Source organism: Perognathus longimembris, chromosome 17, assembly GCF_023159225.1.
Source record: "Perognathus longimembris pacificus isolate PPM17 chromosome 17, ASM2315922v1, whole genome shotgun sequence".
In the NCBI taxonomy this organism is placed as follows: domain Eukaryota; kingdom Metazoa; phylum Chordata; class Mammalia; order Rodentia; family Heteromyidae; genus Perognathus; species Perognathus longimembris.
The window spans coordinates 33,173,123-33,307,573 of NC_063177.1; the positions used below are offsets into that span (position 1 = coordinate 33,173,123).

The window sequence follows — 134,451 nt, forward strand, 5'->3', positions numbered from 1 at the left end:
TTCCCAGAAGTATAAAAGGGCTAATAGCACCTGCCCTCCTACCTCCCAAGGCTGAAGTAAGAATCAAAGGAACAAATAGTAACAGCTGGTGTCCACTAGAGCTGGCTAAGTGCCAGGCGGTGGGCTTCATGCTTTACACACTGTAGCACCCCTGAATTCTCCAGCAGCTCCCTCAAACAGCCTCCAATGTTGCTTCTGTTCTATCTGGGAAGAACCTGAGACTTGGAGGGAAGAGGAAGAGGAAAAGGGAAGAGGGGAGGGAGGGAGAGAGAGGGAATGGAAGAGAGAAAGAAGAAGGAAGAAAGAAGGAAAAAGAAAGAAATCTGAGCACTGGTGGCTCACACCTATAACCCTAGCTATACTCAGGAGGTTGAGATCTGAGGATGGCAGTTCAAAGCCAGTCCAGTCAGGAAAGTCCATGAAATTCTTATCTCCAATTAACCACCAGAAAACCAGAAGTAGATCCATGGCTCAAAGTGGTAGGGTGCTAGCCTTGAGAAGAAAAGCTCAGGGACAGCACCCAGGCCCTGAGTTCAAGCTGCATGACTGACAAAAAAAAAAAAAAAAAAAAGGAAAGAAGGAAGAAAGGAATCCACCAGGATTCTTCACAACAGGAAAGGGAAGATCATAATACAGAGCAGCATTTGGAAGGAATAGAACAAGCACTCCTCCCTTTCCTAGCCAACTCCTGGCCATCCTTCCAAACTCACACATAAACACAGCTTGTCAGAACCCTTCTGACTAGGCCAGCTTCCGGAAGCATTCTGCCCTTGCTAGTGGCTGAGTTTGCTCAACCTAAGGTAAGTGACTGCTTGGGATCCAGCATGAGCACCAGTGCCTGGCATAGAGAGGTGTTCACGTGACATTCCTTGATGGACAGGTAGGAGGACAGGTGGGTGGACAAGGAGAATAGATAGATGACTACACTGGCAGTGGGTGGGCAATCTGAAAATCCAAAAGGCAAACAAGAGGAAGCCCTTACATTAGAGGAAGCACAGGATGGAGGGAGAACATTGGGCAAATAAAAATAACAGTAAATAATCTTACCTTCTGGGAATTTGATTTCATTTTCCCCATGCAGAGTCCACAGCAGCTTTCTGAAGAGGCAGGTCCCACAATGAGGGAATTTTATCTCTCTTTTGCTGTCAATGAGAAAATGCATTTGGCGGCTACTGGATGACTCAAAATTTTATGGTTTATTTTCAACTGATCTATTTTAAAAACTGACTTGAATTTTGCCTCCAGCTACCTACAGTCCCTCTCAACATTCTCTCTTAAGCTCTTTATAACTTAACCCCTAAAACAGTCTCAATTCTAACTATTCTGACCTGCTGTCTGTTTAAAGTTTATCAAAAACACTTCATAGGATTCATCATTTCCTCACTGTATCTCTAAAACAGTTCTCACATTAAAAAGTGGAACAAAACTCCCATATATTGAATCAAGGATTTGAATTCACAGTTCAGAAAATGTGCTGTTAGCAATTACCCTATACTTCTTTTGCCAGTGTGTGCTGATCCTGAGGCTTGAACTCAGTCAGATTTTTTTTTGCTCAAGGCTAGAACGCTACCATTTGAGCCATAGTTCTACTTCTGGTGTATGCACATGCGTGCGCGCGTGTGTGTGTGTGTGTGTGTGTGTGTGTGCGCTTAATTAGAGGTTAGAGTCTCATTGTACTTTCCTGCCTGGTCTGACTTTGAATCATGATCCTCAGATCTCAGTCTCCTGAGTAGCTAGGATTTCAGGCTTGAGCCACCAGTGCTCAGCTTATACTTACTTTTTATCAACAATCAAATCAAATTTTTGAAGCTTTTAAAATATATATGTCTTTCCAGGCAGGCACCCCTGGCTTACACCTACAATCTTAGCTACTCAGGAAGATCTAAGGATCAAAGTTCAAAACCAGTTAACCACCAATGGAAAGTGGTGCTGTGGCTCAAGTGGTAGAGTGCTAGCCTTGAGCAAAATAGCTAAGGGATAGCACCTAGGCCCAAAGTTAAAGCACAAGGCCCATCACAAAAATAAACAAATGTATAATCTGTGGAGCAAGCCCTGAGCTAAACACCAGAGATGCAAAATGGAATAAAATACTAGCAGAAATAAAACAGGTAAATACACATGAAGAATGTAGGGGTAGATTCCTGCTTTCCCCAAGGAACTAGTTATAAACTTCGCTTGTGGGCAATGTGAATCAAGTTTTATTGTACTTTTCTTTGGAAGAGAGAATCAAAATCACAGCTTGAGCAGACTAAAGTAATAGACATTTTTCACTCATTTGGTTATAAGCAATAGTATCTAGTGAACCAATACCACAAAGAATATAGGTAGTATGTCTATCCAATTTACCACTTAGGATAAAAACTTTGATGAGGAATTCCCTATTGAGTGCTATCAGCCAGGAGTATCTGGAAGGCAGAAAAAGAAAAGACAAGAAGGGGGCATGGGCAGAAACAAAGGCACAGGGAGAAAAACAACTACAATTCGGTTCAGGAAGATGGCAGGTAGTTCAAGATATGTGGCACTCACAGAAAGAAAGCTGAAGAGATAGGAAGAAGCTGAAATTGAGATGCTATACCAGGCTAAGGAGTTTAACCATCATCTTGCACCTGACCATAGTCAAGATTATAACCATGGCAGCTAACATTCACTGAGAGCTTGCTCTGTCCCAGGTACTATTCTGACTCATCTTAAAAGGCAGCTCTGTTGTCATGCATTTCCTGTAGGGAAAGTAAAGTTTGGATAAGATGAGCTACTGAAGGACTTTGAGCAAGAAATAGCATGCCGACACTTATATGTGTGTGTATGTGTGTATAGTTTGAACTCAGGTCCTCAGCCTTGCTTGAGTCTTGCTTGCGCAGGTAACATTCTACTACCTGAGCTACACCTCCATCCTAGCATTTGGCTAGTTAGTTTGAGATAGAGTCTCAAGGACTTTCCTGCCTTGGCTGTCTTCAAACTTTTTTTTTTCTTTTATCTTAATTAGGTGAACAGGGGCTGGGAAAATGGCTTAGCAGTGACTGCTTGCCTAGCATGGAAGCCCTGGGTTTGTGATTCCTCTGCACCACATACACAGAAAAAGCCAGAAGTGGCACTGTGGCTCAAGTGGTAGAACTAGCCTTGAGCAAAAGGAAGCCAGGACAGTGCTCAGGCCTTGAGTTCAAGCCCCAGGACTGGCAAAAAAAAAAAAAAATGCTTCAGGGCTGGGAATATGGCCTAGTGGCAAGAATGCTTGCCTCATATACATGAAGCCCTGGGTTCGATTCCCCAGCACCACATATATAGAAAACGGCCAGAAGTGGCGCTGTGGCTCAAGTGGCAGAGTACTAGCCTTGAGCAAAAAGAAGCCAGGGACAGTGCTCAGGCCTTGAGTCCAAGCCCAGGCCTGGCCAAAAAATAATAATAATAATAATAATAAAATAAATGCTTCACTAGGTGTACAGAGGGGTTTCACTTCAACATGTAAACCATGAGCCTTTGGATCTCAGCCTCCTAAGTAGCTAGGATACAGATATGAACCACCAGTGCCAGGCTGAAATTTATATTTTTAAAGCACATCTCTGTACCTATCAGAAAAAGATTCCCTGATAGAATGGTATCCTTTTGTTTTCCCTTTGCTTCAAAATAATCAGAGTTGGGAGTAGGGACACAAACAACTCCATGAGCTGGTAATTGCTAAATCTAGGCAATACAACCTCTCATGTAGTCCCTCAACTTTTGTATATGTTTGAAGTTTTCTACAACAAACATATTTGTTTTTAATCTCTGGCTGCTGTGTGGAGATGCAACTGGTAAATGGGAAGTAAGAAGAGACCAGTTGGGGATTGTTCAAAAGTATGGGTGGATGAGAGCCGTGCGAGAGGCAGTGGGAACAGAAGAAATGACTTGCTAGCTGCTGTGTGTGGTAACTGTCACGCTTACAGTCCGTCCTGGGCACCTTGCTTAAGTGGCTGATTGGGGTAATGGAGGGACTGTATTAGGGGATTACCAGTAGAGTCTGAGAGACAGAGGTAAGAAAGAAATGGGAAAAAGTGTTTGGTGTGGCAGTGGCTCTTTGATAAGGTACATTAATGTTTCCCCATTCTCATTTATACATTATCTACACCAGTTGGTGTAAACACATTATGAAACAAAACTATTTGTGGCAATACTGGTAACTGATTTCCATGTGGTACACTTACTAGGCAGGTACTCTACCACTTGAGTCATGTATCCTGCTGTTTTTACTGGCTACTTTTAAGACAGGGTCTCACTTCCCACCCAGGCATGTGCCTGAGCCATGATCTTCATTGCTGGGATCACAGGCACCAGTCATTCAGCTTCCCTCTGTGAAGATGGAATGCTATGAATTTTTCTGGCTGGGCTGACCAAGATCTCAATCAGCCTTCCATCTATCTAGCCTGACGTAACAAATGCAAAGGCAAAATGTTTTTAAAACTTCCTTTATTGGTAAAGGTGACGCACAGAGGAATTACATGTCGGGTAATGAGTAATTTTCTTTCAGTGTCTTCCATTCCCTCTCTGTCCGTCCCTGCCTCCCATCTCCACCCACAAGTTGTATGTACACTTTCATCAGTGTCCAAGTGAGCTCCACTGCTGCACTTTTTCATCCTTTTTCCCTTGGTTCCATAACCTCGAAAAGCAAAATCCTTTTTGTATTGACGACCCTCTAATATTTCCAGCTCACATTCTAATGGGCTTATATCATACAGGGGTTTGCATTCCCTCCTGCAGGGCACAGTGGCCTGTAACTATAGCTACTCTGAGACTAATATCTGAGGAATTAAATTGGAAATCCCAGCAATAAAGTCCTGACTTTTTTTTTTTTTTGCGGGGCGGGAGGGGTCTGTCCTAGGGCTTGGACTCAGGGCCTGAGCACACTGTCCCTGGCTTCTTTTTGCTCAAGGCTAGCACTCTACCACTTGAGCCACAGCACCACTTCCAGCTTTTTCTATGGTGGTGCTGAGGAATTGAACCCAGGGCTTAATGCATGCTAGGCAAGTACTCTACTGCTAAGCCACATTCCCAGCCCCCTGAGACTCTTATCTACAATTAACCACCTAAAAACCAGAAGTGGAGCTGTGGCTAAAAGTGGTACAACACTAGCCTTGAGCAAAAAGCTCAAGGAAAGGCCCAATTTCAAGCTCCCTGGCCAATTAAAAAAGTTAAAAGCATGTACTCTCTTACTCTGATGACCACTGGTCTATGTAGACAATGGCTACAGTAAGACTGGATGTCCAACCTCAATTTTTCCTTACCCCCTTTTTTTTGTGCCAGGTCTGGGGGTGTCACATGCTATCATAGTAGCTACAAAGAGGGAATTGTATGAAGGAGTTAATGGTTGTGGGCCTACCTTAAAGAATTAGCTTGGGCTGGGAATATGACCTAGTGGTAGAGTGCTTGCCTTGGATACATGAAGCCCTGGGTTCGATTTCTCAGCACCACATATATAGAAAAAGGTGGAAGTGGCGCTGTGGCTCAAGTGATAGAGTGCTAGCCTTGAGCAAAAAGAAGCCAGGGACAGTGCTCAAGCCCTGAGTTCAAGACCCAGGACTGGCAAAAAACAAAAGAAACTAAAAGAATTAGCTCAGCATTTGTTGAGAGGAACAATTCCAGTATGACTCAAATTCCTAACTACCATTAAAGGGTAGAAAAATTGTATTGAGACAAGACACGGGGTTAGTGGCGTGCCCCTGTGGTCTGTAAAAGCACATTCATCTACCTTTAGACTAAATCTGTGAACTTCTTACTAGCTCTAGAGTATAACTAGAGCCAGGCACTGATAGCTCATGCCTGAAATCCTACCACCCAGAAGACTGTTATCTGTGAACCATGGTTCAAAGTCAGCCCAGGCAGGAAATGCCTAGACACTTTTCTCTAATTAACCAAGTCTTAGTGGAACTGTGGCTCAACTGGTAGAGCACTACCGTTGAGCTTTCTAAAAGCTCAGGGATAGTCCCCAAGCAGAGCTCAAGTCCCCGACCAACACACACACACACACACACACACACACACCCTTGAGCTTTCTAAAAGCTCAGGGATAGTCCCCAAGCAGAGCTCAAGTCCCCGACCAAAACACACACACACACACACACACACACACACACACACACACACACACACACACACACACACCCTTGAGCTTTCTAAAAGCTCAGGGATAGTCCCCAAGCAGAGCTCAAGTCCCCTACCAAAACACACACACACACACACACACACACACACACACACACACACAGCCAAAAACAAAACAAAATGAAAACAAACCAGGCACCAAGGATTCATGCCTGTAACTCTAGCTATTCTGGAGGCTGCGATCTTGGGATCATAGTTTAGTCAGCAGCAAAGTCTGTGAGACTCTCATCTCCAATTAATCATCAGAAAGCCAGAAGTTGAGCTGTGGCTCAAGTGGTAGAGCACTAGCCTTGAGCAAAAAAGCTCAGGGTCTGAGTTCAAGTCCCAGAACACACACACACACATTTTTAACGATGTGCATTTAATACTCTTCTTCCATCATTTTTCCTAGAAAGATATATTACACTCCTGGGAACTAAAAACTACATGCAAAACACGCACATAGGCTTATGTCCATTGCTGAAACAAGAAACAATTTAGCTGAAGCTACAAAGCCAAGGCAATAACAAAAGGCTACAACCCTGCCTTGTCACTCACATAATCCAATGCTGCCCTCTAGCAGCCCAACAAAGAAACAACACTGTAAGCACTAGTAAAACACCCAGGAACTCCAACTTTCAGTGTTAACATTTACTATAGACAATGTTGCTGGAAGGGAAGACAGTAGAAGGCCCTCCACAATTAAGAGGGCAAAATAATAAAATATTCTTCCAGAAAGATGCTGGAAACAAGACATATCAGTGTATCCCTGTAATACCAGAACCTGGGATACTAGTACAGGAATATTGTTCAATGCATGGCCAACTGGGCTCCTTTGTGTGACAATGTCTCATTAAGGAAAAAAAATTACGGGATTAACTACATAATCCAAACTGAATGAAACCTTTAAGTTGGCATACGAAAAAGAAGAGGGGAGTGGCTAATAATTAGTAGGACAAGAGCATCAAGGTTTTGTTTTTGGTCCTAGGGACTAAACTCAGGGCCTCTGCTTACAAAGCAGGCCTCAACCACTTTGCCTTGGTTATTTCCAAGGTAGGATCTTACTTTATGCCAAGGCTGGCCTGTGATCCTACTTGTGCTTCCTATATTTGTGTCACTGGGGTAACAGGCATGCACTACTGGGCCCAGCTACTGGGTAACAGGCACTAGGCCATTATGCCTAGCCATTGAATCAGTTTCCTGAACTTTTATGCCCAGGCTGACCTCCAAGTGGGATCCCCTTATCTCCATCTCCCAAGTAGCTAAGATTATAGGTTTGAGCCACTGCACTAGGCAAATAACCGGGTTTTCATGTGCCCCTTCAAGTTAAAATGACAAGGATTTTAGAGGATCAAACCCAAGTCTTTTTATTTCCATACTCAACTCTCTAGGAAAACTTGAAAACTTAAAACTCACTCACACATGAAGTCATATGACCTCAGCAGAAATTCAGAATATCTATCGGTTAATACTCCAACACCTATAGTGAGATCTATGCAGAAAGGGGAAAATATTAATCAGAGTTAACTGGGAAGTGTGAGAATTATCTGCCTATATTACTTTGGGCTAAAGACAATTGTCTCCAATTTCTCCTGTTTAGTTTTAAAATATATACAGCCAAATTGTGGTGTGTGTGTGTGTGTGTGTGTGTGTGTGTGTGTGTGTGTGTGTGTACAGATGAAAGAGAAAGAAAACAAGCACTTATTGTCAAACAAAACTTGCTGTTTATTAAGACATGGTTGCTAACTTAAGCAGAGCTGACTCCAAAAATCATCATTCATATATATCCTGAAAAGTTTCTGAGATGTACTGGGACAGGCTTTTTTTTCCTCAGTGACTCAACTGGATCTGAGGAAAGAAAAGAAGAAATTATACACCTGATTTATAGCTGCTAGTAATCACAAGCAACATGTCCTAACATTCTAATTTTAAGACAGAATTGCTGGACTGTTTCCCCTCACAACTGTGAGCAATTGCACTGTTCACAATTCCTCCCATCTATACAAATTCTTTTCCCTAGGCTAGATCTATCCACACTTCTTCAGATTCTTCATGAATCTGAAACAACTAAGACCAAGCAAACAACTATGGGGAACAGGCTGACTGCAAGATCCACCATTATCAGGTCAGGGATCCAGCCATAAGGAAAGCATGCCCAATGTTTTAAATACTGGGACACAAAACAAATAGCCATCCACATGCCCTACTTCACAGGTAAGCCACTCAGTAATCAATCTCCCAGGAAACATCTACATAATATGAGGTTTAAGCTCATTCAAGCTGCGGCTGTATCTGTACATTTCTATTTCTGCTAAGCCTATTTTCCTCTACGGATTAAACATGTTCAGTAATTACAATTTTGATGACAATTACTGAGTACAATATTAGAGATCTGACCTCAAAAGAACAGAGGCAGATTGTTGTGATTTGGGTAAGAAATTCCCAAGGGAGGCTCAGGTCCGGCTAGACAGCTCCTGCTCTACTTCCACGCCACTCCCCTAACTGAGGATGCAGCAACCTAGGAGCAGAGAAACAAAGCTGAGCTAATGTGGTACCTCTGCCAAGAGACAGCATTTGTATAACCTTACAACCTGTAGCATTTGTAAAATAGAATTTTCTTACTTCAAAGAATCTTTTTAGAAGTCCGAAAAATGGTGCAACCTGAAGAGAAAAAAAGAGAAAAACCCAGCTTTGTAATCATCCATAGTCAATCTGATCATGGAATAGCACTTAAAAAGTAGCATTTCTTTTTTTTTAATTTATTAATTAAATTTTGTTGACAAAGTGTTGTGCAAAAGGGGTACAGTTACATAATAGGGCAGTGTGTACATTTCTTGTGATATCTTACACCCTGTTTTTCTTTCCCTTCCCTAGATCAGGTAGACATATATACAATATACAGTGTACCAAAAACATATACAGTAGCCATGTGGCATACGCCAAAGGAAATTCACCTAGAACTTTAAATATAACGTCAACAATAGTTTGCTTATCCTTGTCTTATATGATCATACATACATAGCTTTTGAGTTATTGTGATCCACTAAGAGGTCTATTTTTGACCTTTATATGTTGAGTAGTTGTTTGGTTTTAGTTACATAATGTTTAAGGTCGCTGACCCAAACCTGTGGGAAATACCATTTGACAAGAAGTTTTTTGTTTCGCAGACCTGGTCTCTACTGTCTACCCCTCCCCCAACCTTGACAGTCATATATCAAGGAGATCGTGCCACTTTGTTTTCTGTGTTCTAGGCTTGCCTCGCTCAACATTATTTCTATATGTCGTAACAATCTATCTCTGTAAAATCTGTATTTAAAATAGAACCACTCCCAAACTGAACCAAAATAGAATTATCCTGCTATAATTTGTTTTCAAAGTAGAATTTTAGTCAACAATGTTTTTCCTACATTTTCTTTTTACAAGGATCTCTCCAAAAACAATTTACATTCTTCCTTTCCCTCATCCTGCAGGCCTTCCCTGAAGCATTCACACGTAAAAATCAAGTTCCAGTTAGTAAAAACGAAGTTCAGTTGCTAACTAGAACAGCCAATTAAGGGCAAGGAAAGGAGAGTGTGATTTAAGTCACAGGTTTCCTACATAGCTCTTTAGTTCTCCCTGAAACTCTACCTTGTCAATTATATCGTCTACCAACAATGCCAACTAGATTGTTCCTGTTTTCTAGCCAAATATGTTGGGTGAAGAAAAGAAACCTGGACAAAGCATGTAATTTTTTGATATTCTGTGGCTAACATCCTTATTTATAGCTGGCTTATATCTGTAGGGAAAGAAGCACCTATTTAAAACAAACAAGCAAAAGCCCTCGTAAACAATGACTCAACATATCAGCAAAGGCTAAATCACCCAAGAAAGTACTCATATTATTAAACTGTTCACTTCCTCTGAATTTGACATTCTCAAATGACAGTGTTCCAGGAAAAAAAAATTACATATACAAACTTCACTCATAAGGATTTCACTTGTCAGATGAACTTTTTTGCTAGTGACAGTTCATGATAGAAAAATGCAACATTAGCTAACTGACATTCTGGAGGGTCCTAAGGCCTCAAATTATAGGGGAAACTATTAAGTTTTCTCCAAAGCATCAAATTATGATCCAGGAAATACCTAATCAGCAAAACCAGTTCAACCTAGTTCACTTACTAGCACAGCTAGTAAATGCTCCATAATTGTGGAATCCATAAGCTGTAAAGACCAAGAACACATAGTAACTCTTCACATTTCAAAAGCAGTTTCCTACATATCTGACTTTTAAACATAAATAATACCTACCTATACATCAGGGCTTTGCCCTTCTCATTCCCCACAGCAAAATATCCACTTCTGGGAGAAAAATCCATGGTTTGGACACGAGAAATAGTCTTCTTCTTAGCAACTGGGAAGTTAGAAAATACCGTACAAGAGGGAAGATGAACCTGCAGATCATAAAAAGCCTTAAATTACAAAAGTGGGAACTCATCTTTCCTATCTTTTATATTTCGTTCTATCTTTTTGTTAGAACATGAGGTTCCTTTTCATTGCAGCATACATGGAAGTGCTGCTCTCCAAATATAGCAAAGTGTTTCAAAATTATTAATTATAGGGCTGGGGATATAGCCTCGTGGCAAGAGTGCCTGCCTCGGATACACGAGGCCCTAGGTTCGATTCCCCAGCACCACATATACAGAAAACGGCCAGAAGCGGCGCTGTGGCTCAAGTGGCAGAGTGCTAGCCTTGAGCAAAAAAAAAAAAAAAAAAAGAAGCCAGGGACAGTGCTCAGGCCCTGAGTCCAAGGCCCAGGACTGGCCAAAAAAATATATATATATATTAATTATATTAATTATAACATTGTATTTGTATTGAGTGAGAAGGAGAGAAGATGCAGCATCTAGCCTGGTAACTGGAGATTAAGATACTTGCTGAACAAGTGAATGAACAGACTAAAGTGGAAAGTCAATGACAGTACCCATTAAAGTTCTTGCTTCATGCCCATAGTAAATACTAAAATCAAAGTGGACATTGGTGGCTCATACTGGTCAATCCTAGCTACTCAGGAAGCTGAGATTCAAGGATCATAGGTTGAAGCCAGCCAGAGCAGGAAAGTCCATGAGACTCTTATCTCAAACAAACTACTCAGAAAAACCTGGAAGTGGAGCTGTGGATCAAGTGGCAGATGGCAAGCCTCGTGCAAAAAAACTCAGGGTAAACACCCAGGCCCTGAGTTTAAGAGATCGGCACACACACAAAAAAAAGGAAACACTAAAATATCATCACAGGGAATAAACATTTTACCTTATGAAGTATTTGATTTTACTGAAATCTAAGGGGGGTGGGTCACATCATTTTCCAGTATATTAAGACTTTTTACACTTTCATTTTTCAACATGATAAACCCCTTTACCTTTGCTATCTCTTCTCAAAGGAGAGTTGAATCATGAAAACCTGATTAAGCCACTGAAACTGTATTCTGATTTAGAAAGCCAAAAGATCCATGCAAACCTAGACTATGTATGAGATGGAGTAAAGTCTACTTCTGAGGAAAATGGACTCATGTCTTGACAAGTCCTCATCCAATCTGTGGATGGATAAAATCTAACAAGTTATTTTTTGATTTATGGAATAAGAAATTCTGGAGAGTTGGAGGGAATAGGAAGAATGACGAAAGGGGTAACATTAACTCAAGATGAACTGTACTCATAAACTGAATAAACTCCTTTGTACAACTACTTAAGTAAAAAAATACAATTTAAAAACATCAAAAAAGAAATTCTGTAACTTTCTACAACATCCAAGATTATGGATATGTTCATTTGAGTTTCCTACTGATGCAACAGCTTTGTTTTATATTCACAGCTTTGTGCTGGGATAACAAAACTGCTTGGATCATTATAAGCAATTGCATTTAATGATACCAACATGGTTTCACTGAGGCTTTCGGAAGCTGTTATGCCTGGCTTCCTTCCATTAGATATTATGGTTGACTACCATTTTAAAAATGTGATTTGGCTGTTACTAATGAATTCCTTGTGTGATTTTACCACAATAAAAAACATAAAGGCTATCATGATTACTGTAGCAAACTAGGCAGAACTAACTATTGTGCATCTTACAGAATATATTATATCAACAGGATACAGATCCTATTGTTTCCTCAAACTATTTACTATCATTAAATTGACAAAAGGTTAGTATGTGCCAGGAGAAAAACAGGGATTTTAAAAGCTACCTCAAATTCGAACATTCTCAATTATCAAATGATTCACTGAACAAGGCCATAAAATGCAAAAACTCTTATTTTTCATATTTTTTCTTCCCCAGCAGAATACTTTCTAAGGAAAATTTTATACAGAATCACAAGATATCCCATAGACAGTAACAAAGGCAGGAGCTTCAGCTTCTCTTTGCACTAACTGCCAAATATAAAACTCCTGTCAGTAGTGTAACCAAGTACAGAATCAGAACTACAATTCTTCCTTTTACTAACTGGGGACTCTGAGAAAGTTAATCTTCTAAGGGACTGTTATTCAAGTCAAAACTGTGAGAGTTCTTGGTAAATAAACAAAATATGATGAAGCTTTCCAGTATGTGAAGCTTTTGTGAGTAAACAAGATAAAATTTGAAAACTATAAACCGACAGTACAAATAGTACCATGCAGTACCACTATTCAAATTCTATTCTGCCATCTGTGTATCTAGAATAATTGCTAAATGATGAAATTAGTTCTATATGATGAATATAGAATTTCAGAGTTAAGAGTGACATAAAATGAGCTCCAGTATTAGGCCCAAAGGAGTTAAACCAACACTACAGCCAGTATCCTCACAAAGACTTATTTACAAGTGTGACCCCTGGATAGTGTCTGGGAATATGACTTATAAATACTTCTATGCAACTTTTATGCTAACACCTGGCATTTTGGTAAATACTAGGCACAGGGTGCTGCCAGGAACCCCAAATAAAATTCTTGAGTATTACATCTCTGATGAGCCTAGGTAAATGTCTAACATCTCTCTGGCTAGAGCAATCAAACATGTCCTGTGTGAACAGTCAAAGATGGCTCAGCAATCAAACATGTCCTGTATGAACAGTCAAAGATGGCTCCTGGGGAATATGGCCTAGTGGCAAGAGTGCTTGCCTCATATTCATGAAGCCCTAGGTTCAATTCCCCAGCACCACATATATAGAAAATGGCCAGAGGTGGCGCTGTGGCTCAAGTGCCAGAGTGCTAGCCTTGAGCAAAAAGAAGCCAAGGACAGTGCTCAGGCCCTGAGTCCAAGGCCCAGAACTGGCCAAAAAAAAAAAAAAAGGCTGGGGATATGGCCTAGTGGCAAGAGTGCTTGCCTAGTATACATGAGGCCCTGGGTTTGATTCCCCAGCACCACATATACAAAAAATGGCCAGAAGTGGCGCTGTGGCTCAAGTGGCAGAGTGCTAGCCTTGAGCAAAAAGACGCCAGGGGCAGTGCTCAGGCTCTGAGTCCAAGCCCCAGGACTGGCCAAAAAAAAAAGAAAAGAAAGATGGCTCCTGGTGGGCTGCATCTAGTTTTGTCCAGTCTTCACCCCATGCAGCTCTTCCCTTTGCTCATTTTGCTTGCATCCTTTTGATCATTTCTCAGCCAAGAATATAGTCACACACAGAATTCCGAGTCCTTCTAGAAACTCACAAACCTGAGATGATCCTGCGGACTACTGACACAGGTATTTTAAAGCAACTATCTAATTATCTGAATTAAAGTATTTTAGGTAAGTTATTTTGAATTTCAATTTATTCTTGAAATCTAAGCACTGCCTCCACTCCATTAAAGTAGGTGTTTAAAAACCAAGTAAAGAGGACTGGGAATGTGGCTTAGTGGTAGAGTTCTTGCCTCGAAGGCATGAAGCCCTGGGTTTGATTCCTCAGTACCATATAGACAAAAAAACCCAGGAAGTGGCACTGTGGCTCAAGTGGTAGAGTGCTAGCCTTGAGCAAAAAGAAACTCAGAGACAGTGAGTGCCCAGGCCCTGAGTTCAAGCCCCAGGACTGGTACCAAAAAAAAAGTAAAGAAAAGCCAGACAGTGGTAGCTCATACCTGCAATCCCAGTTATTCAGGAGGCTGAGATTTAAAAGTATTGCAGTTCAAAGCCAACCCAGGTAGAAATGTCCATGAGACTCCATCTCTAGTTAGTCAGCAAAAAGCTGAGCTGGGGGGCTGGGGATATAGCCTAGTGGCAAGAGTGCCTGCCTCGGATACACGAGGCCCTAGGTTCGATTCCCCAGCACCACATATACAGAAAACGGCCAGAAGCGGCGCTGTGGCTCAAGTGGCAGAGTGCTAGCCTTGAGCGGGAAGAAGCCAGGGACAGTGCTCAGGTCCTGAGTCCAAGGCCCAGGACTGGCCCAAAAAACAAAACAAACAAAAAAAAAGCTGAGCTGGGAGCATGGCTTAAGTGATAGGGTATCAGCCATGAGCTAAAGGAGAGTGCAAGACCAAGTTCCAGCCCTGACACCAGAAGAAAAAAGTAGATAAAATTGTAGAGTGATGGGGTATTTGCCTTAAGTATGTTTTTTAACTTATATGCTGAAAGACATTTCTGAAAGTGAGGACTACCACCTAAGAAATGTTGAGAATGGATAGTTTAGCTTTCCCAAAAGAACTGACAATAGAAATTTGGTGGTTAATTGTGCCAAAAACTACAATGCTAATAATTACAAAAGAGTGACAAGTCATTTCTAAAAATAATCTACAATTCTACTTTTCTGTTGTGACTTCATTTGTGTTTTCAGCTTAAATTTTGAAATTATCAATGATAAAGGGTAAAGGAATATTACCAATCTGACAGCTTCTTTCATTTTTCTTGAGGCTATTGCCAAGATTTCTGTAGTGGGATTGAAGGTCAGAGAAGTAACACCAGTAACCAGGTTCATTATAGCTTTTATTGGCTTTGGGTTTGTTTCTTGGAGACAGGAATCTTGATTGTATATGTTTACCACTCCAGAACTAGAACTGCAAAGACAACAGGAAATAAATATTTTAAAACAAGTAAAAGGGCTTTCACAACCTAAGTGAACACAAATTTGAACCCACAAACTAGTGTTTAGAAAAAGTGTGTTAAAGAGAACCCAGCAGCGAGTTCATGGCAAAACAAATTCTATCAGTTCCACTCCAGTCTTGCAAAGCTCTTAGCTAACTCAGCTTTTGTCAGCTTATGTCCAGCTTAAAAAAAAAAATACAGGAAAACACGGAATCTCTATTATACTCATTCCCCTGATAAATGTCTACTAATGGCAACTCAATGCCAGGCAGTATTTTGAGTGCTTAGGACACAATGTTGAACAAAAGAGATCAAGACCACCATTCTCACAATCATAATGCTTCCTGCCTAATGTGTGAAAAGCAACTGCCTTTCCCCACTGACAGCTCCTTCTCTCTTTCTTTATTGTACCTGTGGGAATCCTTAGCTTAGCTTTACTAGGAACACTACAGTCAAGTGTTATAGAAATTATTTACTCCAAGTTTAACTGTTTATTAGCAATGAATTGTAAAAGCAAATAATGTTAGCGAATCACTTATAAAATCAGTACAGACAAGAACTTTATATAAACATTTTTTGTTTCAATGTAATGTTAAGAGCATAAAAAGGCAGATAATGAATTAAAACTACCTTAGCCCGCTGTTGCTATAACAAAATATATAAACTGGGTAATAATAAATAGAAGATAGAAATTTTTTTCACACATAATTTTGGAGGCAGAAAAGTCCAAAAGCAAGGCTCTAGCAGTCTAGCGGGGCCTGCTCTGCATTTTAAGATGGGAGCCTCATTTCTATGTTCTCTCCAGGGGGCAAATAATGTGACCTCACCTGCCAAAAGGAACTAAACCTACTCCCCTTTTATAAAAGCCTTAACTATAGCCAACACATAAACAAAATGTCAAGAATTATTTAATGCTTTAAAGCTTTCCAACTACTTACACATATACATTTTCTCATCTGATTCAATTACTTCTTAAATAACTGTAAGCTTACATGACTCACAATTATAATTTGTCCTCCAAAGCTTATGCTGCCCTCCTAATCCCCAATGTGGTGGTATGATGTAAAACTGCCAACTGACTGAAGGGACAACATGACTGTTAACTTTCCACCTTAACCACAGTGCCCTCGTCAGAAGTAGACTCCTAATCCTAGAGTAGTTAATCCACCAGCAAGTTCAGAGTGTTCTTTATACAAAGAACTTCCAAAACAGGAGATGGCCATTAATTAGCCGGAACAATGTCCCTTATGAACTGGGACAAGGAACCACCAGCATGTAGTGATGATGGTAGAAGCTCAAACACACAGAAGCAAGATGTAATGGACTATGTCCATAATCCCAGCCACATAAGAGATACATAAGATACATAAGAGAGGATCATGGCTTGGGGGTAGCCTAGGCAAAACATCTTAACCAATAAAATCTTGGCATGGTAGCATACACCTATCATCCTAGCTATGCAGGAAGTGTAAATAGAATGTGGTCTAGGCTAGCCTAGACATAAACCTAAGATTATATTTAAAAATAACTAAGGTCTAGGAATTGCTTGCCTAGCATGCGTGAAGCCCCAGGTTCAATTCCTCAGTAAAACAGAAAACGTAAAAGTAAACAGTAAACAGAAAAGGCCAAAAGTGGCGCTGTGGCTCACAAGGTAGAGTGCTAGCCTTGGGCAAAAAAAGCTCAGGGACAGTGCCCAGGCTCTGAGTTCAAGACCTAGAACTGGCACACAAAAAAAATAAAGACTTCAATCTAAAGTTGATTTATTCTACCACCCCATCAATAGCAAGAAAATGAAAATATGAAGAAAACAATATGAGACCAAACGAGTACTTTAAATATAGGGAAATATACAATGATTTAAGGTAGTTTAGCATTATCTTTGCAAAATATCTGAGAAACACTCATTAACATAACATTATTAAATCAAAATGTAAATTCAGTTATATGAACACATAATTTTATAAGCATACAAATTAAAAACTACATCAAGACAAAGCCAAAGGCTCATGTGGGTTTACCAATTTCATACTACTACATTGCTCATACACAAAACTACTTACAGTATATTTAATTCCTAAATTTTTCTCATTAGCACAACGTGATTTAGGTGTCATGAACCTCTACTCACCCACAAGCGACATACTGTCCATTCCTTGATGTGGCAATGCTTAATGCACATAAATTGCCTTCATCAACGAATCTGTTAAGGCACCTCCTAGAGTTCACGTCCCAAATATAAACTTCGCCATCCGCTGAAAGATCCAAACAACAGCTTGGTTAATTTTGCTTATTGCAGCTTCACTTTATTGTAGGGTTTTTTAAAAAATAAGGAAATAGTGAGCCCTCACCTATTGCGGGAGTTACATTCTAGAGACCCCATGATAGGTGAAAATCCATAAAACAGCAATAAGTGAACCCCGATATAGAGAGGGATGACTATATATAATGCAGATTTTCACATATTGTGCCCCCCCCCCAAACATAATTCCCATGATAGGCGACAGATCACTGTACAGGCAAAGGGGACAGGGCCAAGGACTGGCGGGTAGATGAACAAAACAGGGAAAAGGAGGAAAACAAAGTAAAGACTTTAATTCATTGCATATACCATAAAATTAAGGTGTGGGTACAAGGGGGGGGTGAGACTGTTGAAGGGGTTTACTGATCAAGATGCACTGTATTCATAAATTGCTTTGTTAAATGGCACCTGCTTTGTACAACTACTTAAAGATAATAAAAAAGTTAATATATATATCCTTATATACATATATAAATGTCCTTTAAAATATATATCCTTGGTGTTAAATAGTGTCAAAATAGATTATTTCAAACTATGAAAATAAGACAAGGAATCTTGGGGATGTTATTTTTTGGGAGAGAGAGGTACAAAGAGTATGACTGAGGGCTGTGACTGAAACACAGCATAAGCTTGTGGCGAAGTAACAATGAAATCTCTCTTGTGTAACTAATATAAGACAAAAGAAATTAATTTAGAAAAACAAAAAAGAACCTAGCCAGGCACTGATGGCTCATGTCTGTAATCCTAGCTATTCAGGAGGCTGAGATCTGAGGGGTCATGGTTCAAAGTCCTCGAGACTATATATTAACCACCAAAAAGCCAGAAATAGGACAGTGGCTCAAGTAGTAGAATGCTAGCCTCGAGCAAAAAAGCTCAGGGACAGTGCCAAGGCCCCAAGGGCTGGCACAAAAAAGAATCTAGTTTCAAGACTTGTCTTAGGATAATCAAAAATAAACATCTTCAGGCTTACAGTGAAAAATTACAAACTCAGTTTGAGTGAGGCTTTTGGAAAAAGTTTCTATATTCCACTTAAATTACTGAAGCACAAATTTGGAAAAAACAAAACAACAACAAAAAAGCACTACAAAAAGTAATTACAGTACCTAAAACAGAGGCTAGGAGTTTTACATAACAAATTTATTGATAATAACGAAGAAGAAAAATAAGCTAGCAAGCCAAGGACCCAAGTTCAAACCCTAATACTACCAAAAAAAAAAAAAAAAGAAAAAGAAAACAAAAGACAAAAACAGAACAAAACACAAGAACTGATCCAGACTCAAGTAACTTGTCATTTAACTTAGTATATTCAATTTACCTATTTCTACATCATTTCAATAATAAGGAGTGCTATTATCCATACGCACAAATAATTTAAAGAAAGAAGAATTATGTGGGCAAGATAAAAAGATACTAAGTTAGGGCCAGTGGCTCACACCTGTAATCTTAGCTATTCAAAACCAGCCCAGGTAGGTAAGTCCTATTAACTCTCATCACCAATTAGTCACCTAAAGGAACACTTGAGCTTTAAAGAAAGCTCAGAACATGGGGCTGGGAATATGGCCTAGTGGCAAAAGTGCTCGCCTCATATAAATGAAGCCCTGGGTTCGATTCCTCAGCACCACATATATAAAAAAAACCAGAAGTGGCACTGTGGCTCAAGTGGCAGAGTGCTAGCCTTGAGCAAAAAGAAGCCAGGGACAGTGCTCAGGCCCTGAGTTCAAGCCCCAGTACTGGACAAAAAAAAGAAAGAAAGCTCAGGGGCTGGGAATATAGCCTAGTGGTAGAGTACTTGCCTCGCATACATGAAGCCCTAGGTTCAATTCCTCAGTATCACATACATAGAGAAAAAAAAAGGGGGGGGGCTGGGAAAATGGCCTAGTGGCTAGAGTGCTTGACTCATATACATGAAGCCCTGGGTTCGATTCCTCAGCACCACATATATAGAAAAAGCCAGAAGTGGCGCTGTGGCTCAAGTGGTAGAGTGCTTGCCTTGAGCAAAAAGAAGCAAAGAACAGTGCTCAGGTCCTGAGTCCAAAGCCCAGGACTGGCAAAAACAACAACAAAAAAGCCAGAAGTGACTGTCGCAGAATGCTAGGCTTGAGTATAAAGAAGCCAGGAACAATGCTCAGGCCCTGAGTTCAGTCCTCAGGATTGGCAAAAAAAAAAAAAAAAAAAAAAAAAAAAAAGAGCTCAGAACACTGCTCAGGCTGAGTTCAAGACCCAAGACTGGCACGTGTCCACGCATGCATGCGCACACATACACACACACACACACACACACACACACACACACACACTCTTCCATGTAGGCAAAGGCCATCTGTGAAAATCAGTCTTCATTTTATTTTTTCACTCTTGTCCACTTGATTTTGATGATATCCCTCTTTCCTATCCCACTATACACAGTTGTAATCCACCCTACAGCCACCTCAAAGATGACTCCTCATTCCCTACACATCCCTTCCTTTTCTGTGAATACTGTTCCAAAGTTCACCCTTCTGTATGTTCCCTTATTCCCCACTTCAATGAGATCTCAGCAAATTTCAGTTCCAACTACTTCCTTGACAAATCAGTAGCAGTGAATATGCTAAGATTGCATGTTGAAGATGGCTAGTCCTTCGCTATTACTATTTAGTAAATGAGGAGGTAAAAGGCACAAAAAGTTAGTTATAAAATGCAATCTGAGGGGCTGGGGATATGGCCTAGTGGCAAGAGTGCCTGCCTCATATACATGAGGCCCTGGGCTCGATTCCCCAGCACCACATATACAGAAAATGGCCAGAAGTGGCGCTGTGGCTCAAGTGGCAGAGTGCCAGCCTTGAGCAAAAAAAAAAGAAGCCAGGACAGTGCTCAGGCCCTGAGTCCAAGCCCCAGGACTGGCAAAAAACAAAACAAAACAAAATGCAATCTGATCTTTTTACTAAAACAAAGAAACTTAAAGAAATATCAAGTCATTTGTTGTTAAATTTGACACAACACATCCAAAGCTTTTCTCTTTTCATTAACTTACCAGAAGAAGTGTATATTTTCTTACTATCTGAAGAGAAAGTACATGCTGATACTCTTCCATTAATCTTCATGCTACCAATCAGCTCCTTGGTCTAAAATAATACATATTGTTTGCCAAATGTTAGTAGATTAATCTCTAGTTTCTAGAAGCTAATTTGGTCTCTTTTTCTGACCATCAAGATTTTCCACCAACTTTCCCACAATTTCCTCCAAAGCCCCTCTACTAAGAAGATTCAAGAGAGCACATTTAGGGTTCAAGACTATCCTTAACCCTGATATTAAAAGTAATATCTAACTCAACAAGAACAAGAAGCAGCTAATGTTTTACCTTCATTGACAGTAAATGAGAATATCCAGCAATACCATTTATGAGCAAGAAGGATCCATCTGGGGAGACTTCAAAGCGTCTCACTACTTTCTCTTTCAAACCTATGAAAGGAGATGAATCAATTAAATAAGGTTTAATGTAAGTTTCAATAAAGCTATCACCTACTGACAACTGAAACCTTTTAAAATGTCACGATGTCATGACTGAGCAAAACCCTATGAGAGGCTGGGAATGTGGCTTAGTGGTAGAGAGTTTGCCTTGCATGCAAGAAGCCCTGGGTTCCATTTCTCAGCACCACATAAATAGAAAAAGTTGGAAGTGGCTCTGTGGCTCAAGTGATAGAGTGTTAGCCTGATCAAAAAGAAGTCAGGGACAATGCTCAGGCTCAATACTCAGTGCTGAGTCCAAGCCCCACGACAGGCAAAAAATTAAAAATTAAAAAAATATGGATCACCAAAAAGGACCCAAGCAAAATGCTCGATAAACTTGTTGTCATTAACATTCACCATTTTAATTGGAAACCACAGATTCAGCTCTTCAAATAGTAAACAACTAATTTTCCAAATGTTAAGAATAAATGATACATGCTGAATCAGAAATATTTCATACCTACAGAATTGTAATTGCAACCTTGAGACACCAAGGTAAACTCATATGCACATTAACGTCTGAGAAACCCTGGCTCAAAGCACAATTAGATAAACCAAGATCCTACTAAGAAAGGATCATGAAGGGTGTTGGAGAACACAATGAAGAGTGCAAATAATGAAGATAAGCACCATAGATATTTCAGAAGTTGTCCTTATTCAGTCAATGGCAAGCAGATATATAGTTATAAAGAGCTACTCTTGTCCTTTTATAGACATGTATGCAGTGTAACAAAACTGCCTGTGAGCTGTGGCTTATTCCAACACTACTTCCCAGATTTATGACATTAACCCAGCCCACCTCATTAATGGCATTGGTTCCCAAAACAATCATGAGTGAGCTATCACTGTAGTTTGTGGTAACATAAATAGAAGGATACACAAAAGGATGGGTAAGGGCTGGGAATATGACCTAGTGGTAAAGTGCTTGCCTCATATACATGAAGCTCTGTGTTCAACTCCTCAGTTCCACATATATAGAAAAAGCCAGGTAGGGCACTGTGGCTCAAATGGTAGAGTGCTAGCCTTGAGCAAAAAGAAGCCAGGGACAGTGCTCAGGCTCTGAGTTCAAGACCCAGGACTGGCAAAAAAAAAAAAAGAAAAGATTGGTAAGGTAGAGAGCAAATAAATCTTCACTGATAAAAACATTTTACTTTTTACATTATTTTACTCTTTAAAAAAGAAAAAAGACACAAAGCTGGGCACCAGTGGCTCATGCCTGTAATCCTTGCTACTCAAGAGTCTGAGATCTAAGGATCAGCCAGGGCAGAAAAGTCCATGAGACTCTTACCTCCAATAAACTACTCAGAAAAAGCTGGAAGTGGCCCTGAGGCCTTGAGCACAAAGAGGATCAGAGACAGAACTCAGGCCCTGAGTTCAAGGACTAGAACCAGCAAAAAAAAAAAAAAAAAAAAAAAAGGACACAAACACCTTCAAAAGAAGCACCTTATTTCAAGTATTAGTAAAAATTACAATAAAACAGAGAAATGGATGACATCTAATTCCTTTCTATCAATGAAATGAAACAATGTGTCCATCCAGGAGCTAAAACCTGGGTCATCTAGCTCCCAAGCTTATGTTATCTGCTGCCTCAATTGCTAACTTTACAACCAAGAATCTGAAACTGCATTCTAGAGTGGTATTTTTGTAAATTATGGTCACGCTGTAAATGCTTAAGAAAAAAAGCCAGCTCACTATTTTCGTTCATTCAAATACATTATCTCAATAAAATGACATTTTGCAGATGTTGTAACTGAATATTCTTTAAGATTCCTCTGAGGTGAAAAAGTGGTTGGTTATAATTACTGTTAAAATGAACTCAGCTTGTTGGGGGTGAAGGAACTGATTGTGAGCTCAACAGAAATCTTACCTCTCACTTGATGCACAGGAATTAACTTTCCAGCTAGCATATCATAGACATAAAGAACTTTACTATGAACACTTGTGGCTAGAACCTCTTCTCCATTTGCGGTAAAACAGGCCTTATAGATTGGAAACCTGTCCAAATAGATGCTCTGGATTTTAGGATTTGTTTTGCCATCAACCTGTAAGAAAGTACAAAATGTTTCTTTTGGTTTTATCTACAGATTCTATATGCTGGTAGTAAAACTTTATCACATTACAAGCCTTCACTTAAAATGCATACCTGAAAGAGTGAAATAGAATTATCTAACCCAGCAACCATCACCACCTGAGCACAAGGATGGAACTGAACTGAGGAGATCCGAGCCGTGGTAGGCCGTTCAGCATTAGCCTGCTGGCAGTTCTTCATCTGCAGAAAAATAAAGCAAAAAACTTATCAACACAAATAACATAGAATATATAGAGAAACAAATGTTATGGTTACAACAGAAAAGAACTGTAGCCAAAAGCAACAACTGTGGCACCAACTACAGTCTCTACAACTACAAGGATCCATGTTTACCACATGGAATCAAGGAATTAAATAGCATTAAGACAGATCCTTCTGTTAAGGTACAAATATGAAATGCTCCCCTAGAGACTCATGTGTCCCTAGTGGTGACACTGAATACTGCAGGAGGTCTGGTTACCATAACATGATCGACTTTACACCTCCATGTTCTCCAAAGTCTGAGTAAACCAGGAAAAGAAAGCATGAAGCATTAAGTATAAATTTGTTTGGGACCAGTGAAGTTATTTAACTACATTTTCAATAGAGGTAAGTTCACTCTGAAGAGCTCTGTGCTCTCGTCAGTAACTTAGCAGAATCTAAAACGTGTCATTTTATAGTGGGGAAAAATCTGTCAATTTGAGATATATAATTGAAGCACTGTGCTATGTGGGCACTTATTACCAAATAAAACACCCAGGCAAAGGCAAAATGTAAACAGCATAAACCATTTCAAAACAATTATCTAGGGGCTGGGGATATAGCCTAGTGGCAAGAGTGCCTGCCTCGGATACACGAGGCCCTAGGTTCGATTCCCCAGCACCACATGTACAGAAAACGGCCAGAAGCGGCGCTGTGGCTCAAGTGGCAGAGTGCTAGCCTTGAGCGGGAAGAAGCCAGGGACAGTGCTCAGGCCCTGAGTCCAAGGCCCAGGACTGGCCAAAAAAAAAAAAATTATCTAAAGTGCTACTTGAACAGAGAGTGAGCTGGCCACTAGCAGTGCTTAAAGAATGGACAGGCTGTTTCCGGAGGCAGTTTTTCATTTACGGCGGACAATATGGCGACACCTAGGCTGGGCTCTGTGCTGAGTGAGGACTTTCCAGCAGATCAGACCTCTGGCTACCAAAATTGCCCTCGGGACTTGAGGTCCCAGTCCGCCAAATATCGTGACAGTAAAATCCATAACCGTCTCCTCCCAGTGGCTCCTTCATCAGTTCCAGGCCAATTTCGAGGTTACTATGTAGACTGGAAAATGCTTCGGGATGTAAAAAGACGGAAAATGGCCTATGAATATGCAGATGACAGGCTTCGGATCAACTCACTCAAAAAAATGCCATCTTGCCAAAAGATCTGCAGGAAGTAGCTGATCAAGAAATTGCTGCCCTTCCACAAGATAGCTGTCCTGTTAGAATCAGAAATCGATGTGTTGGGGCTGGGGATATAGCCTAGTGGCAAGAGTGCCTGCCTCAGATACATGAGGCCCTAGGTTCGATTCCCCAGCACCACATATACAGAAAACGGCCAGAAGCGGCACTGTGGCTCAAGTGGCAGAGTGCTAGCCTTGAGCGGGAAGAAGCCAGGGACAGTGCTCAGGCCCTGAGTCCAAGGCCCAGGACTGGTCAAAAAAAAAAAAAAAGAAGAAATGCGCTCAGAAATCGATGTGTTATGACATCCCATCCTAGTGGTGTAAAGCGGCACTGGCGGCTTAGTCGCATTGTCTTCCGTCACTTAACCGACCATGCACAGCTTTCTGGGGTCCAGCGAGCAATTTGGTATGGTAAATCAGCTTCATAATCTGAGCTTTCAAGAGACTTTTCTAGTAGGCAAAACTGTTGTTTTTTTTTAGGGTCCAGAACAATTGTTGTTTGATATTCTCTGTAGTTACTTTTAAATTTTTTTTTTTTTCCTTTGGCCAGTCCTGGGCCTTGGACTCAGGGCCTGAGCACTGTCCCTGGCTTCTTTTTGCTCAAGGCTAGCACTCTGCCACTTGAGCCACAGCGCCACTTCTGGCCGTTTTCCATATATGTGGTGCTGGGGAATCGAACCCAGGGCCTCATGTATATGAAGCAGGCACTCTTGCCACTAGGCCATATCCCCAGCCCACTTTTAAATTTTAAATGAAGATACTTCGATCTTTCATTCTGCCAATGAGTTATCCTTTTTTTTACCTTTGACTTTATGTAATATAGATTCCACACTGTTCCCATATATAGTACAAATAGAATAAAAATACTTTCTGTGAAAAGAAAAAAAAAAAGCATGGACAGGCCGGAGGAAGAACAAGGACAAAGGTTCCAAGGTAAAAAATGACCCACATAAAAGATTTGTATGGGGGCTGGGAATATGGTCTAGTGGCAAGACTGCTTGCCCCGTATACATGAAGCCCTGGGTTTGATTCCTCAGTACCACATATATAGAAAATGGCCAGAAGTGGTGCTGTGGAAAAAAAGATTTATATGGCTCCAGCAGAGAATAAGGAAAAGGAGATGAAGCTACGCGTGTGGGCAGAAGCTAGATCATGCAAGGCAGCGTAGACTGTGAAAGGAATTCACAGGGTTTCAAAAAGCAATGGAAAGTGACATGACCGACACTTGGCTACTGTATGAAGAATGGTTTAGAAGGAGGCAAAGTTTAAGTATAAAGGCCAGTCACAAAGCAACTACACCACATGGGCCAGGAAGATGACAGCAATATGGTGAGGGTGCTACCAATGGAAATGCAAAGGGATATGCAAAAAGAGATTCCTAGAATTGCTGGGACATACCTCTTGATAATATTTTTTTTGCAAAAGCAACAGAAAAAAGAAAAAAATATATTTACCCAAGTAAAACAAGAGCAACCACATTTAATCCCATACGTATCACAAACCCATACATACAGACTGTGGAGCTGAAGAGATTTCAAAAGAAGTCAGTCCCAACTTCACTCACTCTCACCTTCAAGATTCCTCGTGGAAGAGAAGTTGATGTGGATATAAAATTCCCAGTCCTCTGCAACAGATCATCATCATCCTCTTCACTTTCATCTAAGTCAGGGAAAACCAGAAAGCTAACTTTAGAATCAGTCCTTTACCTTATCTCAAACTACTCTATTTCCAACTGCAATTCCCCTCTGGACCTTCTAAACTCAACCACCTTTTTAAAGTTCCAACTGGTAAAAGCAAAGCAGAACACATTTTAAAGGAAAAGACAATGATGACATCACATTTACCATACATAGTTAAAAATCAAAGCTTGACTCTGAAATAGAAAACTAACACACAGATGGTGACTAAAGATGAAGTGAAACACAGTTTAAATAAAGCCAGCAATTTCATTTAAAATGAGCAACTCAAAATTATGTCAAAATTAGGAACAGAAAGAACAGCAGAGCTAGGTTAACAAAATGCACATGCAAAAGAACTAAGAGTAAGAGATCAGTTGACCGAAAGCTCATAGTCAGCAAAATGTGTAATCCAACTTCAGAAAGCTAACAACGCTTCTTGTCCCCTAGACATGACTGAGGATGGTATAGGAAGCAACTGAGAAGCTGAGCAGTTTTTTAAAGCATCACAGAGCTAAGAAGGCCAAAACTAGCACCATAGAGCCCTCTAAGTGACAGAGGTCTGGTAAAGTACCAGGCTTTCAATCAGGGACACAAACTGCTACAAGTAGGATTATGGGTAAAAGAAAAATTTGCATAACTGAAATCCAGTTTTAAATTTTCACAACTGTCCATCAGGCAGCTATTCCTCATCTCTGCACTACACTATTTTAAAAAATTACTTCTCTCTGAGAAATGGTAGACTTCAAAATCTGAGCATTAAGTAAAACAACAACAAAAAGACTTCTTAAATACTAGGTTTTAAGGAGTGTAAGAAAACTCAAATAATAACAAAACAGGCAAACAGATTAACAAGCTATCAACTCACCATCTGAAGATGTTTTTTGCTTACTAGTCTCTGCCCATACAGGTACTCCTCCCATAGCATGTTGAAATCTAAACAAAAATGAGAAAGAAAACAATGCTGTGATAATTTTCATGTTCATAGACGACAATATGTAAAATACATAAGTGCCCTTGAGAGTATGTATAGAATTTCCACCAAAGTCAGTAGCTTTAAGAAGATAAGTTCTTTTATTCATATAAAGCAGTCCCAAGCCACTTATGTTGGGAACGTCAATGAACCTCTACTTATCTAAAGTAATCTTGGCTACAGAACATCTAGGCACAAATTTGTTGTTAAATTTGTGTCTGCCCTGATAAACACATCCTAGATGTTCAAGACCATGTAGTCTTTGTGGTTACAAACTAATGCCAGAGTACATACAATTCATGATAATCAGTGAGAATATACAAAACTTCATCATGTATCATTTGAATAAAATAGGAGTCTTACACCTGGGAAAAAAAGAAACTTTAAGAGAAGCATAATAGTTGTTCTAGAAGTAGCTAAAAAAGAACAAAGAGTCATTTTTAACTTTTTAACACAGAAGTACAAACCAGCCAGGTTCCAGTGGCTCCTAACTACAATCCTAGCTATTCAAGTGGCTGCCATGTGAGGACTGAGGTTCGTTCACAGAGGTTCCAAGCTAGCTCAAGCAGAAGAATCTGTGAGACTACTTAAATTAACCTGCAAAAATGTCAACTGAAGGCCAAGTCTCAGTGGTGGAGCACTAGCCTTGTGTGAGTTCATGCCCAAAATGATACAAAAATAGTAATAAATTTTAAAAACCCACCAAACACAGACCACTAGCTATAAACTACTAGAAAAGTAGACAAAATATATAAAACAATTATTGAGTACTACAATCCCCAGAAAATTTCCCAACAGTATTAACATCTGTTCACCCTATGTCCTTCCATTTCTTTTTTCTTTTTTTTTTTTTGCCAGTCCTGGGGCCTGAACTCAAGAGCCTGAGCACTGTCCCTGGCTTCTTTTTGCTCAAGGCTAGCACTTTGCCACTTGAGCCACAGCGCCACCTCTGGCTTTTTCTATATATGTGGTGTTGGGGAATCAAATCCAGGGCTTCGTGTATACGAGGCGAGCACTTATACCACTAGGCCATATTACCAGCCTCTGTCCTTCCATTTCTGTGTGTTTATCTTTAATTTTCTTTGAGCAATTAGCTCAGGGAAAGTTCTCGTGTGGGGGGGAGGGGGGTATTTAAGTCTACAAATGTAACCATCAGAAGGATGTTATGGTGCTATGGCCAAAGACAAGAGAAAACAAAAGTAACCTGCTGATTATATACCTCCTGTGAAAAGTGGCACTTACTCTTCTTTGAGTCTCTTCTGGAGCTTGTCTTTTGAGAGTTTAGTTTCTGTGGCATTTTTCATCATATCTTTCCGAAACCTATTGTTCTTCATGTCAACCCTGTAAAATACACAACAGCAAAATTTAAGTTATTTTAAAGCGTCATCATAAATTGATACTGCCTTTAGTATTTTCCGAAGCATTTAATGGAAAATATAGGTTAAGATAGTAAGGAAGGGCTGAAGATATAGCTCAAGTGGTACAGCACCTGCCTAACTTGCAGGAGGCCCTATGTTTAAACCTCAGTACCACAAAAAAAAAAAAAAGATTTTAAGATGTGTAATATCTCATATGTATAATCTCCATTCTCTTTCCTTTGGGTTCTCTAGTATTACAGATCATACAGATTACTGTTTATAGAGACCTAGTATTTCAGAACACTCATCATATCTTACCTAGAAATAGTCTCCAAAATAAACCCCAGATAAGAATAAGAGTTAAATTCACAAAAAGTAAACTTTAAAATACCATGAAGAAAAAATATGCACAAAGGTTGTCTGATAAAGGACATTTTCCAGTTAAAAACAAGCTATTAAAGATAATTTTTAAAAGCCAGTTGCTTTTTTGCCAATGGATCACAACTGTAATCCTAGCTCAGGAGGCTGAGATCTGAGGATCACAGTTCAAAGCCAGACTAGGCAGGAAAGTCCTTGAGACTCTTATCTCTGATAAATTACTCAGAAAATGGGCTGGGAATATGGCATAGTGGCAAGAGTGCTTGCTCATATACACGAAGCCCTGGGTTTTATTCCCCAGCACCATATGTATATATAGAAAATGGCCAGAAGTGGTGCTGTGGCTCAAGTGGCAGAGTACTATCCTTGAGCAAAAAGAAGCCAGGGACAGTGCTTAGGCCCAGAGTCCAAGGCCCAGGACTGGCAAAAAAAAAGCCTACTCAGAAAAAGCTGGAGTGGCACTGTGGCTCAAGTGGTTGAGGGTTAGCCTTGGAAACAAAGAGGTTCAGGGACAGCATACAGGCCCTGAGTTCAAGCCCCAGGACTGTCCAAAAAAAAAAGTAATAAAAATAAAAATGTTTAAGAAAAATAGTGAACAGCTAGGTGCTACTGTCTCATGCCTGTATTTCTTGCTACTTAGAAGGCTGAGATCTGAGAAACAAGGTTTGAAGTCAGCCCAGGCAAAAATATCTGTGAGACTCTTATGTCCAATTAACCACCAAAAAGTTGGAATGGACCTCAAGTGTCAGAGTGCCAGACTTGAGTAAAAAAAGCTACATAAGAGTGGCCTGGTCATGAGTTCAAGCATCATCACTGATAAACAGATAAACAAAAAATAATGAAAAGGATGAGGAGAATGGCTCAAAGATTTGACTATCTTAAGGACAGAACTGGACACTTTCCAAGAAGGTAAACTAGTATGCAATCTAGCAGTATCTGTGCTATATGATCAAATAATTCTACCCACAAAGAATCTTAAGGAATAAGAAATGTTTATTTACAAAAACTTTTACCTTACTGCTAATGTAAAAAATGGAAATACAAAGTATTTGTCCAACAACAGCAACATAAATTACAACTGGTTCATTCAAGGGCTTCAATAACCATTTAAAATTGCATGTAGGTGTTTTCTTTTACACACAGAAATACTTGCAAAATAATTTCAGGTAGAAAATGCCAAAATACAGTACACGGTACTCAATATTTTTTTTTTCTGGACCTGAGCACTGTCCCTGGCTTCTTTTTGCTCAAGGCTAGCACTCTGCCACTTGAGCCACAGCGCCACTTCTGGCCGTTTTCTATATATGTGGTGCTGGGGAATTGAAACCTGGGCTTCATGTATATGAGGCAAGCACTCTTGCCACTAAGCCAGATTCCCAGCCCTAGCACTCAGTATTTTTAAGCCTTCACTCAGTATCAGACATAATATGCTAAAAAATCTACATGCACTATTCTTAATCCAAACAGCCTTCTGTTGCTATTATTTATGTTTATTTTACAAATTTAAAAAAGGTGGCCTTCAAGCTTGTCCATGCTCAGTTTGGAACTGATCAATTAAAGAGTCAAGCTCAGCACTAAGTCCAAACAATGTTCTTTTAAAAGCTAGTGTACACTGTATAGAAAAGACCAGATGGGCCAAATGTGTTGTTCAGTGGTGGAATGCGACTCTAGCAAACCCAGACAGGAAGAAAGCTCAGCAGGGGATTATGAACTACCTTTTCAATAGTCACATTATTTTCATCACCTGCTGCAATTTCTCACCCGGATTCCAAATTCCATTTCATTGATGGAATCATTTTATGAGAAAGTGACTATATGGATTCTGAAAGCAACAGGCAACTTACATTTCTTCATCTTCATCTTCTTCATCCACCCATACTGGCTTCTTCTGAGAGGGAAATTTATCATGTGTTTCATTCTCTCCTTCAGAATCATCCAAGTTTTCACCATGTTGAGCCTACACAGAAGACAAAACACATTCAGGCTCTGAGTTTTTCCTATCCTATGGTAGCAGACATCAACTTCGCCCTTTGAAGACCTGTAGAATGCATGTTTTTATGGTCCTCGGATAAAATAACACAAAATGCTGCCACAGCAATTACAAGAGACAGAAACAAAAAAAAAATGGGTCAAGCACAGATGGAAGGTGAGGCAAAATGAAGCCATCAGAGAGAAACTGAAAATGCTGAAAAGACTATTAGACAAGAACAAAGGTAAGTGGACAGATGAAGAAAAGGGGCAAGGCAAACAACAAAATCACAAATATTACAGGACCCAAAGCAGATTAGAATTAAAGATAATGTAATCCCTACCTCATATCCTTAGGTACATCTCTTTTCCATTGTTCGTGACTGTGACTGACCCTCACCTCCTTGAAATTTTATACCAAAATATGGAATCTACATTCAAACCACAGAACCTCCATAAAGTGAGCTAAGGCTTCCCTCAACTCACATGACAGCAATGTCCTATTGCTAGTTTAAGATCCTTCAAATTCTACTGACACAGTCTATTCCTTCTGACCATAAAACGTGAACACGGCTGCACATTTTTCCAGTCCTCCATCTCCTAATCACACCCAAAGAAGGCTACAGACATCAGCAGCAGATACCTAAGTGAGCGTTAATTTTGTAGAGGGAGGCAGTAATTCCATCAGGCTTTCTTGGCCACTCAATCTCAAACTTCACATACCTTCCCTACACAAACTGATTTCCCTTTCCCAAAACTTTTATTTTCTTTCTCTCAACACCTGTCACTACCACACCTAAATTTCATTTATCTGCTTTACCTTGCATCTCAGTCACTACTAGTTACAAAAGCTCCAAGAGAGCAGGGAGAATTTTTGTTGTTGTTTGTTTTGTCCATTGCTGGGTCTCTTCCATCGCCCAGAATCTCTACGTTGGCACAAAAACCAGATATAGCATAAAACGAGTAATGTCTTAAGATAAAAGTTTTAAACCCATTATGCAGGGTTTTGCCCACTGTCAGGAAGAGTCTACTTCTGGCATCCAGAGACTTGAGAATACTTGTTGTTAAAGGACTCAAAAGTTGGTGTATACCGTGATCAAACGGGGGGTGGGGGGAAGGGAAGATGGTCAAAATGCAGATTCCCAGGCCTCTGTCTACAAACTGATTCCATCAACAAGATGGAACTCGGGAAACACGGGCGAAAAATTGCGGTGGGAGATCGATCCAACGACCACCCCAGCGTTCAGCCGGAAGATGATGGAGCTGACTGCTAACAGGCACTCGCCAGCCGTACTTTGCAAAACAAAAAACTGTGGAGCGCCAGCAGCCTACCAGGAGCTAGGGCCCCTCCCGGGAGGGGAAAAAGCACAGCCAACGCCCTCCCAGACTCGCCCTCGGCGCCGAGAGCGCGCGATGGAAGCCCCAGCCTCGGCGCCCGCGTTCCGGGCTCCCCTCTTCCCTCTCCCCTCCGCACACTCTCACCTGTGCACACACACGCACGCACGCACACACACACACACACACACCGGAGCGCTCGCCAACGCCGCCGCCGGTCAGCCAGGCTCCGCCCCCGGGGCCTCACCGCCCACCCCTCCGGAACGCGCCCGGCCGCGCCGAGGCCCCCCTCACCTGCGAGCCCCGCAGACGCCGCAGCAGTGCGCCCTCATCTTCCTCCACGTCGCCGAAGACCAGCTCCTCCAAGCACCGCTCCTCGGCCGGTATGTCTTCCTCTAAGGTCCGGCGGTTCCGCTGCCGGAGCCGGCGCTCTGCCTCCGCCGCCGCCGCTGCCGCCTCGAGTGCGGTCGCCAAGCTCGACTGGGCCGGAGGTATCCGATGGGATGAAGACTGAGCAGCCTTCCGGGGAAGCCCGCCCCGGTTCGGTCTGGCTTGCCCATATGGCTTTTTTTGAGTCTTTCGGTCAGGCCTGGAGCCGGCTCCCCGGTCTGGTTTCGTACGGCTCCTCCGTTCGGGCGGCATTGTCGGGTTGGAGCAGAAACGCAGGCGCACACGTGGAGCCCCCGCCGCGCATGCGCCGAGGCGTCACGCCTGCCCTGGCCGCCGCGGCTGCCGCCGGAACCCTGACGAGCCGGAAGGAGCCTGCGCAGCCTGTCTCCACGTGACTGATACTCCCCACCTCACCCCCGCCTCCCTCCTGCGTCACTCCCACTCCCGTCACCAGCCCCGCCCCGTGTAGGAGTTCCTCGGGGAGAGCCAATCTTCCTCCTGTGTAGGGGGAAGCGGCGTGACTTGTAGTGGAAAATTTTTCCGAGGCAACTTCGCAGACTCAACATATCGAGAGGAGCCGAAGAACGACTTGAGGACTGACGAGAGGTGACTGAAAGGAAAATCTTCGTTTCTCCTGACTTTATCACCGCCAAACTTGACACAAGCTCTCGTTACCTCTTCCTCCCTTCGTCTTGGTACGGTCCGTAGAGTACGGAGCCTGCCGAGGGTCCCACGCTGGAGAAGCTAGAGGAGGGTATGTGGGGAAGTGGGCCAATCGGGGCGCGGGTCACGGCGCAGGCGCGCTGGGGAGGGAGGGCTATGCTAATGTTGTTGATATCCTGGGGCCACCCGAGTTGAAGGGGGGGAAATCCGGGGGCTGCCGCAGCCGCCACCGGTCTGGGCCCAACCCGGGGGGGGACCCCCCTGTAGTCGCCGCAGTCCGGGGGAGAGGTGACTGGTCCCCGGCTCTGGGAGGGGGCGCCGCGGGCTCGGGGAGCACGGACAACCCCTACCCATGAGGCCCTGATGGAAAACACAAAGGATCTGGTGAGAGCCGAGCGCGGCAGCCGCTTTGTGTGCCAGGTTGTGTTTGGGGGGGTGGGGGACGCCTGCAGCTCCCCGACCCCCAGGAACCACCCCCCGCAGCTCCCTGACCCCCCCTTACCCCCCCAGCTCCCAGGTCCGCTTCTCCCTCCCACGCCCCCCTCCACCTCCGGAGCTCCCCTCCCCCTGCCGGCCGTTAAACGTTCAGGGGTTCCCCTCCCCCTCAGTCCCACACTCGTCGGGGTTCTTTCTCTTCACTCTCTGAGGTGAGGGGGGTGTAAAGAAAAAAAAAATGGAGAAGAAAGTTCTTTCTCCGCGCCCCCTCCCCGCCCCCGCTCTGCCCGAGGAAGAAAGGTTGAATCCGTGACTTTTCCTTTTTTAGCCGCCTCGGGTGGGAGAGCAGCGTCCCGGCTTCCCGGGGCGTATGGGGAGGGGGGGGGACAGGGGGCGTCGTGGCGGTGCTGGGCTCGGGGAAGCTGCTCCCGGGTTCGGGGGCGGCGGGGGGGGAGTGGGGCCGCGAGACGTTTGCACGTGGAGGTGGAAATACGAAAGGGGGCGGGGTGGGCACGTGTGGGAGGGAGGGGTGTGGGGACGGCCGCCGCCAAGGGCCGCAGCCGGTGCTCCAGGCTTTCCACGTCGGTGGGCCGCCCTAGGACCGTGGCGCTTCTCGTTGGTGAAATAAAAAAACAAACAAACAAAAAATCCTAACGTTTCAGAGTCGGAAGAGACATTAGAGGTCACCCCCAAAGCAGCCGTCCCCCCCTCTGCAGCTCCTGACAAGGGGTAGGTAGCCCGGCCTCTTCCTCCCACCCACCCCCGACCCCCCGGCCCAGCCCTGCGCTCGCTCCTGGGCTGGAAAGCCCCTTCCGTCTTCCCCGTAGTCTCTTTTAAGTATCGTTTGCCTCCCCTTATTAGACCCTGAAAAGTCTTCATTCATGTCCTGGTTAAGTTGCTCCTTTTTTTTTTTTCTTTTACTTCTCAATTTTTTTTTTCTCACATCCTCTTCACCCACCCACTGCTCATTGGCCTGTATTTTGTGTGCCAGGAAAGAACAGCAGGGAAGTGGAGGAAGGGGGAAGGACTTTGAGGGAAACTTTGGGCCCGGCAGTTTCAAGTGCTTGTGTGAAAATGGTTTGATACTGTTCCCTTTTTGCCAGATACTGGGGGATTTAGATGTGGCTTTTTTCTCTCACTTTTATGAAATCAGAAATTTGGAATCCTAAGGATGCCTAAAGTTGCCTTGTGGGGATAGTATAGAACCAGCTCCTGGTTGAAAAGGATAATCAGAATTCGTATTCCCCAGTATTTTGACTTACATTCCTTGTAAACGGCACTTCCCTTCAAAGGCCCCTTTTTCCCAACTGCTTTTTACATTTTCTTTATTTTTAAGCTCTTTTTTTTTTTAGCTTTATGCCATGCTCTTAACATTTTTGCAGAGGTTGCTGTACTTTTAATCCTCTCTAAATTAATATGTATATTTATTACTTGGTAGTTTTTAAATACATATTGCCAGTCTGTTTTTCTAATTAATGTTACCCTTCAGTTGGTGCACCAAATGGAATAAGAATGCTAGAGACACGTGTTTTTCTTTACCTAATATGGTATACTGGGAGTCAAAACAATACATCTGGCCTCAAAGCCAACTAGTAAATTTTACTTTAAATACCCAGTATCTGTTTAAAATTTTGGAGAGCACATTTTTTTGTCCTCCTCTTAGGACTGTTGCTTTGTTCTTGTGTGTTTAAACTGTTACTTTTCTTTCATTTACCTCAACACCAAAGAGTATTTATTTAGAAAGAAAAATTGCTCTTTTTTTTTTTTCTTGCACCACCATCTCCGAATAACAAGTTGCTTCTACTTACATAGAAACCCATACTCAAAGCTGTGGATACCTTGCAAATTATGGTAGACTATCTTAAATAAGTATTCATAGTCTTATGTTGTGTCATGGCTTTTTTTTGGCCAGTCCTGGGCCATGAGCTCAGGGCCTGAGCACTGTCCTTGGCTTCTTTTTGCTCAAGGCTGGCACTCTGCCACTTGAGTCACAGTGCCACTTCTGGCCATTTTCTATATATGTGGGTGCTGGGGAATTGAACCCAGGGCTTCATGTATAGGAGGCAAGCACTCTTGCCACTAGGCCATATTCCCAGCCCCGTGTGTCATGGCTTTTAACTATCCAGTTTTTAACTTTGAAAGCTTTGACTATTTTATCTAAATCTAGTCACTAGAATTTAACATAGGATGTGAAAAAAATGAATGGAACTATATATAATGGTGTCTTAAAAGTTTAATTAATAGGGAGTTCCAAGTTAACTTCCTGCCAACTTTAAATCTCAACTGTCATGACTTAAGTTGAATGACTTTGGAAACATTTGCATTCTAAACATACTAGACAGGAACAACTGGTTTTATTTTTAAAGAGGACATTACTGTATATTTTATGGCTGGTTATGTGTATACCTCATATAGCCTTTCTAAATATTCAGATACTCCTTTCTAATGTCCTAATTATTTTGAAAATTAAAATGAAACATATTGTGTTTTAAAATATACTGTAGTGTTAAAAAAAAAAAGATATCTGGGAGCTTGGCATAAGTAGGCTGAGATCTTAAGGATCCATGCAGGAAAAGTCTAAGATTAAAGTAAAAAAAACCCAGAAGCTGAGATTTGGCTCAAGTGATAAAGTGCTAACCTTGAGCAAAAGAGCTCCAGGTCACCACCCAGGCCCTGCAGTGAAGCCCAGTACTGACTCCACCACCAACCAAAAAGGTAAAAATTGTAGTTTATAAGTGAAAACATATTAATATCATACATCTTAAACTTAGGTCAGCTACTAAATTACTAGAAGCCAGGACTACTCAGTAAGTTAAAGGACCACATTTTAAAGTTAGAAAATGGGGCTGGGAGTATGCCCTAGTGGTAGAGTGCTTGCCTTGCATACATGAAGCCCTGGATTTGAGTCCTCAGCACCACATATATAGAAAAAGCCACAAGTGGTGCTGTGGCTCAAGTGGTAGAGTGCTAGCCTTGAGCAAAAAGAAGCCAGGGACAGTGCTCAGGCCCGTAGGCCAAGCCCTAGGTCTAGCAAAGGAAAAAAGAAAAGAAAACCAGCTTTAAGAGACTTGCTATGTAAGATCTAGCCTTTTACACTTTAAATTCAAAGTAAGACAATATGTATCGTTAGTCTCAGGATTTCAAATACATGAAAGATGAAAACAGGACAGTAGAAGAGAATGGATTTAGTCTTCCAACACTTGGATATTCCTGTTCCACACATCTTTTGATTTTGTATAAAAGGTACATGTTTTAGGTCTTTTTTTTTTTTCATAAACTCTGTGTGTGTGTGTGTGTGTGTGTGTGTGTGTGTGTTAGCATTATGAACTCATGGCATTTTGCTTCCTAGGAAGGCATTCTACCACTTAAACTATGTCCTTAGCACTAGGTGGCTTCAGACCCATGTTTGCTTGCCTTGTGGGTGGGATTGGAGGCATGAACCCTCCTCCACCCCATCTTTTTGTCTTTTTAAATTATCTCCTCCCACACATAATTAGATTTATAGTTTCTCTTGATTTGCTTGGAAGACACAAGAAAAAGTGAAAAAGCAGTAGCTCATTTAAACAAACGGAGTATGTGGAGAGAGATAGACACCAGTAGCTAGCTATATGGCATTTATACCTCAGCTTTCTCATCATAGTTAAAGGGTTGATCATGATTCAGCATTGTCCAGTAGAACTTTTTTTTTTTTTTTGCCAGTTCTGGGGCTTGGACTTAGGGCCTGAGCACTGTCCCTGGCTTCTTTTTGCTCAAGGCTAGCCCGCTACCACTTGAGCCACAGCACCACTTGTGGCTTTTTCTATATGTGTGGTACTGAGGAATCGAACCCAGGGCTTCATGCATGCAAGGCAACCACTCAACCACTAGGCCATATTTCCAGCCCCCAGTAGAACTTTTTACAGTGTAGGAAGTGTCCTCTATATGTGCTGGCCCGATAGTAGCCACTACCCATGTGTTGCTTTTGAATACTTAAAATGTAGCTGGTGGCATACTCAGTTGTTTTTTTACTGTCTTTCCTTTATTTGATGTCAGTTTAAATAGCCACATTTCCCAAATTGGACATACAGGTGTACAGCAGTATTTTCTAAACTTAGCAAATGACTGGACTTGGAGGAGGCTTTAGCTAAAAATTCTTCTTTCCTGGAGATTGACATTTAGTAGTTCTACACTATGCTCAGATTCTTTTTAATGTATGTCCCAGAGTTAAGGAGACACTTTATTGGGAGGTTTTTGTTCGTTTTGTTTTGTTCTTTGCCAGTCCTGGGGCTTGAACTCAGGGCCTGAGCACTGTCCCTGGCTTCTTTTTGCTCAACAATAGCACTCTACCACTTGAGCCACAGTGCCACTTCTGGCTTTTTCTATATATGTGGTGCTGAGGAATCTAACCCAGGGCTTCATGTATATGAGGCGAGCACTTTGCCACTAGCCCATATTCCCAGCCCCGGGAGATTTTTAGGTTCCCTTCTAGTTCTCACTTGAGTATCAGTAATTTAGAATTACTCAAGTAGAAGTAAGGTCTGGGACAAAGTTGGCAAACTAGTTGGGTTCCAGCTCTGAACGTGACACCTCTGACCTTTGGCCTTACTGAAATTGTCAAATATCAGAGCTTTGTTTTCCTTATCTAAAATGTGGAATAAGAACCAGCCCTGCTTCCCTCCTGAGGTTTCTGTAAACCTCCACTCAGATAGTAATGGCTGCCATATAAAATGAACTGCTGTATAGATGTTGATATCTTCCCCAAATGTTCTTTTCTCCTTTCTTACTGTATGAATTCATATTCTTACTGTAACTCGTTACATGTAATAGTCACTAGTCTATTAAAGCCTTGTAACCTAATTATTTGGCCCCAATTTGCAATCTAGTTGTAGGGCAAGCACAGTAAGTATAACCTTTTGTGTATCTAGTATTATGATTTTAATGTACTGCTCAATAAGTTTTGAATAATATTGTATATTATTTTAGCCCTTAAATCCACTATTGTTATGTACCCAATATTCTCCTTGTATACATGTATGTGGCTAACTTATTTTAATTAATATCCTGTAGTTATTATTGATCAGTGATTGCATATCTTTTGAGCAAACCAGCTGGATATGTATACACAAGCCTTGCACTTACTAGACAGATGTTTGAGCCATGCTTTTTATGCTTATACTCCCTTTTTGCTTCACTGTTTTTCTAATAGGGCCTTGCCTTTATGCCTATGCTGGCCTAGACCTAATTTTACTTCACAGGTAGCTGAGATGACAGGTGTACACCACCACATTTGTGTTTTACTTGGTTGAAATGCGGTCTCATGTACTTATAGCCTGGGTGGCCTTAGGCTGCCATCCTCCCCATCTCTGCTTCCCATATAGCTAGGATTATAGGTGTGAGGCACCATACCTAGCTAGTATTTTAAAACATAAATATACTAGGAATGTAGTTCAGTAATAGAGTGCTTGCCTAGCATATACAAAATTGTGATTTTCATCCCCAGCACCAAATTTTTTAAAAAACACCAAGAGAATGTCAGCATTTTATGTAGATGTTTTTAGATTGTATCAAATCAGCATGAGGCTGAATAACCTGTTTAATTTGAATTGTTATTTGTGCTAAAATTGATAGTTGATTTGGGCTCAAGGTATATGTACCTGTATGTGCTTAGCATGCATGAAGCCCTGATACAGCTTCCTCCCCTCCCTCAAAAGATCGCTGTTATCAACTTCCTTTTTTAAATGATTACCTTTAATAATGACCTTAAAGATCCTGTAGGCTACTATGTGATTCATATATAATTTTGACAAAGTCATCTTATTTTTAATTAGCTTTTCAGGTTCATACTTAAGGACTCATACCTTTCTTCTGAAGAACTGAAAGTCCATTCATGTGAACTATTTTATTTTATCATACATCCTTCCTGTGTGGTAAGTTATATTTTCCTTATTTAGAAAAGAGGGAAAATGAGACCAAAGTAGTTGTTGAATCTGAAGTCATAACAGAACCAGAAATTTGACCCCAAGAGGGTAGAGAGGACTGGGAAAGAGAGCTTTAGATGTTAATTGACTAAATTAGAATGTATGTACATGTGAATTAAAAATAAAGAAACTGGACACCAAAAGGTAGGAATTTATATTTTTAAGTAGCCTGACTGTGCTTTCGTCCTGGTACGGGGCCAACAAGAACTAAATAGCTCCCTACCTTTAAGTCTAGGCATAAAAGATTTTCTTAATTCCTGTTTTCAACTTTGTGATCTCACACATAACATTCAAATGTTAGGTTTGAGAAAACATATTTATCCCATGCCTCTCATTCTGGACTGAGTCAGTTTTTTGTCCAGCTTATCCACACTGTATACCTACCCATTACTTAGTAGCTGTCTGTCTTCAGTTTGTCCAGGAATGCTTGTGTTGGATTACCCTTACATGGTAGCCTAAAGCCTCATCACACCTCACTGACATGTCATAAAATAGCCTTCTTTTTTATAGTATAGTATGTTTTGTGAGAACTCATTCATATAACATTTTACAGCATGTTGATACCATTGTTCTATTTTATTATCATGGTTAATCTCTTACTGTTCTTAATTTGTAAACCAGCCAACCATGGTGATACATGTCTAATCCCAGCAGTCAGGAGGCTGAGGAAGGAAAATAATGAATTTGACACCATCCTAGGCTGCCTTATTTTATTAAAAACAAAGCAGGAAACCAGGTGCTGATGGCTCACGCTGGCTGTAATCCTAAGCTTCTCAGGAGGCTGAAATCTGAGGGTCATAGTTCAAAGCCAGGCTCTGCAAGAAAGTGCCTGAGACTCTTACTTCCAATTAACCACCAGAAAACTGGAAGTAGTGCTGTAGCTCAAGTGGTAGGATACTAGCCTTGAGCAAAAGAAGCTCATGTACAGTGCCCAGGCCTACAGCTCAAGACTCAGGACTGGCAGAATGAATGAATTAATAAATAACTAGATAAAGAAATTCAGGGGCAAGTACTGGTGTCACACGCATGTAATCCTAGCACATACATGTAATCTTAGCTACTCAGGAGATCTGAAGCTTATGGTTTGAAGCCATCCCAGGCCCAATTAACCAGCAACAAGCTGAAAGAGGAATTGTGATTCAAGTAGTAGAGCACTAACCTTGAGTGAAATAGAAAATTCTACACCTGACCTCATGACAGGCTGCAGTCAAAACAGATAAAGGGGAGGCGGGAGGCAGGGGAAACAGGGAAGAGGTAACAAGTTAGATAAGAAATGTACTTACTACCTTACGTTTGAAACTGTAACCCCTCTGTACATCACTTTGACAATAAAGAAATGAAAAAAAAAACAGGTAAAATGAGCATAATGCTGGACACCTATCATCGCAGCACTCAGGAGGATCACAAGTTTAAGGCTGAACTGAGCTATATGGTGAAACTTGTCTCAAAAAAGGTATTAAAAACATTCTGTATTCTGGGCACTGTCTGCTCAAGCCTATAATCTTAGCTACTCAGAAGGCTGAGATCTGAGGATCATGCTTCAAAGCCAGCCCAGGCAAGAAAGTCCATGAAACTCTTATCTCCAATTAACCAACAAAACTGAAAGTGGCACTCTGGCTCAAAGCAGGAGAGTGCTAGCCTTGAGCAAAAAGCTCAGGGACAGTGCCTAGGCCCTGAGTTCACAAACTCCACAACTGACTTAAAAAAACAAAAAACCCTGTATATTTATGTACAATATACATTTGCCTTCAAGTATGAAATAAATGAAGTCCATAAGAGTTTTTATGTATGTAGACTTGATTCACACAAATACTCCAGAATCTGAAACACTTAAGAATTTCAGATAAGGAATATTCAATATCATAAGGTCCAGTAGTCACACTTGAAAATGTACATCTAGAAGAATTGACATACTTCTTTGCCAAAGCATTTTGGGTAAGGAATTCTTAACCTCTATGTACAAAAGCTGATAGAACTCTGGAAGGAAAGGAGGAATTGACTAGGAAAGTATACAATGGACATTGCTATAGCAACTTAGAAATCGTATCTAAATAATATGTAACACTAGTATTGTAAATAGAAGTCTTTAATACACGTTCAAAAATATGCCTCAGTTTCTAAAAGGTAAATTGATTCACACTTGTAATTCTAGCTACTCTGGAGGCTGAAATATGAGGATTGCAGTTTAAAGCCAGCTCCAACTAGAAAGTCAGAAATACTTGCCTCCAGTTAAGCACTAAAAAAGCTGGAAGAGGGGGCTAGGAAAGCGGCTTAGTGGTAGAGTGCTTGCCTAGCATGCATGAGGCCTGGGGTTAAGTACCTCAGTACCACATAAACAAAGTAATAAAATTTTTTTAAGAAACCAGAAATAGACCTGTGGCTCAAGTACTAAAGCACTAGCATTGAGCAAAAAAACTCAGGTCAGTGCCCAGAACCAACTAAATAGGTAGGTAGGTAGGTAGGTAGGTAGGTAGGTAGGTAGGTAGGTAGGCAAAGCATTTTTATACTGGCAAGCAGCCTCTTACATCTTGTGTTTATTCCATTCCTTGATCAGATCATTCTCTCTTGTACTTGATATAGTATTGTGTTCTATTGTTTTGAAGAACAGGAATAAATAAAAATATTAAAGAATCTCCTTTATAGGATGCAATGAGATTAAAATTTTAGAAGATCCTCTATCAGACTTGGAAATACTTGTAATGACCTGTACTGAAGATAACACTGAAGCACATCCTTAGGCACTATGACAGTCAGTAGCCAAAGTAGTTTGTGATGTTGAAAAGGCTCACACAGTGTTAGGTTGACTGCTAATTCTGAGTGGGTTAAATGGTTAAGAATTATTCATTACCATTCATTACACATCGCCATAATGTGAAAGTGAACAGTGAGTATGTAAGAGCAGCTGAAGAACTTGCTGATTGTGGACAAGAATTGCTGGGAAAGAGCTAGGAATGTGGCTTAGCAGTAGAATGCTTGCCGAGCATGCATGAAGCCCAGAGTTCAATTCCTTAGCACCACATAAACAGAAAAGGTCAGAAGTGGTGCTGTGGCTCAAGTGGTAGAGCTAGCCTTGAGCAAAAAGAAGCCAGAGACAGTGCTCAAGCCATGAGTTCAAGCCCCAGGATTGGCAAAAAAAAAAAAAACACGAATTACTTGACAAAACAATCTAGCAAGACCACTCTAGCACAAGAACAAGCTATACAATATAGCCCAGGTGTGTAGTAAGCTGTACTCTTTAAAGTTTGTGTAAGCATACTTGTGTTTGCTCAACAGTAAAGTTACCTAGCATTAAAGTTCTTAGAACATGTCTCTATCACCAAGTGACACACAACTGTAGGGTAGAGTCCAGAAATGGACATGACTACATGCAGAAAACTAGTACTTGTGAAGTTTCACAAGTGAAATTTCAAGTAAAAGGTAAAGATGGCCAGGCCTTCAATAAAGAATATTGCCACAACTAGATAGCCATTTGGGGAAAGAATGATACTAAAAATACTCATACCATACATAAGAATAAACTTCAAATGGGTATGAAACTTTAAAACAAAACTATACAAATACCATAAGAACATTTGGGTGAATTTTTCTATGCCATCATTTATGGAAAATTTGTTAACCTGAAGTGCAATGAAAGAAATATGGTAGTGTTATAGGTCGATGGTAGAGTATGTGTTCAACATGGACAAGGTCCTGAATTTGATTCCCCACACCAAAAAGATAAAAATTGCTATATATGCAGATAAAGGGGCAAACTCCTGCATTCAAAGAACTGGAGAAAAAGATCTGACTAAAACCACTCTTTAAAAAGGGGACAAAAAAGAGGGGAACAAAAGCATACTACTCTGAACACTGATATTATCTTGGGATTTTAATACCATCTCCTCTAAAAGAACTAAACTTCCTTGGAGAAGAAATATGAGGCTGGAGTACTGTGGTTGAGCCTGGAAATGTGTAAAATATGTCAGAAAGTAAGGAAGTACTCAAAAATAAATGAGGGCATGCCCAAAGGACTTAGAAACCAGTACAAGGGGATTCTACCAGCCAACTCTGAGCATTGAAATAAGGGTGGTATGAGTCACAAGTCATTGGGGGAGGGGGAAAGCAGGAGTATATGACTGATAATGAGTAGATGGGTAGATAAGTAAAAGGAAGAACAGGATTTTTTGCTGACTGGAATATTGCTGGAGTTGTGGGAAATCATTTGTGCATCCATCATTTGTTTGATTTGGCAAGAGTTATTACATAAATTAGTAGTGAATGAGATTTCAGTTTCTGTGTTTTAGTTACATCCCCAAGATTGCTTATTAGTTGCAAGGAGAGAATAAGACCCAGACTAGACTTTGAGTGACCAAAATTAACATCACTAATGGGAGACATAGGCATCTTGTGCCTCTGGATACCGTATTCTGTGGACATGGTATCACTGTACAGTGTTACAGAACTACATAAGTTCAAACTAATCAGGAAATGTCAGAAGAATTTGGGAATTTAAAAAAACTACCTATTGAAAGGAGGAGTGCATTCTTCAAGAAATAATCTCCCATGTTAAAGGACACTAAAATGATAAATACAGTATGTGATCCTGGATGGGGATGAAGAAATGTGAATGTCATTGTTGAGTCAATATGATTATGGATGGTAAATTAGAGAAAATTGCTGTGTTTGTTTTTTAAGATTGTCACACTGCCATTGCTTACAATTGCTCACTGCGTACTAGTAAGATTGCCAGCCTTGAGCAGAAGCAGCTCAGGGACAGTGCCCAGGCCCTGAGTTTAAGCCTCGGGACTGACAAAAAGAAGGGAAAAAAGATTGCTCACTAATGAATATTGGGAATATTGGACTAGAAAGTAATAAGCATGTAAGAATCCTCACTTGAAGCTAAATGTGGAGTAAAACTTTCATGATTGGGATTTTTGTGTGGTCTAGGTCCATAAATAGCTTAAAATACTGTGCAGTAAAGACATCAGATAATGCCTAGATCCAGTCATCAAAATTAGCACCACTTAAGACAGGTAGAGGCAGCCATCATGTCTCTGAATTTGATACCCTGAAAATGACACAGCATCAGTTATGTACTCAGCTTAGGACATGCCTCAATCTAATGAGAAAACCACAACCCCAGGTTGAAACTTGAATTTCCAGGAAGGTGACATCTGTGGAAAAGAACCCTAAATCGTGTAGCTATGGTATCTCCTCAAATGTGGGCTGCTCTTGGTTACGTCCTTACAAAGAGTACACAGAAGAGGATGAAGAGTACAATAGAAACATCAAAGACCACATGAACTAGATCCAAGTAAAACCTGTCATGTCCCTCCCTGAGACCACCTCAATCTTGATAGCGAAATACCACACAAATCTCAATTAGTGGCTGACTAATCAGCTACTTGGGAGGCTGAGATCCCAGGATCATAGTTCAAAGATAGCTTGAATAGATAAATCTGAGAGACTCTTTATCTCTAATTAGCCAGCAAAAAAAAAAAAAAAACTGGAAATAGACTTGTGGCTCAAGTTGTATGGTTCCAACCCTTAATGGAAAAAGCCAAGCAAGAGCACCAGGCCCCGAATTCAAGCCTCAGTACCTGCATACAGAAAAAGAAGCAATCAACAGTATAGATAACCACTACTCCAAATTGTCAAGGCTATAAAAAACAGGAAAGCCTGAGAAGTTATCAAAAGCAAGAGGAGCTTTATTACAACTTACATTTGTAGACTTGCCACAACTGTAATGTGTTCTCTTGGAATGAAAAAAGTAAATGAAAATGAAGGAACTTTGAATAAAGTATAGATGTTAGTTAATAATGTGTTGATATTGGTTCATTACTAACTTAATAGAAGTTGCTTTGTTTTGCCAGTCCTGGGGCTTGAACCCGGGGCTTGGGCCTTGTCCCTGAGCCTCTTAGTGCTCAAGGCTAGAACTTAGCACTTGAGCCACAGTGCCATGCTCTTCCAGCTTTTTTGAATAGGTTATTGGAGATAAGAGTATCATGGGGACTTTTCTGCCCGGTTTGGCTTCTCTCTGTGATCCTTAGATCTCAGCCTTCTGAGAAGCTAAGATGACAGGCATGAGCCACGGGCACCCAGCAGAAGTAGCAATTTTGAGAACTGACTTTCAGTTTTTCTGTAAATACAGAAATAGTCCTCTTTTTCTTTTTAAGGGGATGGACTGCATTCTTAAAATGTCAAATGGGCCAGGCACTGATGGCTCATATCTATAATCCTAGCACCTCAAGAAATCTGAGGATTGTGGTTCAAAGACAGCTCAGATAGGGGCTGGGAATATGGCCTATAGTGGTAGAGTATTTGCCCCGTATACATGAAGCTCTGGGTTTGATTCCTCAGCACCACATATATAGAAAAAAGCCAGAAGTGGTGCTGAAGCGCATGAGGTAGAGTGAGCAAAAAGAAGCCTTGAGCAAAAAGAAGCCAAGGACAGTGCTCAGGCCCTGAGTCCATGCCCCAGGACTGGCAACAAGAACAAAAGGCAGCTCAGACAAATCCTTGACATGTGAGGGGTAGAGCATCAGCTGTAGAATGCAAGACCCTGAGTTCAAACCCCAGTAGCTGCATGAAAAAACAAAGTCAAATGTTAAATTTCCTTCCAGAATAAAAGCTAACAAACAATTTGGATCAAAGATTCCTATTAGTCTCTGTGCCTTCTAAGCCTGCTATCCAGCTATAATGATGGGACCTCTCTTTGTCTACCATGGCCATAGAAATTCTCCTTACCTCTGACTTGTGTTAGATCATGCGGTTCCTAAATCAGCCATATTCCTTTTCCTGGTTACTTTTATGTGCATTGAAGTACATTAATTTCTTGAGAAAACAAGAATATAGGAGCTAAGTTTTTGAGGGATTTGGCATATCTGAAAACATCTTTACTGTCAATTGGTTAATAATTTGACCAGGAATTAGTTTCTAAAACTGATTTGTTAAAGTAATATAGTGGGCTGGGAATACAGCTTAGTGGTAGAGTACTTGCCTAGCATGCATGACGCCCTGGGTTCAATTTCTCAGTACCACATAAACAGAAAAAGCCACAAGTTGCACTGTAGCTCAATTGGTAGAGTGCTAGCCTTGAACACAGATTCAGGGACATGTCCAGCCCCTGAGTTTAAGCTCCAGGAAACGCAAAAAGAAAAAGTAATATACTGTATTTTTTTTTTTTTTTTGGCAGTACTGGTTTTTGTGCCAGTCAGTCCTGAGGCTTGAACTCAGGGCTAGGGTGCTGTCCTTGCTCAAGGCTGGTACTCTTATCACTTGAGCCACAGCTCCCCTCCCAGCTTTTTTGTAGTTAATCGGAGATAAGAATCTCCTGGGCTTTCCTGCTAAAGCTGCCTATGCAAGGACATCCTCAAATCTCAGCCTTCTAAATGGCTAAGATTTCAGGCATGAGCCACCATTGCCCAGTAGTACTGGGGTTTGAACTCAGGCAGACATTGTACCTGCTGAGCCAGGCCTCCAGCCCTAATGATGTGTATTTAAAGTGTACAATTTGATACTTTTTTTTCTTTTAATGGTGTCAGGCACCAGTGCTTCACACATGTAATCCTAACCTTCCTGGCATCTAAAGATTGAGGTTCAAAGCCATCCCAGGCAGGAAAGTCTGAAAGTCTCCAGTTAATCAACAAAAAAGGACTGGAGATGTGGCCAAGTGGTAGAATGCTAACCATGGTCAAAAATGCTGAGCTAGAGCACAAGTGCCTGAGTTCAAGCCCTGGTAGTAGAGAGCACAGATATGTATATGCATGTGCGCGTACACAGGCACAGGTGCACACACACACACATTTTTTGTTGTTACATTGGGGGGGCCAAGCCAAAACAAATTTTCTACATAAACCATCATGCTTCCTGGAATGAAACTATATTTTTTTTCTTGCCTTGTCTCTAATATAGTGCAGTATTGAGTAAAAGTGGCAAAAGCAAGCCAGTATTGTGGTGCACACCTGTAATTGTACTGGGGAGACTAAGGCAGGAAGATTGTAGCTATCCTCAGCTACATAATGAGACTCTGTCTTCTTGGGGGAAAAAAAGTACATGTACTCTTTGTATCTAACCTTTCGCCTCAGTATGTTGGCTTTATGATTTTTTTCTTTTTTTCTTTTTTTTCTTTTTTGCCAGTCCTGGGCCTTGGACTCAGGGCCTGAGCACTGTCCCTGGCTTCTTTTTGCTCAAGGCTAGCACTCTGCCACTTGAGCCACAGTGCCACTTCTGGCCATTTTCTTTATATGTGGTGCTGGGGAATCGAACCCAGGGCCTCATGTATATGAGGCAGGCACTCTTGCCACTAGGCCATATCCCCAGCCCCTATGATTTTTTCTTAATACAATTTATCATGTGACAAGTTTCCTTTGCTGTCTTGCTGAGTTTTTGTAAAGAACGAAGGTTGGACCTTGTCACATACTTTTTTGCTTTATTTGAGATGCAGGGTCTTTATTCTGTTAATAAGGCCAATTTTTAATTTTCAAAAGTTACACTAGAGGGGCTGGGGATATAGCCTAGTGGCAAGAGTGCCTGCTTCGGATACACGAGGCCCTAGGTTCGATTCCCCAGCACCACATATACAGAAAACGGCCAGAAGAGGCGCTGTGGCTCAGTGGCAGAGTGCTAGCCTTGAGCGGGAAGAAGCCAGGGACAGTGCTCAGGCCCTGAGTCCAAGGCCCAGGACTGGCCAAAAAAAAAAAAAAAAGTTACACTAGAAAAAACCTACCTGATCATAATGTGTTATTTGTATATGTTGATATAACTTTGAGCCCAGCTTTTTAATTGGTCAAGATTGGGTCTCACCAACTATTTGCTGGAGCTGCCCTCAGGCCATGATTCTCCCAATTTCATTTCTCAAGTACCTAGGATTATAAGCTTAAGCCACCATACCTAGCCTGAGGCTTTCTTTCTGGAAACATACAAATTTTAAAAATAAAATTTTAACTAATACAGATTTCTTCAGGTACCTGTCTTTACAAGTGGTTTTTCTTTATGTGTCCACATATCAAGGCATACCTCAGATTGTTGAAGAAATAGTAGAGGAAGTGGGTAGTTTTTGAGATTGCTTGTGTACTGCTAATCTTACTTCAAATCTTCTAATGTCTCCTTATGTAAAAATGTTTTAACCCTTTCCAGACAGTCTCAGATTGTGAACCTGAGCTCAGCCAATTTGCGTAGATGGGCAGGGCCTACCTTAAGGATAAATAGTGAGCAGTCTACCTGCTTGGCCGATTTTTGGCTCATGGCACATCCTTCTGCAGAAGTAAATTTTGCCTTGCCATTTCATCCTGGGTTTTGTTTGTTTTGTTTTGGGTGGGTTTTTTGCAGGTGGGGGGGGTTGTTGTAGGGCTTGAAAGGGGGCACTGTCCCTGAGAGTTCTTTTGCTCAAGGCAAGTATTCTACCGCTTGGAGCCACAGCACCACTTCGGATTTTCGAGTGGTTAGTTGGAGGTAAGAGTCTCACATACTTTACTGCTCCAGCTGGCCTTGAACTATGATCCTCAGATCTGCCTCCTGAGTAGCTAGGATTACTGAAATGAGCCACCAGCTTCCGGCTTGGTTATTAAATTTATTAGCATGGAATTATTGGTAATACTTACACTATGTTTAATAACTAGAATTTAATGTCTGTAGAGAGGTGGTAACTATTGATAATCACTTTCATATTTAAGTTTTTATGTCATTTTTATTTCCTGTTTCTGATTTGAGGTTGATGTGAAGATTAATCTTGATTGTGAACTTGACTGATTTGAGAACTGCCTAGAGAGTTAGTAAAGCACACCTCCGGGTATCTGTGAGGACAGATGATTAGGTCCAGCCATTTTTGAATATTATCTTCCATTTCTCCATTTTGAATCAGGCCTAATCTTTTAACTGTTTTTTAATATACCTTTGCTTATTTTTCAGTAATTTTTTTTCCTCTCAAATGATTCATATACGATTTTATTTTGGGCAGTTCTACTGCTTGAAGTGTTTGTCATTCTTAGTCTGTTTCTGCCGATACTTGCCTATGGTAGGTTTTGTGTGTGTTTGATACTAGATTATGCACTCATGATAAAGTCTGGGAAAGCTGGGGAGCCTGATGATTTAGGGTTGCTTCTGTGCTCTAGGAGCACTAGTAGTCTGCAGCCACTTTAATTTCTTGCTCAGGAGATTTTTTCTGATCATAGAGGGCAGGTAAATTACCACCTCAGTCTTAGTCATGAAGGAAGGCCCATGATTACAAAATCCCAGGGAATTCTCTGCACCTGGAATGTGCACAGAAAAGATTCCTCGTAGGTCTTTTCATATAGTCAGGATTTTCCCCCACTCACCCCCATTAAAGTTGCAGCTTCCTTTAGAGCTTTAGTCTGATGCAAGTGTTTCCTGTAAATTCCTCCAGCCAAGCACCAGTGGCTCATGCCTATAATCCTAGCTACTCAGTAGGCTAAGATCTGAGGCAAGCCAGTCCAGGCAAGAAAGTCTGAGACTTTTTATCTCCAGTTAACCACAAAAACCCAAAAGTCGAGCTGTGGTACAGGGCTAGCCTTGAGCACAAAAGTTCAGGGACAATGTTCAGGTCTTGAGTTCAAACCCTAGGATGGGCCAAAACAAAGAAAAAAGACTTCTCCATAGTAAGTGGATAGTAAGTTTTACACAGGGCAAATCAGTTGTAGTTCACATTTGCATAATTCACTAGTAGGTCATCAATGTAAAAGATGCAACACTCCAAAATGAAACTCAATTTTCCAAAAACTATTATATGAATTATGAGTATATGAGGATATTTGCCCGTACAATATGCAGGTATTTTGGTGGATCCCAGGCTTTGTTCCTCATATGTTACACAGTGATCTTTTTTGTGTTCTAGGATCATGGAAAAAGTCAAGAGAGCATATGACCATTTCTCAACATTAGTCATTCCAGAAAATTGGGGTGGGGGGCATTCCACTAGTTTTCCTTTAGTCAAAATATTCAGCATATATTAAAGGTTCCAAATGACCTTGAAATATGGAAATTTTCCTAAATGTATTTTTTTCCTAAATGTATTTGATCACGATACTTAAAAATATATTAACTTATAATAGCTGAAACTAAGCTATTTGTAATTTGACCTTCTGAAAGTAGGGTTAAAATAAGGTATTCTGTGTTCACATGTAAGGGACAGTACATGTGCCTTAGTTGCTAACCAAGCTGCATGTGTAGTAGACAAGGCTGTATGAAAACTGGCTTTAAAAGGCCACATAGAAATCTCAAAAGTCACTGCTTCATGAGAGTGAGCTATATGAATCTAATAGAACTTACAAGTTTTGCCCTGATTATTACATGTGAAGGCCAAGCACTGTGGTAAATGGTTCATTATGTCTTCCCACTGCCCCCAGGAAGAATTTCCTTACCCAAGCTGGCCCATAGGACCCTCTTGACCTGGCCACTACATTTTCCTCTGATCTCACTTATACCACTTAAGTTGACACAAACCATACTGGCCTTTCAATGTGCCAAGGCTATTTAAGGTTATTCTTGCGTTTTCCTTTGCCTAGAATATTCCCATGCTGGATATTTAAGTTGTCTCCAGGGTCTAACCTCACTAAGACTAAAGTCAGTGCTGAGTCTCAAATGACAACCCCAGTTACTCTGATTCACATGGCCTTGCTTGGAGGGGGAAAGGGGGTGGTCTGCTCTCTACTCCACTCTCTTTAACCTTCAGTAGCTGAGACACACAAATGTGCTGTAGGTATTTATTAGCACAGATGAATGGCAGAAGCGTGGTGGACCCATAAGTAGTTACTGAATGTTAAGTGAATAGGAAAAATATATATATATATATATATATAAACTCAAGTTCACAAGTAATAGTGGTAGATCTGTCACCTGTAAAAATGTAAAACTTTTCTTTTTTAATTACCTTGAGAGCCAGATTTATCCTTTTGGAGGGGCAATACTGTGGTTTGAACTCAGCCTCCAGTTTGTCACTTGAGGCATGCCTTCAGCTTCTCTTGTTCTTGTTTTTTCAAAGAAAGTCTCACATTTTGCCCAGCTGGCCTGGACTGCACCAGGTGTACACGACTATCCTCAGCTTTTTATTGGTTAAAATACAGTTTCATGAACTTTTTACCCAGGCAGCTCCTGAACCACATTACTCCAGATCTCCTAAGTGGCTAGGATTATAGCTGAAATGGTCTCTTAATTTTTTTTTAATTGTCCAATCCTTGTAGAATTGTTAAGAATGAACATTTGGGGTTGTTTGGCTTGTTCGTTTGTTTGTTGGTGCCAGTCTGGTGCTTGACCTCAGGGCCTATTTCTGAGCTTTTGCACTCAAAGCTATTGCTTCTATCCATTGACCCACAGCTCCATTTGTAGCTTTTTAAAATTGGACTTAAGAATCTCACAGACTTTTCTGCTCTCACTGGCTGAACTGTGATCCTCAGATCTCAGCCTCTTAAGTAACTACAGATTACAGGTGTGAGCCATTGGCACCTCGCAACAAGAATGATTTGGAGGGGGCGGGGGTCCATCGTGGGGCTTGAATTTCTGGCCTGGGCGCTGTCCCTGAACTGTTGCTCAAGGCTAGCACTCCACCACTTTGAGCCACAGTGCCACTTCCAAGAATGATCTTTTTTAAAAGCATCTATGTGTTCTGGATGCTACAAACTGGTATCGAAATTGATGATTTAGAGCCAAAAGGCAAGTTCAATCATCTATATTTCAGTACAGTTTTTTTTAAGTGACATGCCTAGAAGATAAAACTTGCTACTTGATAGTCTCCTGGTCCACATTCCTACTGGGTGTGCTTTCTATCACTATATAAATCTTGCTAGCTGGCAATGATAGCTAATTTTGGTTTTATAGAGGACTGTGTTTTCCCACAAATGTGTAGCTTTTCAGTATAAAAATAAGTGATCATTTCTCAGGTGGTTTTCATTTGTCTAATCTGATTTCCCAGAATCTGTGGTAAGGTCTTTGAGAAGAGATTGTATGTGAGTACTGTGTCATGCTCCTGGTTTCTTCTTATTGTAAGACAGAGCATTCTTCACAACCCAGAAGGGAAGGCAGACTCATCCGGGATGTTTGACGGCTATGACAGCTGCAGTGAGGACACAAGTAGCAGCTCTAGTTCTGAGGAGAGTGAAGAAGAAGTTGCCCCTCTCCCTTCCAGTCTCCCAATTATCAAAAACAATGGACAGGTCTACACATACCCAGATGGTAAATCTGGCATGGGTGAGTATTCATAATTTTCATGTGCTACAAAACTTTATGTTTAAGGGATTTTTCTCATCCCATTTCTTCTGTCATTTCCTTTTCTGAGAATTTTTGTTCTGTTTGGCAGTATTGGAATTTGAGCTCAGGGCCTCTTACTAGGTAGGCAATTCTACCATTTCAGCCACACTCCCAATCCTTTCTTGCCTCAGTTAGTTTTCAGTTAGCCCACCCCCACCCTTAGAGACTTTTACCAGGGCTGACCACATACTGCAATCTTCCAGCCCTGAGTAGCTGTAATGGTAGGCACATACCACCATATCCAACTTACTGACTGAGATGAGAGCTTGCTAACTTTTTGCCAAAGTTGCTCTTGAACCTCCATCTTTCCATTCCAAATAAGTAAACAGAGACCTTGAAACTTATGTAGTATCCTGAGTTTGTGTTGTATTCATTTTTACCTACCTTCTAGTGGAAGGCAAGTAGAACAAGATAAAAAGTAAAAGGGGTTTTATATCAAAAGACTGAGATCTGAGGGTCACAGTTTAAAGCCAGCATGAGTAGAAAAGCCTGAGACTCTTAACTCCAATTAACAACAAAAAAGTGGAGCTATGGCTCCTCTAGTTGTAGCGTGCTAGCCTTGAGCACAAAAGTTCAGGGACAGTGCCCGAGCTCAAATTTAAGTTCCAGGACTGGCAAAAAAAAAACAAAATGCCATTGAGAAACTGAAAGTGTGCATAAATTCAATTAATAAAAAGTCCTTGTGTGGACTGGGAATATGGCCTACTGATAGAGTGCTTGCCCCACATACATGAAGCCTTGGGTTCGGTTCCTCGGCACCACATATATAGAAAAAGCCAGAAGTGGCGCTGTGGCTCAAGAGGCAGCAAAAAGAAGTCAGGGAACAGTGCTCAGGCCGAGTTCAAGCCCAGGACTGGCAAAAAAAAAAAGTCCTTGTTTAACCAAAAGTATGAAGGATCATAAACTTGTTAAAGAAATGATCAATGGGCTGGGAATGTAGCCTAGTGGTAGAATACTTGTCTTGGGTTCATGAAGCCCAGGGTTCTATTCCTCAGCACCACATATATAGAAAAGGCCAGAAGTGGCTCTGTGGCTCAAGTGATAGCATGCTAGCCTTGAGCAAAAAAAAGCCAGGACAGGGCCCTTAGTCCAAGCAAACAAAAACAAATAGAAATGATCTATATAGAGCTTTCACTAAGACAGTTCCTCTCTTTTTAATCACTTCCAGTGATAAGTCAAACTTAGAAACTATTTTTGCTTTGTCTCTAGTAGAATGTTCTTTATCTTGAACCAAATTTATCTTGTTTTGATTGGCTCTTGGCTTTAATGTTGCTTTTAAACCCTCACAAGGAGCTCAGGGTATGGCTTAGTGGTAAGGCACTTGCCCGACATGCACAAGTCTCTCGGTTCTATCCCCAGCACTCCAGAAAATAAGTAAAACTGAAGAAAATAATGTGGTCAGTATTAGCCTTATGAAAAAGATGACAATTTTTAAACTTAATAAACCCTCAGGACTACTTGTAATCTTCATTGCTATGACTGTTCACACTGGAGACCTGACTAGGGTGTCTCTGGATCACATCAGAGAGCCTTGAGTTAGCCCAACCATTTCTCAAAGTCATTGCCTGTCTTCATCTGGGAATTCTCATAATTGTGTGGTAGTGACTTAACTATGACTAACCTGGCACTACACAGTTGTACCACTGCAAGTCCATATCCTAGAACACTCCTCAAGCTTCTAGGGCAGGTAGCTCAGCCTGCCTATCTTGTTCAGGATGCTATACTTTCTTTCAAGCCACGAACATTGCTCTAGCTTTTTTGAAAACAATAATGAATTTCAAATAACTTATTTTTCTTTGATCTTTACCAAACAAACTAAATCTTGTGCTTTTCAGTAGACTACTTTGTGTGGGGTGTTTTTGTTTTGTTTTGTTTTGTTTTGCAGGGGTGGGGGGCAGGAGATTCATTGTTAGTGTTGTTGTTTTGGTGCTGGCAATGGGCCTTTTTTTTTTTTTTTGTCAGTCTTGGGGCTTGAACTCAGGGCCTAGGTGCTGTCTCTGAGTTCTTTTTGCTCAAAGCTAGCACTCTGCCACTTTGAACCCCAGCTCTACATCCAGTTTCTTCTGGTTAATTGGAGACCTGTGTCAGGGACTTTTCTGCCTGGGCTGACTTTGAACCACAATCCTCAGATCTCTCAACCTCCAGAGATTACAGGATTACAGGCATGAGCCACCAGTGCCCAGGTAGTACTAGGTCTTGAACTTAGGGCCTTGTATTCACACTTGGTTTTTTAGCTCAAGGCTGGTACCCTACCACTTGAGCCACACCTCCACTTTCAGCTTTTTACTGGTTAATTAGAGATGAGTCCCAGGACCTTTTCTGCCTGGCCTGACTTAGGACCCTAGTCCTCAGATCTCAGTCTCCTGAGTAGCTAGGGTTACAGGCATGAGCCTGTTCCCAGCTTTCCAATGGAAAGTATAGGACTTTGAATTTCTTTTCTTTTGTCGCTTCTGGGGCTTAAACTCAGGGCCTGGGTACTTTTCCTGAGCCTCTCTGTGCTCAAAGCCAGTGCTCTACCACTTGAGCCACACCACCACTCTGTCTGTTTTTTGAATGATTAATTGGAGACAAGAGTCTCACAGGGGGCTTTTCTACCTGGGTTAACTATATACTGGGATCCTCAGATCTTAGCCTCCTGAGTCGGATTATAGGCTTAAGCCACCAGCATCTGGCTGAGGATTTTTGAATTTGTTTGAATCCTTTTCTTACCAGACTATGTGTGCATGTGTATACACACGCACCTTGGCACCAAAAGAAGAGTCTGGATGATTTATCTGCTTGGGCTGGCTTGACTTATGATCCATAGCCCCCTGAGTAGCTTGGATTAAACAGGCATATGGGCAACTAGTGCCCACTCTGGTCATAGAAAATTCTGCTAATTCTGTCATCTAATGTTGAATGCTACGTCAGCTAATCTTCTAACATTACATCATTTACAGATTTGGTAATCCTGACATTGTTGGTCTTATTCTCTAGACTTTGGTTTAAAAAGTTCATAGAACCTTGTATACCACAGAGTGGAGTATAATGCTCATAAGTTCCCGTCTAGGTTACATAGCAAGAACTTATCTCAGAAACAACAAAAAAGGGCTGAGAATGTGGCTTAGTGGTAAGGTGCTTGCCTAGCATGCACAAAGCCCTGGGTTCTCTTCCATAGCACCACATAAACAGAAAAGTCTGGAAGTGGCACTGTGGCTCAAGTGATACAGTACTAGCCTTAAGCAAAAAAGAAGCAAGGGCACTCAGGCCAAGTCCAAGCCCCAGGACTGGCCAAAAAAAAAAAAAAAGGACACAACAAAATTAATTACAAAACTTACCAGAGTATTACAAGCTTGGAGGCCCATGTCTAATCCTAGCGACTCAAGATCAATGAATTTCAGCTCAAAGCCAGTCTTAGCAGAAAAGTCCCTAAGACTTGTATCTACAACTAACCAGCAAAAAGTTAGAAGTAGAGGTGTGGCTCAAGTGGTAGATTGCCTACCTTGAGGGAAAAAGAGCCAAGAGATAGTATGAGACCCTGAGTTTAAGCCTTAGTACATACAGAAAAAGGAAAGGAAAAATAAAAGATTCACTAGAGTCAGGAATGGTTGGACACATATATAATCCTTTAATTCTTGAGGTTAAGGCAGAAGGACCTCAAGTTAATGACCAATCCAGATTACCTAATGAGACGCCTTGTCTACAAAAATAAAATAAAAGGGCTTGGAATGTAGCTTAGGGGTAGAGTGCTTGCCTAGCATGCATGAAGCCCTGGATTCAATTCCTCAGCACCACATAAACAGAAAAGGCCAGAAGTGGCACTGTGGCTCAAGAGGTAGAGTACTAGCCTTGAGCAAAAAGAAGCCAGGGACAGTGATTAGGCCCTGAGTTCCAAGCCCCAGGACTGGCAAAAAGAAAAAAAAAAAAAGTAAAAGAAAAAGACATTGTATATGAAGTCATCATCATACCAATTAAAACCTATCTAGGAGATTAAGGCAATGCAGCTCCATGGTAGAGTACTTGGTTTGTATGTGCAAGGCCCTGGATTAAACCTCTAGCACCACATGTATAAAAAGCCTACCTAAGTATCTTGTATTCCAGCTAAAACTTGTTTTAGTTACCAGAGTTAGATTACTAAATATATTCATTGCTATTAGTAGATTTTCTTGCCATAGTTTGGATATTCCATGATCTGGTAACCTTACCACAAAAGGAAAGCTGTATTAATTTTTTAGAGCCTAAGAGAAAGAGATGAACCACACAAAATATCCCTGCCTATTAAAGTATGTACCTTATTTAGCTGAGTTGTAGTTAAACATACAAAACTGTTGGCAAGGATTCATAAATCCCTTTGGGATTATGTGGGTATTGTGGGTTTGTTTTTTTTAATCTACATGGGCATGACCTTTTTAATGATCTAGAGTCTTTACAAGATACTCATTTTTCCTCTCATTCGGTACCTTATATTTATTCCTCTAATCTTTTAGCTCTTTTATCAGTGATTTCCTGTATAGTTTTTAAGTACTACTTACACTACAAGTCCCCTCAGTTTAACTGTTAAGAGTAGAGACATTAACTCATCTGATTGCCAAGTTACTTTCTTTGTATGTTTTTAACTTGATCATGTAACCGTCCAAAGGTCATTGTTGTATTATGTAACAGTTGTCAGGGGTTATGCTGTTTGTCAACATCACTGTTTATAGCTCTTTCCTCAAGCTTATCAAAATCTTGCCTGTCTCTTGGGCATGACTTAAAAGAATCCTAATATTTCCCTAAGATTTTTTTCCAAATGTTAGCGCTTCATAGATTTCAGCTTTTGCAGTATTTAAGGACTTTACTGCAAGTCATATTAATCCTCAGTTATGTTGTACTTTGTCTTTTGTTTATTTTTTTTCAAAGCCTGCATACATATAATAATGTCTAGTGCACAGTAAAACACTAAGTGTGTTTTGGTTTGGCTATATGGCTTTTGACCTCTGGTTAGTTTGGTTAAAGCTAGCCTTGAATTCTGGATCTCAGTGCTGGTATTACAGCACATGCCACCAACTCTTAACATACTCCTCCATACACACCTACTACTCCTACTGGGTTTGAACTCAAAGCCTCATGCTTGCTCAGCTTGCTTCCTGTGCCGGTATATTTACCAATTCAGCCATGCTTCCAGACTGCCTTCTTGCTGATTATTTAGGAGATTAAATTTCCTATCTGAGCTGGCTTTGAACTACCAGCCCCCTGAGTAGTTACAATTACAGGTGAAAGCCACTAGCACTCTTAATCCTTTTATGTGTGTGTCTACGTGTGTCTGTATGTGTATTAGTAGTGGAGCTTGAACTCAGGGCCTCATATTATCCTTACTTTTCTGTTGAAAAGTAGCACTCTACCACTCGTGCCATACCTCTACTTTGGCTTTTTGGTGGTAAACCAGAGAAAAGAGTTGCATGAATTTGCCTGCCTCAGCTTGCTTTGAACTGTCATGGTCAGATCTCAGCTTCCTAAGGTAGCTAGAATTATATAGGCATGAGCCAGCCAGCACCTGGCCCCTTATCCCTTTTTTTTTTTTTTTGGCCAGTCCTGGGGTTTGGACTCAGGGCCTGAACACTGTCCTTGGCTTCTTTTTGCTCAAGGCTAGCACTCTTACCACTTGAGCCACAGTGCCACTTCTGGCTTTTTCTGTATGTGGTGCTGAGGAATCAAACCCAGGGCTTCATGTATACAAGGCAAGCACTCTTGCCAATAAGCCATATTCCCAGCCCCGCTTACCCCTTTTTAAAGCCTTATACTTCAGCTACTGTCCAGGTCCCTAGAGCTCCTCACTATGAAATTATACTATTTTCTGTAACTTTTTTGTGGTATTTTCTATCATCTATAAAGAAAATAGGAGAAATTTTCAAGGCAGATTATTAAATAAAAACACCTACATGGAGAAATTACTAAAATATTAGATAAAATTTGGTATTATTACATAATCATAACACCAATGTTTTTATTTTATTCGTTAGCTACCTGTGAGATGTGTGGGATGGTTGGTGTGCGAGATGCTTTTTATTCTAAAACAAAACGTTTCTGCAGCGTTTCATGTTCAAGAAGTTACTCGTCAAACTCCAAGAAGGCAAGCATTTTGGCCAGACTTCAGGTAACGGTACAGAAACCTTCTTATTCTTTATATCTGTTGTTTCTACAGCTTTTGCCATTTATCTATCATTTGATTGTGATCCACTGCACTCCACCTCAGCCCACCTGGCCAGTCATTCCATGTTCCACATATTTAGTAAATGTGTAAAGGTGTAAATTCTAGTTTTATAAAATTAAGTAAATACCAAAAGTGAAGCCATTTTCTCCCCCACCTTCTTATGAGTTAATATCAAGGTAGAATCTTTGAACATTTCTGGGAGAAGGAATTATGCTCTGATTTCATTTTTCCAGCTTTCTTGTTATGTGTTTTTATTTGGGTTTTTTTTGTTCTTGTTGTTTTGGATTTTTTTGGAGGGGTTGGTGAGGAGTGTATTAGTTTTTGTATGTTCAGTGCTGAGCAGACCCAGGCCCTTGGCAACTAGGCAAAAGCAACTTTGTACTTTTGAGTACAGCCCATTTCATTTGACCAAGTGTGTTTGGTTAATCCAACTAACCTTTCAAAAACATTCATAGAGCAGAATGAATCTTTGCCATTTATCTTTTTAGTTTCTTTCTAGTAGTGCCACACACTGACCTGGAGTTTTGACTCAGTTTGTTTGATTCAAGTGGCTCAGTGGAGTTTGATTCAGTTGTTACTATTGTACCACATATACAGCTTTTTCAAGGCACTAAATAACTGATTTTTGTAATATCTTTTACTGAATAGTCACATTTCTCCCTTTTCTCATTTAATTTACTGTGATGCTTACATAGCATGGAAAGGGTTTTTTAATCCCCCAAGTTACGGAAATACATCACTTAGATGTATTTCTATATTTCAGATAGACAGTACCTAAAGATCCTGAGCAGTGGTCTGTACCCAAATGGATGGCAGTTTGTCACACTGTGAATTTGGCCATGATCATTTTGTCATTGATCTTTTGCATTAGCACTAAAGGTATAAACCTCAGTCACTTGCTCTTTGAACATTAAATTATCTTCTCTTATCGTATAAATAGTAATGCTTGGCAACTTGCATGAGTGAATAACACTGGTTCTGTCTACTATAAGAAGAGGTCAAATATCCACCACAAGCCTATTTTTTAACATTTATGGGATGTAATTTTTTATTAACATATTAATTTGCATATTGCTGTTTTAGTCTTGTGTCAGCTCTGCTGCCCGTTAGATATCTATGTTATAGCAAAACTCCACAAAAAGTACCTCATGTTAAAATTACTTGTATGTTTTCTCTGCTTTAATAATTTTCTAAACCCTTGATATTTACTTAAGCAGAATGAGTAGTATGGAAAATTTTGGTGGTGGGGAGATGAGAAAGAATCCTATTTACTTAACTCTTTTTGTTTCAGGGTAAGCCTCCAACAAAGAAAGCAAAAGTTCTTCAGAAACAACCTTTAGTTGCTAAACTAGCTGCTTATGCTCAGTATCAAGCTACCTTGCAAAATCAAGCAAAGACAAAAGCAGGTAATACTGGTTAATATTAACAGGTGAAATATTTAATAATGACTCACCTGATTTTAATAACATTTTAAACTCCATTTATGTTTAACTCAGCTACTTCTATATTCTATTAGCATACTAACTCTAGGTTTCCTGGAGCTGGTTTTGGTTTCCATAAATTATTCTAGAAGGGAATAAGTAACTGCATACACAAATTCCAGTGCTAGTAACAATCTCCTTAATACTGCTCATTACTTGGTTTATTATTTACTTTTTTGTGTTGCTACTCTGTGCTGTGGATGGTAGGGAAGCATTTACCAACCATCAGACAGATTGGAGAGAGGGGAGTAGCAAGGTCCATTTCTAATAGAAGATTCTTTTTTTTATTCAAATAAATATCCTTTATTAAAGAAAAAATAATAGAAGATTCTTAATTTGAGTACAAATAGAGATAAGTAGAATGCCTTACATTCATAAGGCAGTTCAGAGCCATAGTAAAACAAAAACCTGGTGGTAGTATCTGTAGTCCCTGCTAATCCAGAGTGAGACCAGCCTAAGCAACATAGCAGAGTAAGCTCAGAAAACAACAAAGCTGAGCACACATGTAGTCTTCTGTAATTTCAACATTTGGGAGTGTGAATCAGGAGGATCTCAAGCTCAAAGCCACCCAGAGGGGCTGGGAATGTGGCCTAGTGGCAAGAGTGCTTGCCTCGTATACATGAAGAAGCCCTATAGGTTTGATTCCTCAGCACAGAAGTGGCGCTGTGGCTCAAGTGGTAGAGTGCTAGCCTTGAGCAAAAACAAGCCAGGCACAGTGATCAAGGCCGTCCCTGAGTTCAATCCCAGGACTGACAAAAAAAAAAAAAAGAGCCACCCAGAGCCAGAGCTACCTAGCAAGTTTAAGGCCACCCTGTGCTTAACAACAAAAATAAAACAAACAATGAAAACTTTAGTGAAAGTGTCAAGTGCTGGATAATAGGTAGCTGTTTGAGGTACAAAAAAGGGAGTTGAGTCATAATAACAGGAAACAGCCACAGTGAGGAGTGTTACTCTCCACACTTAACCATTCTTCACGCCCCTAACTGGAGAACTTATACCTCATTTCCCAAGGATTATGTGTTGCATGTAGAAGATTTAAGAAATTGTAGTTTGGGCTATGTACATGTGGCTCATGCCTATAATCCTAGCTACTCAGGCAGCTGAGATCTGAAGGTGGCAATTCAAACCCAATCTTGGGCTGGATAGTTCTGTGAGATTCTTATCTCTTAATTACCCACCAAAAAGAGAGAGTAGAGTTGTAGCTCAATTGGTAGAGCACTAACTAGCCTTGAGCAAATAAAGTTCAAGGACAGCTCCAGGCCCTGAATTCAGGCTCCAGGACCAACACACAAAAAGGCAAGAGAGGGCAGTGAATGTGGCTTAGTGGTGGAATGGTTGCCCAGCATGCATAAAGCCCTTGTTTCAATTCCTCAGTACAACATAAAAAGAAAAGGCTGGATGTGGCTCTGTGGCTCAAATGGTAGAGTGCTATCCAAGGCAAGAGAAAGAAAGAAGAGGCATGGGAAAGGAGAGAGACACTGCAGTTTGTTTACAAACAGAAGTTTGGCATCCCTAATAAAAAAAAACAAAACAAAAAACCTCAAGTCTAGGTTAGGGATAATAGCTTAACAGTAGAATGCTTCCCTAGCATTTACAAGGCCCTGAGTTTTATTCCTGGTGCTGCAAAAAGGGAAATAATAATAATAAAGATACCTGATGTTGGGTGCCAGCAGCTCATGCCTGTACTTCTGACTACTCAAGAGACAGAGATCTGAGGTTTGTGGTCCAACACCAACCTAGGCAGAAAAGTCCTTGAAATTCTTATCTCCAATCAACCAGAGAAAGCCAGAAATAGAGATGTTGTTCAAATGATGTTGAGTAAAAAAGCCAAGTAAGAAGATGAGCACAATTAACAATACAAAAAAGTAAAATCTGAAACCCGGAATTTGAAGCTTTCTGCACACCAATAAAGTCTGTGCAAATCTGAAAGTTGGAAATTTAAAACATCTCTGCTCTCAAGTATTTCAAAGAAATATTCAACCTGTAGCTAAAAGCTCATGTTATTTAGCCAGTAATTGCAGAAAAATGAAAAGTTTTTTTTAACACTGGATAAGTTTACTTTGTTTCCCTCACATCTTAACAATAACAACCTCCTTATAAACAAAAGGATTGTGGGGGCTGGGAATATGGCCTAGTGGCAAGAGTGCTTGCCTCCTATACATAAAGCTTTCGGTTCGATTCCCCAGCACCACATATCTGGAAAACGGCCAGAAGGGGCGCTGTGGCTCAGGTGACAGAGTGCTAGCCTTGAGCGGGAAGAAGCCAGGGATGGTGCTCAGGCCCTGAGTCCAAGGCCCAGGACTGGCCAAAAAAAATAAAAATAAAAAATAAACAAAAGGATTGAATTATATCTAATTTTTTTTCAGCAGTCTCCCTGGAAAGCTTCAGCTGGGGTAACTACATCAATAGCAATAGCTTTGTAGCAGCTCCAGTTACCTGTTTTAAACATGTGAGTATGGAATTTCTCACCTTATTTTTAAATGCTTAGTCACTGTTTAAATCCAAAGTTTCAGTAACACCTGTCTCATCTTCACAAGGTGTTCATTTATACCTTAAAATGAAAATGTTTCTTTTTTATTAAGTTATTACACTTAACTAATAGCTAAGAACAACTTCTATTGCTTTTACAAGTAAAACATTTCTGTAAAGAAATTACAATTTGATGGTTGGGGACGTAGTTCAGTGGTACAAAGAGTACTTGCTTAGAATGTCCAAAGCCTTTATCTCTAGAATTGTTAAAAAAGAAAAGAAAAGAAAAGTAAATTGCAATTTGAAATGATTGTTTACAAATTAAAAATACATTGGACTGGGCTGGGGATATGGCCTAGTGGCAAGAGCGCTTGCCTCGTATACTTGAAGCCCTGGGTTCGATTCCCCAGCACCACATACACAGAAAATGGCCAGAAGTGGCGCTGTGGCTCAAGTGGCAGAGTGCTGGCCTTGAGCAAAAAGAAGCCAGTGACAGTGCTCAAGCCCTGAGGCCAAGGCCCAAAACTGGCAAAAAAAAAAAAAAAAAATTACATTGGACTATATAAAGTTTTTATGTATCAAAAATAGTTGTATTCTGATGATAACTTGGCTTAGTCTTCTAGACTGCTTAGCATACGTCTTATGTAAAGCCAGTAACTCAGAAATAGAATCATTCTTCCAGTTTTGTCTTGCCAAATGTAAACTCACAGAAAAAAATTATTAGTAATAGAGTTTGGTGACCTGAAATAAATGATCTGCGTCATTAAAAACCATTTAAAGATGTTTTTTTCAGGGCATCTGAAGTAATTCAAAATTTTGTCAAAAATATATCTGATGACAAGTACTATTGTTTTAATTTGACTGGTTAATTCTCTGCAATATTTTGTAAATTGACTACAATTGTAATTTTAAAGATTCTGTTGGTTACTATAGCTATCTATATAAGTATAGAAAATTTAGAAAATAATGAAATTTTGTTCATGCTTAATATTTTGTGGATTTAGAGCTTTATTTTTGAACAATAGCTTATGAATAAAACTGGTCTCCTGCTGTAGAAATCCAAATGAATTTCTACTCATTCATAGCCACAGAAAGATTTTCGTCGAAATCAAGCATATTAATTCATTGTAGGAATATAAATAGAAGCGTAGTACACTAGTTTGTTTTGGATGGGTTTTTTTTTTTTTTTTTTTGAAAGTACAAATTTTGGGGTTGGAGGCAGGGCTCAGTTTGTAAAGTGCCAGCCAGTGAGCAAAATCTTCAGGTACTAAGTTCAAGTCTTGGTCTCAGACTAAAAAAGAAAAGAAAGTACAGAGATGTTAGGCCTTAGCCGTGGTAAGGATCTAAAACAACCTCGGAATAAAGTAGGCAATTTATCTTGCTGTACTGTTGATAAGAGTAACACATGGGTGATTTCTGTTACATATAAGGCAGTGGCAACTTTATTGAGAGCTGTAGGGCTGAGGCTGGGGCCCTGGCGGGGGGAGGGACGGGTAGCCCAGTGGAAGAGCACATGCTCAGAGTGAGCAAGGACCTGGATTCCAACACTGGCACCACATAAAAGAAGAGAGTAGGGGAATAAGCAAAAACTACAAAGTAAATGTAAACCCTTTTCTCAGAGATACTGCTTTCAAATGCTGGAAGCTCCGAATTAGATGGAGTTCTTAGAGTAGATCATCTCAGACTCCTGGAATGTTGGTCTGTTGTCTCCATCTGAATGGCCTTCATCTCTCTCCACATGTCCTTATGTTTTGAAAACATAAACCAGGTCAAGTCATTTTAAATAAGTAGGATATTTTTAAAATAAGCATTTTAGCCAGGCCTAGGTGGCTCATACCTCTAATTCTAATTCCTCAAGGGGCTGAGATCTGAGGATCACAGTTCAAAGCTAGCCCAGGCAGAAAAGTCTCATGAGACTTCTATCTCTAATAAAGTACTGAAAAGCCAGAAGTGGTTCTCTAGCTTAAGTGGTAGAGCACTTGCCTTGAGAAAAAGAAGCTCATGGACAGTGTCCAGGCCCTGAGTTCAAGACCCAGGCTTGGCAAAAAAAAAAAGTTGTTGTAAGAAAATATTACAACTTTGTTTTTCTACTCTGCTTTTAAAAGAATACTAAAATATTTTATCATAGGATAAAATAGTTCACCCCCAAAACAAATCAATCCTGCTTGTTGGGCTTGAATTTAGGGTAGAGCTGTGGTCCTACAATAGTTCTCCAACACACTGAGGACCTAAACATTTTGAAAATATTGTCTCCTTAGAGTTCTCTTTTGTGAAATAGCTGTTACTACTCTTTTTTTTTTTAAAACAGATTAAAAACCTGACTGGAGGGATAAATAGTAAAGTGGAAATTGTGGCTCTGTGCAGAGGGGAGTTAGAGTAGTAGGACTGCAAGTGATAGACAAAGAAACTTGGCTGCTGTTTGGGGGTTTATTATAAGGAGAATATTCACGTTTTTTAATCATTAAAGTTGCCATTTTAAGTAGAATGTTATTTGGACCCGTTTATTCCTGTTCCTCTTAGCTTTCCTGCCTTCTTATCAAATAGGAAAAGCTTATATTGATAATTCCTAAGTATGTCTTAGTATACTGAATTTGCTTTGTTACCTTAATTATCTTCTTCATTCAGAGTCATTTGGTTTAAGAAGTCTGATGCCCCACTAAACTATTTTGTGCTTTAGAGTAATTCTTCCTGCTTCTTTTTCAGTTAGGAGAGTTCATGTTAGTGGTTCTGGCTTCAGGAAATAATGTTACCAGGAAGAGCTGGGAGCAAAAGACGCTCTCTTGTCATTATCAGCTCAAGTAAGATCATGCCTGCTCAAACCCTGGTTCCTAGACTTGTACTCTCCCATCTTACCCACTCAAGCACAGGATAGGAGCCTTTCCGTGATCCTAGAGGATTCTTTTCTAAACATAATTTACTAATGCACACAATATACACATAACTGTGTAATGCGGAAATAACGCTGTTGTGATTGAAACAGGAACTAGTGGGACAATATCAAGCCCTGACTGCCTGCTTCTTGAATTTAACCCAATCTCTTCTGTAGTAAAGATCCCAGATACTTTCTCTTTGTCAATACTTAGGTATTAATGTGATTAATACTATAATTGTTTAACACCACCATAGAAGTCTTCTTTTCATCATTAAGTTTCTGAGAAGGAAGTTTCTGAAAAGTACTTCCTAACACTGAATCCTTTTTGATAATTGCTGTAACTAAGCATAGAGAGTGGTTACTAAATGCATACCATTGTCCTTTAACTTCAGTGTATCTCCTGCAAAATCTGTATGTTATGGTTGCTATATATCTCTGGTTGGTCACTTTTCAGATCTTTTACTTAAGCATCAGAATTCCCCTATTCCCTAATAAAACATGATTCAGACCTCAACACAGCCATAGTATATAGAGGAAATGAACTGAGTGTTCCTGTAAGGCAACGGAGCTTTGCTCTTTGATCCTTGATATCCCTTTGTTAGTAATGGAAACCACTAAATTAGATAATACCACTTTTAATTAATTTTTAAGCCTCTGAAGGCAACTTTTAAATCTAGTTAACCTAGTTCATCTCATGAAATGAAGAAACAGTACTTTCCATAATTTATAAAAATTTTAACTATGTTTCTACAAGCAGCATCTGTATATATAAACTGGAAAAAAATCTCCAGAATACTAATATTGCACCATGTATCACTTAAGAACATATTCATGAAACTCACAGATTATTTCTATTAGTACTTTGGTTTGCACGGGGATGGGAGAAATGGAAGTCTTATGTATCCCAGGTTGGCCTAGAACTCTAGATCTTCCTATCTCAGCCTCCTCAGTGCTTAAATTACAGGCAGGCACCACCATGGCTAGCCCATTAGTTTATTTTTGAGACAAGAGAGCTTCTGTTTGATTGGTGTGAATTCAAATATTTGGCTGTAAAGCACTTTTAACATTTGTTTTGTTAACATTGTAAAGACTACAGTCTTTTAAATTGAAACACTTCTTCCTGTTGTTTCCTTTAAAAAAATCAAACAAAACATTTATTTCCAAAATATTATAGCATAGGCCAGAATGTACTAGTATATTCACAGACTTAAGATTTCTTCTGTTTGGTAGCTGAATTTACATTCTTTAAACTTGTTGGTACTGTCCCTGCTAAAACAAAAGCACAATCATTATTTTCTTCTCCCTTGAAACTCATTGTAGTTTCTTTTTTTGAAAAACAATCTCACTTTGTGGTAGAAGTTGACTTTGAATTTCTTGCGTAACCCAGGCTCGCTTAGAATTCCTCATCCTCCTGCCTCAGCTTCCTAAGAACTAAATACAGGCATACTCCTCTGTGAACCCGAGTTCACTATGCTTCTTGACATGCGTCCGTATGCTTACCTTAACTAGTATATTCTAATTTTCCTTTTGTACCTAACCTGAATGTTTTTTTGAAAGAGAAAATTTAATCTGTTTCTTTACAACATGCATCATCCATAAGGACAGAAAAACAAAGTCTTGGGCTGGGGATATAGCCTAGTGGCAAGAGTGCCTGCCTCGGATACACGAGGCCCTAGGTTCGATTCCCCAGCACCACATATACAGAAAACGGCCAGGGCTGGGGATATAGCCTAGTGGCAAGAGTTCCTGCCTCGGATACACGAGGCCCTAGGTTCGATTCCCCAGCACCACATATACAGAAAACGGCCAGAAGCGGCGCTGTGGCTCAAGTGGCAGAGTGCTAGCCTTGAGCGGGAAGAAGCCAGGGACAGTGCTCAGGCCCTGAGTCCAAGGCCCACGACTGGCCAAAAAAAACAAAAAAAACAAAACAAAACAGAAAACGGCCAGAAGCGGCGCTGTGGCTCAAGTGGCAGAGTGCTAGCCTTGAGCAGGAAGAAGCCAGGGACAGTGCTCAGGCCCTGAGTCCAAGGCCCAGGACTGGCCAAAAAAAAAAAAAAAGAAAAAGAAAAACAAAGTCTTCTGTTTATGTGCAAATTTATAGTAAATACATCTTTTTTTCTCATATAAGTGGGATTTTTTACTAAAATTACTTCTTTCCCCCCATATTCTTGGCTCTGTTGAAAACTGGAAATTGATAGTATGATTTTTATCTCCATTAAAACTGTATAAGGGGCCTGGGAATATGGCCTAGTGGTAGAGTATTTGCCTCGTATACATGGAGCCCTGGGTTCGATTCCTCAGCACCACATATATAGAAAAAGCCAGAAGTGGCACTGTGGCTCAATTGGTAGAGTACTAACCTTGAGCAAAAAGAAGCCAGGGACAGCGTCCAGGCCCTGAGTTCGATCCCCATGACCAACAAAAAAAAAGTAATCTCGGCTGGGAATATGGCCTGGTGGCAAGAGTGCTTGCCTCATACACATGCAGCCCTGGGTTCGATTTGTCAGCATGCAGTATATAGAAAAAGCCAGAAGTTGCACTGTGGCTCAAGTGGTAGAGTGCTAGCCTTGAGCAAAAAGAAGCCAGTGACAGTGCTCAGGCCCTGAGTTCTTCAAGGCCCAGGACTGGGGGGAAAAAAAAAGTACTCTCTGCTTCTTATCTCTCTGTGCACGCACCGGTGCACACACACACACACACACACGTGTATACATATGTATATACACATACATATGTGTGTGTGTGTAGACACATTTTCTCGTCTTTAATAATATATCCTAAACAGCCTATTTCTTTTGTGCTCTAACTGTACTCCTCGTGTGTCTGCCACCAGCCCAAAAATCAGCCTCTGGTGTCTGCTTGAAGTGAGTGGAATTCCTTGAAAGAGTGGGAGATTTTTTTTTTTTTAATCTGTTTCTGCTACTTGACAATGTCAGTGAGCAGTATATAGGAATCCTGATCTTTTTCTAGGTAGGTTTATTTGTGGCAGGAATGTTTGTTGTTTGGGTTTGTTTGTTTGTTCCTGGAATGGGAACTGCGCCCCATGTTTGCTAGGCTGGCACTGTACCACTTTTGAGCCATACTTCCAGACCTTTTTGCTTTAATTATTTTTCAAATAGCACCTTGCATTTATTCGTGGGCCAGCCTGAAATCCCAATCCTCCTATCTATACTTCCTCTGTGGTTAAGATAACAACTGTGTACCACATGTCCAACTGTTGATAGAGTATCCCAAATTTTTTTCTTGGGCTGACTTTGAACTACTACCTTTCCATCTTAATCTTTCAAGAAACTAGAATTACAGGCATGAGCCACCAGTCACTTGGCTTCTAGCTAATTTTTTGTTTTCTTTTATGACCAAATGACATTTCCATTTTTCTCACTAGATACATTTTAGTAATCATATTACTGTTAGTCTTAAGGTTTTTTAATACTGGCTTTTTATACACTTGCCATATGATGGGGATGAATTCTTCATTTGCTTCCTATGTATAACTTCAGGCCTAGCCTTTGCCCACTCATACAATTTGCTAGTAATAAAGACTGTGTGGAGATACCAAAAATCATAAATTGACAGCTCAGTGAAGAAAAATCTCTTATCTCCGCCTTAAACATTGTATGTGCCCTCAATACCAGCTGTCTGCTCTATTGAAGTATTTGGGAATGTTTTTATATTGCAGACAATAAGTCCTCCTGCCCCCTTCTTTTCTTACAGATAGGTAGCAGTGATCATACGTTTGTCCTCCTGCACCCTTCTTTTCTTACAGACAGATAGGTAAAGTTTATCACACGTTTGTGTTGGGATCCCCTCAGCCCCTCAGCATTTGGATTTGGCCATATCCTGCAGGACCTGATGACAGCTTACCTTTCAGGGAAGGAGAGTCGCTCCCAGATAGCTCTCACAAGTGGCCCTGGAGCAGGAAGTGGTGGAGCAGATCTTCCTTGTTTGGGAGGAGCCTGAGGTGGACCTCGCCTCCTGAGTCTGGAAGGTAAATTTGTTGTTACCTGTAAATGATGGTTCTGCTAGTTCATGCTATGCCAATCCAGACTTTCAGAGGTGTCCCTCCTGCCAGCAAGAGAAGACGGATGACTTGGAGGAAGATGGCTGTGAAGCCCTGGGTCATTTAGTCTTCCAAATTTATGAGTACTTATTTCACCAAAAGGGCAGATATATCTATGAAGTCACCTTATGTCAACACATTGAGCACATGCTATGCCATAACTGGTGCTCTTGTTGATGTTTTTCTTTGTTTTCTTAGAGTGAACCATATGGATTGGTTTAAGAGGGCCTAGCAGAACCACAAACTTACAGGCAAGAACAAATGTCACTTTCTGCTACTTTCTCCTATACCAATCCAGACTGTAGGGATCAGAACATAAGATCTCCCACTCAAGTGAATATTCCATTTAAGAAAGCATATTGACATGTTGTTTCTTTAATGAAATGTGACTCAAACTTAATTTTTTCCAAACAAATGATATGGCTTTCAAAAAAGAATGAGAGATTATTATATCTAGCTCAAAATGGAGTCCTGTGTGCCAAATTTACTTGGCACTATATCCACCTCATCCCTAGCTTGGCAGTGTAACCATGCCTCTTCTCCATGAAAAATAAACCCAGCTCTCAGATTGGGCAGACGAGCAAGGAGGAATGGGTACCCTACTTCAATTTAATGTAATTTTGTATATACACATAGCTACATCTGTATGTACAAATTGGTCTTCCTCATAGAAATAAACATGTCTGTGTTGATGTATGTTAGCTTAGTCTTTATATTCGTTGAAGCCTCTTTTCTGCTTATATCTGCTGGCAATAGGGATGGCCTTATAGTCTAGAATGATATAGGGGGAGATAGCAGAACCTGAGGGGTCCACTCTTCAAATTCAAAAAAGAAAATAAAAGGGTTTTCAGTGGTGATGGTTTTATTTTATTTTGTTTGTTTTCACACAACTTGAAGAGTTAGGTATATGTTCTCTCCCAGAATCACTTAACAGTTGGGATAAGGCGTGTCTCAAGTTATTGATGTATATTTATTGCTTACCACTTAAAGAGTAGCTACTGATTCGTTCTATCTAGTTTCTAGACTTGCCCTAGTCAAAAATCACTTAGCATTCTCTTCCTTTCCTTCCGAAATTCCACAGATCATTGAATGGACAGGAGACAAGTGTTTCAAAAGACCTGCCTGTTCCATAACTGTCCACTGAAGTATAAGGGACCAGAGGAGGCATTTCCAGTTTCCAAATTGGCTATTTCTTGTAACTCTCGGATGTCTTTGTTTGCTTATCATGGAACTTTGATGACTATTTTGATTTTTCTGGTTTTATTCATAGTATTAGGTCTTTCATAATCTTTAATAATCTTATTATTTATGGCCATGGTTCCACAGTATATTTAGTGAAGAATCAATTACCTCAGCTCACCAAGACTTTGCAATATTTTCAACTTTTATGTATATACCTAAATTCACTTATTTAACTTGCTATTACATAAATTCCAGATAATTGTGAATTGTCTTGTGCTTTAAGGACCAAAATATAAAGGGGGGTTATTTGGGAACATGTACATTTTAGCAAATCCCGTTGTGATGCTCTTACAGTCAATTACCTGAGTGCCTACCCACCCATTTGGTGTGAAGCTACTAGTTAGGATTCATTGTAGTAAAAAAAACAATTATAGTAATTCCTGCCTGAGAAATATTGAAGTAAGAAATTATCTAACTAGTGAGGGGCCGGTGGGGCTCACCTGTAATCTTAGCTACTCAGGCTGAGATCTGAGGATTGTGGTTCAAAAGCCAGCCCAAACAGAAAAATCTGTGAGACTCTTATCTCCAATTAACCACCAGAAAACTAGAAGTGGTGCTCTGGCTCAAAGTGGTAGCCTGCTAGCCTCGAGCAAAAGAGCTCAGGGACAGTGCCCAGGCCCTGAGTTAAAGCCCCATTACTGACCAAAGAAAAGAAATTAACACTTTACTCTGGTACTCAACTTCCCAAATGTCTTCACCTCTACCTTTTTTAATAACTTACCTAGTGCTTTTCTTCATGTCTGTTGAAGTGCTCTGTATTTGTATTCTATGAATTTAACTGAAATTGAAAAGGTAGTTTTATTTCTAACTTTTATTTCTTCTCTTCGTGTTGGAAATCTCATTGTTAATTGGAATTACTTTTCTTTCTGCTGTTTGCCCACATCTTAAAGCTTAGGTTAAATGTATCCATTCAGTACACCAAAATGCCAGCCTTCTCATTTCAGCTTTATCCTGTGCAGTCTGTTGAATTCTGTAATTCAGCTTTTAAAAAAATTGTTTTTTATGACAGAGTGGGTTGTTAAATTTTGAATTTGACATGGATCTAATATAGAAATGTTATCTTTGTCTTGAATGTGATTTTGACATTGGTTTTTTTCCAAATAGTCTGTACAGGGGAGAAAAGTTATAAATTTAGAGAAAAACAGATTAAAATGGTGTTTTTGCTTTACTATTAATGTTATTGATGGTAAAACTTAATTTTGAGTACATTTAGGCTTTATGTTAATAAGACTAATTTAGTAATTCTTGTATGACAGGCACCTATGGGGACCTGCTGGGGAGATATATCAGAAAATGTGAGAGTAGAAGTTCCCAATACAGACTGCAGCCTGCCTACCAAAGTCTTCTGGATTGCTGGAATTATAAAACTAGCAGGTGAGGGCTGGGAACGTGGCTTAGTGGTAGAGATGCTTGCCTAGTATGCATGAAGCCCTGGGTTTGATTCCTCAGTACCACATAAATAGAAAAAGCCAGAAGTGGCACTGTGGCTCAAGTGGTAGAGTGCTAGCCTTGAGCACAGCAAAGCAGTACCCAGGCCCTGAGTTAAAAGCCCCAGGACTGGCCAAAAAAGAAAAAACTAGCATGCATGATGATTTCCTGGAAAGTACCAATAATAGTTAACCTTTTGTAAAAGAGTATATTTATTAATGTTGTAAGCATTGTCAAGTGATGTTATATAGTAGAAGTTGACCAAATTTTTACCCATAAAGAACCACACTGTAATCTGGGCATGGATGGGTCACGCTTTATAATCCTAACTACTCAAGAAGCTGAGATCTGGGCTGGGAATATGGCCTAGTGGTAAAGTGCTCGCCTTGTATACATGAAGCCCTGGGTTCGATTCCTCAGCACCACATATATAAATAAAAGCCAGAAGTGGCGCTATGGCTCAAGTGGTAGAGGGCTAGCCTTGAGCAAAAAGAAGCCAGGGACAGTGCTCAGGCCCTGAGTTTAAGCCCCAGGACTGGCCAAAAAAAACAGTTGAACTAATTGAACTGAACGATCGGTGTTTCTCAAAGTTTGGTGCACAATCTGGGAACTGGTGGCTCATACTTGTAACTCTAGCTATTCAGGAGGCAAAGATCTGGGAATTGTGATTCAAAGCCAGGCCAGGCAGAAAAGTATGTGAGACTCTGTATATCCCATCAACCATCAAAAACAGCCCAAAGTAGAGCTGTGGCTCAAATGATAGAGCCCTAGCCTTGAGCCAAAAAAAAAACTCAGGGACAGCACCTAGTTCCTAAGTTCAAGCCACAGGCTTGGAGTAATTTTTTTTTTTTTTTAAGTTTGGTCCACGAGGACTTGATATGGTTGTAAAATCTCAGCCTAGAGTGGAACCAACCTCTGTTACTCTGTAACAGGCTCTGCAGGTGGTTCTGCAGAGGCACACTAAAGTTCGACAACCATTTCTACTTCTTTTTTGTTTTTCTGTTTTCTTATATAGTGATTGATTTGTTGGTTTTAGGTTATAATGCACTATTAAGATATGAAGGATTTGAAAATGATTCTGGTCTAGACTTCTGGTGCAATATATGTGGTTCTGATATCCATCCAGTTGGTTGGTGTGCAGCCAGTGGAAAACCTCTTGTTCCTCCTAGAAGTAAGTGGCTTATTCACCCCTACCGTGACTTGAATAATAACCATAAGGTAATATAGACATTAAAGTAATACTTTCTAACAAATAATTTATTAAACACTTCTTACCTTCTGCTACAGCATAATTGGTTATTTCTTTTATTTTAGCTATTCAACATAAGTATACAAACTGGAAAGCTTTTCTCGTAAAAAGACTTACTGGTGCCAAAACACTTCCTCCTGATTTCTCACAAAAGGTAAAAGCTAGATCTTACAAAGGATTGAAGAGATCTAAAGGAATTATAATTTCATAAACTGAGTGATCTGTGTTAAATATTTGACTGCATCAGTATTTTTGAGAGTATAGTGTTAAAATGATTTGGAAAACCCTTGTCATGAATTTCAAACAGGTTTTGTCTGCTTGAATTTGAAGGTTTCAGAGAGTATGCAGTATCCTTTCAAACCTTGCATGAGAGTAGAAGTGGTTGACAAGAGGCATTTATGTCGAACGCGGGTAGCAGTGGTGGAAAGTGTAATTGGAGGTAGACTGAGGCTAGTGTATGAAGAGAGTGAAGACAGGACGGACGACTTCTGGTGCCATATGCACAGCCCCTTAATCCACCACATCGGTTGGTCTCGAAGCATAGGTCATCGTTTCAAAAGATCTGGTAAGCAGCTACCACCAAACTTCCTATTAGAATATCCAAGAGGATGAACTTTACTACTTGGTTATTTTTCTCAGCAGAAAAGCATAGACCAAAAATAACATTTGAGTTGTACAGGCTGCTTGTTCTATCTTAATTAGGAAAAGTTCACACCATATTAGTATCCCATTAGTGTTCCTTCATGTTCTTGCTTCAATTTAAAAATAATTTGCTTTTGTGTGGGAGGCCCTGTGTTTGGTCTCCAGCACTACAAAATAATAACAGCATTGATTTTAGTCACATAACTTTTCATTTTCTTACCCACTCCATTTCAAAGACATAGAGATAAGTTTCCCTTTAATTAAAATAGATTAAGCATGGCTAGACTTGATATTCAACACATTTAAAACATACTTCTACACTGGTAATTACCAATTGTAGAATTCTCAGCATTATAAATAGCTGATTTATATTTAATAGCATATGCACATGTCAACTAGTACTACTTATTCAACATATATATAGAAGGCATGTCTTTTTGCCATGTTTTAAAGCATTAGATTCCTTGTGAGTTTGAAGCCTTCAAAGAAATGTGGTTTTTGGTCTTCTCACAAATGCTGACAGATTAGTATGTAACTTTTCCTTGTAGATATTACAAAGAAACAGGATGGACATTTTGATACACCACCACATTTATTTGCTAAGGTAAGAAGTTTTTATAAGAACCCTCATGTATAAATTAAGTTTGAAAGAGGGTTGTGGGCTTGTTTCTAAAATTATAGAAATCACAATTGCATATGTTTACTAAAAAGGATTAAGACCTTCATAATTCATAGCTGTCAGTCTTTATAATTATTTTTTAATTCTATTTGATCCTCTATTCTCTAATAGACATTTGAGTTTCAGTATTAGGTAGGTAGGAGTAGGCATCTAATAGATCTTTCAAGTTGCAAAATTCTAATTGCTAAAAATCACAATATTTATAACAGTACATGTGCTTTCATATAATTCTTAGGTAAAAGAAGTAGACCAGAGTGGAGAATGGTTCAAGGAAGGAATGAAATTAGAAGCTATAGACCCATTAAATCTTTCTACAATATGTGTCGCAACCATTAGAAAGGTAAGAGAATATGTATTAAAATATAGAAATAAAATTATAGGAATTTTATTAAGCAAATAGAATTATAGGACTTTAATAAACAGAATGAGGCACATAGCACATTCATTTTGACAAAATATGTGTGGATCTTTACTAGGGAGAAAGCCACGAGTTTCAAAGTAATTTTGAATTCTCTTTTCAGATCTCTTTGGAAAAGCAGTGAGATTATAGCACTAAGCATTTTCACTTCTCTTGTTGTTGGTTTTGTTTTGTTTCTTTGCCAGTCCTGGGGCTTGAACTCAGGGCCTGAGCACTGTCCCTGGCTTCTTTTTTGCTCAAGGCTAGCACTCTACCACTTGAGCCACAGCACCACTTCCAGCCTTTTTTGTTTATGTGGTGCTGAGGAATTGAACCCAGGGCTTCATGTATGTGAGGCAAGTACTCTACCACTAGGCCATATTCCCTGCCCCACATTTTTACTTCTCGAAATATCTATATATTTTTTAATTACAAAAAAATTACTGAAAAAATGGTTCCTACTCTTAAATACTAAACTGCCATGTAACTGTCAAATAGAGGGAAATAACTTGGTCCAGAACGGCATTTCAAACACACTAATAAACATTATCAGGCTGGGAATGTGGCTCAGTGGTAGAATGCTTGCCTAGTATGCATGAAGCCCTGGGTTCGATTACTCAGTACCACATAGACAAAAAAGGCTGGAAGTGGTGCCGTGGCTCAGGTGTTAGAATGCTATCGTTGAGCAAAAGAAATACAGGGACAGTGCCCAGCAAGCCCCAGGACTGGCAAAAAAAAACAGAAGAAAAATAAACACTGCCCAAGTGACCTAACTAGTCACCACTGTGGCTGGTCACTGCTTCTCCATTCAAATATACTGCAGTAAATAAAGTTACATATGTATACTAAATGCTTTTAGAAGCCTTTTCTGTTGATATCAGGGAAATTAAAGCATTCAACTGAAAACTACTACTTCATGAAGCTCTTTGAAGAGGGACCAAGGGAACCAAGTACCAGTGGCTCACTCCTATAATCCTAGCAACCCAGGAAACTGAGACCTAGAGAACTGAGGTTCATAGCCAGCCCAGTCAGACAAATGTATTAGACCCTTGCTCCAATTAACCAGCAAAAGCCAGACTAGAGGTGTGGCTCCAGTGGTACAGCACCTGCCATAAGCAAGAAACCCAGAATTCAAGCCCTGGGTACAAACAACAAGTTGGGGATAAGGAGGGAAGGTGAGAGGATAGGACAGCTAAGATGGTGAGACAAAGGAAAAGTGCTAGCCAGTAAGTAACAGCATCAGGTACCAATGTTGAGTCCCAGTGTCACACCTAAAAAAAAGAAAAAGAAAAAAATAGCCTGGTCTCTTGGCAGACAAAGACAAATCTTTTTTTATATGACATGTCAAGATAGTTATTTTGGGTATGCAGCCTTTATTTGCTGAAATGTTATCCTATGGAGAAAGAACCTTGATTTAAACTATTTCTGGTCAAATTATCTTCAGCTTCCTCTTCGTGATTTTTATTCTTTTTTTTTTTTTTTTTTTTTGCCAGTCCTGGGCCTTGGACTCAGGGCCTAAGCACTGTCCTTGGCTTCTCTTTTGCTCAAGGCTAGTACTCTACCACTTGAGCCACAGCACCACTTCTGGCCTTTTTCTATATATGTGGTGCTGGGGAATTGAACCCAGGGCTTCATGTATATGAGTCAAGCACTCATGCCACTAGGCCATGTTCCCAGCCCGTGATTTTTATTCTTGGTAGAACCTTATTTCTTTTCCCGTTTCTATCTCATATGAAGGATTCTCAGAATCAGGATTCCTTAGGAAACTTTGAAAAGTACAGGTGGCTAAGCTTCTTACCCTTTAATCTGATTTAATCAGTCTAGATTGGAACTTTAGCACTGGCATTTTTTATTTATTTATTTGTTTTTGTTTTTGTTGCCAGTCCTGGGGTGTGGACTCAGGGACTGAGCACTGTCCTGGCTTCTTTTTGCTCAAGGCTACACTCTACCTCTTGAGCCACAGCGCCACTTCCAGCTTTTTTCTATATATGTGGTTCTGAGGAATTGAACCCAGGGCTTCGTGTATATGAGGTGACATTCTTTTTTAAAGGCAGGTCATTTTTCATGTACATCAATGGTTAAGAACCAGTAATCCAACAGGAAATGTACTCATTACCTCACTTAAGTAACTGTAACGCCTCTGTTTACCTTTAGAATAAAATCTTAAAAATTAAAAAAGAGGGGCTGGGGATATGGCAAGAGTGCCTGGTATACATGAGGCCCTGGGTTCAATTCCCCAGCACCACATATACAGAAAACAGCCAGAAGTGGCGCTATGGCTCAAGAGGCAGAGTGCTAGCCTTGAGCAAAAAGAAGCCAGGGACAGTGCCCAGGCCCTGAGTCCCAGGACTGGCAAAAAAAAAAAAAAAAAGAAAAGAAAAAGAAAAATTAGGGGCTGGGGATGTGGCCTAGTGGCAAGAGTGCTTGCCTCGTATACATGAGGCCCTGGGTTCGATTCCCCAGCACCACATATACAGAAAATGGCCAGAAGGGGCGCTGTGGCTCAAGTGGCAGAGTGCTAGCCTTGAGCGGGAAGAAGCCAGGGACAGTGCTCAGGCCCTGAGTCCAAGGCCCAGGACTGGCCAAAAAAAAAAAAAAAGAAAAATTAAAAAAGATAAAGAGGGCTGGGGATATGGCCTAGTGGCAAGAGCACTTGCCTCGTATACACGAAGCCCTGGGTTCGATTCCCCAGCACCACATATACAGAAAATGGCCAGAAGTGGCGCTGTGACTCAAGTGGCAGAGTACTAGCCTTGAGCAAAAAGAAGCCAGGGACAGTGCTCAGGCCCTGAGTCCAAGGCCCAGGACTGGCAAAAATAAATAAATAAATAAAAATAAAAATAAAAAAGATAAAGAACCAGTAGTCCAAGGCCAGACATAGTGGTATGTTCTTATAAAACTCAGAAGGAATGGGCTGGGAATATGGTCTAGTGGTAGAGTGTTTGTCTCATATACATGAAGCCCTGGGTTTGATTCTTCAGCACCATATATATAGAAAAAGCCAAAAGTGGTGTTGTGGCTTAAGAGGTAGAGTGCTAGCCTTAAGCAAAAAGAAGCCAGGGAGAGTGCTCAGGCCCTGAGTTGAAGACCCACAACTGAAAAAAGAAAAATTCTCCAAGTGACTCGCAAAACCAACCAGATTGGGAAGTAATGCCATCAGAACATAATCTGATCTGGGGAAATGAAAATGAAATGTTGAGTGAACAGAATATCAGGTGTCAAAGAAGAAATAATGACTGAAGGACGGTCCCTCCCCTTGGCCTATTCTTTTCTTTCTGTGTGGGAAAATGGGGTGGAGGGGGGTCAATCCTTCAATAACCATAAATACTATTTGGTTTGAACTTGTAAGAAGTTTGTAACTGGGTGTCATTGTTGGCTCATGCCTGTAATCCTAGCTACTCAGAGGCTGAGATCTGAGGATGGTAGTTCAAAGCCAGCCAGGGCAGAAAAGTCCCCATGAGACTCTTATCTCCAATTAACCATTCAAAAACTGGAAGTCGTGCTGTGGCTCAAGTGGTAGAGTGCTAGCCTTGTACACAAAGAGGCTTGGGGACAGCACTCAGGGCCTGAGTTCAAGCTTTACAACCGACAAAAAATTAAGTTTGTAGTCTTTGGGCTGATGGGATAGCTTAAGTCATAGAACACTCACTCGCACCTTGCAATCATGAGGTCCTGAATTCAATCTCCAGTATCACAAAATAATACTAATAATAGTGAAAAAATAAAGTTTACAGTCTCATAACAAAAGTAAGATGTGCCAGGCACCAGTGGTTACTGCCTGTAATCCAAGCTACCCAGAGGCTAAAACCTGAGAATCTAAATTCAAAGCCAGCCTGGGCAGATAAACCTGTGAGACTCTTATCTTGTTAGTCAGCAAAATACCAGAGTGCATGTATGGCTCAAGTGGTAGAACACCAGCCTTGAGGAAAAAAAAATCTAAATGAGAGTGCAAGTCCCTGTGTTTAAGACTCCATGCCTGGCATACACACACACCCAAAAAATAATAATAAGAGAAAGTTAAAAGGCTTGGGGAAACAATATGCTGCATCAAAAAGAAAGGAAGAAAGGTATTTTCTGAGTTATAAGACTTAGTTTCAGAGGGCTGGGAATATGGCCTAGTGACAAGAGAGCTTGCCTCGTATACATGAAGCCCTGAGTTCGATTCCCCAGCACCACATATATAAAAAATGGCAAGAAGTGGCACTGTGGCTCAAGTGGCAGAGTGTTAGCCTTGAGCCAAAGGAAGCCAGGGACAGTGCTCAGGCCCTGAGTTCAAGCCCCAGGACAGGACTGGCAAACAAAAAAAAAAAAAAAAAACACAAGAGGATCTAGATTCAAAGCCAGCCCAAGCAGGAAAAGTCCAAGAAACCCTTATCTCCAGTTAACCTCCCCAAAGGCTGGATGTGGAGCTGTGGCTCTAGTGGCACAAGCTCTGGCCTTGAGCACAAAAGGTCAGGGACAACACCCAAACCCAGAGTTCAAGTCCTAGGACCAGTATTTTTTTTAAGTTGAGGGTTGTTTTGTTTTTTGTTGTTTTTTTTTAATAATGCAATCTAATTTCAATTACTTTGGATTCTCTTAATTGAAAAGGTGCTGGCTGATGGATTCCTGATGATCGGGATCGATGGCTCAGAAGCAGCAGATGGATCTGACTGGTTCTGTTACCATGCAACCTCTCCTTCTATTTTCCCTGTCGGTTTCTGTGAAATTAATATGATTGAACTTACTCCACCAAGAGGTACATACTGTGTAAACACAGGGTCTTTATCCTTGCTATCTTCTTACATGGTATCTCTTCACGTTCCACACAGCCTGACATTTTCTTTTCCTACAGGTATGGAGTATGTATGTATATGCAGATTAAGCAAACACATACCAAATCTGTGGAGTGCTATGAAAACACCATGTACTGTACCTAGCTAGCTTTAGTAAGACATATTAGTATGCAGTTTCTTTCCTGAGCAATATCCAGGGAGACTTGGTATTCTCAAACCCGACAGCAAGGGTCTCAGTAACCTTTTATTATACTTAGCTTTTGAAGAAAAGAACTTTATCTTTCTAGATTTTGCAGCTTTTTAAGAAGTCTTTTTTTATTTTTTGGCCAGTCCTGGGCCTTGGACTCAGGGCCTGAGCACTGTCCCTGGCTTCCTTTTTGCTCAAGGCTAGCACTCTGCCACTTGAGCCACAGCGCCACTTCTGGCCGTTTTCTGTATATGTGGTGCTGGGGAATCGAACCCAGGGCCTCATGTATACGAGGCAAGCTCTCTCGCCACTAAAGAAGTCTTTTTTTTTTAATCATACTTTGAGCAATTTTCATAGCATAACTAGTGATTTTTGAAATTATGTTCAGTGTCTTAGTCCAAGATTTTTCTCTAAGATGCAATGATCTTGTAAAATGCAATGTCTTGTAAAAGACAAAAGTTTTATTAAAATATTTATTCCTCTAATTTTCTTTCTCAAAAAGAAGAAGAAGAAGTCAATGTGGCATGTTATGTGCTAGGTTGTTTTAAAGCAAAGAATTGAAAAGCCAGTCTTCAGCTGAGGTGGCTCAGTGGTAGAGCTCTTCCATAGCATGCAAGAAGTTCTGGATTTGGTCCCAGTACCACAAAAGCAAGTCTACCCTTTTTATAGTAAGAGTAGAGGAGAGCCACTTTTGCATGGAGTATGTGTCTAGAAAGGGAGGGTATGCATAATGGAGTAAGCAAGTGCATGCACCAGTATTAAAACATTAAAGTTCATAAAACACAACCTAAAGTATGACTGAGGCTTTAGGTGGCTGACCTTTTTTATTTCACTTTAGTGTTGTGTTAACTTTAAATAAACTATTACTTACACTGATGTTGTTTTTTAGGTTATACAAAACTTCCTTTTAAATGGTTTGACTACCTCAGGGAAACTGGCTCCATTGCAGCACCAGTAAAACTATTTAATAAGGTAAATTTAAAGGGTGGCATAGGAACTGGTGACAAGTTTGACAAGAAATGTACTCACTACCTATCACCTTGACAATAAAATTAAATTTTAAAAAAAGGGTGGCCTAACAGTCAGGAAATAAATGGTAAATGTAAGTCATTGTTTATCCAAATGCCTTTGCCTTATAAGCAAATAGGTAGTAATAAAACAATATACAGTTGGGTTTTTTTATAATTCAAGAATTACTGGGGACTTTGGGTTTATATTGTATTTGACTGCATTGCTTTTCTTAGTGGTAGTAGATTTGTGCGTTCTTGCATACACCCGTGTTAATGTCTTGCTTCTCTGTGTCAGGATGTTCCAAATCACGGATTTCGTGTAGGCATGAAGTTAGAAGCTGTGGATCTCATGGAGCCACGTTTAATATGTGTAGCCACAGTTACGCGAATTATTCATCGTCTCTTGAGAATACATTTTGATGGATGGGAAGAAGAGTATGACCAGTGGGTAGACTGTGAGTCTCCTGACCTCTATCCTGTAGGGTGGTGTCAGTTAACTGGATATCAGCTACAGCCTCCAGCATCACAGTGTAAGTTGGTATACAGAAAAGGTTCCCTTTTGTAGAAATCAACAATTCCCTAAAGGACTATCTTAACATAAATCATCTTGTGAGCTCACAAGACAAGAATATACCTATATATGACTGGTTTTCAGGTAAGACACTAAAACTTAACAGAATCACAAAATCAGACCATATGTTCCATGGCAATATGAACTCAGTAGTCAGTTACAGTGTCTGTAGCAACACCACAGTCATCAAATAAAACTCAGCTTACTATAATTGCCAGCTAAAAATACATTGGTATACAGTAAATAATACTAAGTACATAACTGAATCTGTCTGATACTATATTCGGCTTTATGATTTTGTAGCAACAAATGTATCCTTATTTCCAAAGCATCATGTACTCTCTGATAAGCACAATAATTTTCAGAAGTCGTTTGTCTTAACAGTATGGTACCAACTTTCCCTTTTATTTTTCAGCATCAAGAGAAAGCCAATCAGCTTCATCAAAACAGAAGAAAAAAGCTAAGTCCCAGCAATACAAAGGACATAAGAAAAGTGGGTCACCACGTGGTGTTTACATACATTTTCTAATTGTTAACCAATTGGGGTCACAGTGGTCTTCCACAGAAAATTCTATCCCTGTGAGATCTGATGCTTGTTTACTATGTATTATGCTTAAAGGTGCAGTATGCCATAAAAGGCAAACCTTCCACTAATAAACAATTGACAGGAGCAATGATACTACCATGGAATTTAAAGTATACATAGTGAAAAATAGAGCCTAATAATGATTCTTTCAGTAATATGCAAACCTTCAGAAAATCAATTTTCTGTGTTTTCTTGTTTTTTACTTTTTATTTTATGAAACTAAACAAGCAGATACTTGATGCTTACACAGATTTGGAGCCTAATAAACCATTCTTCTTGAAAAACTCTTTATAGAATAAATCTTGTAAGAAATTCAGATTGACAGATTTCCAAATTTTTCCAAATATGCTTTCTATACTGTATTTTACCTTACAGTAATCAGTTGTCATTTATTAACCATAGGAATATAAAATATGCTAACTATATTTGATTATTTTAAAGTATGTCTTTACCATAGAAAGCCACAGGTTTGTTTATGGAACCTGTCAAAGAATATTTCACTCTGAGATAAGTTTATTTTTAATTGAAGATTTTTTTATAGTAAAACATAACTTCAGGATTAAAAGTGAAAGACTTCCAACTGCCTCACAGTATGTTCAAATAAGTACAAGTCTAGCTCATTAACCGAGGGATGACTGGTGGAAATATTAAGTAATATTCTGTTCTTACCTTCCTGATGAGCTTTTTAAGCTTTCTTAAACTCAACTAGTAATGGTGCTTTGAAATAGGGTTCCCTCCCAGCATGAAGCTCTAGCCAACTCATACGAGTGACATCCCAAGTAAACAGAGAGGCTGTGTCCTGCCTTTCCTTCTATGAGCAGAACTTATACAAACATACAGTCAGAACTAATTTTCCCCACCTGCTACTGGGAAAGATTAGTATTCACCAGAAAGAGTTTTAGAGCATTTCCAGACCAGACAGATGAGGCTGCACTTCCACTCAGCTGAATGTTCCTTAGGATAAGCTCCCATTGTGATTTCATCTCTGAAGATGAACCATAGCAAGTTGAGCACTAGGCTTCCTGCAAAGTGGATCAACAGGCTGGTTTAACCCGTTTTACTGCTTTCTGTTGCACAAGACTGAGATTTCAGAATTTGGTTTCTTTTTTTTTCCTTTTTGCCAGTCCTGGGCCTTGGACTCAGGGCCTGAGCACTGTCCCTGGCTTCCTTTTGCTCAAGGCTAGCACTTTGCCACTTGAGCCACAATGCCACTTCTGGCCATTTTCTGTATATGTGGTGCTGGGGAATCGAACCCAGGGCCTCATGTATACGAGGCAAGCACTCTTGCCACTAGGCCATATTCCCAGCCCCCAGAATTTGGTTTCTAAGATACAGAATTAAGGATGTTTTTAGTATTTAGTGGCTTATGAAGAATCCCCTTTACTGACTGAGTAGAATACAGAGTTTACAAACCTCCTTCAGTGTGACATACAGAGTTCATTCTGGCTTACAAGTTTTAAATTATTTTGAGCTAATGCGCTAGGAACATGGGAAGAAATATGTAGTTGATTGTTCAAATAAGAATGTTAATCATCACTTAAGAATTAAGCTGGGTGCCGGTGGCTCAGGCCTTAATCTTAGCTACTCTGGAGGCCGAGATCTAAGGATCAAGATTCAAAGCCAGCCTAGGCAGGAAAGCCCATGAGACTTTTATCTCCAGTTAACCACCAGAAAACCAGAAGTGATGAAGTAGCTGAAGTAGTGCTGAGACTCCAAGTGGTAAAGCACCAGCCTTGAGCTGAAGAGCTTGGAGACAATGCCCAAGCCCAGAGTTCATGCCCCACTGGCGGGGGGGAGGGGGCGGTTGTAATATTAAGAATAGTGATATTTATCATTAGATTTCTAGATAAGCTGAGTAAAATGACAGTAGATAGAATATATTTGTTTTGTTGTTGCCAGGGGGCTTGAATTCAGAGCTGGGGCCTTTCCCTGAGCTGCTTTTGCTCAAGGCTGGTGCTCTACCATTTGAACCACAGCACCACTTCTGTCTTTTTCTGTTTATGTGGTACTGAGGAATTGAACCCAGGGCTTCCTGCATGCTAGGCAAGCACACTACCACTAAGCCACATTCCCAGCCCTAGAATATATTTCTTAACTGACACTTTAATACCTCTCAGTATTAAAGATATCATCTCTAATGCCTTCACATTTTTCTTTGGACATAGAAATACAAACCCACAATATTTACTTATTAGAAACCCCTGGGGATGTGTATTTTGGAATTCAGAAACTTTTGGAATTTGTTGTTGTTGTTGTTGTGCCAATCCTAGAGCTTGAATTCAGGGCCTGAAATCTGTCCCTGAACTTTTTTTTTCTTTTTGGCCAGTCTTGGGGCTTGAACTCAGGGCCTGAGCACTGTCCCTGGCTTCTTTTTGCTCAAGGCTAGCACTCTGCCACTTGAGCCACAGTGCCACTTCTGGCCATTTTCTGTATACGTGGTGCTGGGGAATTGAACCCTGGGCTTTCATGTGTATGAGGCAAGCACTCTTGCCACTAGGCCATATCTCCAGCCCTGTCCCTGAACTTTTTTTTCCTCAAGGATCGTGTTCTGCCACTTGAACCACAGCTTCACTTCCAGCTTTTGGGTGGTTATTTAGATATAAAATATGTGTCATGGACTTCCCTGCCCAGGCTGGCTTCAAACCAAGATCCTCAGATCTCAGCCTCCTGAGTAGCTAGGATTACAGACATTAGCTCCTGGCTCCTGGCATGGATTTTAGAATTGTGTGTAGTATATACTACATAATATCTATTGTGCAGACTCTGGAGCATTTTCTGAAGCAAAATGCAAATATTTACATTAAATGGGTCAAGTAAAAATTATAAACAGACCACCAAGTAAGTATGGTTTTGCTGACAAATCTTACCAAAAAAAAACTTTTCCAAATATTAGAATTGAAGTGTTAAGCAGACATTTTCATTGAAAGATGCTATTCATTTTTGTTGTTGTTGTTGTTTTCTTCATGAATGTAGCTTACTAGAAATTTTTCCCACAAAACTTCAGTTCCAAAGATAACACAGTTTGGGGCTGGGGATATGGCCTATTGGCAAAAGTGCTTGCCTTATATACATGAAGCCCTGGGTTCAATTCCCCAGCACTACATATATATAAAAAATGGCCATAAATGGCGCTGTGGCTCAAGTGGCAGAGTGCTAGCCTTGAACAAAAAGAAGCCAGGGACAGTGCTCAGGCCCTGAGTCAAGGCCCAGAACTGGCAAAAAAAAAAAAAAAGATAACCAGTTTGAGGTTTCAAAACATAAGCCAGCACCGTAGCACACAGGTCAGCAGCAGAGGGACTGCACACCTGGCATTTGTCTTTGAGTTTCCTGGTGCTATTATGGCTTTGTTTTATCTCATAGCCCTTTAGTCTTTTTCTACTTAAAGTCCATCAGAACATTGTTTGATGGTGCTTTTCTTCCTATAGAGACAGATATTCAGCTGGTTTCCTAGCTTGGTCACAAATAAGCTGAGTTTGTGCCATAAAGGGACAGTTGTTAGCTAGACTATTTGATCTCAAAAGCCTCCTTTCTGTCAAGGCATAGTAAGTGTGGAGCAGAAAAAGCAGTAGTAATTTCCATATTAAATTTCACCATTTTTAGAGGGTACTGTGATACTTTTGAGTTGGAGATTTCTCCTTTTTACCTCTTCAGGGTCTGTTATCCTGGGAAGATTATTAAGCAGTCACTGTGCATGGCTTTGTTTTGGCAATTGAAAGTTGCGTGTGTATTCACTGGTAATTTAGCTTCCAGGTTAAGGAGTACTGCTGGCTTAGATTATCTTTTAGTTAGGATTTTCTGAAACTAAAATGTTTGCCTTCCATATGTACTGTTGTATACTTTGGAGAAAAAAGAGACTTAACTTACAGTTGCAAATATGTGTACGTACTCATCAGCTTACGTCCTGTATAGTTCACTATGCTTGGCTGTTTGTCAGTGTTTCCTAAATTCAAACTACATTTTAGGTTGGTGAAAACATTGTATTAAGTCCTCAAAGGCTTATGGTTATTTATGAGCCCGTAACCAACGGGAGTGATGAATTTATTTTAAAAGGAATTAGATTAAGGACTTTTAGGCAAAAGCCATAAGCTTTGTTATAAGAATTAAAAGGTACTTTCTGAAAGGATATATTACTAACTAAAAATTAGAGAAGAACCATGTTTATCAATAATGTCCTGCCAACCAGTTGGTGTGTCTGAGCCTTGACTTAATGTGATTTCTCCCTAAAGGCCAGTTAAGGCAGTGGAATGCTACTTTGAAAGAAGTATTTTTAAGTTGGGTTCCAGTATGCCTGTAATCCTAGCTATTTAGGAGATAGAGACCTGAGAATCACAGTTTGAAGCTAATCCAGGCAGGAAAGTCTATCCACTAAAAACTACCAAAAATACCAAAAGTAGAGCTATGGCTCAAGTGATAGATCGCTAGAGTTAAGCAAAAGAGATTCAGGAACAGTGCCCAGACCCCAGAACCAGAACCAAAAAAAAAAAAAAAAGATAGCACCCAGGCCCTGAGTTAAAGCCCCAAGACCAGCACCAAAAAAAAAAAAAGTACTTTAAGACCTCTCAAGTTAGGCATGCAGCTGACATTGAGCACTGCTAGCATGCATAAAACCCTGCTGGTCCCCAGCACTGATGAAAATTAAAATTAAACTATCCTCTCTGTCTTCCACTGGCTTTTCATCCTATTTCAAGCTGAAATTCTCCTGAAAGGAATTAGCTGGCTATTCTTCATACTAACTGTTCTGTATGTAGTTCATTTTGCTTTGTTTTGTTTGAAAGTCATTTGAGAGATATCAGGGCTGCCTGACATAGTAGAAACAGTGTCACTCTTAAAACACACACACACATATACACACACTCACACACTGGCTGTCTCCAACCCCTTGTTTTCAGACAGTCTAGCTTGATCAGTTCTCTCTGCCAAAGAGTATCTGTCCTATGCAAGCAGCTTTCCTAGTTATACAATGCACTTTTCTTACCACGCACAGAAGTCAAAGCTTACTTTAGTCTGACTTGATGTTTAGAGAGGAAGATGCCAGTTGGGAAGAAGCCTGTCAGTTTGTCGAGCGGGGTGCGGAGGAGCTTCTCTGGTGACGAAGAGTTGACTCCTCCTCCATATGGAACCCTGCCAGCACAGACAGCCCCTGGGGCCTTCCCACCTCCCAGCACTAGCCGAGAGTTCAGGCCCAGCCTCAAAACAGGTAACTAGTCATGTCATGCAGCAAGCACCTCAGGTGCTTTAGAGGGCAACGTGCTGGGCAGGGTGGTGGGAGACAAAGCATGGTCTGGCATGACTGGTGCGCTGACTCATTGCAGCTTTTATTTTGCCTAAAAAAATTCATTCTCACTGGTCCTTGATAGTCACTTCACTAAGACATATCATCCCAGGAAAGGACTTTTTTGTTGTTAGAAAACTCTGAGCTAGGCTGAAATGATCATTTCAGTTTATGGAATTGTGAAGCAACTTCTATTTCATGGTTTCATTGAGATGGTTAAATGTTTTACATTTACCAATTCTTGTGAAGGATCTCTCTGCTTGGTCAGACCAAAGTGAGGCTTTCTTCATAACATTCCATAACATCCCATTCATGGAAGGGCTGTGTTTTGAATTCTAGAGCATTTTGGAGTTTAGTAGTAACATTACCTTGCTATTAGGTGACTATACATAAAGGAATATAATGCCTGTGTGATCACGTATTAGATTGAGTGAAATGTATTTCCACAATTTCATGTTCCTTGTATGTGGTGATTAATTAAATTAGGCACATGACATTTAGTTTGAGTTTCAATTCATGAGGCCAGGGAGCTAGATTGCGAGACAGACAGTGGAAAGATTTTTCCCTTTGTAATTGCTAAGAAAGGTGGATTATTGTCAGGAAGGTGTCACTTTCCTAGGGTGAACTTTAGACGTGAATCTGCATCCTCTCGCATCAAAGCCAGTTTCATATCTGTTTGTCACATAATCTACCATAGCTTTAAAATGTCTTTTTATAGGTCTTAGTGCCTAGAAATTGCTTTCTTCTCTTTTTTCTGTTTACTCTTATTTTTACACTAAGCCATTAGCTTTTATCTTTGTTTTTTGTGGGGGGGGGAGAGGTTTGACCCTTTTGAAATATATTTTCACAATGTGAGAGATGGAGAAGCCATCTTGCTCCTTCAAAGTCCTGTTCTTCTGAAGATCACTCTCACATCCTTATGTTAAAGGAAATTATACCCTTGTATATGAAAAACATTACTATTACAAACCCAAAGTTATATGCCCTTTAATGGAAACCTTTCAAAATCTTATCTAAAAAGCATTCCAGTTTCTTACAATTGCTATTTATGAAATAGACTTCCTTTACCTAGTTATAGATATTCTGAGTACTGATGTTTGAATTTTTATTGGATTTTCAGTGTATGGTCTTTAAACAGATTTAATTTTATTTATTTATTTATTTTTTGCCAGTCCTGGGCCTTGGACTCAGGGCCTGAGCTCTGTCCCTGGCTTCTTTTTGCTCAAGGCTAGCACTCTGCCACTTGAGCCGCAGCGCCACTTCTGGCCATTTTCTGTATATGTGGTGCTGGGGAATCGAACCCAGGGTCTCATGTATACAAGGCAAGCGCTCTTGCCACTAGGCCATATCCCCAGCCCCAGATTTAATTTTAGAGGCACATGTTAAGTTTCGTGAGATTCTGATTCGTGGAAAACAGAGTGTGACTTCCAAGATTGCAAAACCCCATGCTGGATGGAAACCATGCGATGCCTATGCGACTTCCTTTTTCCTCTAGTGTCTTCTAAGCTGAGGGTACATCTTCAGGCATATGGGATGCTTTCCTCTGGTGATACTTTAGGGACTGCATTACTGCTTAATTACCGGAAAGCCACGTTGATCGATTAACTGTTGTTTATTATTTGAGAACTTTGTAGCTGGGAAAATGTCATACCCATTAATCTATCTCCTGAAAGGTTAGTAATTAGTGTCGACAGAGTGACCTATGTAAAGTTAGAGCTAAGAAAAATGTATTGTACAAAGTGCCATTAGGTGCAGGAGCTATTGTATCTCATCCATCATTCATTGAGAATAAGGCCTAGAAAGGAGAAATGATTACTGTGAAGGAACATACCAGACAGGCTTTCTTCTAGGCTCCATGGAAACAATGGAACGTTGCATTAAACATTCCACATCTGAGTGAGTGTTTCACCTTCATTTTGAGTGATTCTTTTAAGCATATCACTTCCATATTTTCACGTGACTAGAAGCTTAATTCAGAAATTTTAATTTTTGATATTGAAAATGCATGTTAGCTCCAGGATGGGCTGTAAAAACCTCAGCTTATCTCTCTACACTTAAAAAAAGCATCCATTTGAATGAAACGTGTTTGATCTTGAAGCATAGTAATTCCCATTCATTTAGCCATCTGATCATCATGTAATAAGATGCTGTTTTAACCAACCTTTTATTGTGGGTACTGCACCTTTAATGAAATTTGGGTTTTCTGTTTCCTGTGTCTTGTTTTTATGGTATTGTTTAAAATGTCACTAACACCTAATGCATGTTGGCTGAATTTGAAAGATAACTATTACACATTTGGTATTGTTCTCTGTAACAGCATTTTTATTAAACAGTTTTTGATTTTTTTGGTTGGTTTTTTAAGAAAACTACAGTTTTACTTGCTTAACTTTCAGTGACTTGATTGGCGTTTTGTTATTACACACCAAATGTATTCACTTTTCTGTCTTTGTATTACTCTTTTTCACCACCAGTACCAAAACAGATATAAAAGTAACAGAAATAAATGGTTATCGCTCAAAAGATTTATTATTTAAAACTTTGGGGGGATATTTTGTTTTTTAGAGTTTGTTTTTGTGCCGTTACTGGGGCTTGAACTCAGGGCCTTGTGCTCTTACTTTGTTTCTTAAACCACACCTCTACTTCTCGCTTTTTGCTGGTTAATTGGAGATGAGCGTCTCTCTAATTTACCTGTCTAAGGTGGCTTTGCACACCAGTCCTTTGATCTCATTCTCCTGAGTAGCTCAGATTGGTAGATGTAAGCCACCACCACCTGACCCTGTTTATTTTGTTGTTTTTATTTTTTTTAGTGCCAGCCCCTAGGGCTTGAACTCAGGGCCTGGAGGCTGTCCCTGACCTTTTTTGCTTGAGGTTAGTACTCTACCACTTGAACCATAGCTCCACTTCTGGCTGTTAGTTAATTAGAGATGAGTCTCACCTCCTTTCCTTGCCACAGCTGGTTTTGAACCTCAGCCTCCCAAATGCCTAGGATTACAGGTGTGAGCCATTAGCACCTGGTTAGAGGCTGTTATTTTTTTTAATCATTTTCTACAACTAATATCAGGAAATGGAAGCTAAAAATGTAGGTCAGCAGTAGAGCACTGGGTAATTGTATTGAGGGGCAATAACAAGAAAAGAAGGGCTCATAAAAGGAGATAGGAAAATCTCAAAGTTAAATTCGGCCTGTGATCAATTTGAGACCCAGGAGAGATAAAATTCCTTTTTTCTTGATCCTTACTTACATAACAGAGCCCTTAAACTAAGAGTTCGGACCATCATTTATTCTGTGGCCACCAGAGATGTGGGACCTACCTCATCAAATACTGGAAATTGGAAACAGTTCTCCATTGAAATAAAGACATATTGGTCTATTCATAAATTGAGGACTGCTTATACTGTTGGTTTGTTTTCGTTATAAAGTCTGGCAAGCAGTGAACACTACTGTTAATATTAGCAACAGTAATTGTGCACTTTGCTGATGTCAGTGAACTCCTGTCGCCCAGTACTGCTGTCACTTGAGGCGCACATCCTAGCGCTTTGCTTTTTGTATTTTGCTGCTGCTGCCTGTTCTCTTTTATTCCCCCAGTACTGGAGTTTGAACTCAGGGCTTCAAGCTTTCTAGGGAAGTGATCTAACACTCCCAGCCCTGTATTTTGCTTCTGAGGTATGGCATTGCCACCTTTGCCCCTGCTGGTACAGCCTTCCAGCCTCACCTCCCAAGTAGATGAGCACACGGGTGTGCACCCCCACACACAGATACTGATTTGGTATTTTAACTAAAACAATTACCCAGGTTCTCTGTCGTTGCAGTTCTTTGTTTTGTTTTGTTTTGTCGTTGCAGTTTTACTATGAGTTTGATACTGGACTTGTTTTTATAAGTTAATAGTGGTTTATGTTATTATTTTAATATGAGGGTTTTTTTTCTGAAGGAAACCTTTCTGTTTGTGTGGTTTGTCAGTTTTTGTTTTCCCTTGTTTTTAAGACAGGATATTACGAAGCCCACAGGACTGAAATTCGAGGCCCTCCTGCTTCGGCCTTCCAAGGGCTGACATTCCAGGCATGGACCACCATGCCCACCCAGGAAATCCTTTGAATCCATACTCCTCGGCTGGGGTCGGTGGTAGAGCACTTTGCCTCATCTGTGTGAGGCCCTGGATTTGAGCCTCAGCACCACAAAAATTAAAATACTGGTAGTCCTTAGGGATAATAAGATTAAGATGAAATATTTCTTGTGCTATTATTATGCTTCAAAAACATCCAAGAAATGCATCATTTCTATACACATTGACATAATAGACATTGACATAAAAGTGAATGCTGAATCATAAGAAAATTCCTAATTATTTTCAGTTAATGAACTCTTACCTTGACTGGTGTGCAGTGTTATTTCTTTTCAAAATATTCCTTAGTCACCTATATAGCTTGAAAATTAAAATTAGTGCTGGGAGTGTAGCCCAGTGGTGTGATTTTTTTTGCCTAGCATATGCATACCCATGGTTCTGTCTGGATTCATTCCCAGCCTGGCAAAGATTTTTAAAAAATGAATTCAATGCTCATACTTGCTCCTGCAAGTTAGGCAGTACTCCACCACTGAGCTACATCTCTATCTCTGCTGGATTTTGTTTTAAGAATTGTTGAAGAAATGAAGTCTTACTAACTGTAGAGGTGATAGCGTGAAGACTAAAGGCAATATGGATATCCAGGCTTGGTAACCTCTCTTATGTTTCTCCCTCCCACACAGTGACTACACTGCAGCTGAAGGAGGAGTTGCTAGATGGAGAGGACTACAACTTCCTCCAAGGAGCATCTGATCAGGAAAGCAATGGCTCTGCCAACTTCTACATCAAACAAGAGCCATGAATGAACTTGAGGGTGGGAGGGGGAAAATTTTACACAGGACTGATTTATAATCAATCTAGCTGTACAGCGGGCTATTCTACTGGGACATTTTGCTAAACACAGAAAATTTCAGTTCCAGATTTTTCAGGTGGGTGGGGAAACTATTTTAGTGGGGGGGGGGGAATTTTTCAATTTATAAAGATGGACAATTTTTGTGTTGTATTTGAAGCTTTTGAAAGAATTTTGTAATATTTTCCAAGTTTGGATTTATGTGCATTGTTAACAAGAACTGAAATTCTAACTTTTTTGGTAAGATTAAAGTTTAGGTAGCAGGATTGAAGGAAATGATTTACGAAGGAGATAGTTGTAAATGCAAATGAACTGTCATTACAAGTGAACCTTCTTGGTACCTGTTGGGAGATTTTTGGATTTCAGAAGTTAGGCCAGTCACATCTCCAGCTTCCTTTGCTGCAGAAATATGCAACTGAACCCTCACAGAGGCCCCTCCCCACGTTCATACAGAGGGGCCATTTATTCTGCTCATTGGCGTTTTATTGCAAGCCCATTTTAAATGTACAGACGTTTTTCATTCTGCGAAAATTTATTTGGAGTTCTATATGAAACTGGAAGAACTCTGGATACTTTTAATGTTCTCTTTTAAGTAGGGAAGGAGTAAAATTATCCTAACACTAAAACGTTAAACTGGAATGGTTGACAAAATATACAGGATCTCAGTCTACATGATGAAGGGTTGAGAAAATGCAATATTATCCTGAGTTTCCTTTGTTTTCCTTGCTAACAAACCCCTCAGAAGGGATTCTGATGGGCATCGGGCCCATTTCCCCTCCATCTGGAGATAGCAATTTGGTGCAGCCACACCCCAAAACAAATGTCTACATGACCAGGAGAATCACATTCTAAGGTGATCAAAGCCAATAGATATAGATTTCAGAATCATTCCAGCTCCACTTTTAACTACCCTGGATTTGTCAGAAAACTGATCTGAAAGAGAATTTCATTTTTTTTAAATTCCGTATATATAGTTTGAATTGTCTTTAATTGTAGTCAGAATTTCTTTTTAACAATACAACTGATTTGGACCATTTTGAACATTCCCTATTTTACAATTCACTTAGCATCCTTTAGTAGGATAAAAGGGTAAATTGATGAAAGGTTTGCTCTCTGCATTTTCAAACCTTCTACCGAGTTGTGACTGAATGAGAGAGTGCTAGTGTTTACCAGTAAGGTTCATAAACTATAAACTCTCAGGAATTCATTGCATCTGTTCTAGAAGTGCTCGGGGTCTTAGCCTGACCTCTTCAGAGTGGTAATGCTGACCATCTCCTCTGGAAAACAGGCAGGGCTAATTAGAAATTAATCAAAATGATTAACCTCTACAGTCCTTCGGCCTATGGAATGCTTTAAAAACAATGTTAGTCGGAAGCCCCAGGAGACCATTTTAGGTAAGATTTTTGTTTTGAGTTTTAAAATGCATAGAAACATTTAAAAACCAGCAATTTAATTTTCTAAAATATTGCTCTACTTTTGGGAATAATAGTATTGGTAATACGCACAGGTTTACCTCATTCTATGCAAGAGGGGTTAATAACATACATAAGGTTTTGTAGTAGCTACTGGAAGTAAATTGTGTTACTTTATAGTGTAAGAATGTATGGAATCACATGTCACCATTTCTTAATACTGACTCTGGGGGCATAAATGCAGATCACATCAACGCAGGTTGATTCTTATGTGTCAAATATATGTGAATTCAGCTATCAAATTACTGGATATTTATCTTGGACAGCATTGCTGAGAGGGCCGTACTGTAAATGTGACATCCTCACACTTCCCAGATCTTTAACTTTGTTGAAGAATCTTCCTATGAGCTTAAAGCCTAGAAGAGGTCCAAGGCAAAGGTGACAGCAGTCTTTAATCTCAGGCTCAGCAGATTAGACCCAGGACTCTGGTTCCTTGGTACAGGTCAAGGTGTAACTGCCAGTACCTTGGGGGTAGGGACTCCAGGGAGCTGCATACCCCAGGGGTGGTGTGGTTGGGAGCCCGCCAGTCCTACTAATAATAGTTCTGTGAAATGCTCATTTGTAGCCAGGTTTTATAACCTTCAATTCTACAGCCAAACCAGGCTCTGCGTGTTGTAGAATCTCCCAGCCACTCGTAAAGTGTTTCTTCTCTTGATCCAGCAACCAACAATTGAAGACTTGGGTTAAGGACCTTCTGTGGTCTAAACCCAGCCTGAAGCCCGGAGCCCTCTTCACTGTTCAAGATTCTCACTCCTGCTGCTCACGATAAATAGGAAATAAATTCCTGCAGAGGAGATTTATGTCGTAGCCATAACTCCAGTCGTACAACTCAGTAGTCCCATTACGGTTCAAATGTACTGCTGACCTTGAGTTTGTATTTTTTATTTGTGTTTCCTTCCTTGTTCAGATTACTTGGGAACTTTTGTTAGTTTAAACTCTTTTAACCTTTTCCTTGCTGTGTATGAGGAAAGCTAAAGCTGTTATCAACTTCTCGGATACTAACACGGGTTTTCAGTGTTTGTTTGTTTTTATTATTATTAATTTTGCGTGATGTGAATCCCCCCTCCCATCAATATTTGTATTATGGTGCTATATATTTGGTAATGATCCTTTAATATTGGGAAGGGATTTTAAAAATACTGTGATTAAACTGGGTTTCTTCCTTTGATTTTCATATTTTAAATAAAGCCACAGTCATTTATACAAAAGAAAGCATCTGTCCCTGGGCAAATCTTTTGAGGACAGAGGTCAAAGTAAACTGCATTAAGGTTTTTACATCATTTCTGTATGTATTTGATATATAGATCAATATCTGTACAAATTTAATCTTTTATTTTCTGGTAACGTGATTACTGAGAAAGTATTTGAAACTTTCTCACAAAGTGTATATAATGGCGTGAAAAATTCCTTTGGAGAAATTTATGTTTCCTTCATTTTTACCAAATTGCGAATTCAGCATGGATGTGAAAAGCATTAAAATTATAACTTTGTGTACAAGATGAAAATAATTCACTAAATTTGCCCTTTTTTACACAAAATAAAATGTTAAAGTTAGGTGTGTTCTTGAGCAAGTTAATTTATTGATGTTTTGGGGGTGGGGGCAGTGTCACATATCCTGTGATGCTAGGCCATATCTTCCTGCTGAGACCATGATGTAAAGCCAGGTGCTGGCTATCTGGGGAATTTCTTGTTAGCTAGTAGGAAGAACAGTAAAAGAAAACATGGAGACGAGACTGAATTGGCGCTGGGATTTCAGCAGAACCAAACTTTAAGGTGCGGGCTGTGCAAAGTAAGCATAATGAAGTTACTTGGCTAAGGTTGTGCTTTAGGGTTAACGTGCTCAGTGGGAGACTGAGGGACGGAGGGCTAAGACCCCAGACCGGCATACACATACACACACAGTGAGCTTCATTCCCCACACCAAGTAGTTCTCCCACACTTCAACTGATATCCTGACACTACCTAGGAATCTGTACTTGCCACATGACTCATTGCAGCTTGTACTTCAATGGATTTGATCTGCTGGAGCAGCTCCCACTGGTTTCTTGAAAGATGCATAGGGCGAAGACCCAAGGGGCATAGAAGTTCCATGTCTCTTCTAGGCATGCCACCAGGAGTGTGGGCACTCCTACAGGCTTCACTACATTGGCATGACAACAGTATTGGCAACTGGTAATATAACCTTTAGCCCCTCTGCCCTCCGGAGGTTTGGGAGAGACTCCAAAAAATGTGATACAGATGGACTTTACAACTATGCCGACCCAGCAAAATTTACCTGTTTTTTGGGGGTGGAGGGGGAAGTCAGTTGTGGGGGTTGAACTCAGGGCCTGGGCACTGTTCCTGAGCTCTTTTTGCTCAAGGATAGTGCAAAGGCTTTGAGCCACAGTCCCACTTCCAGTTTTTTGGGTGGTTAGAGTTAAGGGTCTCATGGGGACTTTGCTGCCCAGACTCGCTCTACAATCCTCAGATCTCAGCCTCCTTAGTAGCTAGGATTACAGGCATGAGCCACCAGTGCCGGACTTTACCTCAAATTTTTAAGCCATCCACTGCTAAGAAACAGTATGCTAACTATTCCACTGCAGCCAGGCACTAGTGGCTTACTTATACCTATAATCCTAGGAGGTTGAGATCTGAGGACCAAGGTTTGGAGCAAGCCTAGGCAGATAAAGCTAGGACTCTTATCTCCAGCTAACCACCAAAAAGCCAGAAGTAGAGCTGTGGCTTAAGTGGTAGAGCACCAGTCTTGAGTTCAAGCCCCAATGCAGGAATACCTGTATACCAGCTATGGACAAGCCAGTGTTTTCAATTGTGCATTACCATGGTAGGTATTATTCCTATTTTACCTGTCTTCAGACTTCCACAAACATAAATCTGGATCACTTGACTAGTATCTACAAATCCTTAAACATTTACAGCCAGGGCCAAGCTTTGCCCTTCTCCCTACTACTTTCCCTCAGTGTCTTTAACTATACCCTCGCTTGGAGAAAGAAATGATTCCTCCAGAAGAAACATCACTCATTTGTTCGGGTAATGCCTCTAAGCCAGGGAAACAAAATCACTTCTCAGCATCAAATCAGCACAGGACTCTGCACGCCGAGTTCCAAAAGCTTTATTGGCAAATATGCTTTAGAAAAGTTCCGTCATATTCTCTCAGTGAAACAGAAAGCTGGGTCCAGGGACACAGGCATTGCTGAAGGTGATGAGGACCCCTGCTGTGTCCGCTTCTACTCATAGACCCAGTCATGAGCACAAGACTTATAATCAACCAATTCTTCAGGCTTAAACCATAAGCTGATTTCCTTCTCAGCACTTTTTACTGAGTCACTGCCATGAATGATGTTCCTAAGAAACAGAACAATTACTAGTTATGTTTTAAAGGACCAAAATGTATTTTAATGGATTATAGCAAAGGAAGGAAATAGACATACCTTGCCCAACCCAAAGTGTTTTAAAACGAATTATAAACCTAGAAAGATGCTTGGTTTGGGAATATGGACTAGTGGTAGGTAGAGAGCTTGCCTTGTATACGTGAAGCCCTGGGTCCGATTCCTCAGCACCACATATATAGAAAATGGCCAGAGGTGGCGCTGTGGCTCAAAGTGGTAGAGTGCTAGCCTTGAGCAAAAAAAAAGAAGCCAGGGACAGTGCTCAGGCCCTGATTTCAAGGCCCAGGACTGGCAAAAAAAAAAGATGCTTGGTTTAAGATCCTATATCGTCTCAATGTCCTAAGTGTTTTGATGACTACATATCAAAAAAACCATCCTTTCCCCATACTTAGGTACCTTCTGCTGTATCACGTAGCAACTGTCGTATGTGGCTCCCTTGGGCAAAGGCCAGGGTAGAATTTTAAGTAACGTACAAAGTAACTATTTATGAAAGCCTTTATGCAATGTTAATTATCAACTACAGTTCAAATTATTCAAAATCAGGAAGTATACAAAATGTTCAGAGACAGGCGCCAGTGGCTCAATCAAGCCTGTAACCCTAAGCTATTCAGGAGACTGAGATCTGAGGATCATGGTTTAAAGCCAACTGGGGCAGAAAACTGTGAGACATTTATCTCCACTAAACTAGCAAAAAAGCCAAAAGTAGAGCTGTGGCTCAGATGGTAGAGCGCTAGGTTTGAGCAAAAGAAGCTCAGGCCCTGAGTTCAAGCCCCACGACTGGCAACCCCCTCCCCCTCCAAAAAAAAGGCAAAAACAAAATGTTCTGTGCAAGTTCTTATTAGCATCTATTTTGCAGTTTCACTATATTTCTATACACAAGGTACCCAAATCAAAGTCACTCCTCAAGTTCTCTTCCTCAAGTTTTAACAGCTTTCATTGCTCTACTTTCACACATGCATATGAAGTACTGTGACCACACTCACTATCATTCACCCTTCCTGCTGTCAAATGTTCTAGATCCGGGGCTGGGAATATAGCCTAGTGGCAAGAGTTTGCCTCGTATACATGAAGCCCTGGGTTCAATTCCCCAGTACCACATATATAGAAAATGGCAGAGGTGGCACTGTGGCTCAAGTGGCAGAGTGCTAGCCTTGAGCAAAAAGAATCCAGGGACAGTGGTTGGGCCCTTAGTCCAAGGCCCAGAACTGGCAAAAAAAAAAAGTGCTAGACTCCTTTTAAAGGGAGTTAAGTCAAATAGCCTTACCCCCACCCAAGGACTCACCTGCCAACTTGAATGCAGAAGTCCCCTCGAATGGTGCCTGGCTTCGAATCTGCTGGATTGGTTTCTCCAAGCATCACTCGGCCAGTCTTCACCACGTTCAGCCCCTCCCAGACCTTGACCAGAGAGAAGGAGGAATTACTGAAACAGATCTTCCCTCTTCCCTTAAGCAGTCACCAAAGATCAACCAGAGACTGTTCCATAACCCAAAATATTGTAGGGGCCTATAAGAACAACAACAAAAAAAGCCAAGTCTGTGAAACAGGAAGATCTACTCAACTTGGGGGAGTTTCCAATCCACCTAAGGGGGAGACAAACCAAGACTGACAAAAAAGGGAAAGTACTCCAGAGAAGAGCAGAAGAAAGCCACGTAGGATCAGAAAGTTGTCTTTCTCTGAGATTTCAGTGTCTCCCAATAACACCTTGGTTTTACTAGCAACTGGACATATAAGTCATGGGAAGAGACTCTTCTAGCATAACACTGGAGAATTTTTGCTTCAGGTATCACATAGTTGGGTTTTTTTTCCTTTGTCCTGGGATTTGAACTCAACAGCTTTGCACTTTGAGCTGGCACTCTACCATTTGAGCCAAGCTGGGCTTTTTGCTAATTAGAGACAGAATCTCTAAGACTATTCTACTCCAGCTGTTAGGGTTTTTGTTTTGTTTTGTTTGCCAATCCTGGAGCTTGAACTCAGCGTCCAGGCACTGTCTCTGAGCCTTTTTGCTCAAGAACAGCACTCTATCACTTGAGCCACAGCTCCACTTCCAGCTTTTTTGGTGGTTAAGTCTCACAGGATTTTCACCAGGAAACTGCCCAGACTGGCTTCAAATCAGAATCCTCAGATATCAGCCTCCTGAGTTACTAGGATTACAGGTGTGAGCTACAGCTGGTTTTGAACCTCAATCAGCTCAGTCTCAGCCTCATGAGAAGTGAGGATTACAAGCTTGAGACATGCACCTGGTACATTTAAGTTTTTCATGAGAAAATTTGGAAGTGTACTTATTTACTTTGGGGGGTACTGGGGTTTGAACTAACTACAATGCTAGAAACATGCCCCTAGCCCTGAAGTGTTCATTTCTGTCTAGGAAGCATTATGGTCAAAAACATCTGTCAAAGAGAAATGTACTCATTACCTGACTTATGTAACTTGTGACCCCTTTGTATATCACTTTTATAATAAAATAAATTTTAAAAAGAAATCTATGAAACAGGTATTTAGCACTTTTTTTGTTCAGGAAGAGAGATTGTCCCAGGAGAGACAGTCCTTTGTTCCTATGATCTGTTTGGGTTTCTGTGTGTAGCTTAGCTGGGTAAGGAGGAACTCACTGCACAGCCCCAGACATGCAAGTCAAAAGCTAGCAAGGGGGGCTGGGGATATGGCCTAGTGGCAAGAGTGCTTGCCTCCTATACATGAGGCCCTGGGTTTGATTCCCCAGCACCACATATACAGAAAATGGCCAGACGTGGCGCTGTGGCTCAAGTGGCAGAGTGCTAGCCTTGAGCAAAAAGAAGCCAGGGACAGTGCTCAGGCCCTGAGTCCAAGCCCCAGGACTGCCCCCCCCCCCCCCAAAAAAAAGGGCTGGGGATATGGCCTAGTGGCAAGAGCGCTTGCCTCGTATACTTGAAGCCCTGGGTTTGATTCCCCAGCACCACATATACAGAAAATGGCCAAAAGTGGCACTGTGACTCAAGTGGCAGAGTGCTAGCCTTGAGCAAAAAGAAGCCAGGGACAGTGCTCAGGCCCTGCGTCCAAGGCCCAGGACTGGCAAAAAAAAAAAAAAAAAGCTAGCAAGGCAAGCATGTGACCACCCCCCTCCTGCCCTGCCCTTAGCCCTTTTTTCTAAAATGATTCCACTTTTTTTTTTTTTTTTTTTGCCAGTCCTGGGGCCTGGGCACTGTCCCTGAGCTTCTTTTGCTTAAGGCTATAGCACTCTGCCACTTGAGCCACGGCGCCACTTCCAGCCTTTTCTGTTTATGTGGCACTGAGGAATCGAACCCAGGGCTTCATGCAAGCACTCTAATCACTAAGCCACATTCCCAGCCGTGATTCCACTTTTAACCCCTCCCAAGCTGCAGTTTAACCAAACACCAGCAGGCCCTATTTGTAAAACAGAATTTAGGTCAGGGGGGTTAGTCTAAGAACAGACCACACAGTGAGAAGTCTGGAGATTCACCAAAGTTCAAGGCCAGGCTGGGCCACACAGCAAGGTGCCAGTCCTTAACTGATCAGTTGGTAAAATTAATATTTTAATTAAAATATCACTCATAAGTTATGAATAGGGTAAAGATGGCAGAAAAAGCACACACACACACACACACACACACACACACACACACACACACACACACACTCAGGCACGGAGCAATTCCCTGGTTCTTCTCAGCCTCCTTTCCCCCCCTCCTTTGGACTCACCATGGCCACCACGGGCCCAGAGTTCATGTATTTCACCAGCCCCGGGAAGAAGGGACGGTCCTTCAGGTCGATGTAGTGCTGCTTCAGGTGGTCCTCGGAGGCCTGACATTCAGAGGGTCCCAGGAGGAAACCAAACAGACAGGCTCAAATATGGCTCCAACCCATCTTCCCAAGCCCACATGACAGATTCTTGGAAACTGGGACCTAGTACAATTCTAATCATCATGCCTTCTAAGCAGGGGAGGGGAGGCTGTTATGATCATAAACACACTCTCGTGCAGCCAAGGATTTTCTAATCCTCAGCAAAGGAGTTGAAGGGTGGCAGATAAGAGACCACATCGAAGCCCTCAGGCCTACCCAATGCCTCTCAATCCTTTCGGATAACGTCCTTTTCACTGACGGACTCGCAAGTGTAGGGGGCTTGGATCAGTGGCCCGAATGAAAGATGGGAACTACCGTCAGTGCCCCCCAGACCAAGGCAGAGGCACACGACACTCAGGCCTCCCTCGTCGCCAAGTTTCCAGGCTGCGGCACCCATGGGCTGCGCGCCCCCATCCCGGGCCAGCGCTGCCCCACGCGGGCCGGAAGGAAACTCGGGCTCCATTCCCGGCCGCACGCCCTCCGCGCGACCCACCGGCAAGCCAGGTGAGGGCCCCGGGCCGGCCGGATGCCCCCCGCGGGCCCAGGCGGCAGCCCCGGGCACGAGCCACCTTCCCAAGGGCGCCGGGTCCTCTGGGGCTTGGGAACGGGGCCAGCGGGCCGCGGCGGTTCGGGGACGGTGCGGGGCACGGGGAAAGCAGCCCAGGGCCCTGGGCAAGGAGACGCCGACCCGCAAGGCACCGGCGAGCGGGCGGCTGCCGGGGGGGGGGGGGGGCGGGGCGGGGGGGCTCGTGGCGCGTTACCCGCAGGAACTTCATGGCCACCAGGCGGAATCCCTTCTGCTCGAAGCGCTTGATGATCTCGCCCACCAGGCCTCGCTGCACGCCGTCGGGCTTGATGGCGATGAAGGTCCGCTCCAGGTTCGCCATGGCTCTGCGGGGCCGGAGGTGCGGTCAGGACGGCCGGCCCGGGCAGGGCCCTGGGTCCAGGAAGCCACGTGGGCGGCGGCCCGGGCCAGGGACACGTGGCTTCCCGGCCGCGGCCGCCCCGCCAGGCCCCAGGCCGAAGAGGGGACACGGAGGCCGGGGTGGAGGGCCCGAGAGGGAGGGCGGGGAGGGGCTGAAGGTGTGAGGGGCCCCAGGAGGGCGCCCCAGCCTTACCGGGAAGCCGAGAGATCCAGACGCGGCGGCGGTAGGAGCTGGGAGACCGGAGCGACCACCCGGAGGAGGGGCGAGGGGTGGGGCCGCCCGGACCGGCCGACCAACCCTGGAGGCCCAGCCCAGCGGGCCGGCGCTCGGTCTCCGCCCAGTGGTCTGGGGTGCCCGCCTCCCCTGGTTGAATGAGGAAGGCCTCCCAAAGCAGGAAGTGATTTGTCGTCGTCCCCTTCCCCCCCCCCCCCCCACCAGCACACCTCCAAACTCTCGTGGCTCCAGGCCTGCGCGCGCGCGCGCGCGCGCGCGCACACACACACACACACACACACACACACACACACACACCAACCTGTCTCCTCCACCCATCCTTTTCCAGTCCCTTCCAGCTCACCTTGAGCCTCCTTGTTCCTGTTCCCATCTAGAGATGGAGGTCCCCACTCACCCAGCACCACGGAGAGCTGAACTAAGTTACTCAGCTCAACCTGGGACAAGATTGTTCGAGATTCTTCTAGAAGTTAGGCCTGTTGGTTTGCAGACTGTGCCTAGCCCCTCTACTTTGCACAACCACTAGCCCCCCTGAATGTCCTCGCCCCCATACCCCTAACTTCCTTTCTGTATCCATAAATCACAGTTTCTTGTTGGCTGTGACCTAACCAGCTAGCTTTTTCCTGGCAGGTTTGTCCAAGCTGGAGCCTTGAACATTCCCAGACATTAATAAAGGTGTTTATGGCCCAGGCCCGAAGCCAAAATTCCTTGAACCCTCCTATAAATATTCTATACTTTAACCCGTTAATACCATCTGCCCAGGTAGACAGACCATCCCTTTCCTTTCACTGGCTCTCTAGCATAATCTGTGGCTCTGTGCATTCTCCTAATGAACTATCTGGACTGTTCACCCTATCAATGTTTCCTTCCTTGGAATCCCAACAAGCCCTATCTTGGGATGGTTTAAATTCCATGAGACTTCACTGCCACATGTGGTGACTCCAATCATTTGATCGGGAGGAAGCCCCCCCCCCCTTTTTTTTTCCTTTTTTTGCCAGTCCTGGTGCTTGGACTCAGGGCCTGAGCACTGTCCCTGGCTGACACTCTACCACTTGGGCTATAGCATCACTTCTGGCTTTTTCTGTTTATGTGGTTCTGAGGAATCAAACCTAGGGCTTCATATATGCTAGGCAAGCACTCTACCACTAAGCCACAGTGTGTGTGTGTGTGTGTGTGTGTGTGTGTGTGTGTGTGTGTGTGTGTTGGGGCTTGAACTCAGGAACTGTGTTCTCCCTTAGCTTTCTTGCTGTATGCTGATACTCTATGACTTGAGCCACACCTCTACTTCTGGATTTATTTTGTGGCTTATTGGAGCTAAGAGTCCCACAGACTTTTCTGCCTGGGCTGGCTTCTAATCTCCCTTCTCAGATCTCAGCCTCCAGAGAAGCAAGGACAAGAATGAGCCACCAGCATCTAGTTTCTAGTATTTCTGGAACAGTAAGTATGCCCTCCTCCTGTGTGGGCCTTGGGAAGCCCCAGAATTCGTGCCATTCCCCAGCAGCTCCAGTACACCACCTGTGCCTGACCAGGTGGATGCAGGACAGACTTGGGCTACCCACCATCAACTCGGGAAACTGGCAATGATAGTCACTTGCCTTCCTTCTGGGCTTCAATCTGAAGCACACTCTCCTCTGGATTTTGCTTTTTGTTACCAATGGGTCTGGAAATTTCAGTGGACATTTCCCCATCCAGCAGAATGCAGTCTGCCCCTTAGTGGGGTTAATAACACTTACCTGCAGTACATTGAGTCCCAACCCTCACCCTGCACTGCTCCTGTTCTTTCTAGATATTGTCCTTATAGGAAAGCTAAAGCCCTATCACCTCACTGCACACGAGGGTCCTGACACTCTCCTTCACCCTCTAAAACTGCCCGTGCTGTATCTAACAGACATGCATCACATTCCAAGCTGCCCTGTCTCAACAGACCTCCCAAGAAGTCCCTTCCCTCTATTGCCTCTAACAACTACAAACATGTGGAAATTTAGCTCAGTGGAAGAGCACTTGCCTGGCAGGTGCCAAGGCCCTGAGTTCAGTCCTCAGCTCTGCAGAAAAAAAAAAAAAAAAAAAAACTGCCCAAGTTTATAGCAAACATCAGTTGCCCCAAGCTCACACTTATAATCCTAACTACTCAGGAGACATCTGAGGATTGAAGTTCAAAGCCAGCCTGAGCAGAAAAGTCCATGAGACTCATCTCCAATAAACTACCAAAAGTGGTACTGTGGGTCAAGTGGTAGAACACTAGTCTTGAGCAAAAAGTTTAGGGACAGCTCCCAGGCCCTGAGTGGAAGCCCAGGACCAGGAGAAAAAAAAAATCACTTGTTTCTCTCTCCCCACACCCCGCCCCCCACCACAGTATTCACTCTGACTTCTAGGTAAAACTTGGGAATTTTATCTACATACATTTACCCAAATAAAGATAGCCACTTTCTCAGTTTTGTTAATGTAGCCTTGTGACTCAGTTCTTCTGGCCAGTGGAATGTGAGGGGAAATTAAGGTTAAAAATCCAAAGTTTCGTTCCCTTGTTTTAATCCTCTTGCCCTTAGCTTCCTGAGTGCTATTATTTGCCATAGGGTCTTACTTTGGGCCTGAGCCAACCTGGACTGCAATCTTCCTATTTACACGTCCCTATCATAGCTGGAGTGTGAGGTTCCTACCACCACACTCAGCTTTTTCTACTGAGATGTGGTCTCAGCAAATTTTTGGCAGGACTAGCCTTGAACTACAATCCTAATCTCCCAGTCCAGAGTAGCTAGGATCACCACGCTGGCTTCTAGACTCTCTTAAAACAACAAACCAGTGTCCTAACAAAACAAAGCTATTTGCATATGATATGACCTCTCTCATTTTATCTGACAGCATCCCAGGGTCCCAGGCCTACTATCCACCTAGCTCTTCTGTTTCTTAGAATAGTTATAATTCCTCACACTTTACCATCTGTTCCTGAGAGCTTCTCAGGTCTTTCAAGGAAAGGTCTAGCTATGAAGCAGGGGCTACATAACTCAAACTCATGATTCTCCCATCTCCACTGTAATTACTGGTGCTAGGATCACAGGTATGCGCCATAACATACTGCTCTGTCTTTTATTCCTGAAGGATCCTCTATGCTGAATAGTCTTTACAACCTAGCAGAGATCCTCCGCAAGTGCTTGCAAGAGGAGATGGGATGGATGCAGGGGGTAGAGGTCAGTATAAATAATTTACAAAATATTTCCACTCATTTAGCATAAAGGAAATTAAGTCATACAAAGCAATCTAATAGTATAAAGTAACACACACATCGACTATTCCTATATTGAGATGAAATATTTTAATCCAATGGCAGCACATAACACTGTACAGGGAGCACTCACTGCTTCAAGAGCATTCCTCTAAGGTATAAGGAAGTTCCAGAAATCATGAATTTGCCAGTCTGGTCCCTGGCCCATGGAAATAGGAGGGAGTGGACAGGAAAAGCATCATGGCCTGTTCTCCTGTCACTCATAGATCCAGTCCTGTGCACAGCTCTTGTAATCCACCAGCTCCTCCGGCCGAAACCACAAGCTGATCTCCTTCTCGGCACTCTCCACGGAATCACTGCCATGAATGATGTTTCTGGGTGGGGGGAGAGAGAACCACTTACCAAGAGCAGGATTAACTGCCCAGGAGTCTCCTGCAGGAAAGCCAAAGGTCTGTGAACTTGATACCATATCAGAAGAAAACCCTCATGGCCACAACCAAAGAAAAGATTGGTACAGGCTGTGCGAGTTTTCAGGGAGGACTCTACCCAGGTCTGCACTCACCTGAGACACAGCCACAGTGGTAATAATGACCTCAGAAGTCTACCACTATCTTGTAAAGGAAGGGAAGAAGACAATAAACTGACTTAAAATTGGCCTGCCTATGGGACCATGTTCATTTCCAGCCTCAGAAATACAGATTCTTGTGGTGATAAACTTGGCTGTTGGAAAAGGATAAAAACCACCAAATCTAGCCAGGTGCCAGTAGCTCACGCCTGTAATCCTAGCTACTCAGGAAACTGAGATCTGAGGATTGTGGTTCAAAGCCAGCCCAGGCAGAAAAGTCTCTTCGGACTCTTTTCTCCCATTAACCACTCAAAAACCAAAAGTGGAGCTGTGGCATGAAATGGTAAAGCACTAGCCTTGAACAAGAGCTCAGAGATAGCACCCAGGTACCACAACCAACAACAACAAAAAAAAAAATTACACTAAATATGCCTAGTACCAGTGGCCCACATCTATAATCAATCAAAGGTACTCAGGAGGCTGAGATTTGAGCATCATGGTTCAAAGGTAGCCTAGGTAGAAAAATCAGTGAGACTGGGCTGGGAATGTGGCTTAGTGGTAGAGTGCTTGCCTAGCATGCATGAAGCCCTGGGTTCAATTCCTCAGTACCACATAAGCAGAAAAAGCCGGATATCCAATGCCTAACGTATGAAACTGTAACCTCTCTGTACATCAGTTTCATAATAAAAAAATTTTTAAAAAGATGCATTATGTACATAACTATATGAATATATATGAATGTTTTCTCAAAGACTTTTGTGTATAATTTTGACTTGCTATTGGCAATTGTAAACCATTAAATAAGCTACAACAAATATTATAAATCAAAAAAAAAAAAAGAAAGAAAAAGCTGGAAATAGTGCTGTGGCTCAAGTGGTAGAGAGCTATTCTTGAGCAAAAAGAAGTCAAGGACGGTGCTCAGGCCCTGAGTTCAGATCCAAGGAGTGGCAAAAAGAAAGAAGGAAAGAAGGGAGGAAATGAGGGAGGGAGGGATGGAGGGAGGGAGGGAAAAGAAAAATCAGTGAGGCTTTAAACACCAAAAGAGCTAGAAGTGGGCTGGGAATATGGCCTAGTGGCAAGAGTGCTTGCCTCATATACATGAAGTCCTGGGTTCGATTCCCCAGCACCACATATATAGAAAATGGCCAGAAGTGGCGCTGTGGCTCAAGTGGCAGAGTGCTAGCCTTGAGCAAAAAAAAGAAGCCAGGGACAGTGCTCAGGCCCAGAACTGGCAAAAAAAAAAAAAAAAAAGAGCTAGAAGTGAAGCTATGGAACAAGAGCTAGAAAGCTACCTTTGAGCAGAAAAAAAAAAAAATCTTACCTGCCAACTTGGATGCAAAAGTCCCCACGGATGGTCCCCGGCTTGGAATCTGCAGGATTGGTCTCCCCCAGCATAACTCGGCCAGTCTTTACAACATTCAGCCCCTCCCAGACCTCCAAGGACAAAAGACATGGTCAAGGAAGAAAAGCCATTTCTAACAGAAAATCTGGCAACTACTAATTCAAAACAGGAAAATTAAGAACTTAAGTGAAATAGCACCTACTTACCAAGTGCAAAGCTCTAAGTTCAAACCCCTATACCACCAAAAAAAATTTTTTGAAAGGCCCTAGAAGTTGACATTCATTCATTGGACAAATATTTACAGAGCTTCTACTTATTCCCGCATGGGGGAATACTAGTCTCTCTGCCCTCTCTCGTCTGTTTACAATCCACTCTCACATGGCACCCACAGCAGCCTTTACAGAACGCTTTTACAGAATACCCACAGTGTCCTAGCACTAATGAAGGACATGCCAACACAACCTAAATGAAGTGCCCCTGCCTGTGACTCTGAACCCATCTCACCCCATCTTCTCTTCTACCTGCTAGACTTCAGCTAGGCCAGCCTTCTTCAAAAAAGCCATCCCCAGTCAGGGACCAGTGGCTCCCTCCTAAAATCTTAGCTATTCAGGAGATTTGAGGATCATGGTTTGAAGCCAGCCCGGGCAGGGAAGTTCTCAAGATTCTGTCTCTAGTTATCAGCAGAAAAACCGGACTGGAGGTATGGTTCAAGTGGTAGAGCATCAGCTGTGAGTGAAAAAGTCAATCAAGAGTAGGCCTTGAACTCAAGCCTTGGTACCATCACACACACACACACACACACACACACACACACACACACACACAAATAATAAAAATAAATAACCCAGCAGCAGCAGCCAACCTCACCTAGGCATTGTGGTACACACCTATAATTCTAGCACCTGAGAGAGCCAAGGAAGCAGAAAGGTCAAGAGTTCAGAGCCATTCTGGTCTAGATAATGAAACCCTGTCTCAAGAAAACCAAAACCAAAAGGGCCAGATGTGGTGATACACACTGTAATTCCACACTATAATATACAAACTATAATCCTAACCATTCAGTAGGCAGAAGTAGAAGGATTGCTATCGGAGGCCAACTATAGCAAAAATGCAGGACCTTACTAGAAAAAATAAAAGCAAAAGAACTGAGAGTATGGCTCATGTGGTACAATAATTGCCTAGCAAGCAAGAGGCCCTGACTTCAATCCCCAGCACTGCCAAGCCTCTCCAAGCTGGGTCCTTGGTATCAGTTGTTTCCTTGGTTAGGAATGTTCCTCACTGATACTGTATGCATAGCAGGGATGTGCATACTCCTAAAACATCTAATTTAAAGTTGTTATGTAGCTAGGCACTATGGCTCATGCCTATAGTCCTCACTACTCAAGAGGCTGAGACCTGGAAGATTAAGGCTTAAAGTCATCCTGGGCTGGAAGTGTGTGAGAGCTCATCTTCAATAAACTAGAAAAATACCAGAATGGAGGCATGGCTTAAGTGGTATAGCAGGTGCTATGAGCAAGAAAACATATCCAGAGCACCAAGTCCTGAGTTCAAGGTCCAGTACTGGCACTGAATGGAACTGAGTCCCTCCTCTGTTATCTCTTCATCCTATTTCTTCTTGTTGGTATCACTCAGCACTAGCTAATAAATACTTCAAAATTCCTTTATTGTTTACCACCTCTACCCCATTTAAGAAGAGTAAACCAAGTCTGAGGATATATCTTAGAGGTAGACTACAATACAAAAAAATAAGCCAAGAAAACTATGGAAATCTGATACATTTTTGTCTCAGTCATGACTATATCTCAAGTGTCAAAAAGAGTGGTTGGCACAAATGTAAGAAGCAATGCTACCCGGAGCTGGTAGCTTAAACCTACTCAGGAGGCTGAGATCTGAGGCTCATAGTTCAAAGCCAGCCTGTGCCAGAAAGACCATGAGACTCTGATCTCCAATTAACCCCCAGAAAATTGAAAGTGGAGCTGTGGCTCAATGTGGTAGAGTGCTAGCCTTGAGCAAAAGAGCTCAGGGACTACGTCCAAGCCCTGAGGTTCAAAGCCCTACAGCTGACAAAAATTAAAAATAGGAAATACCTTTTTAAAAAAATAAGAAGCATGGGGCTGGGGATATGGCCTAGTGACAAGAGTGCCTGCCTCATATACATGAGGCCCTGGGTTCGATTCCCCAGCACCACATATACAGAAAATGGCCAGAAGTGGCGCTGTGGCTCAAGTGGCAGAGTGCTAGCCTTGAGCAAAAAGAAGCCAGGGACAGTGCTCAGGCCCTGAGTCCAAGCCCCAGGACTGGCAAAAAAAAAAAATAAGAAGCAATGCATAAATGGGTAAACAGGTAGTCCTGCAATAAACAAGGGACAACTTCCCTACTCTCCAGGGCTTCAAGCAAGGTCTCTCCTGATTTCTCTTCTAATCGTGAGTCTTCAGCTCAGACAGCTGACTCAATCCCACCAATCTATGTTCTTTGCAGTGGTGAGGATATGACATCAGACACAGGAAGAACAACATTCACCAACAGTCATTCTCATCCACCTCCCACCCAGGCCCACTCACCATGGCAACCACCGGCCCTGAGTGCATGTATTTCACCAGGCCTGGAAAGAATGGACGGTCCTTCAAGTCAATGTAGTGTTCCTTGAGAAGATCTTCAGAAGCCTAGTACACAGGACAACAGATGAGGCCTGGGAACAAAGTATCTGCAAACCAGTCATCTAGTTATCCCCTCACTCATCCTGCTATCTCAGCCTACTGATTTGTTACAATCCAATTTGCCCTTCACACTACCAGAGGGCAGGGAGCACAGAGACTAAAGTGTTTCTAGGGTTTTGGACCAAAAGTTCCCCCTCTTGCCCTTCCTTGATGGATCTGAATAAAATGATGGAATTGAGTCCAGCCAGCTCATATGAGAAGGAAAACTAACAGTATAATGAATTTCTATACCAGAGCAGACCCCCAACTAAAACACCAGAGGAAACACTAGGCATTTGGTCAGCAGCAACGTGAATCAGGACAACTCCCGGAGATGCTTCCCATTTATTCAGAGGATACAGGCCCCGTGTGGTAACTATGATTCTAACAGGTATCTAAACCACCCTAAAATCCATGACATCTAGCAATAAATACTTCTGCAGAAGAATGAATCAGAATCTCACCCTGCAAAGATAGCATGTAGGAACAAATCACACTAGCTAGAGAGCAAGCCATTTGCTTAATTTCTGCTGATCTTGGCTAAGCTCTCCCTTTGCCTCTGTATCTACCCTCACTAAAGGTCTAGCAGGGCCTCTCAGATTTTCTGATTCCACAGAACTGCATCTTACAAGGCATGTTGAACACTTTAGGTATATACACATGTGGAAATTAGCTATTAAAACATACATTTCAGAACCTCCTATCATTCAAGTCACTGGGTTTTCATCTTGTCAAAGTAGAATTGTACAGTCTTGAGATGACCCCATGGCAGGGATCTACTCCACACCCTATTTCTTCCTATTCAAAGAAAGACTTGCAGACGTAGTCTCCTAATGCCTACTGACTTTACCTTCCCTGACCAAAATACGTTTTAATTCTATTAATTGCTTCCAATTATCTTTAGCCTACAAAACAGATTACAGACTTTTATCGGATGGGCAAAGTGAGTACCTCAAGTTTTTCTCTTGCTTCCTAGATCCTTAGCAGATTTAAATAACCCTTCAGAGTCATAGCAAATATCTTTCCTTCCATTCTTCACCAAATCCTTAGCTTTCCTAAGTTAACACCAAGGAAAAAGTCTTTACATAGGGATCAAAGAAAGTCAGGTTAATATCCTAGCTGCACCACTGACTGTAAACCAGTAGGCACAGCACCTAACCTCTGCAGGCCTCCATTTCTTCATTGTTAACCACCATGGAAATAGGATGAAGTACCCCTTTGGCCCATCATGAAGGCCAGAGGGCAAAACACATGTGCTCATACATGCTAACTACCTAATCAACTCATTCCTGGAGGTGGAACTGTGGCTCAAGTGGTAGGAGACCAGCCGTGAGTGAAAATGTCAGCTGAGAACCTAAAGCCCTTAAGTTCAACCCCCAATTCCACCACACACACATCCCTCCCCCCCCAAAAAAAGAAAGTAATTCCTTTATTTTACTTTCAAAACCTAATATAAATATGCAAATGTAGCCAGGCACTGGTGGCTCACATCTGGAATCCTAGCTACTCAGGAGGCCTCAGCCAAATCTGAGGATTGTGGTTCAAAGCCAGCCTGGGCAGGAAACGCCATGAGACTCATCTTCAATTAACCACCAGGCACTTGCCTCATATACATGAAGCCGCACGGGGCTGGGGATATGGCCTAGTGGCAAGAGTGCCTGCCTCATATACATGAGGCCCTGGGTTCGATTCCCCAGCACCACATATACAGAAAATGGCCAGAAGTGGCGCTGTGGCTCAAGTGGCAGAGTGCTAGCCTTGAGCAAAAAGAAGCCAGGGACAGTGCTCAGGCCCTGAGTCCAAGCCCCAGGACTGGCCAAAAAAAAAAAAAAAAAAAAAAAAACAACAACATGAAGCCGCAGGTTCAATTCCTCAGCACCACATATATAGAAAAAGCCAGAAGTGGTACTGTGGCTCAAGTGGTAGAGTGCTAGCCTTGAGCAAAAAGAAGCCAGGGACAGTGCCCAGGCCCAGAGTCGAAGCCCCAGGACTGACCCAAAAAAAAAGAATGACGACAACAACAACAAAAAACACCAGAAGCATAGCTGTGGCTCAAATGGTAGAGTGCTAGTAATGAGCAAAAGTTCAGAGATAGCATCTAGACCCTAAGTTGGACCCCACGATTGACACAACAAAAACAAAAAACAAGCAAAAGCAACCTATTGTCTCTCGAATATCTGGCTCCCATCATTCAATCCACCTTCCACTCAAGCATTAATTTTAAATACATTTAAAACATACTAGGGGGGCTGGGGATATAGCCTAGTGGCAAGAGTGCCTGCCTCGGATACACGAGGCCCTAGGTTCGATTCCCCAGCACCACATATACAGAAAACGGCCAGAAGCGGCGCTGTGGCTCAAGTGGCAGAGTGCTAGCCTTGAGCGGGAAGAAGCCAGGGACAGTGCTCAGGCCCTGAGTCCAAGGCCCAGGACTGGCCAAAAAAAAAAACAAAAAAAACATACTAGGAAGGAGGGTCCAACACTGATTCATTTAATGGGATAAAAGACTGACTACAAATTTATTTAAGAATCTGAATTCTCATCTTGGATTTGTTTGAAAGAGGGTTCTTGGCTCCCAGGCCTTTGCATTTATTGAAATACTGCTTTGTATGCATCTGGCAGCTGTGTCTGTATTCCAGCAGTATGAGGAGCCTCCACAAGGGCAAAACCAGTTTTCCCCCAATGCCCAATAGTGTCTGACCCATGATAAGACACTCAGCAGGTAGTAATTAGTGATGTGAACATTTTCCTGCTGAAAACCCCCCTGCCTCAAAGGGGCAGGCAGGGTGGGGGCTTTCTAAAATTATCTGCTTAGGAAACTAGAGATCAGGAGCTCAAATACACCCTGAGCTGAGTCAGAAATTACAGGCTGCAGTAATACTTGGAATTCTTCACTGCTAAAGGTAAATGACAGACTGTTTTTGGAAGTCCAGAATAAACTGGTTTGTTCCCAAGATTCAGCTAACATGCTTAGTCACTGAAGAGTTTTCAGGTTTTAAGACACTTTACTATGGAGAAGTCTAAAAAGGAAGACAGGCAAACTGAGAAATTAATGTACAGTACAAAGGAACCGAAATAGGAAGTCCACTTACCTGCATAAATTTTAAACTAACAAGGCGAAATCCCTTCTGCTCAAAACGCTTGATGATCTCCCCCACAAGACCCCGCTGGACCCCATCAGGCTTGATAGCAATGAAGGTACGCTCTGTGCAGGCCATGGTCCTGAGGATAGGCAAGTAGGGGACATCAAACAGCACTGACTCTCCCATTCACATCATTATCCTTCTCAAGAGGATTACCCCTAAAGCTGGCTTAAAACTGTCATGCCTACCCCAAGTCTCTCGATAAAACCCTGGTTCCTCTCCAGCCCATTTGTATATGAACTAATGTCCCAAAGAGGGATTGTAATTTCTAACCCATTTGGTTTAGTAAATGCCTATTCGTTTTCTGCTGTGCAACCAGTACTGTGATGGAACTAGGAAAACAGATGTAAAAATAAAGTACCAAAATAATTTTTTTTAGAAAAGAGATCCACCTTCTCAATAATCCAGGTTGGGAAAAACAGCACTGATGTGGTTTTAGTACTGTGGAAGTGACTCTGCTATCATGCAGTAAGAAATCGTGTGACCTTCTGGCACAGCTCTGGTATTACAAGTGGAAGCACACTTAGATTAGAGGCTGTCCAGAAGACACCTCCCGCCCTTTATTTTCCAAGTGAAGCAAAGAGGAGGCCCCTCTCCTTGAAACACAATGGGGGGGGGGGGGGGCACACCACCAACCAGCTTTCTTCTTGAGTTAACCGTTTATGAGAGCACTTGAAGGCTGTCATCCAACTTTCTGGTTTTGTGTGTCTGCCTTCCAGCCGTGGCACGGCACGCCAGGCTGGTTTGCTCCTAGTCAAAGGGTCTAGCAGTCAAGAGCCAAAAAAAATGCCTTCAATGTCAATCACTGTCCGTCCAAGAAAAAGAGAAAAGGCCCAACGACTAGCTGGAGAACCTCCGACGGAACACGCCCCGTGCACGGACTCCCCAGAACAAAACGGATGGGGCTGACGTGCCAGAAACAGGTCATTCATTCAGCAAGCATCCCCGGGGCGCCAACTCTGGGCCCAGCACCGAGCTGGAAGGAGGAACCGGGCACCGGCCCCAACCAAGGCGACCTGATGGGAAGCGGGCTGCCCGGGACAAAGGATAGCCCACGTGGCCTGGGGATGCGCTGACGAGTCCGCACCTGTCCGGCCCGGCCCGCCCTTCCCGACCCCTCCCGACCTCCGCCTCCCCCCGTCCATCCCCCAAGGCCTCACTCCGCTCCCGCCCGCCTCAGGACCCCGAACCCCACTTACTCCTTCCTCCGCTGGGGCTTTAACTCGGGCTGCGGCCGCCGACACCGGAAGCGCACGCCGGCTCCGAAGCATCTGCGCGCACGGAACGATTCTGTGCGGGCCCATCGCAGAGGAGCACTTTCGGCCGGACACCCGTCGACCTTTCCAGGGACGTCTTTCTAGGGAGCAGCCTTCCGGTACTTAACTTCCGGCGCTGGGCTTCAAGCGCTTCCGTCCGGCTGCCATGTTGTGTTGGGTCTCGTTTCTCTCCGGAAAGTTCTGAGTCACTGCCTTCATTCCGGAGCGAACCGGCCTCCCGAGAGGGGGCGCTCGCCGCTCGCAGGAAGCCCGTAGTCGTTCGCAGCCCTCGCTCGCCCTCTTGCATTTATTCATGCCTTCGGTCTGTCAAGTCATAAATTATTTAATGAGGGCTGCAATGTGCCAAGCACATATCCTGGGGATAAAGCAGTTATTCTCGTGGCGGGATTTTGGTAGGGTTGAGAGTAGGGGCAAATAAAATGAACACATCGGTTTGTAAGGGTTGTGAAGAAAAAGCTGAACAGGAGGAAAATAAGGTAGGTGGAAACAAAAATCAAATAGACCTGCTTGAAGTCGAGTTCACCAGAGAACCACCCAGGAATTCGGTGGGCCACGAGCATTGCAGGGGGGCACTGAAGGGTAGATATCGCAGTAGGTGGTCTGAGGTGTAAACTGGGCAGTAAAGCCCTTGCCCTCCCTGGGTGTGGGAGTGCATGCCAGCAATGCCACCGTTCAGTAAGTGCAAGCAGGAGGATCGGCACATTTGAACCTAAATTAACATGTTATACAAAATTCACGATGGGCACTGGTGGCTCGTATTTCGAATCTTAGCTACTCAGAAGGCTGAGATCTCAGGATCATGGTTCTAAGATAGCTGGAGCAGGAGCAGTCCATGAGACTCCTATCTACAGTTAACCAGCAAAAAATAAAAAACAAGTGGAACTATGGCTGAAGTGGTAGAGTGCCAACCTTGATGGGAAAAGCTAAGGGACAGCTCCTAGGCCCAGAGTTTCAAGCTTCAACATAGGCAAAGAACAAAAAAAAAAAAAAAAAACTCTTAAAACGCTTAAACTAGACTGCATAATTAAAGATAAGGCTATTAAACTTTTTCTTAGTATAGTTAAAAAAAAAAAAACTCAAGACCTAGGCTGGAGGCAATGAATTTTTAGACTTGATGCCAACCACCATTGGGGGGCGAGGGGAGGGGAAGGAAACCAGAAGCACAACCCATAAAAGGGAAAAGTTGAAATTAGAACTTACTGAAATTAGAAATCTTTCTCTGAGAAAAATCCTGTGAAGAAAACAAAAACAAAACAAAACAAAAAAACAGGTTAGAATGGGGAAAAATTGAATGTAGCTGACTCTTTACCCACAATATTTAAAGAAAAACAAAACTCAAAACTAAAAGATGTGTGTGTATGTACACTATCCGATCAGAAAATGACAAAAGACAAGAGTACATTACAGTAAAGAAGATATAGAGAGAGTCAATTTTTTTGTTTTGTTTTATGCCAGTCCTAGGTCTTGAACTCAGGGTCTGAGCACTGTCCCTGACTTCTTTTTGCTCAAGGCTAACACTCTGCCACTTGCGCCACAGCGCCACTTCCAGCCTTTTCTATATATGTGGTACTGAGGAATCGAACCCAGGGCTTCATGTATATGAGGCAAGCACTTTACCATTAGGCCATATTCCCAGCCCGATAGTCAAATTTTTTAAAAAGCCAGTTCAACATCATTAGCCATTATTGAAATTCTCTACATACAAAATACACTGCACACCTGTGAGAATGCTGAAATTAAAACAGTGACATCACCAAATATTGTTCAAAAGAAGCTGGGTCCACATCACTGGGAATGTAAAATTATACAGCCAATCTGAAAATGTTTGACAGTTTCTTATAAAACTAAATATATGCTTACCATATGATCCAGCAATTGTACTCTCAGACATTTGTCACACAGAAATAAAACTTTCTGGCAAAAAGTAACTCAGGCATAACTCAGACCTTCCTGTACTTCTGTGTCCTCTTAGCACTCTGGGTCTAATACAACTCTCTCATTTCAATGAAAAGGGGTGTTAAAGACTCTTACTTATGTTGATAAATCTATACAATGCCTGAAAGATTATAAGTACAATGAGCTCTTATTCCACTCTCCTGTCCCATATTTGGAAGGTAAAGAGATACAATTGCTGTCTGTACCACAGAGGATCAGAGCATAGGGGTATAAAGTGAAATGAGCTTTTAAGGACAGGATGCACTTTTGGTCAGAAAAATACCCATGACCAATACCCATGACAAGGAGGAAAATGTAGAAAATGTTGGATAAACTGATTGGACAATCCTAATAAAGTCCTATAGAGCAGCAGGTCATAAGGGTGGTCAGTTAGTGACAAGCCTCCAATGTTTGTCTAAGAAGTTAAGAATTTAAGCAGGCACTGGTGGCTCATACCTATAATCATATCTACTTAGAATGCTGTGATCTAAGAATGGCAATTCAGAGCCAACTACTTGGGCAGACATACTTTGAGTCTTCTCTCCAATTAACCACCAAAAACACAGAACTGAAGACATAGCTCAATTGGTAAGGTGTCAGCTTTGAGTGGAAAATCCTCCCAGGAGTGGGAATCCCTGAGTTTAAGTAGAAGATGAAGAAGAAGGAGGGGGAGGAGGGGGAGGGAGAGGGGGAGGGAAGGGGGAGGGGGAGAGGGAGGGAGGGAGGGAGGGAGGGAGGGAGGGAGGGAGGGAGGGAGGGAGGGAGGGAGGGAGGGAGGGAGGACAGACAAGAAGAAAAAGTTGCAATTTTAATTTACAGCTAAAGGGAAACAATTGAAACTTTTAGGATAGGATAGTGGCATCTTGAAATCTGAAAACTCAGTTGGAGGCCACTGCCTCTGTGTGTGTGTGTGTGTGTGTGTGTGTGTGTGTGTGTGTGTTTTCTTTGCCAGTCCGGGGCCTTGGACTCTGGGCCTGAGCACTGTCCCTGGCTTCTTTTTGCTCAAGGCTAGCACTCTGCCACTTGAGCCACAGCACCACTTCTGCCATTTCATATATATATATATATATATATATATATATATATATATATATATATATATATATGGTGCTGGGGAATAGAACCCAGAGCTTCATGTATATGAGCAAGCACTCTTGCCACTAGGCCATATTCCCAGCCCCGCCACTGCCTCTTAATCTAAGCTATTCAGGAGGCTGAGATCTGAGGATCACAGTTCAAAACCAGTCCAGCCAAGAAAGTCCATGAGACTCATCTCTAATTAGCTACCCAAAAGCAGAAAGTGGAGCTCAAGTGGTAAAGCATTAGCCTTGAGCAAAAAAAGCTCCAGGATAGTGCCCAGGTGTGGCCCTAAATTCAAGCCCCAGGACTGATGTGCACACGCACACGTGCTGTCACACACACACACAAAATTGAAAACTGGAAAATTAAAAAAAAACTTTAGTTCTGTTTTTTTAACTCATTATACATAAAAACAGACCAAATAATAAGATCTGAGGTACACTGGTACATGGAGAAAGCTATGATTATAGACCTTCATAAGTCTAGCTGCCCTAGAGGGCAGCTTAGACAGGGAGAATTCAAAATCCAAAGGCCCAATAGGAGGCTACTGGCATCAACAATCAAAGCTAGAGATGCCAGGTCTTCAGAAATGAAGTGGTCAAAGGAGTATGCTTTTGAGAGACTTCCTAAGATCAACTGACAATGTCAGAAAGTTGTTGATTGGATGTGGATCAATGGTTATACAGGCACTATATTATAGTAATGAGAGGGCTTAAGAACATGGGTATGTTTTCAAAACACATGGATGTGACTGTTGGCTCAGCCACTTTTTAGTTATGTGACCTTGGGCAAGTTATTTAACATCTCTAAGCATCAATTTCTATAGCTGCTAAATGCTAAAATCACAGTGGGGATTATATAAAGTAAGCCAATAAAAATTTAACAGTGTCTGCCACTGGTAGTAATCAACATTAACTGTGAGTCTTTTTTTTTCTTTTTTTAATAGCTATGGGTAACAAAATCTCATACGAAGTAATACGAACAAAAATAGTGAAGACCAGAGAGAGCCAGCTAAAGGACCAGGAGTTTGATATAATGTCACTAATGGAGAATGAGGGCTGGGAATATGGCCTAGTGGCAAGAGTGCTTGCCTCCTACACATGAAGCTCTCGGTTCAATTCCCCAGCACCACATATGTGGAAAGTGGCCAGAAGGGGTGCTGTGGCTCAGGTGGCAAAGTGAGCGGGAAGAAGCCAGGGACAGTGCTCAGGCCCTGAGTTCAAGCCCCAGGACTGGCAATAAAAAAAAAAAAAACTAATGGGAGAATGATGCAAGGAGAAAGGTGAAGCCATCAATTAGACTTAAGAGCTATTGGGCCTGAGGACAGACATACAGGAGTCATCTACATAAGGTGATCTGTAGGCCTACAAATTACTTTAAAAGGGATGATAATTATTCTTCATCTGTTACACAAAAACTTGCAATACCCAACATTCACTGAAGTTGCTCTGTGCTGGGCACAGAGTATTTCATTTATATTAACTTATTTAATCACACAGCTGTACATATAAATATTGCTAGTATAAATAGTGCTGTTGTTGGGGCTGGGGATATGGCCTAGTGGCAAGAGTGCCTGCCTCGGATACACGAGGCCCTAGGTTCGATTCCCCAGCACCACATATACGGAAAACGGCCAGAAGCAGCACTGTGGCTCAAGTGGCAGAGTGCTAGCCTTGAGTGGGAAGAAGCCAGGGACAGTGCTCAGGCCCTGAGTCCAAGGCCCAGGACTGGAGCAAAATAAATAAATAAATAAATAAATAAATAAATAAATAAATAAATAAATAAATAGTGCTGTTGGCCTAGGAGTATAGCTCAGTGGAATAGCGATTGTCTAGAACCTATAAAGTCCTGGGTTATTTTGATCAAAATATAATACTTGCACATCTGAAATAATGTGTTGGTAGCCAGGCATTAGTGACTCACACCTATAATCCTAGCTACTCAGGTGGCTAAGATCTAAGGATGAAGGCTCAAAGCCAACTGGGGTAGGAAAGACCATGAGGCTTTTATCTCCAATTAACTACCAAAAAGCCAAAAATTGCACTCTGGCTCAAAGTGGTAGAGCACTAACCTTGAGCACAAAAGCTTAGGGACAGCACCTAAGCCTTGAGTTCAAGCCTCAGGACTGACACATTAAAAAATAATAATAGGGGCTAGAAATGTGGCTCAAGTGGTAGAGCGCTAGCCTTGAGCTGAAGAACTCAGAGACAGTGCCAAGATCCTGAGTTCAAGCCCTAGGACTGGCAAAATGAATAATAATAATAACATAGCAAAGGCCTGTGGTACAACTAATACACACTGAAAATAAAACAGGTTGTGCTGAGGAAGTGGGTACCAGTGGGAATGGGGAGGTCTATGAAGAGGATGATGATGAGTATGGTCAGAAGTAGTAGTTTCTTTGCATATATGAAAATAGAATGATTAAACCTGTTAAAATCATTTTAAGGGCTTGGAATATGGCCTGGTGGTAGAGTGTTTGTCTCATATACATGAAGCCCTGGGTTCGATTCCTCAGCACCACATATATAGAAAAGGCCAGAAGTAGTGCTGTGGCTCAAGTGGTAGAATGCTAGCCTTAAGCAAAACGAAGCCAGGGACAGTGCTCAGACCCTGAGTTCAAGCCCCAGGACTGAAAAAACAAAAAAACAAAAAAACAGAAGTGGCAGTGTGGGTCAAGTGGTAGAGTGTTAGCCTTGAGCAAAAAGAAGCCAGGGACAGTGCTCAGGCCCTGAGTTCAAGCCCCAGGACTGGCCAAAAAAAAAATCATTTTAAGAAGCAGGAAAGAATAAGCAAGTATGATAGAGGGGGTGAGTTTAATTGAGATATATTGTATACATGTATGGAAATGTCAGAGCGAAACACCAGCCCCTGTACATGTAATGAATACTATTTTAAAATGTTTTATTTTCCTTATTTTTCAAGTGAAGAAACTGAGGTTCAGGGGCTGGGGATATGGCCTAGTGGCAAGAGAGCTTGCCTCGTATACATGAGGCCCTGGGTTCAATTCCCCAGCACCACATATACAGAAAATGGCCAGAAGTGGCGCTGTGGCTCAAGTGGCAGAGTGCTAGCCTTGAGTAAAAGGAAGCCACCGACAGTGCTCAGGCCCTGAGTCCAAGGCCCAGGACTAGCCAAAAAAAAAAAAAAAAAAAGAAACTGAGGTTCATCAAGCAAAAATAACTTGGCTACACTAGAAGGTGGAGTCAGGATTTCAAGCAAATCTACTTGAAAGAGTCCAGAGCCTGGGCCCTTAACCACATGTGTTGATTCATGGGCCTTTCTTCCTGGGTCTCACTTCTGGAGGGAATCATTATGGGTTTCCAATGAATCATAATGACAGACAAGAAGGTGACATAATCGTTTTTAAATTCAATTTGAGATGAACAAGCCAGAGAGATCTAATACTGTACAAAGAGTGAAATTGATTCAGGACATGACCATCCTGTTATGAATGATTTAAGGAGTCAAAACAACTAATGCATTATGCCCATGCATGGGAAACAGAAAGGCACCTTGGGAGTCAGGGCAAGGGCTGAACATTTATAACACTAATTGAGAATGAACCCTCGGGGAATCTTCACTGCCCTAGTGAAGAATAAAGTGTAAACCTCCCACCTTTGCCTCTAGAGGCAAACTACAAATCATGCAGCAGGATCATTTGGGCGAAGGCAATGCTCTGTGCTTCCCACACAACCCACATACAGGTCATCTGCTTCTGCTTCCTCAGCAGTCTTCAGTGCCTCATTCCTGACAGGGAGACAGTGAGCTTTTGAGAAAATCTGCATTATTTGCTAATTGGAGGCAGGAGCAACTCTTTATCATATACTCTGATGCCATAATCACATGAGGTTTTCTTGTTGTTGTTGTTGTTTTTTATATAAGGATGATGATGTACAGAGGGGTTACAGTTACATAAGTAACTTTTTTTTTTTTGCCAGTCCTGGGCTTATTAAGCTCAGGGCCTAGGCACTGTCCCAGAGCTGCTTCTTTATTATTTTTTTTATTGTGAAGAGGATGTACAGAGGGGTTACAGTTACATACTTAAGGTAGTGAATATATATGCATTTCTTTTTTAAAATTAAATTTTATTGACAAGGTGTTGTACAAAGGGGGTACAGTTACATAATAAGGCAGTGACTACATTTCTTGTTACATTTCTTGTCATACTTGTTATCCCCTCCTCATTTTTCTCCCATCTTCCCTCCCCCGAACCCCCACCCCCTTGCTTTCATCATTTTTTAAAAATCTTACCCTTGATGGACATTATCATTCTAGTCTACAATGCCAGAGCTTCTTTGTGCTCAAGGCTAATGCACTACCACTTGAGCCACAGTGCCACTTCTGGCCTTTTCTGTTTATATAGTACTGAGGAATTGAACCCAGAGCTTCATGCATACTACACAAGCACTCTACCACTAAGCCACATTCCCAGCCATGAGTACATTTCTTGTCGATCATTGTTACTACCTCATTTTCTCCCAGTTTTCCTCCCCCCACTCCCCTCAGATGAGGTTTTCATCCTATTTTACAGATGGGATAACTAAAATGCAAGGTTAAATAGGGGCTGGAAGTATGACTCAAGTGGTAGAGCACTTACCTAACCCAAGGTCTTGAGTTCAAACCCAGTACTACCAAGAAGATTAGTGGCACATACCTGTAATCTCAGCTACTCAGGAAGCACAGGTAGGAATATTGAAGTCTGAGATTAATCCCCAGCAAAAGACATAAGACCCAGACTGAAAAAAAGAACAAGGGAAAAGGACTGAATGTGTGGTACTGCATTAACAACACAACAGTGCCAAAATATTAAATCAGAAAAAAATAAAGTTATTTATTTTTTAAAAACCTGGATACCAGTTGCTGACACCTGTAATCCTAGCTACTCAGGAGGCTGAGCTCTGAGGATCACAGTTTAAAGCAAGCCTAGGCAGGAAAGCCTATGAGACTCTAATCTCCAATTAACCACCAAAAAGCCAGAAATGGAGCTGTAGCTCAAATGGTAGAATGCCAGCCTTGAGCCCAAAAGCTCAGGGCCAACTCTCAGACCCTGAGTTCAAGCTCCAGCAACCAGCACAAAAAAAATTAAAATTAATTAATAAGCATGATGTCAGTGGTTCACACCTGTAATTCTAGTCAGGAGCCTGAGATCTGAGAATTGTGGTTTGAATCCTGCCCAGGCAGGAAAGTCTGTGGGACTCTTATCTCAAATTAACTGCCAAAAAGCCAGAAGTAGAGCTGTGGCTCAAGTGGTAGAGCACTAGCCTTGAATGTAATAGATCAGGGACAGCGCCCAAGCCTGGGTTCAAGCCCCAGGACAATTAAAAAACAAAAACCATCACCAACAAAAATGCTGTCTTAGAACTTGCTCTATGGCCCCAGACTAGCCAAGAACTCTACCGTATCAGATCTGGCAAACATTCTTAACCACCATAAGGTGCACTGTAGGCTATAATATCCTTGGAAATCAGAGAGTTTCTGTCAGAATGAGACCTTAACAATCACAGTCTAACTTAAATTACATCATCTTTTTGTTCTTCCTACTCCTATATTGCTTGCCTGTGACACCCCTTCAGTTTCTGCTCTTATTTATTAACAAGGATTGTAATGTCATTGATCTTTTCACCTTAACTTCCTTGACCTTCCCCCTGTTTATTTTTACCTTCTCTTAGAACCTGCTTTTTCTACTCTCTAAGCACAGATACAATAAAGCCTTTAGCAAAACCATGGACGTTTGTCTTTAAATCTCTATGCTCGCCCTGACCCTGGTATAGTCTTTCAGGCTCTCTCTGGGGAGAAGATTATCTAGATAAACGGGCTCAATATTCAGGGCATTAATTTAGCATTAAATACTTTTTTTTGCCATTACTGAGTCTTGAAATGAGAGCCACATACTTGCTTGGCTTACTTGCTCATTTGCTGGCACTCTACTACTTGAGCCATGACAGCAACCCACCATTTGGCTGTTTATCTTGGAGAAGGGACTTTTCTGCCAAAGCTGGCTCTGAACCTCAATCTTGTGGATCTTATTCTTCTGAGTATCTAGGATTACATGTGTAAACTACCAACCCTCAGGTGCACTAATTTTGTTTTTACTTTCTTGTATTTTGATTTCCCAGGAGCCTCACTGGGAATCTGGGACATAGGTCTGATTTTGTGTTTGGGTGTGGGTGTGTTTATCATTAGTAATTCTAGACTGGTTCAAAGCATCCTCCCTTCAGTCTCGCCAGCTTCAAAGTCATATTTATTATTTCTAGAGCACTAAAAGTCACTGTACTATCTTTTATATTCATTAGGATAGGCTAGGTGCTACAGAAAAGGAAATCCCATCTCCATGACTACACAAAATGAAACTGTTTCTGTTTATTTGTTTTGCTTTTGTTGCCACTCCTGGGGAGTGGACTCAGGGCCTGAGCACTGTCCCTGGCTTCTTTTTGCTCAAGGCTAACACTCTGCCACTTGAGCCACAGCATCACTTCCAGCCTTTTTCTATATATGGGGTGCTGAGGAATCGAACCCAGGGCTTCATGTATAGGAGGCGAGCACTTTACCACTAGGCCATATTCCCAGTCCCAAACGAAACCTTTTCAACCATATAAAATCAGCTAAAGGACCAGCACTCCTCCAGTGAGCTACACCTTTGCAGTGACCCTAGGAGCTCTATTCAGTCCAACATATGGCTGTGCCATCTCAATTACAGGTGTAAATGTTCCACAATGGTGCAAAAAAACTATCTGAGGCAAAAGGGTCATGAGTTTGAGGCCAGTCTCTACACAGTAAGACCCTGACTCAACAAAATAATAGATAAGAGAATCTGTAGGTGACAGCCATCACTTCTCTGTCCAGTCCATTGGTCAGAAATAGTCAAATGACTCTGTCTCACTCTGAGGAAGTTGGAACACATGGAGCTGTGAGTTAGCAATGTCATTTGACTCTTTCTCATGAATATGTCATGTACTACACACAATACATCCTCTCCTTTCATGGCTATTTACAAATTATCCACTTGTACCTTGGACTTTAACCTTCCATCTCTAAACCCACTAATTATAGATTAATCCAATTTCTGTTCTTTGGAGTGTTTTATGGTCTGTCAGCTGACAGACATCTGCTTTTAGGATAAAAGCCAGCTGAACAAATCCTCTGGAAGCAGATTCTTGTTCCGCTATCTCCCTAGAACAATGTCATACAGGCTGGATGCTAAAATCTCTGGGAAAAGGACCCAATGAACTCTAACAAAAATGAGTCTCCCTCCTTAACACTGTCTACATTCTGATCCAAATGAACATCACTGTCAGGCTTTCATGGGGATTTTTGTTGTTTGCTTTCTTGTTTGTTTGTTTTTTGTTGTTTTTTTGGTGGTGGTGGTGATGGGGGGGATTTGAATAAAAGATCAATCACTAAGCTATATCAACAGTAACATTTTAAAATTAAACATACTAGAAAATCAGCATTTTCTTTTTTTTTTTTTTTTTTTTTGGCCAGTCCTGGGCCTTGGACTCAGGGCCTGAGCACTGTCCCTGGCTTCTTCCCGCTCAAGGCCAGCACTCTGCCACCTGAGCCACAGCGCCCCATCTGGCCGTTTTCCATATATGTGGTGCTGGGGAATCGAACCAAGAGCTTCATGTGTAGGAGGCAAGCACTCTTGCCACTAGGCCATATTCCCAGCCCTGAAAATCAGCATTTTCAAAGGTCAAAATGACATTAATTTAGCTTCAGTTTTTTGACTTATATAAATATATGTATTGTTGTTGTTGTTTTTGACAGTCCTGGGGCTGGGACTCAGGGCCTGAGCACTGTCCCTGGCTTCCTTTTGCTCAAGGCTAGCACTCTACCTCTTGAGCCACAGCGCCATTTCTGGCCTTTTATGTTTATGTGGTGCTGAGGAATCAATCCCAGGGCTTCGTGCATGCTAGGCAAGCACTCTACTGCTAAGCCACATCCCAAGCCCCTTGATTTATATTTTGGGGGAGTTTGCTTTTGCTTTTGTTTTTGGTGCTAGAGATCAAGCCCGGCACCTTAAGCACATGTTAGGCAAGTGTTCTTTCATTGAACAACATCACCAGTCTTCCAGTGTGTTTTTATGTTTGTGACTATATGAAACATACAACCTAGCAAGAGAGAACTTTCTTGTAAACATATATCCCTGAGAAGAGAACACAGCCATTTGTATCTTAGTAAGAATTAGGTTGGGGGGGGGTTATTTTTGTGTTTGTTTTTTTAACCAGTGGGTTATGATGAATACATTGAAGACTGGATACAGAAGAAGGAGGGCAAGAGAACTAATATGCCAATGTGAAATCCTGCAGTATTTGAGATATGGGGTAGGTCATAACAGTAGGTAGCCCATAGGTCTTTGAGAATGAAGGGCCCATGGAAGTAGGATATTAGAATTAGGAAAAGAAACAGAAAAGGTAGTAGTTAGTTCTAAAAACAAAATTTTCCAGCCTTAGTAATTATGAGAGCACGGATTTAGGAAATAAGATCTTTCCTAAATCTACCACTTGAATCCCAGAACCACTTCTGGCTTTTTTTGTATATGTGGTGCTGAGGAATCAAACCCAGGGCTTAATGCATGCTAGGCAAGCACTCTAGCATTAGGCAACATTCCCAGCCCCTCTCCTGGCTTTTTACTGGTTAATTGGAGATAAATTTCATGGACTTTCCTGCCCCAGCTGGCAACTTTTGCTTCAAACTGCGAATCTCATATCTCAGCCTGCTGAGTACCTAAGATTATAAGCGTGAGCTAATGTTGCCCAGCTACAAAGCAGTTTTGACCTCTTGCTAATAGCGAATAAAGAATGTTCTTCTGTGTAAAATCTATATCGCATTATAATGGGCCAGAAGTCAGTATACATCCTCCTCTTACAGAGCCATTGTCTCATGTCAAACATCTGTCTGAGTACTATTTGTCTTTTGACTTAGGATTTTTTTTTTTTTTTTTTTGCCAGTCCTGGGGCTTGGACTCAGGGCCTGAGCACTGTCCCTGGCTTCTTTTTTGCTCAAGGCTAGCACTCTGCCACTTGAGCCACAGCGCCCCCTCTGGCCATTTTCTGTATATGTGGTGCTGGGGAATTGAACCCAGGGCTTCATGTATAGAAGGCAAGCACTCTTGCCACTAGGCCATATCCCCAGCCCTTGACTTAGGATTTTTTTTTTCATTTGTTTGGGGCTTAAACTCAGAGCTTTGAGTTCTTGCTTAGGCTGTTTTTGTTTTTTTCTTGTTGTTTTGTCTTGTTTATACTCGAGGCTGGAGCTCTCTCACTTGAGCCACATCTCCACTTCCAGCATTTTGCTACTTAACTGGAAATAAGAATCTCTGAGAATTGTCCTCCCCAGTCTGGCTTTGAACCGTGATCCTCATACCTCAACCTCTTGAGCAGCTAGGATTACAGGTGTGAGCCACCAGCACCCAGATTTGATTTAGAAATGAGAAGCAGTGCCAATGGAAAGGTGCACTGAGCTGAGTCAGTAGCTCAAGATACTAGTTGCAACACAGTCACAAACTTTCATGTCACTGAATGATTATCCAATTGTAAAATGAGGAAATCAGATTCCACTCAGTGCTTGCTAAGACAGCTCCTAACGCTGAAATCTCATGTCCCAAGGAGTAACTGTCCCACTGGGGGTTTCCGACACTGTGGGCAAAGGGATGGACAAATACAGATCTTGAAAGAGGCACCCGTGTCCCTTGAGTCATACATGTTCAACTGAAATGAATAAATGAACATTTGTTCCCTGCTTTGATGTGTGAAGCTGTTGACTGGCATTGGATACTAACTAGGCTGAGGTTTTCAACTGGCTCTGTTGCTCAACTAAAAATAAGCCACTGGAGTTAGATGAGCTGAGTCATTTCATACAGGAATATGTGGAGGAAAAAAGTGACAAAGGTCACAGACAGACACTCTGTGGATTGTTTTCCTTCTGACCAGACACCGCCCCTTCTTCCCACCCAGTCCTTCTTTTTTCTATTTTATTCCAGATAAGCTGTATACCTTAAATAGAAAATATTTTCAATGGCAAGTGATTGTGTTTCAGTTTGTTCATATCCTGTTTTCTGCTTATGGATTGGTCCTGCTCTTAAACTGAGGTGTTCTACCCCAGCCCCCACATTCCCCACCCTGAGAAGTTGATGCTAACCCTTGCAACTGCTCTTTACAGTTTGCAGAGTGATTTCATGTATGAGGTGTCATTAAAATTCTCAGCTATCTCCTGGTAATATGGCAATCTGAGGACAAGCTCCAGATGTCTCTGGAGGCAGAAGTCTTATTGGTACAGGCCCTATCTTGGAAAAAATGGGAAAGAGATCGTAATTTGTGTTAAGGCAGACTTCCTAGTCAATTTTTGAGGATTCTTTCCTAGATTTCTAGATTTTCCATTTTTCATTCCCATCCCTGGCCAATATCCTCAGCCTGCTTTTGTCTGAGCCTCTCACTAAGTAGACCTTAGTCCCCTTACCTATAAGATGGAGTTAAACACTACAGCCCACTCCCCTGCCTTTTTATTTTTCTTGAATTCTTGGGATGGAACAAAGGGACTTGCATTTAATAAGCAAATACTCTACCACTTGAACCAGATCCCTAAGACATTTTTGCCCAGCCAGGACTGGGTTTCAATATTTCAATCCTTTCATCTGCTGGTTCCTGTAGATGGGATCACCACCATGCTTAGCTTAATACTGATTGACAAGGGACAGCTAACTTTTTCCTTGATTTCCCCCCTAGTATTTCTAATCTCCACCTCCTAAATAGATGGTATTACAGATTTGAGCCACTGCTCCTCACCAGATTTCCTCTCTTTCATTTCTTTCCCACTCTTTCATTCCTTTCTCCTATACTCCTCAGCCCTCTTTTCCTCTTGCTTCCTGTCCCCCTCTTTTCTTTTTCTTTCTCCCTCTCTCTGTGCATGTGTGTACGTATATGTGTGTGTGTGTGTGTGTGTGTGTGTGTGTGTGCTAGTATGAGCATCTGAGCTTGAACTCAGGGCTTCACATTCTCACTAAACTTCCTTGCTTACAGCCAGTGCTGTAGTGCTTGAGCCATGCCTCCAGTCCAGCACTTTGCTGGTTATTTTGGAGAGATTGTATACCAGACTTTTCTGCCTGTGTTGGTTTCAAAATGAGGTCCCCCACATTTCAGTGCCTGGTGTAGCTAAGATTACTGACTTAAGACACTGGTACTGTGTGTGTGTGTGTGTGTGTGTGTGTGTGTGTGTGTGTGTGTGTGTGTGTGTGTGTGTGTGTGTTGAATGTTTAACTCAGGGCCTTGAGTTCCCACTTGGCTTTTTCACTCAAACTAGCATTCTATCACTTGATCCCTATCTCCACCTCTGGCTTTTTGGTGATAGGAGTCTCATGGATTTTTCTGCCCAGCTGGCTTCAAACCATGATCCTCAGATCCTGGCCTCCTAAGTCCTAAGCTCTGAGCTCCTTCCTTTCTTAAGACAGGGTCTCACTGTGTTCTTTAGGCTGACTTTGAACTCTCTATGAAGTCCAGACTGACCTCAAAGTCTCAATCTTCCTGCTTCCACTTCCTACAAGGAGCATATCAATAATTTGTTTAGATTAAGTTTTCCTCTGAACTAGGTCTGTTTTGTAAGGGCTTAGGAAACAGTACAGATTAGGTTTAGACAATATAAACTATATTTCCCCTACTCATCTGAATTATGTGGGTTAACCCAAACTAAGTATCTGTCTAGATTACTTTTCACTTAGGCAGGTCCTGCAAAGAGGCCTCCATCTCAATAGTTCACTGTCCTGACTTCTTTACCAGGGTTGTGCTTTGTTGCACTTTCACACTGACTTTGGGGTGGGGGGTGTCATGGGTCTTGAACTCAGGGCCTGGGCACTGTTCTTGAGCTTTTTTGCTCAAGGCTAGAGCTCTACCACTTTAAGCCACACAATCATTTCTGGTTTTCTAGTGGGTAATTGGATATATGAGTCTGCCCAGGCTGGCTTTGAACTGTGATCCTCAGATCTCAGCCTCTTGAGCAGCTGGATTACAGATGTAAGCCACCAGGGTCAGCTCATGCTGTGTGTGTGTGTGTGTGTGTGTGTGTGTGTGTGTGTGTGTGATCTATATATAGATATAGATCTCTATCTATCTATCTATCTATCTATTTCTTTTTGTCCATTGTGGGGCTTAAACTCAGGGCCTGAGTTCTGTCCCTGAGATTGTGCTCAAGGCTAGTGCTCTACCACTGGAGCCACAGTACCACTTTTTGAGTGGTTAATTGGAGATAAGAGTCTCATGGGGACTTTTCTGGCTTCAAACCAGGATTCTCAGATCTCAGCCTCCTGATTAGCTAGGATTACAGTCCTCAGCCATGGGTGCCTGGCTCATGCTGAATATTTATTATTCTCCAGGTCAGCCTCCCTTCCTCAACTGTTCAACTTGGGACAGGAACTGTTCCTGTTCCCAATTTATTTTGACCTTTGGTCTAGAATCTTCACCTAGGGTTTAGGACAGGACTCATTCAGCCTTGTGTGTGTGTTTGTGTGCGTGTATGTGTGTGTGTGTGTGTGTGTGTGTGTGTGTATGTGTTACTGTTTGAACTGAGGACCTAGGCAGTGTCCCTTAGCTTTTTCACTCAAGGCTAGCATTCTACCACTTAAGCCACACCTCTATTTTTGGCTTTTTGGGAGGTTAATTGGAGATAGAGTCCTACCTGGGTTGGCTTTGGACCACAATACTCAGATCTCAGCCTCCAGAGTAGCTAGGATTACAGGCATGAGCCACCAGCACCTGGCTCTGGCACTCTAAGAACCTGAAATTATATAGCTAGAATGCCTCGTAAGTATTTTCTAACTTGCACAGAGTGAAGAAACACTTGTCTTTTTACACTTCCATAAGGACAGGGCCCAGGAGTCCTTTCTTCTCTTCGCCTTTTTATCCATTCTCTATCCCCATATAGGAAAACATCAAGTGTGTGAAACCAGAGAAAATAGATTCATATAGAACTGTTCACAGTTCCAGAAGACTGGACAAATGACAGACAGGACTAGTCATTTCAGCCTTCCAGTGATTATAGTTATTATGCTTAGGAAGAAACTCCTCCCTTCCTGCCTTCATCAACTCCTCCCTCCTACTTCCCCCAGTACTGTCCACACTATTTTTTTTTCCAGAACAAGGAATCTCTTGCAATGGAATTTCCTTCCCTTTAGGAATCAAAAGTAAACACTCCCAAGTCCACAGTGTGACCTGCTTTGCCTTGATAAATCCTAGTCTTTAGTGATAATCTTAAGTCTTTGTAGGAATTAGAGGTGGGTGCTGGGAATCTATTCAGCCAGTTGAATATAGGAAGAAGTGTATTTTTGCCCACATAAATAGGAAATGACTAAAGGGGCTCAATTTCAAGGCCAGAACTCCTTTATTTCTACCTGTAAAGGAGAACCAGGACTTTAAAATGGAAAGAAGGGTTTAACAATTCTTTCACAGAAACCAAAAGGCTCAGGAGTCCTTACTGCAGTGAATAGCACTCAGTAGGTACTCAGTGACTATTTGGTTATATTTCTGGCCTAAATTGTTCAAAATGATTAGCTTTAATATTAAGTTCTGAATTTCAAAACTATTTTCTTTCTACTATCACCTGGACATATTGTGCTTTATTGGATCTGCCTGTTATTACAGCCAAATATTTAACTTCATTTCATTTCTTTTCTTTTTTGCCAGTCCTGGGGCTTGAACTCAGGGCCTGAGCACTGTCCCTGCCTTCTTTTTGCTCAATACTAGCACTCTGCCAACTTGAGCCATAGCGCCACTCCTGGCCTTTTCTATATCTGTGGTGCTGAGGAATTGAACCTAGGGCTTCATGTATACCAGACAAGAACTCTTGCCACTAGGCCATATTCCCAGACTCTTCATTTATGTTCAATAGCCTTACTGAGATATGGTTCATAGTTGAAGTGTAAAGTTTAATGTCTTTCACAGATATCTTTATATACCACCTCAATTTCAGAGTATTTTTGGTACTCTGAAAAGAAATCCCATACCCATTAGCAGTCACTCCTATTTCCCTTCATCCTCTGCCGCTTATTGCCCCTTAGCTCTAGGCAGCCACTAATTTACTTTGTCTTTATAGTTTGGTTATTCTGAGCATTTCACATGAATGAAACTGTGTAACATAAGGCCCTTTAATGACTAGCATTTTTCACTTAGAATATACTTTCAAGGTTCACCAATATTGGTGGATATACTTCCTCTTTACTACTGAATATTATTTTATTATAATGTGACCCATTTTATTTATCTTCTCATCAATTGATGGAGATTTTTTTTTTTGCCAGTCCTGGGGCTTGAACTCAGGGCCTGAGCACTGTCCTTGAGCTTCATTTGTTCAGGGCTAGCACTCTACCACTTGAGCCACAGCGCCACTTCCGGCTTTTCCTGTGTATGTGGTGCTGAGGAATCGAACTCATGGCTTCATGTATGCAAGGCAAGCACTCTACCACTAGGCCACATTCCCAGCCCCTGATGGAGATTTTATTCATTTATTTTTAAAGATAAATTTGACTTTGGTACTGGTAACCTCTTTGTACATATACTTGGATTAAAAAATATTTTTTTAAAGTTGGCATTGGCATTTCTCTGCCTCGGTCTCTTGAGTACTGGGATCAAGTACTACTCTATACAACCTGAATCTATCTATCTATCTCTCTATCTATCTATCCACTGCTGGTCCTGGGGTTTAAATTCAGGGCCTTGGCACTGTCCCTGAGCCTCTTTGAGCTCCAGGCTAGCACTCTAACACTTGAGCCACAGCACCACTTCCAGCTTTTTCTGTTTATGTGGTACTGAGGAATCGAACCCAGGGCTTCATGCATGCTAGGCAAGCACTCTACCAGTAAGCCACATTCCCAGCCCTAACATGAATTTATTTTAAACAGTCAGATGTTGGTATGAATTAGTAGAAAGGAAGTCAGTTAAGTAATTGCAGCCTATACAACTTTCAGGTAGCAGGAGAGGCAGAAAAACCAAAGCTTTCCCTACAATGGAATAGAGGCTGGGCAACAAAAGAATAAAGAATGAGGTAGTATGAAGGAAAAAGAATGAGGAAATAAGGACAATACACTAAATCTTTGGTGCTAGGACCAGGAAACAGAAGATGTTACCAATCAGAAGCATCTTCAAAACTTCAATTCTCAGTACGTGTTAGCATTTCCCTAGCCTCAGGTCCTCAGCTCTTCTGACTAGCACCCAGATCCACCCATACCTAATGAGCCACTCCTACTCACCACCTAATGACTTCCCCTTTACCCCCAGAGAGAGAAGTTGCCACCTGGATAAGGTGCAGACGCCATGTAGCTCTCTCTCCTGTGGAAACTATGGCCCCACTAATAAACCTCCTTATGAACCTTCTTCTCCTGCCTGTGATTATCTCCCTATGGTCCTCTGGGATGGCTGATACATATGCTTTCAGTATGTAACCCAAGGCCAATCTCTGAAAGAGAAAGACAATGCAAGGTGGCTGAAATGAGAGGAAATGCTCTCTTCCTATGGCATGTTTATGTAATGTGCTCTTTTTCTTTGCCATATTTTTCTAGTAAACTTCCTATCACCTCTGTTAATGTTCACATCTTGCCTGAATTCTTCTCTTGTCAGAACAAGGACCAAGGTCAACTTTGCTGCCCTAAATTCCTGTTAATGTGATCTGATAGCTACCAGAAGCTTAAACTCAAGATTGTGTGTGTGTGTGTGTACATATATGTGCTGTAGGTATGATATGTCATATCTTCAAGAAGCATATTTATTAAGAAGACTTAGTTATAACCTTACATATGAAAATCAATAATTTTTTCTCTAAATTTTCTCATGTGCATAATTGTGGAAAGACAAGTAAAGTTTTGTGTAATTTTTTGCTCTTCAGAAAAGAAGTACCTATATAAATTGATTGCCTGCATGACAACTCTCAGGAAATCAAAAGTGATTCAGAACAAGACTTTTTCCAGTTTTCAGAGGTGAGATTAGAAATGTAAGGAACCAGGTTCCTATGACTCATGTTCCTAGCTACTCAGGTTATTGAGATCTGAGAATCATGGTTTGCTGTCAGAGTAAGCAGAAAAGTCCACAAAACTCTATCTCCAAAACAGCCACCAAAAAGCCTAGCTCTAGGCACGGCTCAAGTATTTTAGCCAGCCTTCATGAGGTCCTGAGTTCAAACTCCAGTTTTAAAAAAGGAAAGGTAATTTGGGGCTGATATCCAACCAGCTATTCAGCATTCCTAAGTATTATTATTGTTATAATTATTATTATTTGGCAGTACTGGGGGCTTGGTAGGCAGGCACTCAATCACGTGAGCCACACCTCCAAAGCCAAGTGGTTAGCATTCCAACAACTTAGCCATACACAAACAATGTAAGGGTGGATATAAAGTGAATGGAAGAACATGAGAGGATAGCAAGGGTACAAATTCACTTTATTTCTATACTTTTTTTTGGTTTGTTTCCAGGAAAGTCAAGAGGGGAAGACTGTGAGGGGCAAACTTGGACAAGCTGTGAGTATTTAGGATTCCAAGAGGTCGCTGATTTCATCTCTAATCTCTTATCCAACTGCTGCTTCCCTCTCCCTACACTTACATGAGTTGAGGCCGG

General features: G+C 41.6%; 4 protein-coding genes and 1 long non-coding RNA gene across 20 annotated transcripts; 1 reads left to right on the forward strand and 4 right to left on the reverse strand.

Moving 5' to 3' along the window:
* Window positions 1–7,818: 7,818 nt before the first annotated feature.
* On the reverse strand, window positions 7,819–32,729 carry Utp18 (UTP18 small subunit processome component). 2 transcript variants are annotated; one of them, XR_007213784.1, is made up of 15 exons: window positions 32,382–32,729; window positions 30,629–30,741; window positions 28,291–28,389; window positions 26,944–27,011; window positions 25,970–26,058; window positions 23,049–23,174; window positions 22,773–22,947; window positions 20,757–20,857; window positions 20,430–20,520; window positions 17,249–17,372; window positions 14,918–15,092; window positions 10,402–10,544; window positions 8,734–8,772; window positions 8,509–8,629; window positions 7,819–7,959 (listed from the first exon to the last, which is right to left on the reverse strand). XR_007213784.1 is itself a non-coding variant. In XM_048366556.1 (14 exons), exons 1-13 carry the CDS (start codon window positions 32,727–32,729, stop codon window positions 8,748–8,750), a joined length of 1,677 nt encoding a protein of 558 aa, XP_048222513.1. In that variant the 3' UTR covers window positions 7,819–7,959; window positions 8,734–8,747. The 2 variants fall into 2 exon arrangements, 1 of the variants encoding a protein (XP_048222513.1); XM_048366556.1 differs by lacking the exon at window positions 8,509–8,629.
* A 370-nt stretch (window positions 32,730–33,099) lies between these two features.
* On the forward strand, window positions 33,100–94,121 carry Mbtd1 (mbt domain containing 1). 15 transcript variants are annotated; one of them, XM_048366548.1, is made up of 19 exons: window positions 33,100–33,231; window positions 34,238–34,304; window positions 39,383–39,481; window positions 52,512–52,711; window positions 58,750–58,889; window positions 60,232–60,346; window positions 62,788–62,870; window positions 72,318–72,435; window positions 73,526–73,660; window positions 73,804–73,892; window positions 74,069–74,303; window positions 74,929–74,984; window positions 75,295–75,399; window positions 80,047–80,194; window positions 81,308–81,390; window positions 81,724–81,958; window positions 82,415–82,492; window positions 87,606–87,782; window positions 92,596–94,121. In XM_048366548.1, exons 4-19 carry the CDS (start codon window positions 52,558–52,560, stop codon window positions 92,712–92,714), a joined length of 2,070 nt encoding a protein of 689 aa, XP_048222505.1. In that variant the 5' UTR covers window positions 33,100–33,231; window positions 34,238–34,304; window positions 39,383–39,481; window positions 52,512–52,557; the 3' UTR covers window positions 92,715–94,121. The 15 variants fall into 15 exon arrangements, with proteins under 15 accessions (XP_048222505.1, XP_048222504.1, XP_048222509.1 ...); XM_048366545.1 differs by lacking the exon at window positions 33,100–33,231 and adding an exon at window positions 33,246–33,524; XM_048366547.1 differs by lacking the exon at window positions 34,238–34,304.
* LOC125366121 lies at window positions 64,074–96,543 on the reverse strand. The gene is made up of 3 exons (XR_007213785.1): window positions 96,197–96,543; window positions 69,624–69,740; window positions 64,074–64,181 (listed from the first exon to the last, which is right to left on the reverse strand). It is a non-coding gene; the product is annotated as an uncharacterized LOC125366121 (long non-coding RNA).
* Window positions 96,544–97,327: 784 nt separating this feature from the next.
* On the reverse strand, window positions 97,328–102,726 carry LOC125366118 (nucleoside diphosphate kinase B). The gene is made up of 5 exons (XM_048366557.1): window positions 102,573–102,726; window positions 102,216–102,345; window positions 101,314–101,415; window positions 98,903–99,015; window positions 97,328–97,576 (listed from the first exon to the last, which is right to left on the reverse strand). The coding sequence occupies exons 2-5, from the start codon at window positions 102,339–102,341 to the stop codon at window positions 97,459–97,461; spliced, it is 459 nt and encodes a 152-aa protein (XP_048222514.1). The 5' UTR covers window positions 102,342–102,345; window positions 102,573–102,726; the 3' UTR covers window positions 97,328–97,458.
* A 3,175-nt stretch (window positions 102,727–105,901) lies between these two features.
* On the reverse strand, window positions 105,902–114,918 carry LOC125366119 (nucleoside diphosphate kinase A). The gene is made up of 5 exons (XM_048366558.1): window positions 114,774–114,918; window positions 113,524–113,653; window positions 110,297–110,398; window positions 107,715–107,827; window positions 105,902–106,202 (listed from the first exon to the last, which is right to left on the reverse strand). The coding sequence occupies exons 2-5, from the start codon at window positions 113,647–113,649 to the stop codon at window positions 106,085–106,087; spliced, it is 459 nt and encodes a 152-aa protein (XP_048222515.1). The 5' UTR covers window positions 113,650–113,653; window positions 114,774–114,918; the 3' UTR covers window positions 105,902–106,084.
* Window positions 114,919–134,451: the final 19,533 nt, after the last annotated feature.

Bases quoted from the DNA above. Each gene is read 5' to 3' on its own strand.
- LOC125366119 (XM_048366558.1), bottom strand. From the start codon at position 113,649: ATGGCCTGCACAGAGCGTACCTTCATTGCTATCAAGCCTGATGGGGTC. The intron at 107,828-110,296 runs GTGAGTGGGCCT...TTGTCCTTGGAG, and splicing joins CAGGGCCGGTGGTTGCCATG to GTCTGGGAGGGGCTGAATGT. The intron at 106,203-107,714 runs GTAAGATTTTTT...CCCCCCACCCAG, and splicing joins TTTTGCATCCAAGTTGGCAG to AAACATCATTCATGGCAGTG.
- Mbtd1 (XM_048366540.1), top strand. From the start codon at position 33,504: ATGGAAAACACAAAGGATCTG. The intron at 39,482-52,515 runs GTAAGTTATATT...ATTGTAAGACAG, and splicing joins TCATACATCCTTCCTGTGTG to AGCATTCTTCACAACCCAGA. The intron at 81,391-81,723 runs GTAAATTTAAAG...TCTCTGTGTCAG, and splicing joins CAGTAAAACTATTTAATAAG to GATGTTCCAAATCACGGATT.
- Utp18 (XM_048366556.1), bottom strand. From the start codon at position 32,729: ATGCCGCCCGAACGGAGGAGCCGTACGAAACCAGACCGGGGAGCCGGC. The intron at 30,742-32,381 runs GTGAGGGGGGCC...TCTTCTGTGTAG, and splicing joins GGCGTCTGCGGGGCTCGCAG to GCTCAACATGGTGAAAACTT. The intron at 20,858-22,772 runs GTAAGATTTCTG...CTCCTTTCATAG, and splicing joins TCCTGTGCATCAAGTGAGAG to GTTTGAAAGAGAAAGTAGTG.
- LOC125366118 (XM_048366557.1), bottom strand. From the start codon at position 102,341: ATGGCGAACCTGGAGCGGACCTTCATCGCCATCAAGCCCGACGGCGTG. The intron at 99,016-101,313 runs GTGAGTCCAAAG...TCTCTGGTCAAG, and splicing joins CTGGGCCCGTGGTGGCCATG to GTCTGGGAGGGGCTGAACGT. The intron at 97,577-98,902 runs GTGAGTCCTTGG...TCTGTTTCTTAG, and splicing joins TTCTGCATTCAAGTTGGCAG to GAACATCATTCATGGCAGTG.